Below are 108,890 nucleotides of genomic sequence, written 5' to 3' on the forward strand. Positions count from 1 at the left end.
AATTTAGTACAACTCCTTAACGATCGGTTGATTTTCAAAAAAACGGTCATAAAAGTGCCTATTTTGCTAAATACACGTATTTGATTAGTGCTGACATCTAGTTTAAAATAAACTAACTATCTACAATTACCTTAAAAATATCCTGGTACTGCCATCTGGTGTGTAAAATGAGAAATAAAATTTTTTCCGGGAAAAAGAAATGAATTAGTTTCATTCTTATTGGCTCGTTACTACTGAACACTCCAGCCCGGAAATTTCACGGGAGCGAGAAATAGAGGGAGAAACCTCACCCCATCATTTTCACGGGAGCGAGAAGGAAGGGGTTAAAAATTGAAAAATTAAGCATTTTATTATGATAAAATATGTAAAAAAGTAAATATGAGACATCGAATTAGTAAAGAAATGTTTTCCAGGTACATTTTGTTTTCTACTTTTCAGGAAATTACAGCTGCTTACGAGTACTGCTGGTTTTCACGCGAGACAAGTCCTTCTACATAAGCACCGTTTTTGTTCCGGGCGTCGTTCTGGTGACAAGCTCCTTCATCAGCTTCTGGCTGGACATAAACGCCGTGCCCGCACGGGTTATGATTGGTGTCACAACTATGTTGAACTTTTGCACTACTACTAATGGCTTCCGTTCCACTCTACCGGTCGTTTCCAATTTAACGGCCATGAATTTGTGGGATGGCGTGTGTATGTTTTTCATCTATGCCTCCATGCTGGAATTCATCATCGTCAATTACTTGTATCGAAAGCTGCCTGGTACTTCTGGTGGTCGTCCAGTTTCGGCGCCCGTGCCTGAATCCCTCAAGAACCCGTCCCTTGCCCAGGTAAAGATCAGCTAAATACAGTAAAAAAAAAAACATTTTTTTTTATCTAAATAAATCAGCAATTCTTTTAAAATCGAATTTTAGGTGACCATTGGCTTTTTAAATAATTTTTATGCTATTATCCTCACGTAAAAATTCATAACAATAGTTCTACTCTGTTCAACGCTCCCGAGTTTTATTTTACTCTGACAGAGATAGAGATTTTCTTGAACTCTGACAGAGATAGACAAAGGTTTGTCTTTTCTGCCTAAAATCCGTAAGCGACCTCATTGTATCTTGGAGACTTCAGCATTCAAAAACACACAAAAATAAACTTCGATAGCAGTTTCTTTTCTTATTTATTTATCCATGATTATTCATCGTCATGATCAATGAATGAATTCTAGAGTATGATGAATTCGAGAATAACTTTTTACCCTGTACAAGAAGTTCAACATTTTGCAAGGTTAACCCAAAACATTGGAGAAATTGTAAGACTCCAAACAACAAGAAATTTGTTAAACTATCTAAATCTTTAAACTATTATTTAAAATGTAAAAACCAAACATTTGTGGGGCATAGAACTGATTTTTTTTCCTTCCCTTTCAGACCAACAGCCGCCGAGTCTTTTCGGACACCAACGTCCAGCAGCCGACCCAGCCTCAGCAGACGCCTGCAACGACCCCGAACGCCGTCCTTCCCCCAGCTGCCACAGAACCCCCTGCAGCTCTGAACCATAGGCTGCAGAGTGACAAAGCTAGGGCCGCTGCTTCTGTTTTTGCATGGCTCAGACGTCCTCAGCTATTTGTCACTCCCGATAGTCGCAACAGGCAGAGACTTGCTAAACAGATTGACAACGTATCGAAGGGCGTCTTCCCCTTGCTCTTTGGCATCTTCACGGTCGGCTTCGTCCTCACTTTCGCCGTCATCAAGCCATCGCAGCAGGAGAATTTCATACTGCTCTAGCAACAGAAAGAACAAACCTCTAGTGGCCTTCTTCTTTCTTCTTCCTATCGCTTTCCGAAATATTCTTTCATTTTTTATTACTACTTATTTTTTGGCTTCCTTCCATGCAATCTTTGTGCCTCTTCCGTAAGGTGATCAGATCCGACATTTTTGTACCTACCTTCACAGACAGAAACTTTGTGCATTTTAATACATTGGGATATTTAATATTTTAAAACGTGCAAATAATATTGACAAACATTTCTTAAAACTACACCACAATCGTCATGAACATTAATTTTTAGATCGAAATAAAAGTTTTTAAAAGAAAATAAATAAATTTCAATAACGGAAAAACTCGCTTAACAGTAAAACTTTTTCATTAACATGTTTGTGCCATAAATTCTAGTCAAGACGCATTTCGAATTATTGCAATTAAAGTTCTCAAAACCAAAAAAGATTGACTAAAGGACCCCAAGTTCTATTGAACACTGTTCACCTTACTTATTATGAAACCATCACAAAGCGGTACTGCTCTCAAAAAATGCTCAAAAAGTTCAATCAAAAATATGAATTAACAATATTCATTAACGAATCTTTTATTTTCAGTTATGCATTTTTATGTTACTGTGTGATGATTCGTAAAAGAAAATGAATAAAATCATTAAAATTGGGTTTCTGATCTTAAAAATGATTCCTGTATAAATAATAAGTCTTTCAATGCTTTGACAAACTGCAGCAAAATACTGTTAAATATTGTTCCAAGCCGTTTTGTGATGGAAGTGGATATGACATCATTTCTGAAAGCATGATCAATTACATATTTCAACTTTAAAATAAAAGCAGTTCGAAACATTCAAAAAAAATATTCACTACTAAATTAAGATTTTTTAACTGTTTAAGTTTTCTAAAGCAAAAATAACAACAAAAACTGCTTTTAAATGTCTGCTTTTCAAAATAAATTATTTATTTTTTTGCTATTACACATCTAAATAAGTTTCTCGATAAATATTTCACGTTTATGAATGTTTAATATTTAAACTCGATGACCAATGCACTATTCTTAAGAATATTTTCATTGCAGCGTCAGTGAAATTACTTAAAGAGAACTTATAAAAATCTCATAAATGGATTGCATGAATGTATCCCGATAAAATGAGAAATTAACAAATAATATTTTTTATATACAAAAAAGGATTATATTTCCTTAAATTTAATGATAACTGTTAATAAGTGAATAAATAAAATAAACACACATTTTAAGAAACATTTTCCCATAAATTAAAAAATATATATTATAAGAATTTATTTCTTATAAATGTACCCTTTTACATTTAAAAACCTTCACCTTCATAATTTCATGAAAATCAGTGAATTTAGTGGCACATATTTAGATCTTAAGCCCCTTTTTGTCAATTTTAGATATAGAAAAATATAAATATTGTTCATAGTAATCTAAGAAATAAATTTTTAAATTGGTAGTCATTTTTTTTAACTAAGCAAACTTGTTAATATTAACGATTCATAATCTTTAAAAAAATTGTAATTCAAAAATTATACAGTAACTCATCAATATAAAGCTAGGGAAGTGTGAGACACTTTCAAATGTCTACTGTAAAAAAAAAAATAAATAAACTATGCATCTTCGGTTTAAGATCGCTCTTGAAATTTTGAAAATAGTAATTCTAATTAAAAATAAACTTCAAACCTAGTTTATCTAGCCTTTTTATCAGGGTTCATTATCCTCATACACTGGGTAAACCGTCCTTCAATTAAAAGTTATTTTTGTTTAAATTAAAAAATTTTATTGTAATTTTAGTTTTACGTCATACACATTTATTAAGTGGACTGAAGTTCTCCTTTTGTAAATGATTTAATTATTGTATTGCTTTCAAATCCATAAATATTTTACCCCGTATTCACACAAGGCCTCACATTAAGCTCGTGACGTCACAAGACCTACGTAAAACTGATTTTTCACACCCGATTCTCCTAGCCTGCTTTCAGGCAAACATTGCGTCGCTAAGACATTTTCGAGTCTGACTGGAATTAAGACGTGTGATGATTGGCTCTTTTCGTCACGTGGTTATTTTTCATTAATTTTTCCAAAGTGGGGTTCTTAACACCAGGAATGGTGTAAATTTGATAAGCCTTTTTTCAGGCTAGGGACGTCAGAAGACTGCTTTCAGAGGCTTTTTATCAGTCCGCATGTAAATAAGGTGTTAGACAAATGTAAAAACAACTTTCAATTCCAAATACGATATAAATACTTTTAGAGCTTTATCTCATGATAAAACAAAATCTGAAAAGCAATATTTTACTGTATTTGTCTAGCTATCGTAAATATCCAGACGATATCTCAATTCGGTATAATCATCAGGGATGGAATGCAGTAAACTAAACAAAAACTTTTTAAAGGGTAGTCTGTTACGTATCAATTTCTCTTACACTATATAATGCTCGGATCAAACATTTAATTAAAATGAAGTTATTAAATAATGCCTCACTAAAAATAAAAATATGCCTTTCAATTATTATACTACAGATGTATTGATGATATAAGTTCAAAAAATGCAGTGATTATTACAAAAATCAAGAACAAGATGAACCTCGTGACATCGAAGCTCGTAAAACAAAAAAATTAGGCACACATAGGGAAATCATAAAACTCCTAATGTAATTTGTGATTTTTCTTATTTTTGTTAATGGTGTTTTTCATACTAGAGATTGGTCCTGTTTCCTAAGGTAACACTAAAATAAAACAGGATGTTTATTTAATATTCCGTATAACCAGGTGCAGCCTTTAAGTCAACATCTTCATGGTGTTTTTGCTACTGATACTCCAGAATTTCTAAATTCATCGCTCTGGAATTATGCATATGTCAATCGTTTTATGTGCAATCATACTCCCTATTAAATCTCGATAGGACTTCAAAGTTACCTTAATTGAACGCCATAGAAATATGTGAGATATGCGGAACGGATAAAATGCCAATGTCAGGGCCCCTCACCGAATTGGCGAATTTGCGAGCAGCAACTGGCTTAAACTGGAAATAACATACCAACAAAGCCTCGTTGCTAACCCAATCCAAGCAGTTACGAAGCATAGAGGCGGAATTACATTAATTGTTTTAAATTATGTAAATTATTTCGGATTAAATTATGTTTTTCAAGGAGTGATTAATTTTTTGTTGAGCTTAAGAATTAACGGTTAAATCAAGCTGTATACTTTTAACCTTAATTACATATTTTCTAAAAGTATAGCGAGAATTTCGAAAATAGTTTTATAAAAAAAAATATCTCAAAATTTTTAAGGTAATAACCTTCTCTAACTATATTAAGTTGGTAATGTGTAATATATTCATTAAGATGCATCATGTAATTGATCAGGCTTACAGCAATGATCCAAATGTTCCAAAAACGGTACCAAACCGTTATCTGTTTATACTAAAAGCTGTTGCCTTTACAATTTATTACAAGTATGTGTTATCCCAATCTCCAATTTTACATGAGTTGGGGAATGCATTGCTGCTTTTGTAGCAAATTAGAACTCTATGATATAAGAAGAAAGCTATTTTCCTCCAGCAATTATTTATTTTTTCAACCTGATAAGCACACCTGTAATCCAATTTACAAAAAGCAGAGGTAACCTAGAGGAATGTGTCAGTTTTTGCTTGATGGTAGTTACAAACGCGATAAGCAATAATTGCAAGACAAAGTAAATAAGTCATTAAACACTACATAAATACAAGAGAAACTGAAATGTTAAGTTGTCAAAGAAAAAAAAGATGGATGATAAAGTATTATTTCTTACTAAAACCAGAATCATTTTTGTATTGAGAAATCTAGATTTCCTTTTGACTTTTCGAGTATAAATAATAAATGTTTTAAGATGTTAATTATTGAAATAGGAAACTGAAATTTTAAGTTGTCAAATAAAAAATTGGATAATGACAAAAATATTATTTCATAACAATTAGTTCTTATTTTACTGCAAAGCTTCAACTTGTTTAAACTTTTAAAGAATAAATTTAAAGAAAAAAAAAATTTAAATTTTTTTTTCACCATAGTTAAAAACATACATAAAAATTTATTCAAAAGTACTTCATATTTTGACTATTAAATAAAAACTTAAATTTAAAAAAAAAACAGCTTAAAAGATTACAGGGAAAATATTTTTATTAAACCTATTTTTGAATATGTACATATTAATTAAAAATTGATACCTATTTGCTAAAATACTGCACTTAAATTATAAAAAAAAAATTGAAATTATACAATATAAGTCTGGTATATGTACAATATATATAAAAGAAAAAAATAATATTTTATGAAAAGGGTTAATTTTCTTCTGATGGTGATCTTGTATTATAAAATGTTATAAAAGAGTGAATAATAACTACAATGGGTAAAAATAATTGTATGAGCTTTTTTAGGTAACCTCCTTCACAACAAAATTGAACAGATATAGTAGCATGTAGGTAGGAGATATATTGACGAATTTTTCCTTAACTTTTAAAGGTGTAGGTTCCAGAATTTTATGCTAGGACAGATTTCAAGCTTTTAAGAAGCTTTTTAGATCTTGGAATGATAATTAAACTAAAATAAAAGAAGCTAAAGCTTCGTTTCTACATTTATAATCACAAAATCACAGCCTCAAGATTTCTTACACACATTTCGAATTGCCGCATCAGAACAACTAACTGTAAAAACTGTTTCATTTGAGTTAAACACAGAATTCACATTAGGATAGCATTTTTATTATTTTTTCATTAATAGACTTAGTAATAAAAATAAATGTAGCATTGTAACATATGTAAATAGCCAATGCCAAAGTAGCTTTAACAACATCTGCCTTAGACTGAAGAAATAAATAATGATTACAAGTTAGTAACTAATAAGAAGTTGATAAGTGAAATTAACCAATGGAATTTCTGGTCATTTATATCAACTAAATTTTGGCATTTCTCAACAGATTAATATTGTTATTAAACCCTAGTCCTTTTTCCTAAAATCTGCATGTATAGAAAAAAAAAAGACTGTTTAAAAAGTGAAATCCTAAAATGATTTTGTCCTTAAATACTCTTGTGTAATTTTTTAAAAAAAATCCCTCTAAAGAAGAACATTATTATTATTATTTAATAAAAAATTAAATGAAGCAGATCTACTTATTCAAAGTATGCTGACTCATGATACATGAACTCGTTATATCAAATTTATTTAAAAATAAATACCGGTGACCCTACAAATACCCTACAAATTTAATTTTAAAAAATGCTCGGTCTAAAATCAAATATTGGAATGATAGAAAATTAGCGTTAAAGATATTTTTTAATCTGTGATTAATGTTATTAATTAACACCAACTTGCAACCATTCATGAAAGCTGCTTTGCACAAAAAACTACATATATTTAAAATGATAAAATAATTTTTGAAGTTAATAATATACTGTACGTTTCGTAAAACTTCTGAAAATCATTAAAACTTGTCTACTTTTTCAATGTATGACTACATTAATTCATAATTATATTAACATTAACGAATTCCTTTCAAATAATTCTAATTTTGTTATATCTTTTACAAAATTTTAAAAATGCTCAATTCTAAAATAAAATAATAAAAATTTCATGTAATCATATTAATCAAACTTGTTAGAGAACTAACCAAATGGCTGTGACAATTTTTATTATTACACGTTAACGAATTCCTTTTAAATAATTTTAATTTTGTTATATCCTTCACAAAATTTTAAAAATGCTCAATTCTAAAATAAAATTTTAAAAATAAAAATTTTATGTAATCATATAAATCAAACTCTGAAGAGAACTAACCAAATGGCTGTAACAATTTTTACCAAAATGTAAAATAGAGAATTCAATAGAGTACTGTGAATATGCTTAATGAATTGATTCGAAAAACTATAAAATTGATGGGTTTTTTTTAAAACTTTCAACCATTATTCTTATTTTTAAACGATCTAAATCTATATATTGTTCCCAACACTTATAATGGATATTGTTTTTGTTTGTTTTTTTTAAAAAATAGAAGCTAACGCTTATTTAGTTACTTTTTTAAAAAAAAATATTGCTGCCTTTCACGAATAAGTTAGCAAATTTCTATTTTTTTAATCAAGCACTATTTGCTGTTATATACAATTTACAAAGTTCTTATTTTTGCAATTTTTTGAAGTATCTAAAACGTGTTTTCGCGAATGTGCGGAAATACATCAAAGAAAACAATAAATCATAGTTGCCATTACTTTTAACACATTCTTTGATGCAAAAACCGCAACGCGAAAACGCGAGTAGTCTAAACGTGACCGTTTTCTGAGAATCGACTTAAAATTGACCAAGGAGCATCACCTACAAATAGTCTACCAATAAAACTAGGCCTATCACCCTCCATTAGTGAGGCCATCAACTAGACCATTTCACCATTAAGACTAGAAAATGAATCCATTAGAACGTTTCACCCACAACTAGACTGTATTTTAACTAGGCCGTTTGACCACAGCCTGATCTAGGTATTACAGCTAGCGAATTTCACCAACAGACCAGTTCGGGCAGTTTCACAAATGACCAGTCCACAAGCCTAATAGACCCATTTCACCCTCACAAAGATAATAAAGATAAAAGCGGACTATAGATGAACCTAGATAATTTGCATTGGCTTAAAATGAAAAATTCGATACTTAAAAAAGAAAAATTCATGCACATCTGCCATCTCTTACAGCAAATGAAAAATGTAGAATAATTAATTGCTGAAATAGCTTGAAGGCTATGACTATGCTTTACAAGGCTATGAGTGAAAATTGATTTCTGTGAGATCAAGATCTGCTTCATTAGCAATATAGATCGGACTTTGTATATAGACTAAAAATTGAAGCTTCATGCATGACTTGTTATACAGTTTCTCCTTTTTGCAAATGTATACTACTTTTTTGACAAATGCAAATATGTGAGCGTGAGCTCGATATACTGTACAGTGTATACAGTTGTTATTGTTCATTATGCATCATATTATTATCTAATTAATAAATACTCATACATCAATAAATTTGTGTGTTTCTGTGTCATATTCTGCCATATAACATAAGTTACTAGAGGTATTTTAAAACTTGAAAATGAAATAAACTCATACATTATTGTCAACTTGAAAAGAAAACAATGAAATATACAATACAAAATAATATAAATTTTATATTAGCTATTTTATTTTATAACCGTCAATAAATAGCCGATCCAATTTTCGGGTTAATGGCTACGTGTTCAACTCTGTAGCTTTGTAATTTTGAACCCAATGCAAAAGACAAGGGAACTCCTGGATCAAGTATTAGAAAAAAAAACTTTCATGGAGGACTTTTTGATAGAACTAATCTGCATTTGAGCTACAGGGAGAGGAAAATTACGAAATCCTCCCACGGTTAGTCTGATGGCAAGGGAACTGTAATCCTTGATCCGTCTACCACTGAGGATGTTTTACGTTAGCACTGTGATCGGTACAAGCCGTGTGCGGAATTTCGAATTGACCAGCAATCTATGGAATACCTTATTGGGCTGTGAGCGCTCTATCCCCTGGTCTTTGCTTTGGCTCTTTGTTTGTTATTGAAAAATATCTAAAATGTTTTTTGAACAGGGAATTTTAAGGATTTTTATTGCTTACAAAGTACATTAACTATACTACATGAATAGCTATAAATTTAAAATAAGTGTAATGTTTTCCATATATCATGAATATTAAATAGACTTGAATATAAATTGTTATTGTGTCTACTATATTTTTTGAATACAAGTATGAGTAAATATTTAATTCATATTAAACAGTTATAATATATTTGTTAATTAACTTAAAAATAGAAAGTTCTGAATTAAAAAGAATCAAAATATTAGAACATTTAAGAACTGATTACAGTAAATGAGGCTTAGCAAAACAAGCAGTAAATTGATTAAAAAATCTATTTTTATAGGGATTTATTCAGGAACTTTACCACTTTAAGAGTATTTTCTGAAAATAGACAAAAAACAGGACACTTTTTAAATTTTTCCAAGAGACGATAAAATAAGCAAATGCCAGTAGAATTGACAGCTATATACATATAAAATTTCTAACTATAAAACTATCATGCTAATTCTAATACATTAAAATATAAATCAAGTTAATTTAAATGCTATAAAGATTAATTTTTTCTAAATAACTTTTGTTACACCAATTCATTAATAGTATTTGTATAACTAACAACATTATTCAGCACTGTCTTAGATTATTGTTAACAGCAGTTCAAATTTAAAATGAAGGTACACTTTACTTTCTTTCATATATAATTGAATTATCATCTTAGATGCCATCATCATAGTTGGCCAGACAGCATAATGTGCGCCAATGTTTTCCTCTGATGATTTCTCCATAACAACTTCCTATTTATCTTTTATCACCAATTCTTTTCATTAATTGCCAGAAAATCAGACTCCACCAAATCAGCCCATTCCCCACTTTCACGTTCCAGTGGGTCTAAAAAGCAATATTTTTTTATTGAATTGTCATCACTCATTCGAATCACATGGGCCAACCAGTATATTTAATTTATTTTTACACACAAAGATCTCTAAATAGCAATTTTAATTTATTTCTCCTGACGCAAATGAAAAAGCTATTAATCTTATGCATAAAAAATGTTCCATCTTTTGTTCAACTTAAAATAAGTATTTATGTTTTTATTTTACTACGTTTTTATGTACTCACTTTCCTGTTTCTCAGGGCGATACCTTGCAATCGAAATTTCCAACTGGCTACAACATTCAAATTTTCATTGCAGCTACATGCCTGATGAGAGGACACATTTAGATTGACCACTACTAACTGACCTACAGACAACTACAAACAGATTAGTATTCATATTATCATTAAAAGGGATTTAATTTATAACCAGGATTCTAGCCACTTTCTAACAAACTAAGAGATCAAATTTAAAATTGAGTTCTATGCAGGATAATAAGATAGATTTTAATTGTTACCAGAATGCTACAAGCAGAATTAATCAATATATCTTATTACTGCCAATAGGAATTCATCATGAATTAAAATTTTGACCACTTTATTAGTTAGAATTATAATTAGAATGTTCTAATTTTAACTGCATCTCTGAACTGGAAGAGAATCAAAGTCACAATCCTTCCCTGGCCACTGCAAACTAAATGTACTGCTAAAAAAAAATTAACAACAAATCTGTGCCCAAAGAGTTTCCTAAATTGTGCCAGCGAAATTTATTGTTTTCAGAGAATTTCAATTCTGACATAAACAAATTTATAGACACAAAACTAAAATGAAGAAAATAATAAAATTAAATAAAAATTTCAAAAAGTCTGTTTTTCAAGTAGACTAGATAAGAGAAAATTTTACAGTCAGATATGAAATGAGAAACATGGGCTGCATCACTTTTGTAATAAACTTCTATCCCCCACCCCCAAGTCTTTCAAAAATGATGCATTCTACTTTTTTCTTTTTGTTGGGTTTGACAAAACTAAAATTAGATTTTCTCTCATTAAGTCTACTTGAAAAACCAGGTCTTAAGAAATTTATTACCTTATTTTTTAATATTTTGAATTATGAAATTAGATGCAAAAATTTACTATCTCAGAATAAACATACTTTTTTTTTTCTATAATATTGGATTTATAATTCTTAAAAAATGAGAAACAACCACTATTTGTGAAATATGGTCCCAATTATTTGTTTTGGAGAGCCATTAAAAGTTTAAACCTCTAAATAAAAAATTTTAATTAAATAAGTATAAGTTTCTGAATAATTAACAATTAAATTTCAAAAATAATAATTTTCTTTAAAATTAATTACTCTTCAGAAACTTTTAAAAACTCAAAAACTATTCAATTGATTTTGTTCAAATTTTATATTTTGCCAATTAAAATAATGTCATCAATCTTTAAAATGACAAAAAAACTTTGAGTATTTTAGAACTCAATTTTCTAGACTACTATTAAGTAAAATAATAATTCTTAATTATTTAAAATTATTTTTCACATAGAATCATCTTTATAATAAATAGTGTCAAAAATTTTTCCAAACACTAACAAATTTCTAAAGATGGTGAAATACATAAAAAGTAAAATTAACATTGAGTTGAGGGGCACAAACTTTCTATTGCTTTCTTAACCAAGTTTTTAGGACCATATTCTGGGGCAAAAGAATCCAAATTTGTCAACAACAAAAAAATTATGTTTAGTCTGTGCTTTTTGTGATGATTTTGCTACTTAAAATATCTTTCACACTAATTAATTAACATATTCAAGGTTAAAACCTTGAACCACTAAAATTTTGTCCTAATACATAACAACCAGATCATTAGATTAAAAGTTGTTTAATGGACATGTTTCATCTTTTTGCACACTCTACTTCCAAACATTAGAAAATTTATCTTCTTTAATTTCTACATCTTTCAACGCCTGCAATTCTTGCACAATACCGATCTCTTAATTCCTTTCTTTTTATTAAATTATCTAGTTTAAGCCTGTTTCTAATTCCTTATGGTTCACCCTCCTCTTTTTCCCTGTTGTAATTGGTTAGGAAACATGAGACTGCAAAAAACAAAAAGAGGAAATGCACATGAAACAAAAATTAATTGAAAAATATTCAAAAGTATTCTGTCGGTAGCAAACTTATCCACTGATAACATTTTTGTTTAATTGCTGCTTTGTTCTATATGATACTAATCATAGCAAGTTTTATAACATTTTAAGGAAAGAAATGATATATTACGAATTGATCAACATTTCAGAAAATATAGTATTTGAAAAATATTAAAATTAGCTAGTAATAATGGAATGCTAGTAACAAAGGTTTAATTAAATCAGATTAAATTTTTCGAAAAAAATAAAGCTAGTAATTTGAATATAAAAGATTTGGGAGAACCCTGAGAGCCCTAATTTAATTGACAAAACTATTAACTTTACAAAATAATTTAGAGGGTAAACTAGTTTAAAAAATTCCGATTTACAAGCACTTGACTTCAATCTGGTTTACTGCTTGATTTGATTAGTTTTTAAACATTTGTATAAAAACTAACACAACACAAAATAACATTCATAACACAAAATTGTCCATATAGTGGATATTTTTAAAATATTTGCAAAAATAACAAATAACAGAGAATGATAAGAAATAATAATATAGAAAAATGTTGAAAGAGAGGAAAAGCCCCAACCCAAGGAAGAAACGCATGTCAGCTTGTTTGTAATTTTCTTCTACGTCTAAGTGTTTTCATTTGAATGCTAACGAATTTTCAATAAAGCACCAAAAGTATAGTATGTTTATAAATATAGTACCATTTGTAGTTTCTTCAAAATGTTTAATTTCAGTTATGTCTTGATAATAAATAGTCTACTTTCTTAATTAATATTTAGAAAGGTGCACACAAAAAATAATTATGGAAAGTACAAAACCTGTATACAAATGCATTAATATTTAAATGTGTATCAATATTTTTTCCTCATTTGATTTAAGACTCTAAATTTGTTTTGACCAAATTCAAGGATTCCAATTAAAGTAAAACAAAACTTTTATTCATGATATTTTACAAGACAGAATTATTTACACTAAAAAATATGCACATTTACAATGAACAGAGTTATATAAATCATCTGTACATAGATTTTAAGATAAAAAAAAATTGTAATTTATCTGAAACGTTAATATGACAATGAAGAAACATTGGAAAAAAAACAGTGTTTAAACAATGAAATAAAAACTATGTTACTTCAAAATAGTTCTATAACACTTAAGACCATGAAAATATATTATACATACAATGAAATAACTAAATGAACAGTCCAATATTTAGAAAATTAGTTAGGGGTAGAATTATTTAACAGTAACAACCACAAACGAATTATTTGGATGAAAACTCAATAATTTTAAGAAAATCATTTTAGCAAATAAGCCGATCTTACACACAGAAAGCTTTTCATATGAATATTCACAAGCACATATACATTTTAAAAACAAATGGATATTTTTTTACTTAAAAAGTGGTCACACAAATGGTAAATGTCACTGCTTAATTATCAGGACTGTCATAATCTAACTTGGAGGCAGCCAAGCCTTCAACATCAACTTCCGGTTCCATTGCATTTAACATGTTTAAAGTTATATCTAAAAAATAAAAAAATCATGTTTTAAATAAGCATGAAAAAAAGCTGAATAAAAAATATGTATAACATAGTGAATTTTTAAAGACACAAGTATAAGAACAAATTATTTAAAAATTTTGGAGCACTCTCTTAACCAAAGTATTGGGGCCATACTTCTCAGATTGCGGCTACCCCTATACTTTGGGAATTAAAAAATCTGAATCTGTCGAAAAAAAAGTTATTTTTATATAGAGAAACAACGTTTTTTGGGTCTTATTTCGTAACTTCACTTTTTAATTAGCATAGTTAAGGGCACCCTTTCAAGCTATATATTATTGCAAATGAAGTAAGTTTGAGTCCTTAAACTTGAGTGAAGATCCGTTTAATAGATCAAGTTATTCAGGGTGGTCTGTTTTCTTTAGGTTTCTTTGTGTGTACTGTACACTTTTATTTGTGAAGCATTTATTGAGTTGAACCACTAGTTAAGTTATGAGGATTGTTACCACAAGAGAATCTCTAAGCTACAGACACAATTTGATGCAATGTTCAACTCTTTTTACAGTTGCTCACTTTTTTCTGTTACTGTGTTCCAAAATAAAATCAGATGACTCATGCTAACGATGACTCATGCTAACTCTTTAACAGTATAGTATCAACTTAGTGTAGTAATAGTCATAAAAAAAATTGAGCGTGCACATTAGAATATACAAAATAGTTGCTATGCCCCACACTCCAAGTTTTATTTATATTATCAATACAAATTGTGGTTCAATACTTTTTTTAACAGATCTTCAACTTAATACTAATAATATATATTTAAATTTATATATATCACGATAAATTGTCTTTATGCATCAATAGAATTTATTAAACAACCTCTACCTGCTGATTTTGGTGTTGATTGAGATATCACAGAATTTAATGCTCTGATTTTATCCTGTGAAACTGTCTTGATGGTTGCAGTCATTTGTTTTTTCAAAACAGTGCCGGGATCTTCAAAACTTTTTCTTTTCACAGGCACAGGAGCTGGTTTAATTTGAGGAGAGCTAAAAATAAAAATGATCATTAATCCAACATGGAAGTATAATATTTATAGAGAAAAAAAATTAACACTCAATAAACATAAAAAACTAGCAATATGAAATAATAAAAATTAATAAGTAAGTTTTTATGCATGACTCTAAAATCAGTTGTTAATATCTTATTATATGTAAATCAAGCTCAGTTCATTTGAGCTACTGTATACCATAAATCAATAATATACCAATAACACAAAAACATAGACGAGGCAGTAGGTTCAAACAGCTCATGTTGTCTTTTCAGCTGTCTGTTATACAACATCTGCCAAAATTTTAAAATAGAAAATTTAAATAAATTATTAGATGAATGTACAAAATTCACTATCAGCTTGGCTGGAAATATCAGTTCTAAAGCTGGTAGAGAAGCTGAATTTTTTTACTTACAAGGATTTTATACTTAGGAAAGTATGAACAATTTTAAAAATGATAAAAAGTCATAGTATAAATAATTTTTTTGAGACCAAAACCATAAAAGGGCAATTATATTGTGAGTGATATTACACTTTGATAGGTTTTCTTGTTTTTAAACAATTTGTCCTTTGATAGATATTTGATAATTTTTTTAAAAAAATATATAGATATAAGATGTTTCACTGTAACTTAATAATATTATGCATATAAGAAAAAGGGATGAAATTGATAAATGTTTTATTTAGAATAAAAATATAAAATGTGACTGACATGACATAGAAAGGGCATGGAGTAAAACATTATTTCGAAATACTACATCTTCCATAAGCAATAATATTATCTTTTGAAATTTAGTTAAAACAAAAAACTTAAAATTAATGGGAAACATTAAAAATACACATAGAATGACTTATAAAAAGTAGCAAACAGGGAAAAAGCTCGTGTGACTGTTAAACTCTGTATGTGACTGATGGTATAAATACAATCTATAAAAACATTAAGAAACTTTTTTTTTATTAATACAAAATACTTAAACATTACAAATTTTTATTTTATATCTAAAATAATTAATAAAAAATATGAATATTTTTAATGGAAGAATGCTATTAAATGTATATTTTATGATATTTTTTCTTTATTTTTTTTTTTAAACTTTTTATTTTTTGCTATATTGTCCTTTATGTCATGGAATTGTCTCAAAGAGTATAGATTATGGTTGAGGTCTTTTCTACTTGACAATTTAAAAATTAAAAAAAAAAACTCTTTAATTTCTCCCCACTACTACAAAAAATTTTTTAAAAAAATAAATAATTTGATTATATTTATATTAACTTAAAATCTGAAAATAATATTATTTTTTCAGTAATGTTTTCTGATCTTCTAATTGTCACACAGTCTTCATTGATTAGTTGTTATAAGTTGTTGCACATAAGTTAAGCTTAGAAAACATAAGTATGATTTAAAGTATTTAATTATTAATTTTCAATAATTATATAATAATTTGAATTATTATTATAAGAAATATTATTATTTCAGTTATAATATTGTTTTTAAACAATATTGAGTATTAATAATACATTTTATCATATGCTTTGGTTGGTAAATATACAAAAAAAAATCTGATTAAATTAAATAAATCTCTCTCTTTTTTTTTAAATATATGATTTTTACCAACTTTGATTAAGATACATAGCATAAAACAAGACAACACATATTTTTCACACACTTTTTCGCAGCCTATTGTATCACAGAAAATCAGGGCATAAAATACTAAAACATTACATGTTTTTGCTTTTGATAGATTCATTAAGCTTTTCTAAATCTCCGCCAAATGTTTTCACAGCAGATTTTAACATATCCATTTCTTGCATTGTCCATTTCCCACTAAATTAAAAGAAAAATGAGTAAAAACAAAATACAGTCGAACAAATAAAAAAAAAATCGAACTTGCTTATAACAACAGGGAAGGGGCTACAATATTTGCCCATTATAACACAGTGCTCGTAGAAAGAAAAGTTCGCGAAAAAATCATAATGGTTCATAAGTTATGCGTCAATAGATGCATAACTAGTTATTCTCCACTCATTTTCAAATTTTTTTTGTCTAATACTTTTTATTTCTCAATCACAAAATATTGCTCCCAAAAACCAAGATTTACTTGTAAAAAGCAAGCTATGCTTCAAGACACTTATCAACAAAGTATTTCCAATTTCTTTGTTACAACTGGGTTTTCCTTAAAAACTTGTTACAAGCTAGTTCGACTGCATTTATAGTAAATATTATATTAAAAGAACTAAACAAAAAAACATGCAATATCGTGAAAACTTTTACTTATGAAAAACTAAGGATTCTTAAATAATTTTAAACAAAAATATGATTAAAAATTACCTTGATGGAGAGGCTTCACCAACTGAATGTAAAGTCATTATTAATTCACCAAGCTTGTTAAATGCAGCCCCTGCAGCTGTAAAAATTTCTCCAACCTGCAAAGTTAGGTTTAATATAGGAAACGTATAAATATAAATTAGAAATATAGAAACCAACTAGATATTTAAAAGGCATAAAATAAAAGTATTTTAACATTACAAGAGCCTGTATTTTGATTAAACAATTGAGTTACTACTTTAATATTGCTTGTACATAAAATACTAAGTATTTTTAGGTAATAATCAAATTAATATTTCAAATTCATTTTGAGACAAATTTATTTTGCACATGATACTGAGTTCAATTTAGTTAACAGAGTAATCAATTTTTTTAAAAACTGCTTCTCAAATTTTGAAAACAGGCATTAAATTTAAAAATAAAATCTAAAAATGAATATATCAGAAAGTTGAAAACTAATGATTTACGTCATGCAGATATAACAGGGGTCTGTCTAGGTTTTTCTGACAGGTACCTATTTTGTGAAAATTTAGACGTAATTTGTGAAAAATTAAAAATTATATTAAAAAATCAACACAAAAATATGAATTTATCGTTACTTAAGGGATACAAAAATGAAATTTTAAGAAAAAGTATTTTGTGAAACTGCAGTTTTTCCTAAAATTGAATTTGTGAAACTACCGTTTTTCCTAAAGTTGAATTTGTGAAGGTACCACTAAACGGTAGTAAACTCGGCCTGGACGGACCCCTGTATAATCAGAAAAAATTTTAATCCGTTAAAAAGATATATTATCCAATCAAAACCTTAAATGGAATAATAGAAATGTGGGGACTGGAAATACCTACTGTATGAGGATTTTCAAAGAAGAGATTTTAGAATCGAGCACATATACATAAAATATATATAAAATATACTTTTTTTTAGCTTAGGTGGAAACTACACTAGTAATAATAATAATAAGGTGGACCAAACAAAGAACATATTTCAGACTTCTTCAAGACTTTCAGGCTTCTTTAACAAAACCAAAATAACAAATTTCAGTATAAGTGAATTATAGCAACATATTATTGAAATTTAATACAGAGAAAAATTAAATACATGGGCAAAAAAAAAAAAAAAACATTTCAGAATTAACTTTGGTTAACTGAAGTATATAGGTTCGAATAATTGAGATTTTAAAGTAATTATGCTTGCTTTGCATAATTATTATTATTATCAATAAAATTGACTTATTCAGGTATTTTTCTGCAAACAAACAAAAATGATGTAAATGAAAGATATTTCCGATTTTTTTGGATAGAAAAAAGAAACTTAGTTGTTTAATAAAATATTAATAGAGGTCTTTATTACAATATTTCAAAAGTTAGAAACATTATTTTAAATAAATATTTTTTATTAATTTTATTCGCTCACTCACAACTCTTACTACCAACAAATATATGAAGCATTATTTCTCACTAAAATGCAAATACATTTTTTTCAATGTATTATCTTTCAAAATTAACACTTGTAGTGCTGTAGTTAGTTTTTTGGTTCAGGGTTCGAAAAAACTCAGAAATTTTACCCGTCCCAGAGGAGGGCTTGTCCAGCAATGTCCCGTCCTCCTTTGAAACTAACCCGTAGCTTCTAAATAAATAAATATATAATGTTCTCTTATTTATTACAAACATTTATATAAATTGCACAATGAATTAGTAGTTACTGGCATTACATTATACAGTAATAAAAGAAATACAGGTTACTAATATTAACCTAGCATTTCTTTTATGAAATAATTTAAATGACAAAGGTCAAGTTATCTGGAATGTCAATTTATCCGAGGGTACTGCGTTTTTTAAATGAATCAAATATAACATTTGCCAGTTCCACAATCAATCCAATAATTTACATAGGTTTCTGCACAGAAATCTGAAAAGGGTTTTCCATTTAGGTTCATTATTGCGTTTAACGCTTCTTGTTTAAGACCAGTACATAATGTGTTTTTTTGTAAGTTCATTGTTGAAAAGCCCCTTTCAACCGCTGCAGTACTCCCAGACAGAGAAAACATCCATTTCACCATGCACAGTATGTTGCTGTATTTCTAGATTAGAGGGTCATTTTAGAAGTGAGGCCTGGACTCTTGTAAGATAACAAAAATTAAAAATGTATCACGAACATAAACGGGAAAATGGCCATCTGCGTGGACGTCGGATTCGAGAAATTGTTTGTCCGCGGGGAATTTTTGCCCGCCGAGGCCAGGCGGATGGGCGGTTTTTCGAGCCCTGTTTTGGTTCTTTTTTTCTTTAAATTCAGAAATAGTTTAAACTATAAACTCATAATTCATTATTATTTGGGCAGTGCACATGCTCCAAGAATATGTTCTGATAAAACAGCAAAGCAAATTTTAGTAAATTGGAAAAAACTCTTTAGCAAGTGGGAAAAAAAAGACTAAAATATACTTTAATATATTCATTAAAATTGTTATTTCGAACACCATGTTATCATTCCATTATTTTAATAAAAACTTATAATGATTTTAATACTTTTTTTTTAATATTAAGCCCGACTGTAGGTTTTTATCATTAAGTACCATCTTCCGTACCTTAATACAAAAAATAAGAGATTTCGGACACAATTTTTTTGTGTCGTCGCTACCTGAAAAAAGCCTATAATTTTAGAATGAATCATAGAATCCCTATCAGAACCTATGCCAAAACAAATGCTAAGTTTTGGCAACTACTGTAACAGTTCTTCCTAGGAATAAAAAAGGGCAGGGCGCTTCCTCATAGAAAAGGGCAGTATGAGTTTTGGCAGGGCACTCACTTACTACCGTTAAAATTTATCAAAATATGTAGGTATTATTAAGTAATAACTGAATTTGATCCTCAATTATTTAAATTACCCTCTAATACTATTGTCTTATGTGTATATTTTACTATGTAATTCTCACTCATAATCAAAATAACAGAAAAATTTAAAGCTTTTGAATAATAATTGAACTGAAAATTATGCGAAATTAACATTAAAAGGAGCATTTTTAAATAAAAGGTATTTATTTAAAAAAATTAAAGCTAAAATTTAAAATCACTAAGAAATATATAATAATAAACCCTCCTCTGAAATAAAAGATGTAAATATCTCTGGGGCCATGTATCACACAAATTTTAACTCTCTCTTCGAAAAACGCTTAGGGAAAACACGATACAATGGCCCACAAGCAGTGGCGTATCTAGGGTATGGCAAGTATGGCGAATGCCATGGGCGCATTATTTCAAAAAGGCGCAAAATCGATCAACATCAACGATTTTTTTACTTANTTTCCATAGATACGCCTCTGCCCACAAGAAAATTTTTAAAAAAAAAACAGATCCAAAGACCAATTAACAGGATATAAGTCATAGTCTACCCCAAGAAAACCTCGACACATTTATTTTTAAATCTTTACAAGCCTAAAATACATTTCCCACCTAGACAATTGTAGCTGATGTAAATAGATACTAATACTGAATAACCCCTTAAAAGTTAATAAGCATATTTCTAATTGATCATGATTTTATATTTGTTAGTTTTATACATGTTTCAGGAGCTGAAGCTTTGTTGAACTAGATATTTTAATAACCGCTGTTATTCAGAAGGAAAGGTGAACAATTTTCAACTTCTCTCGTAAATCATAGTCAATACAAAACTTAGATTAAAAGAAATATCTACGACTTAAAACTTAACTCAGAACCTTCTAAAAGGTCATAAACTTTCTATTGAAACCGTGAAGAAGGAAAATTTAATCTGATAGATTACTTTTAAAAAACATAGAATAGAGAATAAATATACTTCTTTCATATTTTTTAAACAAACACCAAAAATTCATTTTTTGGCTATAATCCAAATTTGGACAAGCAAATGATATACTCGAAATTATAAAGAACTTTCCATAAAATAGTGTAAAAAAATCTTGCAACCACAGATAGCGAACGGTTCAATGCATAGCAAGATTTAAATTCAATAATTACATAAGTGGCACAGAACATAATTCATCAAATCTCCATTAGTAACTAATTAAATATATTTTCATGCGCAATAATACATGAAATTTCAATCGTGTGTGACTGTTTATAGCATTGTTTGAAGTGTTTTTAAAAGCTTAACTATTAGATGAACATTTCAACACTATTGCTCTGAATGTTTTACTCTGTTATATTACAGTATGCTATGAAAAAAAACCCGGTTACATAAAAAAATATATATTTACCTTGCTTGAATTTGAATGATTCATTTTTAAATCTTTTTCTGGCAGTTTCTGACGAATAGTTTGTTTATTTAAATTGGACGATTGATTTAGGGTTAAGCGGGATATACGTTGCTTTTCCATGATTGCTGAAGCTTATAGCTTACCAGTTTAAATTCTGTTATGACCTGCTTCAAATGGGCAGAAATAAAAACCCTGAGGATTATCCGAAGGCATGTCATGACAATCCCTTTAGTTTTGATTGGCGATCGAAGACGCCACGAGAGCAGAACTCTCTACCTATGGCAACACTCACATGCTTGTGGAGTGTCATAGAAGTACGTTATTTTCTGTCTTGATTTTAAAATAAATTAAAACCTTTCAAATTCGGAAACTATTTGCAACTGAAAACTACAATGAACATAGTTCCAAAAAAAGTGCGGTGGAAATTGGCGATCGAATTGGGCTGCAGGTGGCGTAAATCAGAACTCTTTACCTATGGATGGGTGATCGTGTAAAGCTAAGGGTGGCGGCACTAGTGGTAAAATTGCTCTTTCCAGACTTCCGGGTTACTGCTTCCGATATATTTTTTCGCCGCAGATTGAGAAAACGCGCCATCATATTATTGCATCATATCTTTTGCAGTATTTCACATGTACCGAGTTCTTTCTTTCAGCTTTTAAACTTCAGCATTATCATATTAATATTATAATCATTGGAATATTTTCTAATTAGGCTAACTTAAAAAGATATTTTTGGGGACATTTTATTCAAATGTAGCCAAATAAGGGATAAAATACAAAACATGGCAAACCTTAAGAATTATTCACAATGAGATATTAACTTTCCAAAATTTTTTTTGGCCTTACGACCTCTGAGAATCAATACATTTCTGAAAGCTCTTATGAATGGTACAATTATGTTTAGATTTGAGACCAAATTACAATAACAAAACTGCATAGAATATTTGGCTTGTTCACACATCGCCTCGTAGTCATTACATATGCGGAGGGATACACCGGAAATTTTCTAAATTTCTTCCGGTTTAAGGACACTTGTTATTGTTTACATTAGCACATGCTTTCACCATTAGCGTGTGGAAAGTCATAGAGGAAGGAAGTACGTTAGTTTCTCTCTTGATTTTTATATAGATTAAAATCTTTTAAGTTGGAAAATTATATGGAATTAAAACTACATTAAACATAGTTCTAAAAAAAAGCATCACGGAAATTTTAAAAAAATATTTTTATTAAGTAAAAAGGAAAAATATTAAGAAAAGGGAAAATAGCGTAGTACATTCCTATGGATGGTGTTTTCAATAGAAATGTAAACAATAACAATCTCGAGATCGGCACCTACTCTATTTCCGGTTAAAAAGTTTGCAGCTGCTTACTACATGTTATTCTGATAGGCGATGTTTTCAAACGGATAATTTTGTTTTCAATAAAAGAAATAAATTAGATAATTTCTGAGCTCAAATCTGCCGTATTTCATAAGATATTAATGTTATTATGTAATTCTGGGGAGTTTGGAGTGAAAATTTGTTTTAGTTATTTTGTTATTTATTATTAAAAAAGGTGACATGGTTGCTAGATTTTGAATAACTCGCTTTTTTGGCAGTCTTGATTTGGCCTCTTTCCATTTGTTTATTACTGTTTGTTCGTGTTGCAAGCTGTGCACCATCTTACGTTAGTGTTAACACTTTTAGTATTGTAAACACAAGTATTGTTAGCATTGTAAACATAAGTAATAAGTAATCAAATACATTGTTTGCAAGAATCTCAAAACACAATGATGCCAAATGGCTTTAAAATACAACGGAAACAGTAACCCGGAAATTTAGGATGTACCGAGCTTGCAGCGTTCCCTAGTGTAGAAAACTCCAACCATACAACTGAAAAGAGGAGGAGAGGGAAGGGAGAAGGGCTAAAGGCATGAAACCGGTCTCTCCCCAGATGGCGTATTCGAGTGTTGCTATCGCCAATTGTAAAAAATATTTGTGTCAATTAAATACGAAAAATATTAAGAAAGGGGAAAATTTCGTAGTACATCTATATATAACTGAGAAGAGGAGGAGAGGAAGTCATGGAACCGGTCTTTTCCCCGGATATGGCGTATTCGAGCATTACGATCACGAATAGCCCGATGACCTTTTGAGCAAATAAGTTGAGCACTTTACGGTAATACATTTTAACTTAAATCGATAATACACACCCTCTGTTCCTTCAATTTACACGCTGATCAAAGCCGCGACTCATTCGCACACTGACCGAAGCTTGATACATAATAAAACAGCATTGCTTCACTGAAATTACATACAGGCTTGTTTGCTCAATTTAGGCTCATAAACTTTTCCCTTGCGAAAATTATCGTGCGTTGTTGTTGTAGTTCATTTACGTCGCACTAGAGCTGCACAATGGGCTATTAGCGACGATCTGGGAAACATCCCCTTACGTATATTTGAGGTATCGATGTATATATATGAGGTATATTTGAGGTTGCTGAGAAAACAACCATAAAAATTATGCCTCATAAAGGTTGTAATTGAGATGTACGAGGTTGTTTTACATACACTTCAGCTCATTTTGAGGTTGTTTAAAATTCTTTTCAAATCAACCAGACTGATGAGATGACTTGATGGTATACAGGTTGTTTTTCTGACACTTATAACAAAAAGATATTTATGAGGTATAAAAAATTTACTTTATTTCAACGAAAGAGGTGTGAGGTATTTATTGAGGTGTATGAAATCATTTTATTTATTTCCTAAGCTTATTTTGAGGTTGTTTTAAATTCACTCTAATCATCTAGACTGATGAGGTGATTTCTAAGGTATACCAGGTTGTTTCTCTGACACTTATAAAAAAAGAGGTATTTTTGAGGTATAAAAAAATTTACCTTATTTCAACTAAGGAGAGTCAGGTATATATTGAGGTGTATGAAGTCACATTTTATTTATACTTAGGCTTATTTTGAGGTTGTTTAAAGTACACTTCATATTAACTAGCTCACTTCCCAGAGTTCCGAGCGAGCAGGCGAATGGCATGTGTGTGTTAAGTGTTGACAATCGAAAGTCTATGCGAAATTTGGTAAGTGTGTTTGACATTTATTGATTAAGTTTTATCACTTTTAATCAAATATGCTTCAATTTTCAAACTTAAATTTTATTATTTTTGTTTTAAAGACGCGTCCTGATCTTAACTAATTAAAGTCGGTGGATAGGCTATTGATGTAGGCTTAGCAATAAGAAAGAAATATCGGATTATTTCTCGTTGCTGTTTGGGGTAAAGCTACTGGTAAATCGTTACAGCAGGTAAGGCACAGTATATTTTATTGCTTGTTATTTATTCAAATATGACTGCTTTTTTATTTTTGCTTATATGTATATATTTCAACGTAGCAGTATGCAAGCTGATTAATTGAATAAAATATTCATAATTTCTCCTACAAATAAATCATTGAAAAATGAATACAAATAATCAATAATAAATCATTGAAAATTGATTACAAATAAATCATTGAAGATTTTTAAATAGCAATTTTGCTTTGAAATTCTACTACAACTCTATGCTGATCGTTTGCTTGGATATTTGTATGTATGCAAAGTTTGTATTGTTTATGAGTAAAAATATGTAACACTGCATTTTGAATCTGATTAACAAGGGATTTTTTTTTTTGTAAAATACATATATATTTACAAAGCTCATCCGCAAGTAGTTCCCTGAAATTGCTGAGATGACCTGACCTATAGGCTGTAATTAGCAGATGTGCAGCAACGAGGAAGAAGTGGCTAGAAAGCTACTGCTCAGTCTTCCCCGGGGAAATAGTTCTGAATTTATGCCAAAAGAAAAAGTTATCTTGCTCAATAAACTACTGAATTTATGTAATTGTTGAAAACGATAGTTTGCCTGGTATTTGATAACTGAAAACTAGTAACTGTATCAGCTCACTTTTTCACGTTTGATCACAGAGCTGTTATTTTTTACTTCATGTTATTTTTTAACAATTTACCCATTATAATTATTTACTGAGATGATTATTACTAATTAGAATATTAAGCACAATTAAATAAAACCAGATTTCAAGTTTAGATGACAAGTTGTTTCAAGGTTATGAGCATTTTTATGCGCTGCTTAATGTTCTCTACTTGAAAAATTAACGAATTTCGGAAACTTTAATTTCTTTAGAAATAGGTCAGTATTGTTTCTTAAGTATGGTTTTAATGCTGAATTAAATAATTATCAAATTACCAAGTACCATAATGAAAGATGTAGGTTCAATAATGGGAAAATAAAAAGTGTTAAAAGTTCCTAATAAGATTGGAATTTTATATTTGAATTTCTGTAAAGGTTGTTAATGGTAGTACTTTCTTCAATGTATTTTATTTTGTGGCTGTGGTGCCTGACACAGTTTTAAACGCTTTTTTCTTCGAGGATTGAATAGAAATGACAGAAGTGGAATGTCATTTATCTGAAAAAGAAAATTAATTTCATCCAGTTAATTTAAATTATGAAAAAAATGCAGCAATTTCCAATATTTTAATATTTAAAACCTGCCACTATTATTGTAAGTATGACTTTCTTACTAATTCATATTTTTTTCTTTTAGGTTCCAATACTTTCAAGTTTCAACATTGAGACAGAAATCAGTATTCAAAATAATTTTGTTGACTTGTAAAAAACTGAAATTTTAGATTTAAATAAAAGTAACTTGATATGTAAATAATAACTTGATCACCAACTGTAATAACTTGATGCGTAAAATGACGCACTTTAAGTTGATAAAAAAATACCTCTATGAGAATAAAAATATATACTTGAGGGTGAAATATAATAACCTGAGATAAAACACCTCACGTTAGTAAAAAATTACCTTTACAGCTGTCAAAAAATACACTTGAGGTAGATCCAGAATAACCAAAGGTTGAAAACGCAACACCTTAAAGTAGTAAATATCTACCTCTCCACAGATGTAAAATGAAACACCTCAGGTTGATACATAGATATCTCTGGAGGTATATTTAAGGTAAATTTTGAGCTATACATTTGCATATGCATTTCAATCTTAAGATGTATTCAAATAACAACCTCATTTATCTCTCAAAAATAACTCGATATTTCCGTAAGGGTTGTCAAGTAGGATAAAACAATTTAGAGAAGGACATAACAAAGAATACATCCAGGGTTACGGCCACCTCCACGCTTCGCACAGAGTTTGGCGGGCGATACCGCTTGGCCAGAGAGGCCCCCATAGCGGAACAGTAAAAATGAGACACCCTCAACGCGAGAAGATAGCTCATATCCACCTGACCTGTGACCTCAGAGCAGGGATTAATATGGCCGATCTATAATTTGTCTACTGTAAGAACTCCCCCTGCCCCAAAGTCTGAGGCCATCTGGTGCTATGGAAACAAGAATATCGCAGGGAGAATAGCTTATATAGGAAGTATACCAGATTGGTTGACTTAACCGTCAGTAGGAGACTTATTTATTCTGATTCAAGAACTTTTTTAAGATTCGCGTGGATATTTCTTTCTTTATTTAAAACGATGATCTTTACCAAATCGGTTAATATTTTTAAAATACTAGAAAAAAAAATTAACTTAGTCTGACATTAAGGATAATGCAGGTTTTTCTTTAAATGTTACTTTTTAATTTTGCGCTAGTTTCTCACCATTTGCAGGAATGTTCATTGACTTTTAGATGGTAACTATTTTTTTTTTAATGCGTAATACTGGAATATTTAACTTGTTGTCTAATTGTATAAATTAATATATTTATTAAGTTTTTTTTATTGTTATTAAACATTTTATGTTGTTGTTGTTGTTTCTCATCCCCATTGGTCTGGCGGAGCTAGACCAGGTCCATGAGTCCATTCACCCTCAGAAAATCAAAAAACAAGACCGGGTCGCGCAGAAAGTCCTCCTTTTCAAAATCCACACAGCTATGGAGGTGGGCCGGGCTGCCTGCACTGAAGAAACATTTGTTGCAGGTGGGATAGACCTTTGGCTGCTGTTCATACCTCAAAACATTTTATTAAGTATAGTACTGGTTTGTTCCATTAATTTAAATAAATTTTTCTGTTTTTTTTGTTGTTTTTTTCTGTATGTTTAAAAAAGTCAGGTTTAAACAAATTTTAAAAAAAAAATTCCTTTTAAATTTTGGTGATTTTTGATTTCAAAAATTAGAACACTTAGAATTAGAAAATAATGCTTAAATAAGAACACTTAGTTTATATATTTCACATTATTTTGATATTAATTCATATGCTATGATTTTTGTCACAGTTTTTATTTATTTAATCAATGGCAAGAACTATAAAGTACTTTATTTATATAAAGCTATTCTCAGAAAGCGTTTAAGAAAGCAAAAATGAGCTAACTAAAATGCTGAAAAGAAACATAACAAATAATTCTACTTTCGTTTCATTCGTGAAAGAAAAGGCATTTAGGTAATTCCCAAAGCAATTGTGGAAAAGAATTGGACCATCTTAAATAACAGTTCATAATTTTTCACATTCAACGATGAAAAATTTTTACATTTTAATGAAACGTCTATTTGTACCTGCGAAGTTGGAAATGGTATAAAATAAGAATCTACTCCTGTTTTGCAATTTATTTATAAACATTTGAGATAATAACTAGTTTTAAAATATTACTTTCATATTTTTAATACAAATGAATATACGAGCATCACTACATTAATAATATAATGTTTTATTTAAGTGAAGGAAAAAAAAACACTTCTTAAATTGTGGACACAATTTTAGGAATGTCTCATTTTACTCATTTTTGGAATTGCTTCCTATAAATTTAATTAAATAAAATTAACTTCTTCTGCCCCAAAAGTACCAAATTATTCAGAATTTAAAAAATAATTTGTGTTAAAATTTAAAGGGAAACTTAAATCTTATCTTCTATTGGGAATATTCTTAAAACTGTCATACTTGTGTTTAGACAATGAGGAGGATTATTGTTAATGGAACCGATATAATAATGTGTGTCCATTTATGCACTTTTATTTGTGCTTTGTCCACGTTGTTCTGTTTTATTATAAAGTAGTACAAAGTGGACCCAATCATCGTTTTGACATCACATCATTTAATATTCTTAAATACAATGACTGCGTCCATTTGAATTCTTTTGAAGTGAGCAGTAATTCCCAAGTCTTGGCCATGGCGCCTTAAATGTCCATTAGTTAATTGTCAGCACGTGATTGACCTTGTGACACTGTCGATGAAAAACTTCGCTGCTTATCATATATTTTTCAGAGAACATTGACTTATAATTCCTTTTAAAAATCGAAGATATGTATTCCCAACATTATTATTGCATTTTTGTCACAGATAAAAAACTTATTCGTTAAAAATAAGGACATTTGAAATTATAATACCGAAATTTTTAACAGTAGTGATTCATTTGGCCAGCTATTTTACTATACATTTTAAATTCAGTATTGACTTCAGTTTCGCAGCAAAGGGGGAACTAAGTCGTTTACCTAACATATCTATGAAATATTTTACGAGTTTTTCACGAAATAAAATTTATACATTTTTTACATTTCTTTTATACATTTTTTTGTATGTCTCATAAGATATAATTTTTTATAACGGGCTGAATATGAGTTTTACTGAAAGGTTTAGCATTTATCATCAGTCTTAACAAAAAGACAGTTTTTCTTATCGTGTTTTTTAAATCTGAAATATTTATTTAATTATCCTGTAAATAAGCAAGAAAAAAAATTAATTTTATATGAGTATGTGAAATACTTTACTAATTTATTTATTTATTCATTAAAATTATTATTATTATTATTTTGATAATTTGTAATATCGTTTTATTGGCTGATTCTTGTGCAAGGGGTAAACATATGAATTGTATTTATTCTTCCATAAAAATAAAAGAAATCCCGAGCTGGTTTATGTAACCAAAATTTTAAGAACAGTACAAAGAATGCATTTATATTTTGAAAAATTTTACGATTTACTTCCTTATACCATATTAACTATTCAAAACTTAATTTAGAAGTTTAAAGTCCATTTATTATACTTCCGTAATGAATATGCAACTAAAAACATGGAAATTTGGTTCAAATTACACTTTAAGAAATTTCTGACCAAATTACGGTAAAAAGGCACTCCTTATTTTTACCATCAATTTCTACAATTTTGTTTTAGAATTTTTTTTTATTGGAACAAAAACATTATATACCGCAATTTTTACGGAACAAAAATATGCTATACCATAATTTTTACAGTAGTATTTACCGTAAAATCACTGTATTTAAATATTACTGCAAAAATTACGGTAAATGGATAAATAGATTATACGGATGCTGCATCCAGGGTGTCAGTACATTTTACCTGAATTTCATCCAGAATATTTTTACAGGGTATCCCCAGTTGACGGTACATTTTACGGGAATAATTTTTAATTTTGAGGGAAAAAATTGTTTTGTATCAGAAAGAATAATGACAAACAATCATGGGGTTTGTGAGCAGAAATGGCGCCAAGTACAGCATATTGCATTTCATTCGCTATATTTCACCTTTTTTTTCTCTGATTAATCCTCTATATTGATTCATGCAATGATATGTGTTAAGTTAAAAATATTAAAACCTTATTTTTTAAATTGCATGTTAGGAATGACATTGTTCCAAGCAAACTTAAATCTGCACTTTGGAAAAATTAAAGAAGAAGAAAAAATGGTAGTCCAGAGCTCAAAACACGAGGAGTAAAAGGAAAGAAAATATCTGTAGATTTCTGAGAGACAAATATCCAACTCAATAATCTTTGATCATGCCGCCTTATGCCCTTCTTTTTGAAGTCAATGTGTGACTATTCTATTTTTAAATTCATAACAAGTAATATTTAAATTGTTAGTCTCTTAATACTTAAAAAAAGAAACTATTTTCGTTGAGAAAACATACGTTCTTAAAACCATACGCCTTTAACTAAAACTAAGTCTATAAAAGATTTATTACTTTCCTTAGATAAATGTGCATAAATTCTTACTTTTAATCATACATTTGCATAAAATACGTAGGATCTGAGTATGCATGTACAAGAAAAGTACAAAAATTAACAAAGACTAAGTTAGGAAAAAGTTTGAAGTGTATTTGATTAAGAATATGAATCTGTAAATCAAATTAAATTTTTATTCTGTTCGCAACAAAATCAATTTGAAGACAAATACTTGTGAAGAAGACGTGATTTTAATGCTCATTTCTGAAGATTTCAAGAATAGAGGTTTCGTTATTTGTTGAATATTGTGGTTATGAAAATAGTATAAATTAAAAACAATTGCCGGTTCATGCTCAGTAAGATAAAAATATGTTTTCAAAAGTATTCTTCATAAAAATAAAATCCTTATGATAAATAATATGATAATTCAATGAAATGTATTCATATCCAAAACTGAAGGAACAAACAATTTTTCGTTAATAACTCACGAATCAGTGAACTCAATTAAATTAAATTTTGTATGAAAATACAAAATTGAACCCTGAGAAAAATGATGATATCGAAAAGCTACTGAAACGAATTCAAGATCATGAATTGAAAGATATCACAACAAATTAGTCAAAAAAATAATGCAGTAAAAGGCACTTGTGGTAGGACAAGAATAAATCTATGGTATTCAGCATCCTTCCAAGTGAAGAAAATTCATGACGTTTATCCGATTTATAATTTGAGATAATTACTCATATTTACCAAATTTTAAGATTTAAAGGAGAGTACTAGGTTCTATAAAACTACGCGTATAAAATGCGTTTCCCAAAATTTAAAAAAAATTCAAATTCCCCCTTTTTTAATAATATAAACTCATATGTAAAAGTGAAGTAATAAACACATTTTCTCGAATAGTTTAAATATTAGTGAGCCGAGTTAAGGGGAATTTTATATGAAAATACATTAAACTCTGACTATGGTAATAAAAAGGTAATGGCACGAACATGAATCATGAATTAATAGGCATTGCAACAAGACAGATAGAAGATGATGTAAGGAAATTGCATTGGAGTATAATTTGTAGTATGAAGGCAATGCAGGTCTCCTAACGAATTCTCATGTTGTTTAAGAGGTTATTAGCATATGATATTCTTCACCCTTACATGTGACGACGAAAATGCAGGCTGTATACGAGATTTACAATTTGGGATAATTTTTCAAATTTACTAAATTTTAAGGTTTTGGAACAATAAATCCCCCTTTTGACTCCTCTATGAAAAGGTTTATTAGCAAAGAAAAGTGTTCCAAGACATGCTTCATGGCATTCAGATCTGCTTGATATCTCCATTTTCTGAACGCCACCAAGGCTTCATTGAAATGTACTTGGAACGAACAGACTTCAGAACAATTTTTAATAGGTCTATAAGATCTCAGTTCTGTACCCCGAAAAATTCTCTATACACTTCAGGTGACAGAAGAGCCTGTCTAAACTGAAGCAAGTAACATCCAATTTGGACACAGTTGCGGTGATCTTATGTTCTATTCACTGAAGAGCCATGATTATTGACAGATTCATGCATGTCGAGAATCAAGGACCAATTAATCTCCTCCAACATATAGAGCCAGTATAGTGGTTGAGGTGTTATGATGTGGGCATTCGTGATGTTGGGTGGCCTCACAGACCAGCATGACGTTTTCGTATTTCGATTAGCAGAGAAATTTCAGTTCTTCACACCCTTGCAAATAACTCCAGGGACTAAAAACTGCTTTAAAATGGAATAGTGGAATTTATTGCATCAAGACCTTAGATTTATTGTTCTGAAACATTTGTTATCCATAAACAACATGAGAATTTGTTAGAGATTTGCATTGCCTACAGGGGAAGGTTTCATACTATAAATTATATATTCCTCAAGTGCGGTTTTTCTACATCATTTTCAGTCTATCTTGCAGTAATGCCTATTTAATTCATGGTCGTAAGTTCGTGCTATTAAGTTTTTGTTACCATAGCTATAGATAAATCTGTCTTCATATATCATAGTTTAATGTATTTTAATATATAATTTCACTTATTTCGACTCTCTAATTTTTGGACCATTTGCAAAAATTTGCTTGTTTCCACATTTTTACGTATAAGTTTATATAATTAAAAGAAAGGAAACGGTATTTTATATTATTTTAGGAAACTCATTTTATACCAGTAGTTTCTTAGTGTGTAGAACTATCTTTTGTTCATGATGCATAGCTATGTAAACAATAGACGAAGTAGACCTTTTTCTTTATTTTTCATGTTGAAATGTCATAAATAATATGCAATTTCACAGTTTTCTTAGTAATCTAATTAACGGAAATTCATTTAAATATTTTTTAAAAAAAAATATATTTATATATTGACGTAGATGTATTTATTATTATTAAAAGCCCCCATTGAATTTTTTGGGGGAGATACCCCCCATAAAAAGACACTTATCCCATTCATGAAACTTATACGAGATTTGTGATTTTTAAATAATTTTTCAGGTCTGTTTTCTAGGAACAGTGTTATAATGAGAAAATAAATAAATAAATGAATAATAAGAAGGAAAAATATGAAATATACCAAAATGAAGTATTTTTCGTTTACCGAAAAAGATTACGTAATTGGAAGATTCTATTTAGTTTTATTAACCCTTAAGGTTGCTCAGACATTGTATTTTTATTTTTCGGTCTTTCAAGATGAGAAATTGGTATCATCATTAAAGCACCTTTTACAGACGTTCCCTAAAACTCAAGACTCTTTAAGTTTAGTAGTAAGTTCTAAATTAGTAATCAGTTTTAATTTACAAGGGCATTGTTATTGTAAGAACTAAAGAAAAAAAATAAAATGCTATAAAAATGACTAGTTTTAAAAAAAATTCTATTTTTTTTTAATACGAAAATTTCCAGCTTTTAAAAATAATTGTCAAATAATTATGTTAATTATATTTAATAATAAATTATAAAAATCAGTGTTTCTTCACATAGGAATAACATATGATTTTAAAAAACTGATATAATTTCTCAAAATTCGTTTTCCGCATTTTAAGAGATGGTGGTAGTCAATTTTAAAAAATATTGTTTCAATATTTGCCGAATTCCAAGTTTTAAGAAATTGATTATTTCCTAATCGGTGATACAGTGACTTCCACCATGTGTTTTTCATACAAACTTCCTTTGAAATACGTTAAAATTAATAATCTATTTTTTGCGCTAATGGTCATTGCCAACTGTAATTACATAATTAACACTAGAAAGACGGAAAACCAGCATATACCTATATTGCCAAAAAGCATTTAAAATGACTAAATTGTGAATGCGTTATTGCTTAATTTTAATAATTTGCTTAAAATTAATCTTCAGCATTTTCTATATTATTTACAGTTATGTAACAAGTTATTAGTAAATATTAGCATTAAAAAAAATTATATGTTGTTCAAAAAGTCACGAAATTCTAAGAAATTGTGTAATTGTATACATCATTGTTTTTCTAATTGAAATTAAAAGCAGTCAAAATTAGGCGATTGTCCTTAGGCAATCTAGTGTTAATACATGAATGTATGCAATTATATGATTGTATCTTGCTTGTATGACATTATATAAGAAGATTGTATTTGTAGCAATTGTTAATTAAGTATAAAAACGTTGCGTAGTTTGGCCTATAATTACATCGATGTTGCAGTGCTAATTAATATGACAAAAGAAACAATCCTTTGTATTTGACCTTTCATAGAATAAAGCTTTTAGACAGTCGTCAGCATTTTTGGTGACATCACCTCATAAAGCGGCATGTTGCTGGAGAAGACACATCCCATCGAAATAAGAAACACAACTCCTTGTCTAGGACTAAGAATATATCTGTAAAAAAGCTAATGACGTACACACCAAACAGTAAATGAAAAGAACAGGAATAAAAACGAAAGAAAAACACTATCTTCCCGGACAAATGGGCCTTCCGCCAGCTAAGACGAGATTTCTTCTTTCGAATTTAGAGTGAAGATTTCGAGGAATACACATTAAATCTTCCGTCTTGGACTTACAACTTTTAGTCACCGAAAATGAAACCGTTTCGAACAGACCATGCTGTCCATAGCTTTTGGCGGGAAGTTTAAATTTTAATATTAATACAGGAAGAGATTTTAGTTTTGGATATTCCACAAGATAACTTTTAGATTGTCAATGCGATTTTGACATAATATTATTGATAACTGAAAACTCCATGAGATTATTTTTCTAAACAACCTGAGAGGTAAGTATTCAATTTTGACAAAATATAATTGATTACAAAAGTAATTTACTCGTAATCAAGATTATATTTAACCAAAAATATATTATAACATGATTACTCCATAAAATATGATCGAATTAGATGTAGTTATAAGATCAAAGATCATAATTATTTATAAAAGTATAATGATTACTTCGAATAATGTTACTAAAGTTTATTGTATAAATTATAATACTTTGTAATCAATTATAATTTTTCTAGCTCTTGTTAGTGTAGCTTAATACATTTAAAATAAATCTCATTTGCGATTCACTAATATAATGTTAAGATCAAAGTTGGAGTTAATAATTTTTGTTAGAATAAAAAGAGCAATAATATTTCTCAACAAGAGTATATTTAATTATCTAAACATGTAATCCCTATTACTTTTAACCATGATTACATCATAACATGCAATCAAAATTAGACATAATCAAAATTTGAATCGTTGTTATTGTTTATACGTAGAAGTATAATAATTTTACTTCCAAAACTGGTTATCGTTGTAAATTATAATTGCTTCTATATAATAACAGTTTTTCTTACTTTGTTATGTATGATGTCTGCTTATAATTAAAATAACTCTTTGATGTTTCCCAAAATGTTCAGTAATATAGTAGTTGTAATAAGTTGATATTGTTACAATAACAGCAATGGAGCAATGGAGAGTGTATAAGAATTTTTGTTTTAAATATGGAGAAAAAAAAATTTTCAATTATATTATTTGAAATTTCTTTTTTAACTTCTTTTTTCTGTATGAACAGGGTTTTTTTTAACTATGTAGTTATCAGTGATAATTTTTTTCCACATTAGTTTGCTGAAATTTCTTTAAAACATGCTCAAAAGTTTTTTTTTCTTCTGCGCACATTTTATAAAAATAAATCTAACTAAAGTTTTTTAAAAAAATATGTTCATACTTAGCCTTTTCATGTAACTAATCTGAATTATTTTCTAATTGGTAAGAAAATAACGTAAAACGTCCTACTTATTAATTTATTTATTAATTTATTACCAAAAAACTTTTTTTATTGAATTTTAAGTATTAAACTGCATATTCTTTGAATACAAAGCATTAAAAATAGTTCTATGTTCGTTTTTTCCATATATAATCCATTCCATATGTATCCCATTGCAAAATTTTAAATTTTCTTTTTCAATTTACCAATTTTGTTTTTCATGACTCAATTTTGTTTTTCATGACTCAATTTTATATTTTCATAACTTTGGTATTTTTTTATAACATTATCTATACATGTAATAATAATATCTATACATATAATAACAAATATGAATATTGATACCATGCCATTTACAAACGTATAGTAGAAAAAAAGTTTTTACAATGTACAAACTACAGCTGCAAAATAATCGGTTGATAAAATATTTTTTTAATATGCTGTTTTATCTGACAATTATATTTAAAAATTTGAAAATCATCTCAATAATGTGTTAATTTTAGAATTTTTTACTCAATAAACTGATTAATAAGTTTGTATTTATCCATAATATGATTGCAAATGACAAGAAGGATATTTTAGAGGTTTCAAATAATATCTGGTTTCTAGCAAGCATAACAGTTGAGAACTGTTTTTCTATTTTTAATTCTAAAATAATTTTTGTTATAAAAATATTGCACGAAAGGTTGTTAATAGATTCTTGCTGTACGAACGAATATTACGTAAGCAAATTTTTGGAAATTCTAAACTCCTCCTCTCGCATTCTCTTCCCTTTTCTGTGTTGCTTATTTTTTCTGACGAGAAATAAGCAAGTCACAAAGTCTCTTCTTACACTTGAGTAAGAAAATCACAACATCCCCTCTTGTTCTTTTCTTTAACTTGGACTTTTACTGAATTAATAAAATTTTAGAATTTAAATAAAATATGTAACTTTGAATAATATAAAGTTTCCGTTTTGATTCCTTTTACAAAATTTCGAGTAAATACATTGAGGGATTAAAATTTACATAAAAGTTGAACGGTTCTTCATAGCATTTTGCTTTATAAACTATACTGTCCAACATATTGTTTCATATTTTATTTTATGAAAAGAGCGTCTATTTTATGAAAGAGCCATCTATTAGTTTTAATGTAATAGTTTCTTTTTTGCTTAGGCTTTCAAGACCAACATGACATTCCGCAAGACTGATCATATGACCAAATGCGCCAAGTGTCGTTACTACTGCCGTGCTGGCTCAACCTTTATATTTTCGCACATAGGCTTATGCAGCCTCGTTTTTGGCTACACTGTCATGGGAGCTTTCACCTTCATGGCTCTTGAAGCTGAAAATGAGCGCCAGAAGAGGATTCAAATGAGGGAAGAGGAAGAACATCTTATCGAACAGCTTTGGTTATTGACTGTAAGTGGAGAAATTATCAACGAGAGTATCTGGTTTGAAAATGCCACGGCAACACTCAAGAAATATGAGATGAGTTTAGTGAAAGCTATGAAGAAGGATGGCTATGATGGCAATGATGATATTACAACGCAACAGTGGTCTTTTTCTGGAGCTTTACTCTATTCTGTCATAGTTATCACAACGATCGGTACGTTTTCATGATTCAGTTTTTCTGATAAAATGATGGAATGTTTGTTTCGTAAAATACTTAGAATCAAATTATAGTATTATAGTATTGTTGTTATTGTTTCTAATGACCCTTGGACAAGCAAAGCTTGCCAGCCATTGATTTGGACAGGATTGCGAATTAATTTTACCAGGAGGGTACGTCTTTCGTTTGACAAGAGAACACCGCAAGGTTGAAACTACACCTTGGCTCAGAACCCTATGGATAAATGGCATCACTACTTATTTGTGGGGCCACTTCCTCAATTTCGTCATAGATCTGAAGGAAAAGGAAACTTTTTCCATATCCCTATACCCATTGTTTAAGATTTTAAGTCATTAACGTATGTATATTTGACAGAAGCGCCACCTTTAATTTTCCTTAGATTTATTTGTTTTAAAATTTCACTTTAGGTTGCGTGGCAACCTGAGATAGTTTTTTGTTGTTGTTCTTTTTTGTTGTAATTGGGTATAATATGAAAAAAACACAACTACTTCGATTTAGTAGGAACAACATATGACGCAATGCTAAACGAATGGAATTTAGTTGTTGTTCATTTAGTTATTGTTATTAGTAGTTGTTGTTATTTGTTTTAGTTGTTGTTGTTTATTTAGTTGTATTTAGTTTCAATAACTTTTCTTTATAATGCAATAAAATCTGGCGAGCAGCTATTTAAACGATCGAACACTTCGTTTGTTTATTTGTGGCTTGAAGTTAGGCTCGCAGAAAATGCCGTTCATGGGTTAAATTTAGTAGGAACAACACAACCTGTGACGTAGGCTATATTATACCCAATTTAGAATTATAATTTTTAGAATCCGTTTTTGATGCTAAATTATTAGTTATTAAAAGATTAAAGTTTTATATTTGTTGTCATTCATCTGCAGAACTTGTAGTTCATTTGATTGATTTTATTTAAAAGGCGTCCGCATTATTTATTTTAACTTATTAGCGACACCCATGGTACAGTTGGTACAGCTTAGTAAAGCAATATTTGGAAAATAATTAGTAGTTCTATTTTATCATAAATGTAAATCTCAATTTTTTTGAAGGTTCAAGCTCAGTTGGGTCCAAAATTTAATGTATCTAAGAAAAGCTGAAATTCTTTTAAAAAAAATAGAAAAATATTATTTAAGACCAAAATTCTTGGAAATATAAGGTACATTATTTGAAATTACTTTTTTCCGATCATGGTTTTAATACTTATTGATATGATAAATATTTTTAAATTGCCCTTACTTAACGATTAAACTTCTCACAGCAACTAACGACTAATTGTAATTATTGAATTTATTGCGCATAATTTTATACTTTATTATACCTAATAACGAAAAAAAAAACAGATTTTTATACATCTCTTAAGTTTGAAGATAGAAATAAAGAATCCTGGCAAAATGTATCTCGTAGTTTCCTAATCTAAAGTAATCAGCTACTTTATTTTTCCTCTTGTAAGAATGAAATGCTTGTTGAGAAAATACAAAAACTGATCATAACTCAATTTCAAAAAATTTCATTTATCAGTTCTTTTATCAAAACTTGTACAATTTATTTCACAACTGTGGTCATTAGGTCATTAGAAGAACATATTTAATAGTCAGCGTACGAATCAAAACTTAGATTACCCATATACTTTGCCATATGATAATACCAGAGAGTATTCAAATATTAATAAATACTATAAATAAATAATATTTCAGTGTTCAGAAAATAATTCCCTTTTTTTACGAAAATGAAAGACAATTTCCTTATAGTGAATAAATATTTTATTGAATCTTATATTGCCTATTCTGTTCCATTACCTTTTGCCATCTCCCTGGCAGAGGCATGATTCTACTCGAACAAAATTATTGTTCTTTGCTGGCAAAAAAAAAAAAATAAAAAAAAAAANAAAAAAAAAAAAAAAAAAAAAACTGATCCTGGAAATGTTTTTATTTTATTTTATAACCGTCGCTTAATAACAGACTCAATTTTATGGATTTTACGACTGTTAATGTTCAACTCGGTAGTCTTGTAATTTTGAACCCAATCCAGAAAACAAGGGAACTCCTGGATCGAGTATTGGGAGAAATTTTGCCTTCGTGGAGGACTATTTGATGGAGCTAACCCGCATTTGCGTTCCATGAAGAGGAAGACCACGAGAACCTCCCATGGTTAGCCTGGCGGCAAGGGGACTCTAACACATGATCCGTCTACCACTGAGGATATTTCACGTCAGCTCTGTGGTTGGTGCAAGTCGGATGCGGAATTCGTATCGACTGGGATTCGAACCCGGTTCGCCTCATTGGAAGGCGAACGGTCTATTCCTTGAGCCATCGCGGCTTCCTGGAAATGTTTGGTTAAAGTAATGTTTTTAAAGTCTAAAAACTTTTTTGTAGTGGTTAGAAAATTGTTGTAGACAACCCATTTCTCGCCCTCAGTGAGAATACGCTTAAAAATGAATTCTTGATGTTTGAGAAACTAACCACATACATCAACGCGATAGCTCAAATTTCTTTCATAAGAACAAGAAGAATCCATGTGTCGAGCTTTGAGATTAAAACATTGCCTTTTCAAATGATCATGAAAAAGTTATTCACCGGTTTGCATTAATTAATGCATTTATTGTGTCTTCATCAGATTAAATTGGCGTGTTGCATCTTATTTGATCTAAAATGAAATTTTGCAAACCAGTTTTGGCACTGACGTACTGTCAATACAGAATTTTTATCTTTTCGATTGTAAAAAAGTAAAATATACGTCGTATATTCTGCTGTTCACTTTCCATATTTAAAAGAGCACCAGGTAAAAACTGCTACACGAACTTTTTCACAAGCAAAGTCTAGTTACATCAGCTGTCAAATTATATAATGATTAGGTGGCTTAAGTGTGAAGTTAGCTGTGAAAAAAAATATAATAAGTACTCCGTTAGGAAATAACGAAATTATTTACCGAACATCCCAATATATGCGTCAAATTTTTTCGCGTCTTTTACATTAATGAAATATTTACTTGTTCATAAGGAAGGTTATTATTAAATTTTTCTTTTGATTTTGTATTTATGGTTCTTTATGCATAAATATTTTATTATTTATTTTAAACAAATATGCACAAATTTGTGAAAACGCACAAGAAGTTGCAAAACGAATAATTATTTCCTTAGCATAGTTTTTCTTCATTATTTCTAGTTCTCATTTTAATATTTTATTTTTCCTTATTGCATTCTAAAAACAGGCAATTTTAAAGGCTTAATTCCGCGTCATTGATTTCTATCGTCAGCATAACCACTTTTGTGAGCAAATTTGCATAATCGAATCATTCCATTAAATGTATTATTAAAATATGAAACTGTGTTTATTACAGCCATTGTTTAACCTGGCGATGAAACGAAATTTATCTCATCATTCGTTCTAACTGACCGCTCACTAAGTAGTTTTGGTATATTGTTAAGCAAAGCCCTCTTCTTTATATACAATTTTTTTTTCTCTTCTGTGATAGGAATGGAGAGGAGTTTTCGTAAGATCAAAAAATGGAGAACTTCCGTATGTTCAAGCAGAACTAATATCCCTGTAAACTGTATAACTGTAATTGGTGTTCGTTCTGCCAGCTCTTAAATGCAAAACATACATCGCTGATGATTGATTAAAATAATGTATAGAACAGAAGTTTTTATTAGCATTTTTTTCTGTTTTGTTTTCTGTTCTCAAATATATATATAAAAGGACTCCGGTAATAAGACATGAAATACAAATTTTATGAAATATTTCTCTTAAACTCAAAGGATTTAGTTTGACATATACGTATTGACAGTACATTTGTATGAACTAAATTTTATTTTTATTTTATTTAGTAAAACGAAACAAATTTTGGAATTTCGACAAGGAAACGTTTCCCTTAAACATTCAAAGTATTACGTCTAACATATATTTTATTTTCATATTACCGGCACATTAGCATTTACAACAGTTTAGATACAATTCAAATCGATCATCGATAATGTGAAATGGAATTTGGAATGTGAAAATGAATTGTTTCTCTTTGACTGAATATAAACAACTGATTTTGTTTGAGTTATGAATTACCTGCGTATAACTAGTTCACTTTCTTTTACAATAAATTAAATATATTATATTTATTAAAGCAAAACCGAATTTGGTATATGAATTGTTTCTCTTAGACTGTGATACCAACACCTGATTTTGTTTGAGTTATGAACTACCTACGTATAAACAATTCGCTTTCTTTTACAACTCAAATAGATCATATTTAGTAATGTGAAATGGAATTTGTAATGTGAAACTGAATTGTTTCTCTTAGACTGTGATACAAACAACTGATTTTGTTTGAGTTATGAATTACCTACGTATTACCAGTTCACTTTTTTTACAATAATTTAAATGGATTAAATTTAGTAAAGCGAAACCGAACTTGGTATATGAATTGTTTCTCTTAGACTGTGATACAAACAACTGATTTTGTTTGAGTTATGAATTACCTACGTATTACCAGTTCACTTTTTTTACAATTCAAATAGATATATTTAGTAATGTGAAACGGAATTTGGAATATGAAGCTAAATTTTTTCTCTTAGACTGTGATACAAACAAATTATTTAGTTTGAGATATGAATTTTTACCAATTTACTTCTTTTTACGACAGTTTAAATAGATTATAACAGTTAGATTGTTGTCAAAGAATCTTGTCTTTATTTCTTGCCCGTAAACTTACAATAGGCTAAATTTATAAATCTGTAACACCTGTTAGAACTGTTCGCAATTTAGCTCCCACACTCTTAACATTTTAATAAGTAGGTTTTCTGAGGTTGTCGCAAATTGCTTGAAATGAAGTACTGTTAGAAACTTCTTCCACTGCAAACTCACTCCAAGAATAAGGATGCAGGTACTAAGAAAATTTAGCACCTGCATCCATAGATCTAGAAATCTTAGAAACTTTTTTCACAACAAAGTCACTCCATGACTATGAATGCAGGTACTTGGTAAATTTTAGTACCTGCATCCAATGATGCAGAAATCTAATGATTCGTCAGTTAATCAGTCTAAATCAATGCTCTATTATAGTTTAATAGAATCTTTTATTGATGAATCTCAAGTTTTGTAACAATGAAACATTAAAACGTTCTTTCATTCAGCTCTTCAGTCATGTCTAAAAACATTTCTACTAGTATTTCTGCATTCCAATTAGTGTGTACATATTAGAACCTCGGAGTCCCTTAAAGAGGTTATCGTCTTTATTGTTTACCACATTTAATATCTCTCCCAAATATTTAGTATTTTCGTTATTTATACTTCTCAAAAAAGTGCGAAATGATTTGAATATATACTGAACTACAATTTAAGTATTTGTGGTCATATTTTGTAACATAAAAATTATCGGAAAATATATTTAATCCAACATTTATATTTTAGGTTATGGCAACATCGCGCCAAAAACAAACACGGGAAAGATAGTGACTATCTTATATGCCATTGTGGGAATTCCTTTACTTCTTTTGTGCCTTTCAAACATAGGAGATGCCATGGCTCATTCTTTTAAGTTCATATATTGGAAAGTGTGTTGCTATTTATGTTCTAGTCCAAAAACCCATCATCACAGAAGAAGTCGATCCAACAGATCTAGTCGATATCCATCAGAAGCTAGAACTCTTCAAGGGGCAATTGGTGGACGAGATTTGGAACCTTTCAGCCCTCTCAGTTCGTATAATGGTCAATTAAATAGTATGGATAGACAGAGGGGATACCTTACTTCTAGTTCATTACACCATTCACTGCCTAGACAAGCCCAGTACCATACTTCAAGAGAAGTAAGAAGATTTGCATTTTTCGAAATATCTCTTTTGTGACTCCATTCAAGAGCAATCAAAGGTTTTAATGAACAATTAAATAATCACCTAGGAAAACTCTCTCCTTGTACCACTGAAAAGATTAAAGTCAAATTTTAAAACTATTGGCAAATTTTAAAACTATATTCATGATTTTACATTTTTAATTCTGTAGAAACAAATACAATTTCTTCTAGTTTTTCCAAACTGATATGTCCTAGTACTCACATTAATTATAATTACGATAGAGAGGTTGAGAAGAGTGGCGGGGATTTTGACTTATAGATCCTCCATTTGTTTTTACGATACAAATAATAGTAGTAGTTGTGGTACTTTATTTACGTAGCACTAGAGCTGCACAATGGGATATTGACGACGGTCTGGCTAACACCCCTAAGGATGATCCGAGGACAAGCTATCACAATTTTGATCCTCAGTAGAGGGGATGGCTCCTCCGCTTTGGTAGTCCAACGATCTGCCCACGAAGTCGAGCATTTTATGGTAAAATAGTTTAATGAGGATTGATACCGAACACCCTAGGTCCTTCCACAAACTGCTTGAAGTAGTCACCCACACACATACACTTACCACTGCCATGTTGCTTAATTTTGACTTCGATGATCCACTGGGAATCATTTCTTGACTATCAGTCCACTGTGGGACTTTTTGATTACAAGTGTTGTGTTGTACGTGCATACACCAATATCGTTTTTGGATCACCGCTAAAATGAATCTCAGTGCTTCCCCAAGAAGTGTAACTTTAGCTTCGATATAAATAATTAAATTAAAAAATTCCAAACCATTAACAGAAATAATAAACCCTATGAAACAATGACAGAATGTACCATATTTACAAGTACCTTTTAATCCTTTGAACCAAAATTCCTCTGCCTTTCTTACGACTTGTAATTGTTTCACATTAAACCATTCAATTCGTCAAATAAATATTATTTTTCTTCTTTTCCTAGGCTGAAGTATCAGATGCATACACGGTTCCAATAATATCCAACAAGTACGCATTGCACCCAATGGAAAGTGCTGACATTCCCGATCATCCAATGCACCGCTACAACGCCCTCGATTCCTCGCCCTATCGGTCTGGTGGAACCATAGTTAGACAACCAACTTCAGTCACCAACAGAATTCAAGAACCACTGTCTGCATTTACACCTTTGAACGATGAACTAAGCTTCGAGGCAACTTCTACAATCAGCAGCGAGAAAGACGACGACGAGCAAGAAGTTAGCGTACCCATCACCCTTTGTATTTCTATAGTAGTTGGGTATATTTGTGGTGGTGCCATTTTATTTTCGTACTGGGAGGGTTGGGACTATTCAGATAGTTGCTATTTCTGTTTCATAACTTTGACGACAATAGGATTTGGTGACATGGTGCCGGGAACTGCAGTTTTGTCAGAGGAGTCACAGTTGGCTTTAGGATTGTGCTCTTTATACCTACTTTTTGGAATGGCCCTTTTAGCCATGTCTTTTAACTTAGTACAAGAAGAGGTCACTAAATCAGTTCGAACGATAGGTAAAAGAATTGGTATTTTGTCAGATGAAGATGACGACGATGATGAAATATGAGCTACTTTAATACACAGTACACCGTAAAAGTACCTGGACTCGGTGTGCCGGTACTTTTTATAATAAAGTCCATTTTTACCAGAACATATTACGGAACAAAAAATCTGATATAGCGTAATTTTAACAGCATTAATTCCCCTAAAATCCCTGAATCACTCTAATTAAATAAATATTATGAAACAGTATAATTGTAAATATTATGGTAAAATATTTTACTATAAAAATGGATTTTACGGATGATGCAGGTACTTTATATCCTACTTTGATCCGGAATTTTTTATAGTGTACGGCAACTCTAGTCCTGTTTGTGTACTTGTTGAACTTTCACAAACTTGTTTTTGTATTTTAGTTTTATGAAAGAATTATTTGAACGTTTGTATAGCAATGTTTCGTTAGACCTTTTCTGATATTTCGTAGTAATAACGAAATCATTTTAAATTGTTTTTGAAACTGTAATTCGTCCATCTGTATCGAAGATAATGTTTTTAAAGCCCAATTATCAAATTTTTTATTTAAAAAATCTCTGTGTTTGTTCAAATATTTTTCGAAACTTTACAAATATTAAATATTAATTTCTAATGAGTTTTGATGGTGGAATGCATATTCGTTTTAGGTACATACATTTTATCAAAGTGTTTAAACCAATCTTGGCATCATTATTATTAAAAAAAATCTGTACTCTGGTATTCAAAATTATTTGAATTAAATGCAATTTCGTACTAAACACAATTATATATTATCAATTTTATATTCCTATTATCTATTTAATATTTCTATTATCTTTTTCATATTCGTATTGCCTAATTAATATGTTTAAATGCATTCTTACTGTTCTTAAAATAAATAAAGTTTATAATAATTCTTATAAATATTTATAATAATATGTGTACGTACTTATATTTCCATATCAAACTTAGATACGATTATTAAACACAATTATATATACCAAGAATATTTAAATATAATAGCAACATAAATGTTGCTATAATATTTAATATTTATATAATATTAATAATATTTATATAGCAACAAACAGTGCTAGCAACATAAATTCATAATTTTAAAATATTATAGCTAGCAACATAAAGCAATATTATATACAATATTAAGCAAGGCTTACAATAGACATGAAAAATTGTTCCGTCATAAAATTGCAACTGTTTTAATTTTGTTATATTTGAAATAAAACTTTTCAAACACTGATGAAATATTTTATTTATTGAGGCAACAAAATAAAAAATACAAAAGTATCAAAATGCTGAACGTGTAGTTATATAATTTTGTGCATATAATTTACAATTCAGAATATTACAAGACTTTGGTTTAAAGCTGTACTTGAATTAACTTTTTAAAAGTAATTCCATAAATTCATTTGATTTCACATTTTTTCTGGTAAACCAATAAAGAAATAACAATAAAATATTTTTTTATGATTCAGAAATTTGACGCACAATTACTGGAAACACGTGATTGATTCGAATTGAAAATAAACGAAAATTTAATAATTTATACACTAAGAATCTCTTTATTTACATAATTGCTTTCATGAGTAAACTATTCGACTTTTTTCTTTTTTACAATAAGTTTTTCATCGTCAGCTGGGTGAATATATGTATGTACATTTATTTATTACCGCATAAATTATGCTATGAAGTTCTATAGGTAAAACGAAAAATACCGTGATGCATAAGGAATTATCAAAATGGGATCAGATAATCCAGAACCTGATAATCCATAACGAAGTTAAAAATTTAATCATTGTATAATTTTTCAGAAATATTTACATGTTTTTAAAAAGTTAAAAATACTGAAAAGAATATCTCAACATTTACATGGTACAGTATAAAAAGCAAACACTTTTATCAGCAGTAAGTATTAGTGTAAAATAGAATTCAATAGAATTCCTCTTTATTTTATGTATTCCGATCAACGGAGTAAACGTACTAATAAATCTGACTAAAAAATAGTAAAATATTTCTAAAAAATTGACTTCATAGTAGTTCTCAATACAGTGACACACCAAATGTTTATCATTTGCATCTACTTCAAATATAAATATCTTAAGTACAAATAATCGCACTTTTTTTTAAATCAAACATAAATTACGATATATTACACAAATTTACAAAAAAGCTATTTTAATAAATTACTGATTAGTTAAAATCAGTTTTGCTGAAGAAGTCTAATTTAAGTCGACCAGATCTAAAGCAAAAACAAAATCAAACCTTTTACCAGCAAAGCTAACAGTAACAAAATTTGAAAAAAATTGAATGAAATTCTAAATCAAGCATAAAATAAAGTATATTACAAAAATTTACAAAACTGTCCTAATAAGTACTGATTAGTCCAAAGTCAGTTTATTAAAATCAGTCTCAATCGACCTCATTCAAATAACAAAAAATAGTACACTAAAGTGACCAGCAAAGCCAACAGTAACAAAATTTTAAAAAAATTTAATGGAATTCTAAATCAAGCATAAAATAAAGTAAATTACAAAAATTTACAAAGCTGTCCTAATAAGTACTGATTAGTCCAAAGTCAGTTTTATTAAATTCAGTCTCATTCTTGTGGTCGACCTCATTCAAATAACAACAAAATAGTACACTAAAGTGACCAGTAAAGACAAGTGTAACAAAATTTTAAGATTAAATTCTAAGTGGAGCATAAAATAGGGATATATTACAAAAATTTACAAAAGGTGTCTTACTAAGTACTGATTAGTTCAAAATCAGTTTCATAAAAATCAGTCTCATTTAAGGAGGTCGACCGGATTCGAAAAGCAACAAAATTCGAAAAACAACAACTAACGTGACCAATTAAACCAAGTATAACAAAATTCTTAGAACATAACTGATTTCGTTTATAATTTTTTTCTTAACTTGGCGTTATTTTTCTTTAAATGCGCATCATAAATATCACTAAGCCCCAGTATCAACTAGGACCCCGACTAACGCTTCTGAACAATTGCTGTATGCTCTGATATTCTCTCACAGCTATGATCTTCAACAGTTAGATTCCCCAGTGGGCTTGACAGGCTTATGTGTACTCAATTCACTCGATGTGTCTGGCGAATCTGAGTAGACACCAGGAAGAGCTGTATCACCAGAAACAGTTGTCACCAGGTAAAAAGTACCGTCCGCTAATTGTTGAACCTTTCTACTAACTGTAGGTATGGCTTTAGGCTCAACAGATTTACTTCGATTTTTTCCTATAGAAAAACAATCATTATATTAAAAAGTTATTCTAAAAGACAGATTGCATTTATAGTGGGTTGTAAATTAAGTGCTTAATGCTATTAATGGAAAATGATAACAGTCTAAGTGAATTTACAATCATAAAGCATGATATTGCTACGAATTTGTAAATGTATATATAATTTTGTGATTATTCTTTTGTTATGAGGCTAAATATCTCTGACGGATCCTAAATAAACAGTTTAATTGGGTATAATATGAAAAAAACACAACTACTTCGATTTAGTAGGAACAACATATGACGCAATGCTAAACGAATGGAATTTAGTTGTTGTTTATTTAGTTATTGTTATTAGTAGTTGTTGTTATTTGTTTTAGTTGTTGTTGTTTATTTAGTTGTATTTAGTTTCAATAACTTTTCTTTATAATGCAATAAAATCTGGCGAGCAGCTATTTAAACGATCGAACACTTCGTTTGTTTATTTGTGGCTTGAAGTTAGGCTCGCAGAAAATGCCGTTCATGGGTTAAATTTAGTAGGAACAACGCAACCTGTGACGTAGGCTATATTATACCCAATTAGAAAATTTGCAAAAAAAAGCATCATCAGCAGTTTACATCGTGGCTTTTATTGTCAGAATGTGCCTATTAGCATTTTCGTAAAATAATAAAAATAAGTTGTACTTTTCTGATATGTTGATTTTTTATTTGATGCCAATTCTTTTAAAGAACTCAATTTTCTTGTGACACTTTCCAACTATTTTGTTTTACAACAATTTTATAGATGTAACGCAAAAATTAGTTAATTATTTTTTTAAAAAAAAACTTCTTCAACGATAATTAAAATCTTTTAAAAAGTTTATATCTTACTAAAAAAAAAAGGTTTTTTGATATCATTTTTGTTTTTCTCATCTTAGCTCGACTATCTTCACTATTTGCTACTCTAAACTGGTCTGATAAAGTTTATGAGAATATTGCATATTCCTTAAATGTATTGCAAAATTCTTTTTTCGCTGTATGTTAATTATTAAGATGCAATTTTGAATTCAGATAAATAATAAATTTTTTCAGCATTTAGTAAGTTACTTTATAGAATTTAAAAAAAGAAAGAAATTGTTAAAAATAAAATTGCATTTTAATTTTTTTCAAAAGGGAAGTAGAAAAGCTATGACTTAAAATAATTATTTATAGGGCAAGTGTTATTGATTTTGAAAGTATCTTAAAGTTTAGTTGATTTCCGGATTTAATTTTTTTAATGTTAATTTTTTAATTAAAAAAATGATTGAAGAATTCTAGGTTTTTATATTTTTTTTCCTTTAACAGGGCGCAATTCAAGTCTTAACTGAGCAGCCCCAGTTAAGCATTCTATTAATTTGTTACGTATTTCTTTCTCTTGACATTTTTCATTTTATTCTTCATCTGCGCATTGTAATAGAGGGCGTTGTTTTCTTTAGGTTTTAGTTTTTTCTTTTCATTCGGCTTGCTTGTGAAATTGATGTTTGACCTGTGACTATGTGAGTTTTTATTTTTCTGATGACTTTGTTTGAGTTTCTTTTCTTAATTTGTTATTTATATTGCATGTCTTTTTTCCTGGACTTCTATACAAAACCATCGGGGTATTGAGGGAGTTAATTTAGGCATTTGCTTCTCCCTCAATTAGAAATGGTTTTGTTTTTATGGCTACCGAGGCCGGTACCCCCTGAAGACGTCGGCTTCGGTGGTCATATTTTCATTTTTATTTCCTTCATTTTCTTTTCCTTTAATGAAAATTGAACTTTTTAATTGCAGAATAAAAACTACTATGGATTAAAGACGGCATATTATAAATATAAAAAATTAGAAATTTCCTTGAGTCATAATGAAAAGTATCACATAATATCACGTAAGTCCGGCACATTCTGGGCTTGATAGCGGCCTGGTTTGGCTAGGCAATGAGTTCCCAATTTTTCGCAGGTATCCAGTTTAAATCACTTACTCTGGGGATGTTGGATCAATCTTTCAATACATTAAATATATTTTCTATGGATTTCAAACTCGATCTCGCACTCGATCATCATAAAGATATAAGCTGAAAGACTACAACATAGTGATAATTTAAAATATTAAAAATTTTTTTTGGATGATCACTATATAGTCTTGTTTCGTGGAAGAAGTTCCTCTAGTGAGTAGGCCTAGTCCATAATAAGAAAAACAACTCGAAACCACAGACTCACCCGTGACTTGAATCTTATGACATGATTCCCCGAAGGAACTAATTTTTTGTCTGGGGAGGTTATTATTCTTAAAAAAGGAGAAAAATTTTTATTTCCGTGAGCTTGTCATGCTTATTCTGTGAGAAGATAAATTTTTTTCGGAATTACTTGTTTTATTTATTTAAAATGAAGCACACTTATTTTGATGTTTTTTTTATCAAAGTTAATGAGAAACATGATTTTAAAAAAAATTATGTTTTAATATAAAAGTCAGAAATAAAGAAATAGCATACCATATTTTAAATGCTGTAAAGAAATAGAAAGTAATAAATTTTTGTGTGATGATAAAAAATAATAATAATGAAACATTTTACTAGTAATTTAAATGTAAATATATGTGTTTGAACATGACTTAAAAATTTATTTGTTTTAAGAAATACAGTAAATAGGAAAAAATATTTAATTCAAAAATCCTTTTTATTTTATTTATAAAAGTAGCGGAAAGAGATTACTAGCTAAAATTTTAAATTTACGAATAAATATTATTTTAAAATTTTATCTTAACAGTGTTTTTATCAAGGTTTACTGAATAGATATGTTACCTTCATCAAAAATAATATTAATAATAAGTAAATAATTGATAAAGAATTTTTTTTAGTATACTAAGGCTACTCCATTTAAATATACAATTTTCACGTACAATTCCATATATAGAAATAATATTCTATATATGGAGAAAATTGAATTAATATTGTTATAAATAAATTAAGGAATTCCCCGAGATATTAGAAAGTAAAGCACTTATTTTTCATTAGCTCAACATTTTTGTAGTAAAACTGATTGTGACTCTCATATTTAACGCCAGAGATTGGAGTAATAATGTACTCTTTGTACGTAACAAGCATTTTTGATAAATACTTATGCGATTAACAATGAGCAAGATTAATATGGCTCCCAAACAATTCAAAACCTTAAATGTTCAAGAGGTAATGATATATTACTATAGTTGTCATGTTAAAAGTAGTGGTTAAGGGAAGGAGAATATTTAATTCTTATACATACTACCCAAGTTTGAATCCCACCCGACGGCTGGTTGATACGCTCATACTGCTTCCTACTCTAATCAATTGTAGTTCTGACAATAAAATAATTTATTTCCTTCGAGTAACGCAAAAGTAGATTAGAATCACTTGAGCAGTACTGTCATTGATGCTTTACTTTGGCTTCTGAGTTGGATGATTGAAAATTATTATGACGCAGAGATGAGAGTTATTTTTACGAAATCAACTTTTTGGGTTGGGCGCTCAAGTAACGCATTATTAAAGGGTATAAAATAAGATATATTTTTCGATTTAGTTCCTTTTTTAAGAAATTACAGCGGAACTACTAGACCAGGGGTTTCCAACTTACACGAGGCCGAGGGCCGCAAATAAAAACACCAGTCAAATGGCGGGCCGCAACTTTATCAAAATTTTATATAGGACTCTTTTAAGTATGAAGGAACATGAAATATTACTGTCAGATTTTTATCAAATAGTACAAAACAAAAGTATTGAATTACAAATTAAAATAAGAAGTAGATTTTTTAAAATATTCAATTGCATATTAAAAAATTCTGGCTACAATAACTTTAATGTGCACCTATGTATGAAATAATTAATGTGCAACAGATATCAAATTGTTAAGATATTGATTGGTATGTTCAAGTTCACAGAAACGAAGACATTAGGTTTTTTTTTAACGAAAGAAAAGTGTTTTAAATCCATATAGATTTTTCACGGAAATTGTCAGCTAAAAAAATGACAATATATTTTTGTTAGCGGGAAATTAAAAAAAAGGCTCCTCAGACCTAGAGTTGGTAACCACTGTACTAGACAAACATTAAGGGTTTTGCCATTAAAAATAATTAACTTTTAAAAAACTTACTTGCTTTATCTCGGGCACTGGAGGTTTTTTTGCCGTTTTTAGTTTTTTTCTTTTCCGAAGGAGCTTCGTCATCTATGAAGAGTGGATTCTGGTTTAATGCTGTAAATTTTGGCTTCAGTCCGGTCAAGTCACTCGAAGCTCTTCTAGCTTTGGCTCTTTGGATTTCAGAAGCCGATAATGGGCAACCAGAATCGCTATCAGTTTTATTGCCCCAAAAACCTTTCCTGTCCTGCTTGCCGTTTTTATCCTTATGGTCTTTCTTTGGTTTACAGTGTGGTTTAACGCCATTTTCAGCAAGGTGACTAACATCGACGTAGTGGGTGGAAGACACGTGAGAGCTCTTCGAATGATTCTGAAATTTTTTAAATGTTAAAATAATGCCATGAGCTATATCTTTTATTTTTATTGACGAACTTCTTTCTGATTTCTTTGGCTTCGGTGGCGCTGGATCAAATCCATGTTTGAAAGCAGTGCTGGCAACTGCGGCGGTTGAATAATAATGTATCTCTGGCTCTGATGGTAGCTTATTCATCAACCTGTTTCCCCGATTTGGAATGGAATTGAAAGGAGAGGTGAACAAATGGCGAAGTGATTCTGGAGTTGGAGGATTACTATTCATAAGTTTCGAGGAATTACCATTACCAACTTTTTTACTATGCTCTTTATGGCGTTTCAGACTGGGCTCTAACATATGGGAATCGTAATCCCTTAAATTTACATAAAAACTAGAACTTGTGCAACTAGAATGCCTGCTTTGTAGAGTACTATGTTCCGAACAACTTGATGCATAATCGCATTTGACAGACATAGAACATGAATCTGAATAATCTAAATCATTCATTGACGAGGAGCGTCCATTAATGTAATAGCTGTTATTCTTCATGACTGTCCAGCTGGATGTCTCAGAGTCCGAAGGGCATGATGTCGTTTCTTTAAACATATCTTCGTATACATGAGAAGATTCTGAGCATGGGCTTGCATTCCTGTTTGATGAAGATGATACTGAAGAAGTTGATAGTTTTCCATTTTGCTTTATTAGTTTTGCACATAACGGGATATCTGCTTCACTAGCAAAATGTTGAAACCTTAAGGCAGAAAATCCCGTTGAGTTGGCAGCAGCGCTCGGAGAAAAACTATTTTGACTGAGTTTTCTTTGGTTCTGAATCAGTGAACTTTCATCTGAAGAGCTCGCATATTCTTTCTGCTTTGAAATGTCACACAAACTCTTTGATTTCGTTTTTAAATGCGAAGAGTTTTCATTGAAATCCCTATTTTCTTGTTTATCACAGATAATGTTCATATTTCTATTGGCATCATTAGGATTTAAGTTACTTTTTTCAGTACCGGTTTTCTTTACAAGTGCATAGCTATTATGGCCATTCGAAACCTTTGTTGAATTGGGTGATTCATTTTTGTCATTTGCTGTATTAGAGTGCGCATAATTTAATTTTTCATTGCTGTTCTCAAATTCATTTATCGTATTCATATTATGTCCTGCCAAGGGATTAACATTAGCATACTCATTAACATTAGCATACTCATTAATTACATCAGCGCCATTAAGTTTTCTTTCCAATTTTACCTCAATGTTTCCGTTAAAGGCATTATTTGATATTTTTTCACTAGCCATCTGCGGATTAGTGTTTCCTTTAGCGTTAACCACGTTTTTTTCTGGCATTCTTATTGAGTTTGGGATAACACCGTTACACTTGTAATGCTTTTTTGCGTCGCCTGTTTTATCCTGCTTAGACTTGTTATTAGGTTTTTCCATATTTTTGGTTGAGGAAGCATTTTGAACCTTATCTATTACCTCTTGTGATTTTTTGAAAGAGTCGGAATTCGACATACAGCCTGAAACAGGAATTTCTGTAACATTTTTTGCTGCTGTATGCTTATTTTCTTTTAAACCACGAAAATCATTTTCGTATGGAATACGAAGATCTATTTCACTAGGCAATGTTTCTGATTTGTTAATCGAGTTTAAGTCTACTAAAGATGCTCCTATTTTTCCTGTTTTAGTTTTTTCTTTACTTTGCATCGCTGAAGGCTTTTCAAATAAACTTTCATCATTATCATCGCATATATTATCCATAGATTTTGATTTGAAGCCTTTAATTAATCCAGTCTGGGGGCTAGGATTTTGATTTCTTTCGTATTCAGCGTCATCAGACGCATAATGAGCTTCTTCCCATGTCGAAATATTAAAAAAATCATTGCCATTGCTAGAAGGTGAGTAATCTATTGGCAATCTATCTGGAGAACTTTCTTTAGTGTTGGTGTCAGAAATCTTTAAACTGGGCCGGGACACTATTTGTACGGTGATATGCTTTTTGTTTGATTCAGAACCTTTTTGATAATTTAAGTGAGAGAAAGTAGTAGAATTATCGACATAAGCTGGCGGAAAGCGAACATCGTTGTTGTAGCATTCAGCATTATAGAAAGGTTCTGTATTAATTGTTTCTGCAAACGACATACTATTGGGATAGACTTGCACGTCAGAAACGAATTGTGCTGAGTTGTTTTGAGAAATATATCCATTGCAGGATTTAAATTGCTGTGCGTCATTCCTGCTGCTGTTTAATAGATTGTCTTCTAAGCTCTCTGATTCGTGAAATGTACCGGAAGACTCTTGATCAAACTCCATTTCTTGATACTGCCAACAACATTCCTTTTCTTCATAAGATATGACTTTGGGTTGCACGCATGTAACACTCTTTTCAGAATTTCCATTTGCATTACAAGCTTTCGTTGAATCATTACCTGAAAAAGCAGTGGACTGTTCAAGTAAAAAAATTTCTAATAATAAGGGTAATAAATAATAAATAAAAACTTATAAAAATATTTAATTGCTTTTTTTAATAAAATTAAAACTTATAATATGAAAGAGATATCCATATGAAAAGTATCCAGATAAATCTCCCTGAAGCTTTTGATTTTTTTTCCTGATAAACATTTTGAGAAATTTTCTTATTACTACATTAATCATGTCTAGTACTATCTAATACTTACAAATAGGATCGTAATGTTTCGGTTCGTTGTGAAATTTCTTCAGTGGAGAGACTTCTGGCGATAAATCGGACAAAGATTCGGAACTAGTTTCCTCAGGATCCGACGCATTCAACTGATTATCCAATGATATGGTGTCTGGGTCATCTGAAACACCCATATTTTGTTAGTATTCATGTTGAACATTCAATTTTTAATACCTTAATAAACAATTACTACAATATAGTTAATGTTACAGTTTTATCCTTTCACGCGTTGGAGGTACAGATTTTATTGAGTGAAAGCTGAAAACTAAACCGCAAGATGATTATGCTTATCGTGCGAATGTAAAATGTTTTCGTATTTTATATATGTTCAGCTATTAAATATAAAGCAAGTGATTGAATAGAGTTTTATTTTTAAGCAGAAAATATGCTTCCACGTGTTTGTGTACAGAGTGTTCCATAATTCCTCTCCTAAATTCACATGTTTTAAGAATCCTTGTCAAAAAATATGCACATTAAGGGTCACAAATTAATATTTTAACGAAAAAAAAGCAACGAAACGATGACAATCACTTTCAAGAATTGTCTTAGGAAATAGACTGGGAAATAAAAAATTTGATTGTAAAAAACACTTTTAAAAATCCGCCATCAATCAAACAGGTTTCGATATTTTAAGTCCCGTCGTTTTAAGTTGCGGATCCCCAAATTTAGATTAGGTTTAACAAGCAAGCTTCAATGGAGAACAGTTTGTGTTTGTTTATGTCCATGAAAGCTATCTCTAAAAAAGAAGAAGAAAAAACAATTTGTGAGTGGACAGTTAACGCGTTTTACTTCAGCATGGCCCATTGGTCCATCTTCATTGTGTCGGAACTCTCGCAGTAAACTGATTTTTTACGTTATTTATTTTTCAAAACTTAGCACTTCTCAAAACGCCACAGATGGCAATATAATCGTCATTTTTGTGTGAAAATGGACATAAATAGTTGTTCTCGATTGATCTCCAAATTCCAATTTATATCCCCTGATTAAAATTTTTTTAATTCATATTTCTGCAAAGATTCTAAATGTATAAAGACAGCAATTGCGGAAGACAATGCCTTTTTCAAATGATCTAGTAATGCTTTATCGTAACCGAGCGTGCAATATAATTGGTAACAATATATTGCTTTTTCGTACCATACAAGATACGGTAAAAGATGATCTCTTATCAATGATCTTCAGCGGAGTCTTTTGTCAATTATTTTCACCTGGAAAAATATAATTGACAATAAAATTGAAATAAAAATAATATTTTAACTCATATACAGAAAAAAAAACACAAAATTTCTGATTTTAAATGGAATATAGATTTAATGCCATTGGAGTAATTTTAAATTATCCAGCATTTAAGTTTAAAAAATAGATATTGCTTAGTTGCTTAAGTAAAGAAAATATTTAAAAGAAGGAAAAAAACTGTTCAGAAAACCTTTGAAAATTTAAAGTAATATTTTAGTCAGAATTTGAGAATTAAATCAGTATCATTTTTTTAGATAAAAAATAAAATTTATGAATGCGTAAAAAGATTTAAATTGTTCATACAAAAAGCCTTTAATGATCTGATATTAAAGAATAATTAATATCCTAATTTATAAATAGTATTAATTTTAACTTAAATTTTTTTCTCTGTAAAGGATGTAATCATAGTTTTCAGCTTGAATATAATTTATTGAATTTACAAACTTTTTTTTAACTAACTATAATTTTTTAGTTTTAAAATTATGTTTTAACTTTTTTGCATTAAAGAAAAAATCTTGAAAACGGTAAGTTTTTTTAAAAACTCTCTGACTCAGGATCAATATCTCTTGAAATATTAAATATTGAGTTTCTGATCAGATTAATATATTAAAAAGTTTTCAATTTTATTCATAAAAACAGCTTAAATATTAATAATTTTGATTATTTAAATTATTGATAATTAGGGACAATAAAATGCTTGGACTTAAACATCATAAGTTCAATCGTTAAAGTCAGGGATTGAAAATGTAACTATTTTTTCAGCATTTTAAATTTTTTATCTATGTTTAATGAAAAAAGAAACTAAACTCAGTGGCACCATAGCCTATGAATGGCTATGGCCTACTATGTCATCCTGGTTTTCTTGATCATAGGTGTGCAGGAGTAGATGTTCCGGTTGAGTGGTCAGCCGAACGCGAAACCCCCAGTGCTTAGTCCCCAAGTATGATTGGTACTTATTTTAACAAACCACTGAAGGAATGCAAGGCTGAGTCAACCTTTCCCGATTCGAGGATCGAACCCAGGATCTGTGGCATGGGCGAGTGAAACTCTATTATTCAGAAATTAATAAGCTATCGATTTTTTTAGCAATACTAAATTTGAAAAATGTTTCTGCATTGCGAAACATTAGCATTTTTAACTCAATATTTTTTGTTAAATTTAGTTACTTTATAAATTTTTTCATTAAACATTTTACGAAAATTTTGACTAGAACATTTTAAAAACATTTAAGTTCTAAAAAAAAAAATCTTATTTTATAATGAAATATGTGACATATTTCTGAAAAAATTATGACACGGGCATAGAAAATTTCAAATGCCACTTGACAAAAAGAAAGATAAATATAAAAATTATATTTTTTCCTTCATATTTTTAATAGCAGTCATGATTTCAGAGTGAAAAAGGAAGGTTTTTTTTAGGTAAAATAAAAATAAATTTAAAAAAAAGAAATGCATGTTTCGGGAAAAAAAATAAACTTAAAAAACATAGTTTTTTTGCAACAACTTTGTGAAAATAAACTGCCAACTTTCGAAATATCATACCTCCACAATTATCGTCAAAACAAAAAACAACCCAATTTTACCTTATTCTATGATTATATCAACAAGCGATTGACCCATGCATTCAAATAAATAAAAAAAAACTTCTTTAGGTGATAAATATCGCTTCCGAATGCAAAATCCAAAAAAGAAGGACATCCTATGGAACTCATTCCAAATAAGTTACCGGAATGTTACGAATTGGCATTGTCGCTAGTGTTATGACATTTTGCCCCTGAAGTCCAACAAACACAGGAAGAATCGTTGAACCAGAACATGAAGGGGTAATCGGCCCTTTTTCTATTATTTACTCTACTTTTTCGGTAGAAACAATGGAAGAATAAATATACAGTCATAATTCTCATTGCATTTACAGAACGAAGAAGCTTTCTCGGAATTATTTTGAGTGGACAGCCACGCCATGCCTTTGGTATTCACAAAGAATTTCTAGAGGACAGATCGAACGTGAGTTATGTTCATGGTTTGGGATGAAGTTTATGTCTCGAAGAAGATTCATGTCACTTATTCGATAAATATGTTTTAAAAAAAACAAGAAATGGACTACTAGTGGTAATAAATATGAAAACCGTCACATTTAGAATAGATGGGCCTGGGAAAAATTCGCTTCGCGCAACAAACAAAAGTCGTACTAATCTATCTAACTGAAAGATTGATATTTTCCTTAAAAAAAAATTTCATAGAACTATGAATATTCATGATTGCTTCCCAAAAAAAAATTATATTCAGAATTAAGCTATAGAAAAAATTGAAAACACATGAATTGCCACATTCGTAATACACTTGCTTTCGTAAAAATCGTTATCATTCCCATGGATTACAATCATTTCCATTATAGATTATATTGTTTCGCATTATGCTCATTTCATCAAAAAAATAAATAAAGCACTCCTATAACAGCCATTGTGGGCCAAAGGTTCTTGGCCAACAACATGACCAAGTACATGATTGAGGCAATGTGGTCAGTGTGGCATTTTGTAAAGAAAACAAACCTTTTTTTAATCTTAAAGCATACTTGTTAATAGATTTCTGGAGCACATATTACAAAGATTTAAAATACGTTTTATTTTTAAAAAAAGTAAAGAATTTGAAGTTATCTTTCTAATTTTTTAAGCACTGAATGAAATGTGGCAATGAATATTCAATTAAAAGAAAAGCAATTCATTCAACCAATTATGTCATTATTTTGCATTTTAAATTGATTTCTATTTCTTAATATTAAAATTATAACGTTTATAAGTGCATATTCAAATTTCACGGAAAAAATCATACATCTTTAAGTAAGAGGGACAATGCTAATTTCACTTTTGCTTCAATATTATTAATTTAACTAAACAATGAGTTACGTCTATTTGAAAACACAATTATTTAACGTTTTTTTCAACCCAAATCCAAAACATTATTAAGTATTATATAAATTTTCTTTCTCTTATAATTATTAGATTTACCTCCTTTAAATAGTGCTTCTGCACAGAAGTTAATTTCAAAGTTTTGAAACTGTAGAATAGTAGGTTATCTTTCAGAAAATGCTAATTGCAGCATTGTTATAGTATTATTTTGCCCGAAAAATTTGATTTTACTATTCTAGAACATAGTGCTGAGAACAACAAGCATGATTGGTGTTAGTATTATTGAAAATTTTTCTCTGAACTCGTTAGTATTTTGAATACACAGATATGCACTTGCATTCCGGCATTATTTATACTAATGCATATTATTCTAATAATTATATTGTATCTTTTTGCCCGATAAAAAACCTTATTAAAAATAATTCTTAAAATTATTTTTGAGAATAAAGAGGAAAAGATATTTTTCTCACATAACCATACAACATTAATTTATATATTGAAGCAGTAAGATTCAGTGAAATGACATTAATTCTCATTTACTAAATTTCTCGGAAAAAATGGTTAAATCACAATTTATTTAATTTTTATTTTACCATATTTAAACAAAACAGTCAAATAATAATCTATCTAATACGGTTAAATCACCAGAATTTTATCGCACCAACTAGGCCCACCTAATGAAGACACTTATTTCCTTGCAGCTGGTTAAATATTATGGCCAAGAATGCTAATTGGTCGCTCTCATGACCAACGGAACGAGGGTTCGAGTCCCAATGTTGACACCACATTATTTCCTCCTTTCCCTTCAACACATGAAAAGTTTTAACGCCCTGCACTCCCCAATTTGTGACCCTGGACTATCAGAATACGATATTCTCATTCACGGCGATAGCAGTGTCGCAAAGCTGTTGAACACAAAAATCTAGTATTTTTTAAAATCTAGCACATAAAATCTAGTATAAAATCTAGTACAAAAATCTAGTATCTAGTAGTATCTCTTACGATAGGTGAAACAAACAAATGAACTAATTAAATCACATTCCACGGTTCATTTGATAAAATACTACTCAACCGCAACCTAACTCTATTGCACATTATCTTACGAAAAGCATTTATAACTAGCATGGCTCAAAAAGTTTAGAAAAAATTTTACTGAACATAGGAACTAGGCTTTTTATTACATAGTGCTGGACATTGGAAATGGAATGTAGGAAATATTGCAGTGTCAACGCTGGGATTCGAACCCCAGATCTGACAGATTAGTCCTGTCGGCTACAATATAAACGCAATGACAAGGGACTAAGTGGTTTCCTTAAGTGGGCCTAATTGGTGCGATAAAATTCTGCTTGTTTAACCGTATTATCTGAAAGCACGTAATGAACAGTTTTTTATACTGAAAACATTAGGATTACTATCTCATTTATGGTTATTTGATAGTTTTGTTTGAATATGGAAAAATAACAATTAAATAAATTGTTATTTAACTATTTTTAACGAGAAATTTTTAACAGTGTAACAAATTTATGCATGTAAACCATTTCATTCGTAAAATTATCAAAGTGTATTACCGCCCCCCGTAAAAAAAGAAGTGTAATTAGTCAACTAAATTACTTACCTATATGGGATTCAATAAACTTCGCTCTCAATTTTTTACTGAGACTAACCCATTCAGGTTCAGATTCTTTTCGAGATTTTGATCTTTTTTCTTTCTTTCCAATTTTCTCAATAATTCGAACGTCACCATTGCATTCTAGAACATCTGGAGGAACGTGTACGGGAACATCACCTGACACCAGAGGATATTCTAAAAATGATGTATTTATATTTCATAATGATTCAAGTCTGATATAATCCAAAATTTAAATCAAAGTTTATCTTACTTACATAAATATTTACTTGCAGATTTTAAAAAAACACTCTTTTTTTAAACTTACTAAATTAAAGATTATCAAATTAAGGAATCAAATTAAAGAACAAAATTAAAGATTTGATACATAGATTAGATACAATGTATCAGATTAAAAATGTAATATTCGAAGATTTAATAGAATGTATGAAATCGATACATCGCATTGAAGGAAGTTCCTTTACACAAAATTATAGATAAACTTTAACAATGATCAAACAATAAATTTTGCAACAAATTTTTAAAACAAAATTTTTCAATGAATACGAAATTGCTAAACAGTTTATCAAGTTATATACGATTTTAGTTTTCTTAAATACGCAAAAGTTATTCATGTACTAATAATTCTATTAATTTTTAGTTATTTTACTTGAAAACTCGTCTACAAAAAGTAAGAGACTACTTGCAGACAAGTTATTTAATATATATAATATATTTAGTACTTCTAAAATATATTAACACAATTATGGTGAGTAATTATTGGTTGTGTTTTAGACTGTTGAACTCAAATCTTTCTAATAAATTTACATGAGTCAGCTGTTATATTATTATTAATTATAATAACAATATTACATTATTATTATTATATTAGTATCATAATGTTATGATCATAATACTATTATTATAATATTATTATTATAATCAATTTGCTGTTATTATAAAATTTTAATAAAACAAAGTAATATGTTTTAAAATTTTTTGTATGTAAAATAATGTGTATAAAGTTCTTCACAAAAGTAGAATACATTTTTTTAATAGATTTTTAAACTGTATGCAAAAAAAAGTTTATGAAATTTCTGATATAATTATAAATGATAATCAGAATTCATACATTTATTTTTAATATTTTATAACTATTATAAAGTGATATTTTATAGTTATGAAGTATTTTTAAGGCACTCAATACAGCTTTCTAGAAAAATGACTTTATAATTTGATTTTGTACTACTTCATGTTATTTATTTCAGACTGGCAAATAAGCTATACTGCAAATATTCTAATTATCAAGCATTTTTCTTAAAGCTAACATTTTTTTGAATTCTCAAAAAAATTAATTCAAAAAAAGATACTTTTTGAGCATTATTGTTTATTTATTAAAAGCTATTTTTTGATAGTCAGCCCTGTTTTCTCATATAAGTCTCCCAAGTTTCCTTGATAAGAAAATGAACGTCATCATAGTGAATTATCATACCTATGTGCTCTTCAATGAATTTCGTGCATAATTTTCTGCTCAGTTGAATCCAAGGTGGTTCTCCATTTTCAGATTTTGTTTCTGTTATATCAACAACGACCCTGATCTTCTTATCTGGTTTCTGAGGCTGTTGAATAGCGGTCTTCTTCGGCTCATTTGCTATTACACTTGGAAGAACTACAGACTGTTGTGGAACTCCGTTGTCTACTCCTTCCGGTTCCTCGTATGGATAGGAATCGGCGGAATCTTGATCTACAAAATTTATGGAAAACAAATTTATGGGTATCCAAACAAAAAGAACTTCCAATAGGCTTCAAAACTTAAAGGAACAAATTTATGAGCCTCTAAAAACGTACTAACAAGGATATACACTGCCCCCCCCTCCAAAAAAGTGAACCACACTAAATAACTTTCGATCTAATGATTGGATCTTCACGTTCTAGGAGTCATTCGCAATAGTTCGAAGGGGTGATCTCAAATATCTTAATTAATTGGTGCAAACGAAATTTTAAAATACAGAATCAGACGCAAAAATGTACTTTTTCTGAATAAACATACCTTTTTTAACAGATTCGGATTTCAAACCTCCAAAATATAGGGGCTAGCCGCAATTAGGGAAATACGGTTTCCATAGTTTGGTCAGGAGAGCAATTTAAATTTTGGACCCCTTAATGTTAATTTCACTTTTTGTGTTTTTCGTTATATCTCGAGAACTTTTTAACCAAACTGAAATTTTATGCACACAGTTATGAGATTCGTTTATTCAAAGATAATTCCAAGCAAAAAAAAAATTTAGTAAATATTTATTATTCTTTATTATTTTATTAAATAATAGTCGAAAAATTTTTTGAATTGTAAGGTATAAAATTTTTTACATCATTTTAATGCACGTAATTTTACATGACAAAATAATTTGTGTGAAATCGGTTGAATAGTACCTGAGAGATCGAATTTTAAATGCGATTTCTCAGAAACTGTTCAACAGATTTCTATTTTGTCATTTAAACTTACATTCTTTAAAATGATGTAAAAAACTGTATACCTTACAATTCAAAAGTCTTTCGAATGTTACTAAATAAAATAATAAAAAATAATAAATATTTACTAAAAGTTATATTTTGTAAGTAATTATCTTAAGGTAAATGAATTCTATAATTGTGTGCAAAATTTTTTCAATGTGTTTCAAAAGTTCTCGAGTTATGGTAAAACTAGCAAAATTAAAATTAGCATTAAGGTGGACACCTTAAACTTGGGGACTATATTTACCAGACTGACCAAACTGTGGGGACTATATTTACCAGATTGCAGCTTTCCCCTATATTTTGGGGTTCAGAAATCCAAATACGTCCAAAAAAATTTATGTTTATTCAGAGTAAGTATGTTTTTGTATCTGATTTCGTAACTTAAAGTAGTGTTGCAATTAGCATATTTTAGGTCACTCCCTTGAACCATTAATAATGAGTCCTCAAATCTGATCATTATACTAAACGTTATTCAGGGTGGTTCGTTTCTTTTTTTTAACGCACTGTACACAGCATTTACAGGTTCCTGGACGAAATTTATTGCAGGTTTTTTATTTAAAACATAAAAATAGCTTTTTTTCTGTTCATCTTTTAAGGGTTATAAATTGATAGATTATAATCCTTAAAGAAAAAAAGAAACAAAATCGAGGAAAAATTGCTGAAAATGACAGTAACTTTAAAGCAAATTTGAATTTCGCCAACAAAATTACCCCTTCAGCACTTCAACTTTCAAGCCGGCAGTTGCATTTTTCAGTGCTGTTGAGCGTATAGAATCAAATTTTAATTAACATTTTAATAGATTTTTTAACTAATTATCGAAAGTTATATTTTTTTTACACCATTTTGATTTCCAGTGCACTTTTCTGTACACTTTTAAAGCGTTATAATTTAAGCACAGTGAAACAAATAGCCACATTAAAATATAACGTTAACATCCAAAACAGAAAAGCCGGTTACTATTTTTTAACATTTTAATTTGAATAATAAGAATAAAAAAATGCATATTACATACCAATATGTCCCTCTGCAAATTTGGCACGAAGTTTTCGACTCAGACTAACCCATTCTGGCTCCTTTTCTACTGATTTACGATGATTGAGATGCGGCTGCGTGTTGACTTTACGATGATTAAAATCATTAACGGCATTTCGATGAACCATTGTTCCGTTGTGATAACCATCTAGAAAAGTAAATAACGTTAGTCAATTGCATATGCAACGCTGTTTTAACTTACTGCAATATTGAATAGTTTAAAATAATTTCAAAAATAAGATGGGAGCTTATGAAATGTACTTACAAAATTGCATTTACGGTTGTAAGAAGCTATTTGTCAAAAGCACAGTTTTAATTATTAAAAATAAAACAATGTTAAATATGTTTTGTTGATTTGTAATAAAATGCATCCGAATGTACCATCAGACAAAGAGCTTCGTAAAGAATTAATGATAGTTAACGGTAGAAAAACGATGGCATCGTGAAATTAGGACGCAATTTAAATAATTCCAAGAGCTCTATAATCATTGATGTTAATCTCCATCTTCTCGTGGGAAGCGTAACGGATTTATAAGATTTAAAAAAGAAATTAAACATTTATCATAGAAATCAGTTGATGATTGTATGCTTTAAATTTGATGGTGTACTTGGCGTGCGAGCACTTCAAAAGAACTTTCATTTTCCTCTTTTACCTGCAAACTGAGTTACAGTAAAATAGCTTAAAGTTTACCGTTTTATTAAAATGTTTTAAAAAAATTACATGAAGAAATAGTAGGTAAATAAAGAATTTCAGATAAATATATGAATCATATATTTGATACAAATGATCAAATCATCAGATATGAAGTATGTATTAAGCCAGTGTTCCCTACTCTTTTTATCATCGCGGACCTGTCAAGATTTGATAATTTCACAGCTGCCCGCTGGGGGGGGGGACGTTGATTGCTTATGATTTAGATTATTTTGATTTATTAATTTTAATTTAATTGTATTTAAACATGCCTTTAAAATAAAATACAGTTACACCAAAAATCAAGTATAAAGTGATTTTAAAAAATAAAAAACATATCTTAAGATTCTAAATTTAAGAATAGTCTATATATTACAGTAGAGCCCTTAAACAGAGTGAAAATCTTATATGTGGACTAATCTTTTACTTTTTTTGTTCAAAACATTTTTGAGAAAAAGTCTAAAAATGGGTTAATTGAAAAGTAAAAGCTCTTTGTATTNAAACAATGATGTAGATAAATGAAGAATTTCAGTTAAATATATGACTCATATATTTCATGCAAATGATCAAATCATCAGATATGAAGTATGTATTAAGGCAGTGTTCCCTACTCCTTTTATCATCGCGGACCTGTCAAGATTTGATAATTTCACAGCTGCCCGCTGGGAGGGGACGTTGATTGTTTATGTTTTAGATTATTTTGATTTATTAATTTTAATTTAATTGTATTTAAACATGCCTTCAAAATAAAATATAGTTACACCAAAAATTAAGTATAAAGTGATTTTAAAAAATAAAAAACATATCTTAAGATTCTAAATTTAAGAATAGTCGATATATTACAGTAGAGCCCTTAAACAGAGTGAAAATCATATATGCGGACTAATCTTTTACTTTTTTTGTTCAAAACATTTTTGACAAAAAGTCTAAAAATGGGTTAATTGAAAAGTAAAAGCTCTTTGTATTATGCAATAATTATCAGTTATAATAGAAATAGTAGTTCAAACATTTTAGAAATCAAATTTAATAAAAAAAGAAAATATGATTTTCAATGAATTTAAATTGAACTTAAGATCAGTTTATATTTAATTTTATTTCGTATAAATTTAATGATAATAATCTGAACAGTTTTTAAATATAAAATCTTTGTCTTCAACTCAGTGTTCAGCTACTCATTGTGCTATTGCCTTTTTTTAGAGGCTAGAACTAATTTAATAAAAATAAATCAAAGAAAAAAAATATTTTGAATATATATATATAACGTGGAAAAATATTATTTGTTTAATTTGAATGCTAGAAATAATGAATATATAATGTTGAGCATACAAAAATTCCATTGTATCACACATTTCTGTTACATTGTAAAAAATTCCAAATCAAAAGACGGTAAAATTACCGGCTCACTGGGTACATAATCCGTTGAATAAATTTTACCCTAAAATCTATTTTAACTGTCAACTTTACCGTAATATTTATCTGAAACAGTGATTCAGTGATTTTACAATAAATATTACTGTAAAAATTAAGATTTATTAGATATTTATTCAGTAAAATTTTGCGCTATAAAGTGCATGCACCCTGGGTGTCTGTTTATTCTACCTGTTCTTCTGTTTATTCAACCTGATCTGGAATTTTTTACAGTGCCGATAGACAGAAAAACCTTCAAACTTTCTTACTAGCAACAATCGGAATTTTGTTGATAATCCAGTGATAGAGATTTTCAATAGCACTGCATGGGCAAAGAATTGTGAACAATACATATGAATCAACCAGTAAAGGAATGAAATCAAGCTTGGATCACTCATATCACTATAGGAGTATTTTTCCAGAGGTATTAAGAATTTATCAGTGTATCCCACATTTCTGTTACACTGTAAAATCTTCCAGATCAAATTGCAACAAAAAGTACCATCACCCTGTGTGCATCATGCGTAAAATTAATTTTTCCTTAAAATCCATTTTTAACGTAAAATTTTACGGTAATGATTATTTAATTACCGTGATTCAGTGATTTTACAATAGATATTACTAGAAAAGTTAAGGTACATCAAATTTTTTGTTCCATAAAATTTTACGTTATGAAGTACCGACACTCTGCGCGCCACTACATTTTACCGTAATTTGATCCGGAATTTTTTACAGTGTAGATAGACAGAAAAACTACCGAACCATCTTACTAGCAACAATCGAAATTTAATTCATCATCCAGTGATGACGATTATCTCTAGCTCTGTGGTTAGTGTAGGCGAAGAAGTGTGAACAATACATGTGATATCGGCAAAGTATGAAACGCTGACATTCTATAGTATGTCTAGGCATTGTATCGAATGCCGGACGCTTTTAGGCAAAGTGTAAAATATGGGAATTAACATACATACATTATTACATACTTTCCCTAGGCTTTGTATATAATACTTAGGCATTCCATAAAATGAAACATGCTTTTTAGCAAAGTATGATAAAAGGTCCTGATATGGCTATTATATAATAAACAGGCATTCCTCGAGAAGGCAAATGTTATTCTGTAGAAAAAATAAAAGTGCCATTAAAACGCTTATTTAAAACACGTGACGAAAAATTAAGTTTTTCAAAAACAAAATTTGTGCTTTTATTAAGAGCAGCAAAATTTTCATGTTAATAAATTATTGAAAATAAAAATTAACCTACTTGGTTCAACATGGTAAGTTTGAATGACATTTTAAATTACATTTCATTACATTCGAAATTAATCGGAGATGTATTTAAAGCTTTACCGGTCTCTCATGTGTCATTTTATAGAATGTCTAGGAAATGTGTGAAATATGAACAATTTCATACATTGCAGGCTAGTTTTTGGCATTATCAACAATGCCTATTCTTTCTATAGAGCGCCGGATTTCAAACTTTGCCGGGAACACAAACGAATCAACCAGTAATGGAATAAACTCAAATTTGGAACACTCATATCGGTAAAAAGCTATTTTACCATCCACCCCAACCTCAACTCCCTTTATTTTATTATGTTCGACGAATAACTTTTACAAAAAATAAACTTGAAGCAATAACTATAATACGCATTTCTCTTCATACGATTATGAGAGGCCAAAAATACATTTTCATAAACATGAATAATCTCTAAAAAAAAAGTTGTTTAAGTTAATTTGTTTAATAAGCAGGAGAAAGCGTGACAAATATCTTAATAACAATGCATTCTGTCTTGCAAAAGGTCATGGAGTGTGCACGATTATAGGGAAAACAAACATTTTGGTGCATTGCATATCAGAAGGTCAAGAATTGCGTAAAGCATACGAACGTATGCTTTCGTTCGTTACTATTGATTCAGGAGAGACAAGAGCGACAGAACTATGTCACGAACATGCCGGAACATTTTGTCATCTCTATTACTAAGACAAGGTTGGCGGCGAAGGGAAAGTTAAACAGAGATAAAAAAAAACTAAATGTTTTCAGAAGATTAGCATCTGGTTGTCTTGTTTTGCGTATTCTTCGATGCTTTTCACAAAAATAACATTAATGTTTGGTAAACCACATAAGAATAACATAAATTTAACTTAACTTACTTTTTGAATGAATAATGTTTAAGTCAATTATTGTCCTGCTAAGTACTCTGTTAAAGTTCTGACTTATTTAGTTTATTATTGTGTTGTTAAATGTTTAGAAATCTTTTAACGCTTATTTTTCTTCCTCTTTGGTTGAAGTTTTTGTAATTCAATATTTTTCCTTGCATATTTTGAATGTTAATAAATGAAAACCCCAAAATTGGGTCCTTGTGACTTAGAGAAGGAAGAAGGAATCCAGTGTAGTCCCTTGACTAGAGAGTGCGGGTAATCAAGAATTTTCAGATTTGGGAAATAATGATTATACTATGGAATTAAATTGTGATTACTCTCTCGCTATTGCTTACTCTCTCGACTTTTTGCAAATTTGGGAAAAATGATCTCAAACTATCGAATTAGATTCCGAATACCTAATGACTTATTGCAAATTTTGAAAAAAGCAATACTATACTATCGAATTAGATTCTGACTACTCTCAGGCTATCTTCTGACTTTTAACAAATTTGGGAAACAATGATACCATACTATCGAATTTAATTCTAGTTACTCTTTCACTATTACTTAACTTTTTGAAAAATTTGATAAAAATGATACCATAATTATCGAAGTAGATAACGAATACTGTCTCGCTATGTAATGACTTTTTGAAAAATTTGGAAAAACTGATACCATAATTATCGAATTAGATAATGAATACTGTATCGCTATTTAATGACTTTTTGAAAAATTTGGAAAAACTGATACCATACTATCGAATTAGATACCGAATACTGCCTCGCTACTTAACGAATTTTTCTAAATTTGGAAGAAAAAAATAATACCATACTGTCAAATTATATTCCAATTACTCTCAGGCTATCTATTGGTAAATTTGGGAAACAATGATACTATACTATCGAAATAGATTCGAGCTGCTCACTCGCTATCTCTTGACTTTTTGAAAATTGGAACAATACTATGCTATTGAATTTGATTCCGAATACTCTCCCTCAACGCTTGCTTAAATTGTAACTCGATATTTTGAATATTGCTTATTGTTGAGTTGTATTTTACAATGAAATTAAAAATAAATTGTCCCAGCTTACCTCGAACACTGGCTACGAATTCGCCACCATTTGACCATCGGTCTTTTTTGGCACAGCCGTTGAGGTTAGGATAAGTTGAATGGGAGTCATGTGTTACGGTGGCACCACCCATGTTCTCTTTATTCTGAAATCGTTTACTTCTGGTTATAGATTTCGGCTTCGTCAGTCTAGAAAAAGAATCACTTCTAGTCCGCCTTTCCCAGGTTTGAATCAGAACTGCACTTCTACCTGAATCAGACTTTCTGCGCTTTAATTTTGCCTCGATGGTGAACTGTTGTGCGTCGTTCACGTACTCGTTAGGTTCTGGAAAGGTTCGAGGTAAGCTTGACTCTGATTGAAAAGAAGAGGATTTTTTTTTAATGTTTAACTAGTGAAAAGTATAATTATAATAGCCAAAATTTCTAACTGAATCTTAAATAGTGTCTGTAATTGCATGAGCTCTATAATTTAACAATGCTGGTTATAGCTTTTATGTTCCTTTTATTTCTATTTGAATTGTATTTCGAAAGTAAATGGAAAGAGTTTCATGTACAAGGGCTTTCAAAACACCAGAAAAAGTGAGAAATGTTATATTTATCTAGGAGAACTCGGATGAACCACCTCAGGTGAACCAAAGAGTGCGTCCTACAACTCCATCAGAACAGCAGCGTCAGAAATCATCTGGCAAATTTATGAGCATGAAATTTTCTAGTTACTTATTTTTATTAATTTTGAGGAATTAATGAAGAAATTTAAAGAATATGAAATATCAAATATTAATGCGTTTATAATTGTACTATAAATGCTTCGAATAATATTAATTGATTATGATACAATCTTTATTTTTTCATCAGGTTGAGAATCAGGGACCATCTATCTAAATTTCATTGCCTAAAAAATTATGCATTTATGATGATCTGTATAGGCATGATGTTGGTCAACTGGATACCATTTTGAAGGGAAGATTGATGTGTTTGATCCCTAGATTCATTTGACTTTCAAGAGTGCAAATTACTGTAAACGATAACGCGAGAAGTGAAAGGAAGAGAAGATATTTGCCAGACGGATTAACCTATAAGATTTCCAGACCTAAATCCTATAAGACATGCTTGTGACACTCTGTGAATTGGTATATGCAATTTGAAATTCCCTCCAACAACTACCCAGAGTCTGAAAATAACAATACCAAAAAAAAAACTAAATTTAGTTTTTTCTACATAAAACCACAGTTACTCTTCATCTTCGAAAATAAACAGACAATCATCGACCCTAATTACCCAATTTTTTTTTTCAATTCACAATTTACAGTTTCAACCCTTTCGACTTTATTGACTATTACGCAGAATCATGCGTGGAATATTATAAGAGCTGAGAGGATACCTTTGTACTATATTTCTTTTATATCTCCTCAGTAGTCTGAAAATATTCAAACAAATCCTAAAATTGCCTTAATTTTGAACCCCCTGCACAATTAACTTCCCTGAACAATTAACTTCCCCTGCCTTGGTCGAAGGATCAAAATGATTCTTATAGCTCTATATTAATTATATATGAGCTACCACTTCAGGCATTAACAATATTTTATTCAAAAAATAATTAATTCTCTTAATTTTGAACCCATAAAAATTTTAACTGCTTCAAGTGATTTGACCAAAATTATTTATATTGCTCTATATTAATTATATATAAATATACAACCACTAAAATCAGTGATCAAAATGTTTCTTATAGCTCCATATTAATTATATCCCCTGCCTTCCCCTGCCTTGGTCAGAGGATCAAAATGATTCTCATAGCTCCATATTAATTATGTCCCCTGCCTTCCCCTGCCTTGGTCAGAGGATCAAAATGATTCTTATAGCTCCATATTAATTATATATGAGCTACCACTTCGGGCATTAACAATATTTTATTAAAGAAATAATTAATTCTCTTAATTTTGAACCCATATAAATTTTAACTGCTTTAAGTGATTTGACCAACGTTATTCATATTGCTCTATATTAATTATATATAAATATACAACCACTCCAATCAGTGATAGTAGTTAATTTAAAACGTGATATATTCTATTAATTTTGAATCCCAATGAATTCCATTTGCTTCAACTGATCTTCCCAAAACAATGCTTATTGTTTTATAATAATTACATAATCATAGGCTATAACCTATTCAATCATTAACAATATTTACTTTTTAAAAAAATTATCATTAAGACATTAAAAATAATTTTAAAAGTCCCTCATTTATATTACCACACACTAACTATGACTGAATGATTACAAACTGAAATAGATTATCAGCTGTTCTTAAAAAGAGCACGTCAGAGAAAAAATAAATTACACATACTTTAAAGAACAAAGAAAAACCACTTCAAAACATCATTATTCATCATACATTATTTCTTCCATTGTACTCTTACGTTACATCTTATGATTATTTGCTGTACTTTTTTTACAAATAAATATTTGTTACTCCTTTCTTTCATAACACAATCTTTGCTTGATAAAATTAAAAATTTAAACTCAGTAAAATATCTTACCAATTTTTAATCCTATTTTAGAATAACGGGATGGGTTATATTCCTTCTTCTTATTTACAATAATTTTTCGTTCTACATACACAGGTGTTGTTGGAGCAGATTTTATTACATTGTTAATTGGCGACGGTTGAGATGTTTGCTTGGCTGAAGTTGATGGAAAGGTATCGGTAGACGGTGACAAAAGCAATTTTAAATTGGCTCGGGAGGGCTTCCGACGCCGACCTAAGGAACCTTTGTTAACGAGCACGAGTTTTTCTTTTTGGAAACTGTTGTCCAATGGAGCCTGAAAAAAAAAACCTTCATTTGTAATTCTATAAGAATTTAATTAGACAATTAAAGTTATTTTTTTATAGGAAAAAATTAGTAATGAAAATCTGCTGCTAAGATTTTATCACATGTTTCCAAACGAAACATTAAGAAGACCCGAATGGGATTTTTATTTACTCATTTATTTAATTATTGCATTTAATTAAAAACGATAAATTCGTAAAAAGTTTTGTGATGTAATTAAAACTAAGTCATTAACAATTTTTTCCCACCATTGAACAAATTTTTAACTCCAAATCGGTAAAATTGAAATTTTGAACAAAATATCTATAGGTGGAGTTTCGTACATCGTCCAAATTTTCAAATTTTTTTTCCACTTAAAATGTTGCAGCAATCAGGATAGACAGAAGTTCAATGACGCAATATCAGGCAAGTGTGGTTGGTGAAGCAACTCCTCCCAATCTAATTTATCAATGTTTGCCAGAATGTGGACTCTTGCTTATGATTAAGCTGAAAAGATTAAAATTACCAGATTTGAATTTAGAAAACCACTGTTATTGTTTTCGAAAGTGTAACGCATTTGAATAAACATCGCAAATGCTTTTCATAGTAAATATTGCGTTGCTCCCCTTCTGAAACTTAAGAAGCGTACGATGCTGGATATTTCTTCTTGTAAGTGGATGGACATTTCAACATAAATTGCAAAAAAAAAAAACAGAACGAAAGAAACATAGAAAAGAAATCATCATTTAATTATTTTCGAGTAGTTCTTATCCAGTAGCTCTTATCAACTCGCTCTTTTTAGAAGTAGTAGTTGATCGTAATTAGAATGCAAGCTTTTATTTCATTCGAAATTTGTTACTTCAACTAAAGGAAAAAAAGTCAAGAATCCTATTTTTTTTTTTTTTTATTTAAGAAAATGCCAAACAGGAGAGCTAGTCATTAAACACCGCTGGATTGAAAAATTGCGCCCCGACCCTCCTAATATAATTAAAACAAGTACCTGAACCTTTAACAGAAACATTACAAATGTTATAAGTTAAACTAATATTAAATAAAGTGATGGAGATGATAATAATATCAACTATTTTTTGTAACTTTTAATTAAAATTAAAGATGATCTTTTCAAAATGTATGAAGGATTAAAAAAATATCACTTTAGTAATACTTTTAGCATGATTAAAATAAAATTGTTTGTTATTTATTTTTAGAACATTAGTCAAAATAATAAAATGAACTTCAATCTTTCTTTTATTACCAAAAATATACATAAATTTGCATAACAACCTTTGTGAGGAGTAATCCCAATTTAGCCATTTCATTGGATTCCTTAAATTTTTCAACGATCCCATTAAAATTTTTATTAATTTTATTAAATAAAATTATCAAGTTCAGTTCAAAAAGAAAGTCTGTATGACTTATAGGTTTTGTATCTGTGATTTGGGTCTTATAAGGGAATCTTCTCTTATTATATCATTTGGTCTCATAATATTTCCTACTATAAGAGATTCCCACGTATTTTACCGCAAAAATCCTGATAAAACCAATCTATATTTATGTTAAAAAAAGTTTAACATACGTTTTAAAGAATTTCCATGCCTTATTAAAAAAAATTAAAGTAAGTGATTGAAAGTAAGGCAGTTATGTAAGTTATAAATATTATATATAGTTTTATAAATATTCAAAATATTTAATATATATATATATATACTTTCTTACCTCGCATATGACGAGATCCATTCTCTTTCACCAAACCCTGAAAAGAAAAAATTAAATACATTTAATATATTTTTATAATAATAAATGGCATAATAAAAATTTCATTTACTTTATAAAGTTTTTTTAATGTGTAAGAAAACTATACATTTTTATTTCCCATAAAAAAAAATTTAAAAAATTCTAGATTAAATTTCAAAAACGTTATTAATCTCTCAAAACAAAATTGAGCATAATAGTGTGAACAAAACTATATGTTATTCTAATGATCTTTTAACAGGTTGTTCCCGAATAGCAAGATATCAACTCAATGTGATTTCGTCATAGCAGGTAAAATCAACTGAAAACTTTTTTTATTGATGCTTTTGAGAATTATCTTGAAGAATTTGCAATTTTACAAATTATTAAGTTAAGGGTAGTCATGGCATATTTTTTGAGAAATGTTTTGAAAATTATGCATTCATTCTAATATTTTCTACTAACGTACTATAATTAAGTATACAAGAACGACTTCGAAAAAACTATGTCACAATATTTAAAAAAAATTCTACTAAAATTTCTTTCACGCTGTATGACAACGACATTTCCAAATTAAAAAAAAAATAATGAAAGAAACATAATTTTGGTAATGTATGGTAAAATATACGGTATTAAAACTATTATACTGTTCTGTTCATGAGAAAATGGCTAATCGGAAATACTGGTTTTCAAAATTATAGTTCGTTTACCACACATATAGTGGAAAATACAGTACTAAAAAGGAAATTTAACCACCAAATAAATGGTTTTAATGCTATGCTCTAAGGTTATCCTGATAAACTAACCAAATTTTACATTTCCCAAGTTTTATCGCAGATTATAAAAGCATATTTTATAGAAACCGAAATTTTACCGAAATCATTACCAAAGTCCTTCGGTATAAATTATTGAGCTTTTTGGTATTCACATTGAGCCAGAAATAGAATAAAATCTACTATATTCTGATAATTATGACCATACTTATTTTCTTAATATAAATCTTGATAAAACTGAAAATATTACGATATATACTTCATATGTATACTTCAATACTAGAATATTTTTCTCCGTCATTTAATTTGTATTTAGCTTTTTTTATTTTTTAATTCAGTTATTTTTTTTTTTTTTTTTTTTTTTTTTTTTTTTTTTTTTTTTTTTTTTTTTTTTTTTTTTTTTNAAAAATTAAAGTAAGTGATTGAAAGTAAGGCAGTTATGTAAGTTATAAATATTATATATAGTTTTATAAATATTCAAAATATTTAATATATATATATATATACTTTCTTACCTCGCATATGACGAGATCCATTCTCTTTCACCAAACCCTGAAAAGAAAAAATAAATAAATTTAATATATTTTTATAATAATAAATGACATAAAAAATTCATTTACTTTATAATTTTTTTTTAATGTGTAGGAAAACTATACATTTTTTATTTCTCATAAAAAAAATTAAAAAATTCTAGATTAAATTTCAAAAACGGTATTAATCTTTCAAAACAAAATTGAACGCAATAATGTGAACAAAACTATATGTTATTCTAATAATCTTTTAACTGGTTGTTCCCGAATAGCAAGATATATGTGTTTTCGTCATAGCAGGTTAAATCAAGTGAAAACTTTTTTTTATTGATGCTTTTGAGAATTATCTTGAAGAATTTGCAATTTTACAAATTATTAAGTTAAGGGTAGTCGTGGCATATTTTTTGAAAAATGTTTTGAAAATTATGCATTTATTCCAATATTTTCTACTAACGTACTATAATTAAGTATACAAGAACGACTTCGAAAAATCTAAGTCACAATATTTAAAAAAAATGATGATTCTACATGGAGAAAAAAATTCTGCTAAAATTTCTTTCACACCGTATAACAACGACATTTCCAAATTTAAAAAAAAGAATAAAAGAAACATAATTTTGGTAATATATGGTAAAATATACGGTATTTAAACTATTACATTGTTCTGTTCATGTGAAAATGGCTTATCTGAAATACTGGTTTTCAAAATTATAGTTCGTATACCACACATTAAGTAGAAAATACAGTACTAAAAAGGAAATTTAACCACCAAATAAATGGTTTTAATGCTATGCTCTAAGGTTATCCTGATAAACTTACCAAATTTTACATTTCCCAAGTTTTATCGCAGATTATAAAAGCATATTTTATGGTTAATTTTGCCGAAATCATTACCAAAGTCCTTCGGTATAAATTATTGAGCTTTTTGGTATTTACATTGTGCTAGAAATTAAGTAAAATTTACCATATTCTGATAATTTTGACCATACTTATTTTCTTAATATAAATTTTGATAAAACTGAAAATATATACTTCATATGATCTGCTTCAATACTAGAATATTTTTCTCCGTCATTAGCTTTTTTTTTATTTAGTTATTTATTTATTTATTTTGCTATTAGCGTCTAAAGAATCAAAACTTCTAAAATTATAAATTTCTGATTCTCTTTTTTTTATTTCTTAAAATCACTACAGAAAGAAATTTATAAATATTTACGAATTTCTTAAAGGCAAATTAAAGCAAACTCAATAAAATATATGCTTAAAATTTACTGCAATTATTTGTAGGAATAGTGTAATATTGTTGTATGGTACGAAAATAAAAACATTTACGGGGGAAAGTGCGGTCAAATTTCAGTTAAACTTGAAGTTTATTAATTAGGAAAAAGTAACCTCACTTTTAAATAGAGAAAAAAAATTATATTTTCTCAATTTGAAAAAAAAATGATGTGCATTATTTTTTCTACGAATAAAAAATAATCTCAAAAATCATCTTCGTCCAGGGTCCTTTTAAATCAAACAAATTAAAAACAGTTTTTGCGAAAATATAATAGTTGTTTAAGAGGTTGACCAAGTAAAATTACTTCTCTTTCATTGTTCTCGTGAGTTTTAAAGTGAAAACTAAAATAACATTTAAAAAATGTCATTTAAAAACTTCGTAACGGTTTCAAAGTTATACAAAAAAATATAAAAAATTAGCCTTGCGATAAAAGAGACATTAAATAAAATAAAAATTTACGTAACAATTTTCCTTCACTTATTTTCATTTAGAACATAAAAAACATAAAATGTTTAAAACATACAATTTCGCTGGTTGGTTTTGATGAAGGCCGGAAACTTGTTGCCATGTTTCCGGCAAAAATCGGCAGAGCGTGGCCATCCTGCAACAAATTTGTGGCATCTCATATCCCTCCCCCATCACTTCCGTATTAAAAATTGACCTCCCCCTATTTCGACCCAAAATTTGAAAAGATTTCCTTTTTCACCAAACAAAAGAGTGTTGATTGAAAAGTTTGTGACTGTTTGCTTAGATCTGGGTTACACCTTCGATGAAATAGGGAAAAACCGAGTTCAAATTCACTGAAAATCGTTTTCGGTTAAATACCAAGAATACTTTCAGTCATTATTTTTGGCTACGTAAAAGTTGTTCATTAGTAGCAGGATGAGATGAAAGTTTTGCAAAAAACAAAGAGATGGTGGTCTGACAAAAATAACTCATCATATTTTCTTTGTCTTGTTTCTATTATATCACATAATTTTTCAAACTTAAAAAAGGAAAATAATGTTTTTATACACTAGTTGTAAATACATAGCAAAAAATGGCATAGGATAACTTTTTGTAAAAAGATTTTTAAATGACCTCAATTATTAAATTGTAATATGTAATTTTCCCTGAGTAACCATTTTGTTTCTGTTGCAAGAAGTTTTTTTTAACAGATCTTAAATATTTTCATTTCGCTGATTACAAATCAGCAATCGGTTTCTTTATCCAAGCTACAATTATTTCGCAAACTGACAATTTAAGTCTAATTTTTGTCGAAATGTACAAGTTTAAAAACTTTGTATGTAGCAGGGGGTCACATAAATGTTGCGACAAACTTCTGGAGGAGCTATAGCGCAATTACACAGGAACCCATACCCTTAAACGTCATCATACGCCACTAAGGGCGCTTCCTTATTATAAACTGCTTCTTCGTATTCTTCTGACCAGGTTATAATAAGGTAGCGTTCCTAATCACGCACAATGATATTTCTGGGTATGTGTTCCTATGCAATTTTAATTCTAATGATGTGCCATAACTCCTCCAGAATTTTGTCACAACATTTATGTGACTTCCTGTTATATATAACATTTTCAAACTAAGTAAATAGACTATAATTGTTAAATTGTTTGGCAATTTAAATTGTCAGACACTTTTCTACGGTCAGGCCACTATAATTATAAACGTTTTCACAATTAAATATTATTCAAATAAGTATGACTTTTAAAACGAAAAAATATTTTTCTCCATACTTAAATACTAGAGATGCGGTAGCTTAGAAGACAGGGCGCTCGACTCAAAGTAAACTGACTCAAGTTCGAATTCCAGCTTCAACTAGTCGTAAAAAGGCTGGACTCTACATTGCTGACAAACTTATTGCATAAAAACTTTTATTAAAATAACAGAGTCTGTTTGATAAAATAACAAATTTTGCTTCATAAAATAACAGTACTTATTTTCCTCAGAAACATGCGCCTATTTTAAATATCAGTATTTTTCCGCAAAATAAACGTTTTTATACTAGCACGCCAGCTGACTATTTTTTTCCGTAAATTTGACAAATTTTTTTTTTTTTACCATGTGGTAATTGGTAGTTTGAAAAGTTTGTAAATTGTAATATTTAGCCGTATACCAATTTTTCACAAATAGTACGCGTTCGGTAAACCGTTAGATTAAGTAAATAATTTTAGGCACATCAAGTGTAAGGGTTCTTTTATAACAGACAGGAAGTTCCCAATCTTACCTCAAATGTTGTTGGGGTAGATAAATATTTGGATTTTCAAAGGAACCTATAACAGTAGCGATGTTCATTTTACTTGAAAATAACAATGAAAAAAAGAACCCCGAAGGCATTGCTATGAAGCGTAAAAAGGAAAGGATTCAATTATCCAAAACAAACTTATCAGAAAATTGACTAATCATCAACCATAACCTTCAACTCGGTATAACAATTACATCATAACGGTCACAACAACGTTTATTTTTATAAGAAAGGATAATGCTTAGGGATAAAGTTGACCATTTAATAAATACGTTGAGCTGATTCGAATCCTACAGATATCTGTTATAACAATGAAATTGCATTGAAGAGACAGGTATCGTTAATTCTAGTGAATTATTTAATTCAAAAGAAATTATTAACGATTGCTAACTGCAAATAAATATTTTATTAATTCTTTTTAATTCATTGAGGTTATTTAAACAATAAAGAATCAGTCATAATTATGACATTAATATTCAATAAAAACAATTTTAATAACTCAAATCAATTGACATTTTCTTAAATACATCATTATGTTAAATTTATTAGTTATCAAAGATTTTTATGTTTTTTTACTAATTAGTTACGACTATATTTAGATATAGTAAGTATAGATATAGTAAAAAAATTCCGGATCAAATTACGTTAAGAAGTACCGGCTCTCAGGGTACTGGTACTTTTTAACGTAAAATCCATTTTTACCGCAACACGCAAATAATTTGGTATATCATAATTTTTACAGTAATAATTATAGTAAAATCACAAAATCGCTCTTATTAAATAAATACTGTAAAAATTACGATATAATAAAATTTTATGGTAAAATTAATTTTAGAATGATGAAAAAAGTACCAGTACTTTTTACCATAATTTGATCAGAAATTTACACTCTATAACAAAAAAATCAACGCACTAAGAAGCAATCATCCGATTGCTTCTTGGTGCCAGATTACAGTGGTGCATGGCTCGATCGGGCTGGAATGATGCCGACTGGGGACGTATAGTCTTTAGCGACGAATCCCGCTTCCAACTGTGTCCTGACGATCATCGAAGACGTGTTTGGAGACGCACAGGGCAGAGGGGGGATCATGCCTTCACTATTGCACGCCACACCGGCCCTCAACAGGGCATTATGGTCTGGGGTGCCATTTCCTTTGACAGCCGGACCTCTTTGGTCGTCATTAGAGGTACACTTACTGCACAGCGGTACGTCAACGACATCCTAAGCTACCGTTCCTTTTGCAGCTCCCTGGGCTGGTTTTTCAGCAGGACAATGCCAGACCACATACGGCACGTGTTTCTATGAACTGTCTGCAAGCTTGTCTAACTCTTCCTTGGCCTGCCAGATCACCAGATTTCTCTCCCATCGAACATGTCTGGGATATGATGGGAAGGCGATTGCATATGGCACGGAATGTTGATGACCTCGTTCGACAATTGGATCGAATTTGGCAGGAAATACNAAATAATTTAATTGAGGGTCAACACCTTATTGAACTTGTTACTGTAACTCTGCAATAAATTATTCAATTGTTTTGAAATTTTAATCATTCACTATTGTCTTCCTATCCACCAATTTTCGTTTCAATCGGACAACTCCTTCTTGGTACATCGATTTTTTTTTTTGTTATAGAGAGTATTTACTGTGTAGTTTCACAACTCTGCATTTAGTGATAGCTAATTATAACCTTGAACCACGCAATAAAAATTATTAAAATTTGATGGGGTTGAAATTATTATAAACTTCATTTGATGCACACGCATTTATTTTTGTGTATATCTGTATTCAATTTACATGGCATTAAACCCGAATGTTATTTACTTTGGACAATCAACCACTGTTGTACTAAATAAATTCTTTAGATATTACCATGCGTTTTGCTTCAATAATCCATAATTCATTTTATTTCAAATCATAATTGCATAACTTGTACGACAAAATTATCCATAAAAAAATATCAATTTAATTTCGCCACATTATTAAGCTGCAAAATTAGATTTTCTTCGACGAACATCTCAATTTTCATTTACAACTTTTTTAATCATTTGAAAGGTAGATCATAAAATAATGCTTTTACTACATACTAATTTTATTTTATTCCAGATAAAGGAAAATATTTCATACAAGTGCAATAATTACATCATATTTTTTTATTTTAGAATAAAATATACTTTCTTAAAAAAATAGTTAAGTATCAAAAGAAAAATAAATTTTATATTTCAATTTATATAAATTTAAAATATTCTGCAAATTCTGTATTAAAGGAAAATGCGTAAAAATCTAAAAACCATGAAAAAATAACTAAAATCTAAAAATAGTACTAGTTGTATTAATATGTACTTAGTCTACCATTAAATTAAGTATCAAAATCTCTGGCTGGTATCATGTTCTCCTAAGACACATATATTTATTTCATTCAAGTAATTTCCAAGATAGATGTAACTTAAATTTCTAATTGGCAATATTTTAAAATAAAACAGACATTATACTGTGCTCGGTATCGTGATAAAAAATAGTGTTGCATTTAGTATGAGATTTTTTTATATTCTTTTTATCTAAGAAAATGTTAGACACAAAAATAAATTAAGTAAGGAATATGTTTAAATTAAGAATAAGGTTAGTCAGGAATCCAAATACGTAAGGTCAAGATTTCGGTCCAAAAAATACATTTTGAAACAAAACTCTATTTTTAAAAATTTCATTAATATAAAAATTTATATGTCAAAGCTCTAATTATTTCTCCTTACGTTTTAGTATTACGTTTAAAAATAATCAACGAAGTAACTTACGCAAATTGTCCTTTGTGAGCCTATTTATTTCTTACCTCTAGTCTATGACAATGCACTTGAGAAATTGAATAGAATTTTTAAAAAAATATTGGAATAATGAAGAATTTTTTTATTATTTATACATTGCTAAAATGATTTGAATTATTCAGAAATTCTTTTCTTACAAAAACTAAATTGTATTTAATACTACGAAGTATTCAGATATTAGGAATTGAGTGTGTTGCAATTCATATACGTATTGAAGTATTCTTTCAAAGATCATTGTTTATTCTAAGTATCCGACTGGTTTCACTAAAATTCTTACAAGAAATATTAAAGATAAATTTACAAAATCTTACTTTTTACTAAAATAACAATATTTTTAATGTAAATTCTAAGTATATTTAGACATTTCCGCTAAGTCTTTAGATTTTTACTTTTTCAGTTTTAAACAACATTAAGATCTTTCTAAGGAGGATACTTCAATATGCAATAATAATAAATATATTAATATTCAATGGCAACAATTTAAACATTTTATACATAAATATAATCTTTTGATGCATTGCGTGAGAAAAGTATAAGGACAACATCAAATCGAATAAAAATATGCTTTATTTTCAATTCATCTAAATGAAGTTTTTATATGTTTGACTTGCGTTACATAATTTTGTAATAACACTTAAAGCGCACAAAAATAAAATTTGGTTTTAAAATATGAATTTTACAGAAATTGAAACTAATGGAAATATGGAGGGAAAAAATAGGGACATGTCTTAAAATACTTAAAATTTTGTCAATAATAAAAAACTACCTTTTTTCCAATCACTTAAATAAGCCGAGTGATCATGGATCCGGAAAAATCTTTTAAATTGTCCATGGAAATTTTTTCACAAACTTCTTTGATAGCGAAGACAAGATCTTGTTTATATAGATATTGTGAGCAATTTTCATAAACTTCTCAGGTTTAAAAAATTATATACTTCTCGGGCAAGAGGTTGCCATAAGTTTTCGATTGTATTAAGATCTGGTCACCTCACTGGCCATCAAGAGCACTAGTCCTTTTTTTACTTACAAATTATTTACTCTAGTCATACGCTTCGGATGCAGTTTAAAACAATTATTGAGCATGACAAAGTAAGAAAGAAATAGTAAAGTTCAATGTCTAAGCTTTAATCAAATATTAAATTAGTTTTAAACTCAAATCCATCATCAAAAAAAATTATTGCCATAACCCTTAACAGGAAAGTTTCAAAAAATAACCTGTAATTTTCCCTTTAATAAATTTGAGCATTAGTCCCTTTTTTAACATATAATTATTTACACTATTTACACGTTCACAAATACATCGATTGCAGCAAAAAACTAGAATTCATTATAACAAAAAAGAGAAATAAACATTAAATTACAACGTCTAGATTTTAATCAAATATTCAATTAGTTTTAAATTTGAGTCAATTATTAACAAATTATTGTCGTAATCCCTGGCAGGAAAATATGAAAAAAATAACGACTACATCATTTAACATAAATTTCAAAATATTGCAAAATATGTCCATATTTATCTTATCTTAAACAATACAATTTAGAAGCTCAATTTCTGATGCAATATGATGTATGGTTAGATTAGTTAATTTCTTTCTAAGAACTTTAGAATAGAATTTTAAGTTTTAGACTAGGTAAGTGCAAAGTGACCTTCTACTATTTCAACGAGTATGTTGATTCTTTCCTTCTCTTGTAAACATAATTGGTAAAATTGATCGCTACATTTAACTTCCTTACTATTGTTTCAAGAAAGCACTAATCTGTAAGTCACTGAAGGAAGACCAGCAGGAATATTATTTTGAAGGTGTCTTGATTTCAAGTACTTTCTCTTTCTTTAGCTTCCGCTTAATGCCCGCTAAATGTTTTTATTTTTGTTATCGTTTTCGAGATGAATCTTAATTTAGTGTTCAGCATTGCTTATTAGTTTTCTACAAAAGTAATGAGCATGTTGTGCTGACTTAATAATATTTAGGGTAAGATGAGTGCACGGCGAAAAAAATTCTGGTACAATTACCGTACTGTACGATAATGATCTTTCTGGTAAAAAATAAATAAACATAATTCTGGTAGCTATTAATTTAAAATATGTGTTGTTGTTGTTTCTAATCCCCAAGAGGTCCATCCCAATTAGACCAATTTCATAAGTCCAAAAATGTCCAGGAAGTCTAAAAACAGATGAGGTTTTGAAAAAACCTCGTCGATCTTAATATCGATACAGATTAGAATATGCTCGGGGGAAGCCTGAGCAGTCCTACATTTAGTGCAAAGTCCAAAAGTCTTTTGCCCCTGAACATACGAGAGACGCCTCAAGTGACCACTTGAAAAGCGAGACAAACAAGTCTGCTGGCTTCTAGGTCCCTCAAAAAGCAAGGCACTTCCAGGTCGTTTTCTGAAATATCAACTATGCGGAGGAGGAACCCTCCAGAGGTCCATAAACATTTTTTTGCACTCTGCAAAGACCTCGTTGAAAGTGGAAGGTAGATCCGGCTGTAAAGGTTCCAAAGAAGCATCTTTAACCAGTGAGTCCGCCATCTCGTTACCTTTGATTCCAACGTGTGATGGAATCCATTGGAAGTGTACTCCAAAGTCCGCAGAGAGCCTGAAGAGCACCCCCAAAATTGAAGCCGCAGCCATGTCTCCAACATTCATCCAATTGCTAAGGTGTTGGATTGAAGATTTGCTATCTGTCAGTATCCAAATATGTTTAAAGTCAGGCTCAGCAATACTCTCAACATGTCTTAGGCCATTTTCAATCGCAATAAGCTCAGATCTGAAAACTGAGCAAAATTCTGAATTTCTAAATTTGAGACTCAATGTGTACGTGGGTGTTTTAATAAAAACCCCACTACCTGAATGACCTTCGTCGCTCTTGCTGCCATCTGTGTATAGTTGTAAAGCATCTGATGGTATTTGGCTAATAGTTTCAAGAGCCATTTGTCTCATAAATTCTGGGTTGTCTTTACTTTTATGGGCCGGGTACAACAGCTCCGTATGGAAATGGATACCAGAAAAATTTAAAATATGTATTTGGTAATTTTTCCGTTTATATAATAACGATTTACAGAAAATTCTGGTTTTCAAAAGTACGGTTCTTTTTACCACACATTTAGTAAAAAATACAAAACCGAAAGTTAATTGAACCGAATGAATGGTTTTTGTGGTATGCTCTATGTTAGCAAGATAAAAATGCTAAAATTTAACTCATTTACCAAATTTTATCACACACTATAAAACCATATTTTATTGTTATTTTTACCAAAATAAGAACCAAAGGGCTTTGGAGAAAAATACGAAGCTTTTCGGTTTTCCCAATGAGTCAGAAACCGGATAAATTCTGCAATATTCTGGTAGTTTTGACCACGCTTTTCTTCTCAGTGTGCCTTCCTGTTTAAAACAAGGATAAATCTTATATCATTTTATATCTTCTACTTGTCTAAAATTTTATAAATTTTACTTATCTAGTACTAACTAAACGCATACTTGTACTAAGCATTTTGAGAAAAACAGATAATTCATTGCATCATAATCGTCAATTTCGTCGAATATTTCATAATTTGGTGCAAAATTTAGTTTGTGATGAAAATTGTTTAAAATTGCTAATTCTCTCTGAATGTTTCATTCTCTCTGAATCGTATGACTATTCTGTTAGAAGTTTCGAGCATAATGAATGAATGTACTATCACTAAATTTTGTTGAAACTTCAATGTGATGATGAATTGATGTTGCCGGGTACTCTTATTAAACTTGAAAGAGAACTTAAAAGAAATTTGACAAAGAACTGCAGGAAAGTTGCTTCAATATTATGTTTCAACATCGATCCAATGCTTCTTGTTTCAGATACTCCTTCTACAGTTTCCGACATTATTCTAAGGAATCGATAGTACTTGTATCAAAATAAACCTTTCCCGTCATCATGACTCTGAAATTATTAATCTCAAAAAAAAATTCTTAATAATCTACGATAGTAAAAATTGTAACAAAAGACCATGCATCGAATCATCCTTTATGATCTCAATTTTAAACACAACAAACAAACAAAAGAAATGAAATATCGCTAGGTATTAAAATTTTAATTTTATTCAACAGAATTAAAGATTATTATTAATCATTTCATTAAATAAAATTTTAAAACTTTGAAAACATTACCAAAGTGTTCAATTATCAGAATTCAATTATCACAATGATATAAGTCATAACTAAAATTTTTATCTGAATCTTAACAAACCCAAATCGCAAATGAAACATCAACGATTAAACGAAACTAACGTATTAATTACTTAAATGAAACATTTATGACCCTATTAAAATGTTCGTCATAAAAAGAAGGAAACAAAAAAAAATTTGAAAATCGATTCAGTGATTTTTTCAGAAAAACTACAATAAAGGATGCTATTGCATAAAGATGGACTTATACAATGATAAAAACAAACGACTGAAAATTAAAAATAAAGACAGTTTAAAATGACACTACAGTAAGAGTACCAAACCAATTTCTGGAAAAAACTGCATCCATTTCGTGTGTCTTAGAACATACCACAACTTTATATATGGCAAGACAAATTCAACTTTGGCGGCTGAAGACCTAAAAGCTCTTCAGTCATCATGATTAAAAAAAGTTCAAAATGCAGCGGTTCAAAATGCACAAAATATGTTCTACATCTATAATAATATATATTAATAATAATGTAATTATTTAATTTATAACATAGTTAAGGATGAATTTTAATGATAGAATAAATTGCCTTCTGTAGGATAGTTTTGCCCAACAAGTTGAAAAGAACAGATCAGTCTCTTTTAGCAACTAGCAGATAACACAAACTGATAAAAACTTAGATATTTATCTTAATACGCAAATTAAATAAATCGTGACGATTAAAAGAATCGTTTGTTAACAGAACATCATTTGTTCTGACACAATTTGCATGAATAGAATCAATTTATTCAGAATACGGTGTCTTTTAAATGTACACTAGAAAAAAGTGGTGAAATTGTTCTCGATCTTCGATTTCAGACGATGATTAAACTCGACACATATCAAAATAAAAAGTAAAAACTAAGATAAACTATCATCGCAGAATAAAAGGGGTACTGCCAAACAACTGTGTACCACGCAACATGGCGTGTAAGACTACATTCCTGTACGTCTTTGTAACGTATATGCGCATCATTTATAAGTTGCTTTAACGTGATGTCCTTTTCGGAACTCACAATTGTCTTTCGAACACGCAGATTGGTCATCTATCCAGATTCGAATATCATAGCGAAGAATCGTCTGCTTGTTTTGTTCGAATAAGGGGTTAACGCAAATAAATGCATAAGCAGATGGGGTTCTTTCATTTTTATGGTTCTTGTTCCAATGACCTTCAGCACTTCCGCTTAAAGTTAAAAAGAACGTTAAATAACAGAATTACGGGAAATGTTTTGTTTTCTCAACTGTTTTATGAGTTAAAAAAAATATATGTTTTGTCACGAAACTTTACAGGTGTATTAGGAAATATTGTGAAATATGTAGAAAAATTGTTAACTATTGTTCTGAAAGAAAAAACTTCCCTTTTTTCTGAAAAGATTAATTGTACTCGATTATGTAATATGGTGGCATCACTGTATCACAATTAATTAAAAAGCAACTGAAATATTTTGTTGACCTTAAGTATATGTGAATCATCCAATTGTCATTTGTTTACATTTAAACTCTGTTATAGATCTAACAAACTTCCTGTTACGTCTGAAATGATATGTGATACAAATATTATTATGGAATTTTGTTTAAAGTAAAATAAATACTTATAACACTATTATAATTTTGAAATTGGGCGAATGATGATAGAAAAAATAAAGTAAGTTTCAAAAACTGGACTTCAAACTTTCTTTCTTTGAAAAGGCAGTAAAATTGATATATTTAACATTTAGAATTGGAAAAAATAAATAATTTCGATGAATCGGTCGATGAAATATGGTGAGGAAATTTTTATTTTAATTTCCTTATGAATTCTGCTATAGATCTAACAAGCTAACTCTCTGTTACAGGTAGACAATAAATGACCAGCGAATTTTTTTAACTGGAAGCTAAAATAAATCTTATCATAGTAATTTGTTTAAACTTAAAGAAAAATAAATACTTTTAATGCTTTTCTAATTTTGCAATTGGGCGAATCATAAAAAAAATTCAAAAAACTGGACTTCAAACTTTTATTTATTGAAAGCGCAAAAATATTAATATTGAACAGTGAAAATTGGAAGAAATAAACAAATTCCAAAAATCTGTAGATAAAAAATTGTGAGATTTTTTTTAAGTTTGTTTATGAATTTTGTTACAGATCTTACAGATAAACTCTCTGTTACAGATAGACCATAAATCATCAGCGATTTTTTCTTAACCAGGAGCCAAAATAAATCTTATTACAGAAATTTATTTAAACTTAATTAAAATAAATACTTATGACGGTTTACTAATTTTCCAATTTGATGAATCAGGATAGGAAAAATGTAAAAACTTCTGGACCTCAAAACTTGTCTTTATTGAAAGGGTAATTATATTTATTTAACATTCAAGATTTGGAAAAATGAAATAAACAATTTTCATGAATCAATAAAAGATAAAAAAGATGAAATTCTTCTTTTGATTTAATCTGGTGACAAAATCAATTTAGAATTAGGATTGAGAAAATTAAAAAAAAATTGAAACTCTAATACAAGTGCAGTGAAAAATATCAGAATTTTAAATTTTTATTAACTAATCCGTAGATAAAAAGGTTAGGGCTTTTTTCCTGATTTAAACTGATAATTAAATTGTTCCAGCATTGTTACCTCACCAAACTTTTTATATTAACCTCTTATTAATTCTACTATCACTAGAGGAAAAAGTCATATATGATAAAAATATGAATAATTAATATGAAAAACGTGTTGTTTTGTTTCACACATCATTCAACATTAAATTTTAAAAAAACATAAAATTTTAAATTTTAAAAAAAATTACCTAAAATTTGTTAAATTTTGATTTTTGGCAACTATGTATGATTTAAGGCTGTACTTTAGTTTATTTCATTGAATTTACAATTAACGCAATGCGTATTCATTAAAATAAAAGAGAGAAAATGGTTAACAAAGGAACTATTGAAATGCAATATACGAACAAATGATTAAAAAACAACATTTGATATAATTTTTCTCAATCGTATGATAGGCTTTGGAAACAATAGCATTTTATTAATAAAACACCTCCTTATTTTAAAAAAAAGGGATTAAATGGGCTAAAATTTTGAGCTTTTTCAGAATTCCGAACGTGAAAGAATCAAACAATAACCTAAGGCCAGGACTTTTTTTATCATTTGAGGATTTTTGTTTTATAAAGTTTTCGGCCTTAATGTTTGCCAGGTCCCGATTAGTTTATTACTTTTATAATTAAAAGATTTTTTTTAATATTTTGAAATCCTTGCTACAGCACCATGTAATATTGACTCTTCAATAATTAATTCAGCAATAAAAATCAAGTACAACTACAGGTTCATATTTACAAAAAATAACAGGAATCTAAAGAATGATTCTTTTTCTAAACAAAAATTTATACAACTCACAGCATTTTTAATTAAATTATCAAAACAATTTACTGAGAAAAGTTACTTTGTCAAAAAATTTAAAATTTGCCTTAGAGAGCCCCTAATGTTTATGCAGATCTATTTAATACTTTGCAATTGTAATCTTCATTACTACTCTACAAAAATCATCGTCACAGAACCAAAATTGAGCATTTACCAATCTATAAAATTTCCATTATGTGTTTTCACAACTAATTTGACTTAAAAAAATATCGAATGACATAAAATAAAAACAAAAATTAACATTAAATAAATTTCATTTAAGGGGAAAATTTGAGAAAAACTTATTTTCCTGGCGCATTTAAGTTTCTAATTAACAACAAATGTTTTTTTAATATGTAGTTATATATTTTTTAACAAAACAACAATAGATATTGCGCATTTACGTATGAGTTTTCAACTTAAATAGTGAAAAACTCGCATATTTAGTGCCACATAAGGCAAACATATAAAGATTACTCAAAACAATATTTGTAAGCTTCAAATGTAATATTTATTTCAACATTCACGAAGACTTAGACATTATTCTTTTATATTTAATGTCACTATGAAGTGCATTTAACAAAGAGGTAAAGAAATTTTCTTCCGTTTCACTCTGTTTGTTTGTACAACCATCAAGCAAAGTGTGAAAGTTAAAGGAAGATCATTTCGTATAATGATCTTTTTGCGTGCTTTATGCTGTTAGTCTTAGAATAATATGTCTCCTTATTATCTGTCTTGTGAAAAGTCTTACGATAAAAGAGAAAACATGAGATTTAGAAACCGTTTCATTTGTCTAACAAATTCTTACAAATATTCTAAGAACTTCTAAATGGATCTTTTATTCTTTTGCAAGAAAACGATATGCGTAAAATTGCAAATCGAATGAGATTACCCTATATTTCACGTGTGTATTTTGCGAAATATGCTTAAAATTTATAAAAGTTCGTTTATATTTAGAAATTGAATTAATTTTCAAGCAATAAAAATTTGAAATATTATTTAATTTAGTGCAAATACTATCTCTCATTAACTGTAATGCAGTCCCATTTTTTTTTATTAAAAGAAAAAACCTGCGGTAATTCTACATAGCTATTGCTTGTCAAGCTACATTCATACATGGTCGTAAAAAAGGGCAAAAATGTGTTTTGAATACGCTACCCTAAACAAAATTTTTTTAATTAAGTGTATCGCATTTTAATCATTTCACACGAAAAAAAAGATTTCAGTAAAATTACCATACATAACATAAACATTTCTGGTGTGGAAACAATGATAATTCTGTTATCTGAACCAAAAATTAATGGTATTTAAACCTTTCAGTTGATTATTTTTTCGTTCGTTTTGGCAGTCATTTATTGGAAAATCAGATAATTAAATTAGAGTTCTTATTTTCACACATTCAGTAATAGAAATTAAATAATCCGAAGCACCTTGGTAGAAATTTCTTTACCTTTTGAAATTCCTACAGAGCCAGAGAACTCAATAAATTTTACCATATTCTGGTAGTTTTGACCATACTTTTTTCTCAGTACATTAATACGTCTGAGATCAAAGTATGGTTTGGTTATAAATAATGCAATCTTATTTGACTGCAATTAACTATTTCGGCCATTTGCACGCACAAGTCAGGAATATAATATTACAAACCAGTATCATCTGTAGGAGGTGATTTAGTGCAATTGAAAAACTTTTTATAAATAATATTGAATGGTAAATGAAGGATATTTCTTTTTTTATATAAATTATAAGATTTTTCATAATAAATTATATTCAAAAATGTGTCCACTCAATGGATGCAATTAAAAGAATGAATGCAAAATAACGAATTAAATTTCTAAGACAACGTTAAGAATTAACTTTTTGAACTATTTTTAAATACTCTTTCTGGCAAAAAATATTTAACGAATTCTTATAGCAACAGGAAATTGAATAAGAACTTAAAAAAGTATGAGGATGAAATCACAACAATAATTTATGGGGTTTTAATTTTACTCCAAACTAAATCAGTTGTAAAAAATTTCAGTTAATGCAATTATTTTTGAGCTATTTTGATGAAATATTTTTTAACTTTGATTTTACCGTTGTTTTATCGTGAAGAAACAAAAATGCAATCGTAAAGGGTTTATGAGCAAATCAAGCAGGAGGTGGAGCCCCCATGTTTAAAATAATTTAAAATTATCTCGTACCTCAAACAGAGGTCACAAACGAGCTAATAAATTGGTTATATTTATAACAGAGAAGGTGTCAAAAGAAATTATATAAAACTCTATTTAAATAATTATAAGTGTTGCGTCTAAAAATAATAACTAGTTTCGTAGTTAGTATATTTTGATATTTAACAGAGTTCCTTAATAAAAAAACAATATTTTATTATAAATCCAAGTTCTATCACTTAAAAGTAATTTGCTTTTGCCGTCTCATAACATACTTTTTGTCTTATTAAGTGTTAAATGTTGAACCAGAGCATAGAAACGCTAAGATTAATGATTTCTAACTTTGATTAAGAAGTTTAAACAGAAACAATAGAATAGTATTACCTGAGAACTAGAATAAAACTTTCAAAAACAATGGGTAACATCGATTGCGGCGATATTTTTTTTTTCATATCGATGACAATATTTTGCCTTAAGAAGGCAAAATATTTGACCTTTGATGTATAAACAATCATACCAGAATATCAAAAGAAATAAAACAAAATTTCAGCTGACTCATGTAAATTTATTAGAAAGATTTGAGTTCAACAGTCTAGAATACAATCACTTTGATTGTGTTTATATATTTTGTAAATACTAAATTCATATGGTAAACAGCTTAAAGTTTCCGTTACAAACTCAATTACATCTCTTAAAAAATATATATTTCTATATTTTATTAGCATTAAGCTTGATGCTTGAACATATTTTCATACTTGACATTTTTTCCGGCACTTCACGGGCGGGGGAAAAATTCTGGTAAAATTACCGCACTGCATAGTAATGAAACTTGAAATATTTATATATATANCATGGATCTTATCGCCAGGATCGCGGAAGCGGCAGCACGTGTCCGTGACACTCCTGGCCAATTTGAACGGGTTCGTGAATCCATGCGCCGACGCTGTGAAACGTGCATTTTGGCGAATGGAAGGAATTTTGAGCATTTGCTGTGATGTAATGATGTTTTATAATAAAAATCATATTAACACCGCTATCGATATAATTTTTTTTCTCCTCATCCAAACCTGCACTTATCGCCCTCTAGCGGTTACAGTTTTAATTTTCGGACACAAGTTCCGATGTAAATCTTGTTCATCATGATATGACATACCAGCATGTTAAGTTTGTAAACGACCTTTTGGGACACCCTGTATATATATATATACATTTATCTGTTTAACAAAGCCAATATATACTGTATTTCAACCATTCATTTGGCAATCTTTCCGGTTTACTGGAAATTTTAATTTTCAAAATTATACTTCTTATTATCCCACATTTAGTAAAAAAAGCAAAACTAAAAAATAAATTTAACCGAAATAATAGCTTCATGCTATGTTCTAAAGTATCATGATAAAATTACCAAATGGGACCACATTTACCGAATTTTATCACACACGATAAAACCATATTTCATTGTAAATTTTCCCGAAATCATTACTGAAGCTATTCGGAAAAAATTACCTTGCTTTTTGGTGTTCCCATACAGACAGAAACACGGTAAATTTTACCATATTCTGGTAGCTTTAGCTATATTTTTTTTTCTTAGTGTTCATTTCGAATCAAAATTCAGCAAATAATGCTTTAAGCAAATAAAATTAATTTAATTATCAAAACAGATTTTATATTTTAAAACTGCTTGCTTTCTTTTCTAAAAAAAATGTGGTTAAATAAAATATTTAGAAAATAATACTGCGCATTGACCTTCAAATGGTTTCATTTATAAATATTTCCTCCAAATTTTTTTCAATTGCTCAATATACGTCTAGGTTTTTAAAATTCCACCCCATTATTTAAATTAATACCTAACAAAAAATATTATATGAAATTCAATGTAATGTATATTCTTCAATTATATTTCTATTGTTAAAAAACAAGTTTAAAATAGATGTATGCATCACTTAAATATTTAAAAACTAATTTCTGATGTTATATAATTTAAAAAAAATTTTATAAAAAAAGGATTAAATTAACTTTTATTCTTAGACAGGAGATTAATCCTTTTTACTAGCCGTGGAATAATGGTGGATGCTGTTTGCTAATATTACAACAATGTTTCTATATTACGTTTATGATGAAGACTTATGTACATCTTGTGTAGCCTATGTACAGTCTCCATCAAACTAACTGTAAAGTTTGCGGTTAAGAACTTTTTTTTACCTTTACGGTTTTGAAAGCTCTTACAACTAGTATGGTTATAAAACTATGAATAGAAAACTACAGAGTATTTTTACCATTGCATTTCATGCTTTCAAAACAGTAAAAAAGGAATTTAACTAAACATTAGAGCTAGGCTTTTCATAAGGTGTTGGCATTGAAGTTAAGTTGTGGTTGAGATATGATTTATCAAATGAACCGTGAAATTAGGTTCAAATAGTTTTTTTTGGTTATTTCACCCTATCGCAAGAAATAGTAAGTTAGATATCTTTTGTGTTAAGCAGATTTATGGTACTGTCTTCTAGCCGGAATGAGTATCGTATTCTTCTAGTCCAGGATCACGAATTCATGTGTTGAAGGAATAGAGGAAATTGTGTAGGGTCTACGCTGGTACTCGAACATCCGTTCAGTTGGTCATGAGATTGACAGATTAGCCGTTTTGGCTATAACGTGTACTCAGCTTCAAAGGACGAAGTGGCTTCATTAAGTGGACCTAGTTGGTGAGATAAACTTCTGATTGTTCAACAGTAATAAGTGAAAGCAGTTAATAAACGGTTTTTCTCATAGTTAACAGTTTGAATACCATTTTATTCATGGTTATTTGACTATTTTGTTATAATATGGGAAAGTAACAATTAAATAAATTGTTACTTAACCATTTTTCCTAGAAATTTTAATCAGTGTAAATAAAAATTAAATTTCATGGTTTTAACATTTTATAAATATTTCTTTTGTGTAATATTTTTCTAAAATGACATTAGAAATCAATTTTATTACATTGTAGCACTATGGTGTATCTTTTAAAATCTGTTTTAAAACACAAGAAATATAATTGAAGAACATTAGAATTTCATAATATTAAAACCATGAAGTATCATTTTTATATTTACCTTAATCTACAACACAAACTTAATCTAGAAGCATTATTACGATTTCAGTAAACCTCACCCACCATTGTTCCACGAGTTGTAAAAACGAATTAATCTCTTGTCAAAGAGTGAAAGTAAATTAAAACATCTTCACGACACCTTGCCATTCATCTTTCATTGAGGTCATAACGATTTATGGTGTGGTCATTTTCAGAAGACTTCTAACAGAAGTAACTGCTCATTTGTTCCACTCTCTGCCAACCGACAGACGATTGCGTGCTCAACTAATTTCGCCATTTTGCTTCTCAGTAAGCCATGAGGACTGTCTGAGATGATTTTATCGTATACCGTTGGTCTTGACCTTCCTTTTTAACGTGGGAAAGACGTTTCAAATAAAACGTGATGTACTTGCTGATAATAAATTATTATTACGTTTGATAGAACTTGAAAATGGATCCATTTAAGATAATCCATTAACTCAAACATTTGTAGATATTTTTTTAAATGCTTTAAGGGGCAGAGAATAATGCTTTAAAACAAAATGTTAAAAACAATCTAAGTAGGAGATGTCATTAATTATTTTTTTAGTATTTATGCGTACTAATTTATAAATCAAAAATAATTAAGACAGAATTATTTCAATATCAAAATCTAACCGTCCACTTGTTCATGGGCGTAGTTGGCGGTTGGGATGCTTGGTGTATATGATCCCCATAATAATTAATAACCTCTAAAACAAATTGAACGTTATGTATTTGCTAATAATAAATTACCATTATGTTTGAAAGAGCTTGAAAATAGGTGCTTTTAAGGTTATAACTCAAAAAATTGTAGATAAATATTTATTTATTTTTATTTTCTCAAAGTTTTAGGAAGGATTTAAGATGTAGAGAATGAAGGCATCAAAACAAAAGCATTGTTAAAAAGAATTTAAAGAAAAATTTCATTAATCGAATTTGTTTCCGATATGAATTTATTTATTAAAAATAATTAACACATAATTATTTCGTTTAACAATATTAAAATCAAACCACCCATGTTTCAAACCATGGGCGTAGCTATCAGGTGGTGGGGTGAGGTGATGCGTGGCTGTCTGGATCTCCCTCATTAATTAATCACCCTCATTAATTAACCTCATAATCTGAAGGTCCCCCTCAATATTTCAGAGAAATGAAGAAAATTTACTTAAATTCCTTAAAGTTAAAAACAAGAAAAATATTAAAATTAGTAATTTTTATTTTTTCTATTTTTTACACATTAAAGAAATTAGTTTTCTTGTGTGTCAAATTAGAGAACTATTATGTTACAAACAATGCTTTCAAATTATTTTGTGTTATAAAGTTATTCTTGTTTCAAGAGGGAGGACCAAAAATTTAATCTGAACTGCCTACGTTCTATCATAATATAAATAACTTATATAACGTATAGTATGGGGACACACGACATAAACAGTGGCATACAGAAAGATGGTCAAACGGGACCTAGTCAATGAGTTAATCTGTTGGATCCCAAGGACATTAAAACTATTAAACTAATTTTATTATTNAAATTAGTAATTTTTATTTTTTTTTATTTTTTACACATTAAAGAAATTAGTTTTCTTGTGTGTTAAATTTAGAGAACTATTATATTACCATGCTTCAAACAATGTTTTAAAACTATTTTGTGTTGTAAAGTTATTCTTGTTTCAAGAGGGAGGACCAAAAATTTAATCTGAACTGCCTACGTTCTATCATAATATAAATAACTTATATAACGTATAGTATGGGGACACACGACATAAACAGTGGCATACAGAAAGATGGTCAAACGGGACCTAGTCAATGAGTTAATCTGTTGGATCCCAAGGACATTAAAACTATTAAACTAATTTTATTATTTTATTCTGAAATAAATTTTTTAACAGATAAATATTGAACTAGACCAAGTATTTTATGACGAATCAAATATGATTATCGAATAAATTTATAATTAAAGTTTTTGGACATCAATTTTTTAAAAAAAAGTTTTATATTTAAAGAAAATGTAAGAATATTTAGTAACAAATAATACATTTTTATCCAAGAAGAATTTACCTATACAAAATTAGTTTAAAGTTTCGAAATTTTGTAATGTGGATTTAGTTTTCTGTTAATATACATTTCCGTTTCTTCAAACAAAGAAAGTTTTATTTCTTTTTAATTATTAAATGAGTACGCCATTTGTTTAAAAGTTGAATACAGAACCCCGGGCAGTTACATATTTATTTCAAACCTCTTAGTAAGTTTTTTTAAGTAATTCTTCCCATAGATTAATTCTAGAAGTCATTTCAATTTTAGGAGTTGGTGTATTAATGTAATCTAATGTATTAAAACATATTTTATACTGACATTTTTATTTAAGCAAATAGTAGCTCTTATTATTAAATGAAAAGTAAACAAAAAATGCCCGTTGAAATCTACTTAAATCTTTATAATACTCTTTTCGGTAAATGGGGAAAAAAAGCATTTTATTGCAAATAAACAGTTGCAGAATCTGAAGACAGAATTTCAAACGATTTTAATAGAAGAAATTCGAATGGAAAAATAAAATAATGCTATTAATTTTCAAAGTGATTTGCAAAAATTAAAATATTTATTTCAAAAATAAAAATTATGAATAGAACCTAAAATTCTGCGAAATTACTTTGCCATCTGCCGGTACAAATCTCCCCCATTTTCCCCTGTCTTCTTACTTTTAATAAATATATATATCAAAAAAACTATTCCATACTGGTGAATTTCAACCGTGGATTCATTAAGAAACTCACGACTAAAAAACCCCACCTGTTGTTCCCAGATTCATCCTTCTAATTTACCTTGGAACAACGGAAGTGGGTGGGGGGTATACTGCTAGGTTATCAAACATCAGGATGCCGTCAGACATGCATTAATACCATCTAGTAAAAAAAAATTCTATATGTGAGATAGATTAAAAAGAACAAAACCTTATGTCCCATGAAAGAGATTATTAAAGAGACGAATCTAGGCGAAAACAATGCAGTATTTGGTGACAGCAGTAGAATATGAAACTGGTTTCGGTTTAAGACCTTGAAAAGGATTACTGATTTGATTGTATGATGAGATCTAACGGTCATTATTGGGGTGTAAATTCCTGTCAATAGGTGCTTGAGTATCTTCATTTTCCCCCACTTTCTTAGATGCTGTATATTCAGATATTAAGATATTCATCTGATATAAGCTAAGGTGGAGATTATTCCTCTCGCGTTCGTTAAGTATTGTGGGAAACGCCTTTGGCCACAAAGTACTTCGTTTACATTTTTAATTAAGTTTTTATAAGGTGTATAGAATTATAAATTAAAGTTTAAATTTAATTATGTTGTAAATATTATTGATATAATATCAGTTTTCAGTTTTAAAATATATAACTGTAAATAAGAAAAATAAATTAATCAAATCAATTCGAATTTTTTTAAGATTAAGTTACACTTAATCTTTAAATTAGTGAAAAATAATTGTGATTTCTCAAAATCAGATTGATTAGCTTGAATTTTGTTAAAGTAATTAAAACTCAAAATAAGATAACGAAAAGTTTGTTTAAAAAATCTAAATATTGTACATTTATATTTTAAGATAAAGTTACATTTTGAATTTAAAGTAAGCGAAAAACAATTGTATACTATCTCTAGTATAAAAAAAGAATCAGTTGTGGGGGAAGCAAATTAAGTAACACTTTCTTAAAGTAACTGAAACTCGGTTTAAAAAAGTTCTTTATTGTACACCATTTTTTTTTTAAAGATAAGTTACTCTAAAAAAATTCTTGTAAAATTTGCGTAATTTATGGTATTGGATTTCTTGGTTAAAAAACAAAATTAAAAAGAAACATAATGCTAATAATAAAAACCAAAATATACGATATTAAAACAACTTATGTGATAACTTTTTCTGTTCATGTGGTAACGGTTTACCTGAAATTTGGATTTTCAAAATTATAGTTCTTATTACCATAAATTTTAGTGAAGAATTTTCAAAACTGAAAATTAAATTTAACCGAATAAATGGTTTTTACGCCATGCTCTAAAATATCATGATAAAATTGTCAAATTTCATCACATTTACCAAATGTCATCATGTACTCTAAAACTATATTTTATTGTTAATTTAACCAAAACGCTACGGTAAAAATTATAAATTTTTCTGGTGTTCTCATAGAGCCAAAAACACGGTAAGTTTAATCATATTCTATTAGTTTTGATCATACTTTTTTTCCCAGTGTGTGCGAATTAAATTAAACTAGAAATATTTGTATGCAATGAAAATTAAAATCGATCAAATTTTTCAGAAGTATGCTATTTATTAGGGAAGAGATTCAACTTATTAAAAAGCCTTGATAGTTAGAATAATGATGAGTTTTGAAGAAAAAAAACTGCGAGAAAAAAGACATGAAATTTTTTACTATTCAGTTTTTAAAAAAATTATAGTAAATAAAAAAAAAATTTATTATTTATTTACAAATATGGAACAATTTTTTAGAATTACTAAAGATGGTAGATTATTCTCCAAACAAATGCTAAATGTGTCATTTGTGATTATTATTACTACGCTGTAATCGTTTTAGATTTTAATGATGAGAATAATGATAAGAGAAAAAGCTAACATAAAGTCTTAATCTAATAAAGCCACTTAAACTATTTTTTATCATTAGTTTACATGTTAAAAATCAGACATCAATTTTCAGCAATATCTTTAAATACTAAGCGATAAAAACTATAAAAAATCATTCATTCGTGCTAAATGAATACTTATGAATTTATTGAAATAGATTGAATATGTAGAAAAAAAATTTCCTTTACCCAGTTTTCATAGATAAATATTCTTTTCAACTGAGATCTCAAAATAATTTTTGTGCCATTTTCGTTAATTCGTTTTCGTGTCTATGAAAGTGGAATAATGAGAATGGTGAAATTTTAACTAAAGTTTTATATGACAATAAAAGTTCAGTAAGAATTTAAATGATTCTTGATCACTAAAAATAGAATTTATTATTATATTATGGATAAATAGAACTTAATCTCGATTGCGACTATTTTTAGACTAAAGAAAGCGTTCAAAACTGTTCTAAAGTTATGCACCAGAATGACAAATTCTAACCGTTCTCTGACTTATATCACCTTTTTGCATTGGACATTTACGTATCATTCTGCTTTTAATTTGGCAATGGAAAGAAAACTGAGGTTGGTGCATAAATTCTTAAATATTTGAATTTTGGCTTATGCAAACCAAAATAATTTCAATTTGGCTTATGCAAACCAAAATTTCAGTTTCGTTAAAATGAAATTTTACTTTTGTCACCTCCGTTACTTTATATAAGTATTTAATTTAAAGTTTCATAGGTAAATGATATTGCCGGAAGCAAATCATGGCATTTTTTAAAAAATTCTTTTGGGCTTTAGTTTAGCTTTGGTACTTTTTCCATTTTTATGTACTGTTATTAGTCGAACTATACTGAATTGGACACATTTTTGGAGAAAATGATTATATGAACACCATAAGAAAACCACCTCCACAAAACATGATTACCTGTTGTTTACAAAAGAAAAGAAAACCTTTATAAATTTTTAATAAAATTCAATTGTTTAAATACAAAAAAAACTTTTGAAATATGATAAATCAGTTCTAAATTTTTAAGTGAATTAAGCTAGACTAAATCGATATAGGCTACCTAAAGGAGATTGGAGAAAAGACGCAAAAATAAGAAAAATATAAAATTAAAGAAAAAAACTGGTCTAAAGATGTAGCCGGGTAATTTAAAAAAGAAAAAAATCACTATTTTCGTATGTAAATATTGAGCACAAACTCATACTTACATACAACGTCTACCCATGACCACCTTAAATCTATGTTTTTAGAACCCGCATCAAAAATAAAAACAGAAAAGTGTACATATTATTGGCTGCAAACTAATATATCAGCAGGAAATTTACAAAAACACTTTCGAAATATAACGAATCATTACTAAAAAAAGCGGAACTAAAAACAGTTTCACAGCCAGGAGAAGCAGACTGAAATTGAAGAACGATTATTAGAAATATTTCCAGGATTGGTGATAAATTCCACCAATTCGTCGCCAGTGGTTCGAAAGAATCATTTTTTGTTTTTTATTGGCAGAAAAGTTAGTTTGTGACAGCTAATGGGGAATTTTTTATTTTCTTAACGTTTATAAATAATTCGAAAAATAGGTATAATTGTGGTCAGTTCCTGTTTTATTCCTTTATTTTAGTTATCTTAAGATCCAAAGTATTTCAAAAAAGTAATTACTTTATTTAAAAAAATCTATTTTTCAACTGTAAAGTCGTTTTAAGAATATATTTTACAGTCTTTAATATGCACTTATCAATGAGGCTACAAAACATATACTACTTCGCATGCTTTTTGACAAATTTAAACAAAATGATTTATTATGTTTCAATAGATTCGACTGTTAACTAAGATCCAATTACTCAAATGAATCTTCCTAGATTGTCACGATTTATTCATATGAGTTTAAGTTGAGTCATGAGCAAAGTTTTGCAACGTGTTCGGAATTTTTACAATTGCGTTTCCTTGGTAACCGTGGTAGATAGTAAACAAGAACACACCCTCCCCTTATAAATCTTTTCTATTCTCATCTGTCGTATTTAATGAATAAAAAAGTGTCTCATTTTCAACCATTACCCTTTAAGCATCAGAAATACTTTTAAATTTTGAATAATAGTTTTAGAAAAGATACAATATTCTAAACAATCAATGCAAGAGTTTTAAGTCATAAATCAAAACGGCAGTTTATTAATTGGTTAAATGCTTCTTTTTACGCGATGAGAAGGCAGATAAGTGTATATTCATTTGTGACAGTAATTAATGGCTGCGTTATTTTAAATTTAATTTATTTTACAACCTTTATCAAACATATGTTTCGCGAAATTAATGTCTGTCATAGCATTTTTTACAAAGTAAAATCAAAGCGTAAAAGGGACATTTAGAATTATAACTTCTGTATAAATTTAAGCTAAAGGACAAACTTTTCACATATTTTTAAATTTTTGCTTATTTCGTACGGCTTGTAGAAATTTCACGTACTAGGACTCAATCTTAATTATTTGAGGGAAAGATGCTAAATATGTTGATTATTTAGTGAAGACTATATTTTAAGTTACAAAATCAGACACAAAAATGTGCTGTCTCTAAAAAGCATAATTGGTCTTCTGACCCATAAACTATAGGGATAACCGCAATCTGGGAAATATGGTCCTAATTGTTTGGTTAGTAGAACAGTTCAAAGTTTGAATCCCTTGCCTTAATGTTACATTTACTTTCTGCATATTTCGCCATATCACGAGAAATTTTTAAGCGAATCGGAAAATTTTTGCACGCCATCGTAAAATTAGTAGTTTAAATTATATTCTATAAAAATATTATTTTTTAATAAATATTTATTTTCTATTATTTCATTTAGTAATAGTCGAAAAATTATGAGTTGTAAGAAATACAAAGTTTTACATCATTTTAAAGTATATAATGCTACATGTCAAAATAAAAAATGTGAACGAAATAGCCCGAATAGTTCTTAAAAAAATCAAATTTTAAACGTAAGACTTGGAAAAAAGATGTGTCTGTTCAAATTAAATGCGTTTCTGTTCCTATTTTCGTATTTTAAGATATTTTCTGTACTAATTCGCATATTTGAGCTCACCTCCACGTTATTTTAATTAAGTCCTAGTACATGAAGGTCCAATCATTTGATCAAAAGTTATTCGGGGTGATTAATTTTTTTCTTCTGAGCACTGTATAAAGTTTTCTTGTTTTTTCATTTGTTTCAATTTCATAAAATTATCTTTTGTTTCTACCTTTCTTTTCTTCCAAACTCATTTTAAAGTTATAATTGCTTAAATTAATTTAATTTAATTAGAAATAATTTAAATTAATTTAAAAATTCCAAAAGAAAATGACTTATTTCGTATTAATTGTACTTACTCTTTTATATTCCTTTTATTAACTTTAAATTAAATTAAAAAAATTAGATTAAAATAAACTAAAAACCGTGATAAAATAATATCAAGAAGTAAAAATAGCGAGAAGAAATAAGAATTTATAAGAAATAAGAAAATTTGAATAAATTTTTATAGACATACCAAAGGCAGTTTCGTATACATAAATTAAATCATAATAATTTTTCAGATTAATTGTTAACTTAAATTTTGAAAATTTTTAAATTTTACTAATTATAATGTGACATTAAAATTATGTTTTATGAAAATGAATTAAAAAGGTTTTAGTTCACCTTTTGAATTGCTTAAAAATTACTAAATTATAAATAAATTTAGAAGAATTAAAGAAAATGTTTTTACTATTAATGCCTCTCCTGTTTATTATTTTTTTAAATTTTAAAATATTTCTATTTAAATAAAAATCATGACATAACAATATTCAAAGTGAAAATATTACAAACAATAATACAGTTTCCTACAGATATTGTAAAAAAGTAATTATTAGTCATTAATCCCACAAAAAAAAATTTAAAATGTGAATAATTTACGAAACTAAACTATTTAAACAAATTTTAATTTACCTTTTTAATTTTTAAATAATTCAGAAAAAGAAAAATTTATGTTCAAAATTTTCTTACCAGAGTAGGAGAAATATATAATCCTTCTTGAACAATACGGCAAACAAACCCATTGCCTCGTGTATCCATAGATTGGATGGATGGACTATCACCATATGTTCTATAAACGAAGAAGCATCGCCGTACCGGAGATCAAGCGGATGTTTCCCAACAAATGCCGCACCATCCGATTCACAAAGGTTGGCATATTTTCTCTTTGGCGAACAAAGAATAAATACATTGGCGAAGATATTTTAGTTTCGGAATGAATGCCGGTTGGCGGAAGCGATTAAAGTTCCAGGTGATTTCATGTTTATAGCATAATAAAAACACCTAAGCTGACCAAGCTATCAAGTTTTTGTTTTCTTTTATAAAAATAATAAATCAAATTCGATATTTTTATTCTATTTAGACGGGTTTAATGTAATAATAATGTTTTACTAAGATTCACAAGTTTTTCTCAATTCACGTAAATTTAAAATTTCTAATCACAAGTATATCATTTACGTATACTACACGAATAATAGCAATTATATATATATATATATATATATATTTTATCTTTTTTAAANTTTTTTTTAAAGTGCAAAGCAATCAAGCAGATTAGAACAATCTTGGTTATTTGCATTTTAAATTTCTAAACACGATATATATTAGTTGCAATTATACATAAACGAAATAATGAAATGCTAATAGTTTGGGATAATCTAGATGATTTTGTATTTTTTTAAATTCTAAATTACTGGTTTTTGCATTTCTGAAAGCGCATTTAATTACGTCTACACAAATTCAAATATTAATTAAATGTGGCAAAACCATCAGATAAATTCGAGTAATTCTGATTTCTTAAAAGTTTTACATGATTAACACAGATTAAGATTTTACATGATTGAGATTTTAAGAGCTATAAAAATGAAACATTTGGATAATGGGAAAAATTAATTGAAAACAACTTAACGATTTGTTTAATTTACTCATTATTTGAAAGTTTTCAGAAAACATTACTACGTAATTTACCCGTTTTTAAAAGATTTGTAATTTTCGAATTGAGTTTTGTGACTTGAAAAATATTTTGTTTAATATTATATTTTTAATGAAAATAAATATATTTTATAAATTTAATATTAATGAAGACTGGTTTTAATTTATATTAATTTACTAAATGATTACACAGTTCCGAAAAAATATCATTTCCTTTTAGTAAAGAGCACTGATATGGTTCGTTGTAGTGGAAAGAAAAAAAAGAAGAGCATATATTCCGATTTAAAATATTCTTCTTTTAAATTTTCATTTAGCTTAAAATTTAAACAAAAAAAAAATTATGACTGAAAGCAAATATTTACTCTTAACAACACTCGAATAGACTCATTTCAGTAAGTAGAAAAACTAATTTATTCATAATATTTGTTCATTAATAAAAAAGGTAAGAAATTATTAAATAAACCTGAATGATGTATGAAACTATAAAAATAGGATAGAAATTTGTCTACAATCGTGAGTTATTTATTTATTCTTAGTGATGCAATTCATCAAATTACATTAATTTTAAAATGCATTTTTCAAATTATATTTTTCTAGTAAAAATTTCTCTAAGTACATAACGATTTTATTAATACAACGTGTACTATTGTAAAGAGGAATTCTAAAAATGGAATGGGAAATATGTATGCATTATTACATGAAGTGGCCAATTTCCTTGTAAAAATTGTTTTATTATTATTTTTACAACGTATTGTTTTAAACAGTCAACATAAAAATATTAATTTTAATATCTACTCACCGCCTTCGGTGATCAGCTTGTCCTCCTTTTTTATATAAGTAGAATTTCGAGTATTTCGAGTTTTACAATCTCACAGTCGATATCATGGTATTATTAAAATGATCAATGCAGAATATGCTAAAATTTTAAGCAAATCAACTGATTAGCACAATGGCGCTTCTGTTGGATAATAAAACAAATTATTAACTTTAATAAAATCAAACAGTGCACTTATTCGCTATTATTAATTATCTTTGTGTTAGCAATTAAACCCTTACAAATTAAATACAAGCCAATGCAGTTTATTTGTGAGGGATTTCGTTCGCCAAAGTGAAATGAACATTAACTGTTATAAGTTTCTTTAAGAATACATGGATCTAAAACAGTAATTAATACATATTAAATCGAAACAATTATATTAAAAATAAAAAATTATCTTCATGGCGCTGTTTAAGAATTTAGAAGCAGAATAAACAAAGATATAAGTTTCTACATTAAAAAGTAACAACCAGTCTTTGCATTTACAGAGATGTTTGATAGGTAATTAAAATTGACTTTTAATTGCTAATCAGTTTTATTTAAATTCAGGCCTAGATAAAATATTGTTTGCTGCTAAACATTTTTCTTTTCTTAATACTTAAACCCAGAATCTGATACAAAATTGATCTAAGCTTTAAATACGAGTTCACAAATATATATTTTATAATGCGTTTAATGCATCTAGCCAGTGTTGGTACCCAACCTCTAGTAATCAAAACAGATTATTTTTGTGAATTTATAACATTTTCGTTTAAGGGATATCAATGCACAGTTAGAGAATTACGAATTTTGGTTTAAAAACACGCCAAAGAATAACAGTTATTATCATTAGTATTTTGGCAACAAAAAGTTTTAGAATTATATTTTAATAAATTTAAACGTCTTGAAACTGAAATGCTATTTGAAAGAATAAAAAACAAGCGCATTTATTTTTAAAATTACTTGTGACGGTTAAACATAGTATTTGTTCAATTTTTGATATCTTATTGATATCTTATGTTATCTTTTGATATCTTATGCTAGACTGCGCGTTTGTTTCCAACACACATCATGTGCAGCAGTTAAACTATGAACCTAGCGAGCTTTAATTAGGGGCTTTAATTTAATTTATTAAAACCCGGGTTTTATTTATTCTCGAGATTTCATCTACTTTAACTTTTTTACACTCTTGGTAACAATTCTGTTAAAAGGATAAAAAATGTCTATAACAGAAAAATGTTGGGGAAAAAAATCCAATTGGTGAAGCCATTTAAAAGATCTCAAGCTCTAACATTGGGTTTCAACAATAGAACTTCACATTTTCAGTATTGTGCCCAAGCTACACTGTCCAACTGTGCCCATCTGTTTACTCTTTTGTCATTATAAACTTTTTAAGCACCCCTGAATTCCACAGCAAAATATATTATTAATATGTATTTCTTTTACAGTGAAAGCCCGATATTCGAAAACCATCAACATTCAACTGATCACTTTGGTGATATTTGGTGAAATAATTATTTTATATCATTAATAATCACTGTTAGTGCATGCGGATTGTGGAAGCTCGTACACATGAATAATACTTAAAGAATATGATTCTTTGAATCGGTGACATTTGGTGAAATATTTAATTTATATTGTTAATATTCACTATTAGTGCATGCGAATTGTGGAAGTTCGTACACATGAATGAATATAATTCTTTGAATCAGTGATATTTGGTGAAATATTTAATTTATATCATTAATATTCACTATTAGTGCTTGCGAATGGAAGAAGTTCGTACACATGAATAATACTTAAAGAATATAATTCTTTGAATCGGTGATATTTGGTGAAATATTTAATTTATATCATTAATATTCACTATTAGTGCATGTGGATTGGGTAAGTTCCTACACATGAATAATACTTAAAGAATATAATTCTTTGAATCGAGTATGAGTAAGATTATTAAATAAAAAATGCAAAAAATTACTAAATTCTGTACTCCGCTTCTTAGTCTTTTAAGAAATCCTAACTGCGTAAGCTTTTAAACTACGTTGTACAATTTGAAATATCAATTTCCTACATTTGTTTCATGTTTTCTATTTATTTCCTAACTAAATAAAAATTTGCCGCTGTTCCCCCTCCCCCAAGGAACTCTTGCAATTTTTCTAATAAACTGATAATTTGCCATAATCTTGTCCATTAATGAAAAACTACTAAATACTGACTGATACTTTTTAATTAAAAACAAATAAATTCATAATAATTTATAAAATAAGAGTTGTTTTAAAAATCATTAAAAAAATTATGTAAATGTATGTAAAATGTATGTAAAATTATGTATGTAAAGTTGCCTAAATTTAATATTCAAAGAATTGTTTGAATTTATGCCATCATTTTCGATGAAAAATAATTATTTTCAATTATTTGCTTTTTTTTTCAAGTTACGTACAAAAATAATCATGTGAAATTTTGAAATGAAAGTGATGCATAAAGTTTGATTTATTTTTTTTCCTTGCATTACATTTATTTAATTTTTCTTGTATTAAATAAAAATATAAATTGAGTTCGCATCTCATAACATTGATATGAAATGCACTATGATGGTTTTCTATCATAAGTACACACATGAAACAGAATTAGCATGATACTTCTTCAATTTAAGCAGATCATGTAATTTTCGGAATGTTGATTATTTCGTTACACACTGTAAAACTTTTCCGAACTTTACTGTATGATTAAGTATAAAAAAAATTCTTTCCTCTTTAGTGAATAGTATAGCTTTTGGCTCTAAATATTTATGTATCAAATTTCTTAAATTTTTTTTTCTTAAAAATATGTAAATAAATAAATAAAGTAAAATGAAATAAGCATTGAAACAAACGTTTTACTAAGCTCTGAAATAATTTCGAATCTTTACTGATGAAAGTTGGCTCCGTTTGAATTTAAAAATAATTATTCCCCTTAAACAAAGTTAACTATTTTGTTAATTTTTTAGTGTTTTTTTAAAGAAAATAATTTTTTACAATTAAAAATGGAAATCAATATTTCATACTATTTCTTCAATTAAAGCAGATCCTATTATTTTCGGAATGCTAATTATTTCGTTACTCACTGTAAAACTTTTCCAAAATTCACAATACGATTAAGCATAAGAAAATGTATTTCCTTCTTTGTGAATGGCATAGATTTCGCCTGTAAATATTCAAGCATTAAATTTTATATAACGTTTATTTTCTTAAAAATATATAAATAAACAAAAAAAGTAAAATGAAATAAGCAATGTAACAAACGTTTTATTAAACTTTGAAATAATTTTGAATCTTTACTGACAAAATTTGGCGCCGTTTGAATTTAAAAATAATTATTTCCATTAAAGAAAGCTTAACTCTTTTGTTAATTTTTTTAAGTATTTTTTTCAAAACAAATAATTTTTGATTACTAAAAATGGAAGTGAGTGTAAAAATTTGATATATCTTACTTCATAAGTTTAATTTGAAGGTGGTATATATTCTGGTTATACTCTTGAGAAGCGAAAAAACACTCCAAAATGAACATTTTTATTCATTTTTAAAATTTAAATGTGGTAATTAATTTATTTTATCATATTTAAGTGGGTATGATTCAGTTTAAAAACTTTTTGTGACGCAATTTTACATAGATAATTAATTTTATACAATCGAAATATTAAACAAATCATTATTATTTATTGGATATAAATATAATTATTGCTGGTTTAAAAAAGTTCTTCTAGTTCTAAAAAACCCTTTGTGATCATTTTACGAAACCCTAGGGTTCTGCGGTTCACCACTTGGGAGCCGCTGTATAAGATCACATATATGTTCAATAAAACATATTACACATTAATGGAATAGGAGAAGGAAAAATTAAGCTGAATAACATTCATACTGAAGAGA

General features: G+C 28.8%; 5 protein-coding genes across 12 annotated transcripts in view; 2 read left to right on the plus strand and 3 right to left on the minus strand.

Annotated features, from left to right (window-relative positions):
* The window catches only part of LOC107454945 (glutamate-gated chloride channel), a 113,938-nt gene extending 109,570 nt beyond the window's left edge, over window positions 1-4,368 (plus strand). The window contains exons 8-9 of the mRNA XM_043040940.2: window positions 439-830; window positions 1,419-4,368. Coding sequence (XP_042896874.1) covers window positions 439-830; window positions 1,419-1,775 — 749 coding nt within the window. The 3' untranslated portion in view covers window positions 1,776-4,368. The remainder of the gene's footprint in view (window positions 1-438; window positions 831-1,418) is intronic.
* Window positions 4,369-13,306: 8,938 nt separating this feature from the next.
* LOC107454971 (chromatin complexes subunit BAP18-like) lies at window positions 13,307-22,005 on the minus strand. 3 transcript variants are annotated; one of them, XM_016072349.3, is made up of 5 exons: window positions 21,496-22,005; window positions 17,273-17,367; window positions 16,667-16,768; window positions 14,778-14,941; window positions 13,307-13,917 (listed from the first exon to the last, which is right to left on the minus strand). In XM_016072349.3, the coding sequence occupies exons 1-5, from the start codon at window positions 21,613-21,615 to the stop codon at window positions 13,823-13,825; spliced, it is 576 nt and encodes a 191-aa protein (XP_015927835.1). In that variant the 5' UTR covers window positions 21,616-22,005; the 3' UTR covers window positions 13,307-13,822. The 3 variants fall into 3 exon arrangements, with proteins under 3 accessions (XP_015927835.1, XP_071033517.1, XP_015927836.1); XM_071177416.1 differs by lacking the exon at window positions 21,496-22,005 and adding an exon at window positions 21,203-21,289; XM_016072350.3 differs by lacking the exon at window positions 16,667-16,768 and having other exon boundaries at window positions 21,496-21,883.
* LOC107454960 (potassium channel subfamily K member 18-like) lies at window positions 21,742-45,224 on the plus strand. Of its 2 annotated transcripts, none has more exons than XM_071177415.1 (4): window positions 21,742-21,809; window positions 36,814-37,246; window positions 42,667-43,061; window positions 44,048-44,815. In XM_071177415.1, the coding sequence occupies exons 1-4, from the start codon at window positions 21,774-21,776 to the stop codon at window positions 44,663-44,665; spliced, it is 1,482 nt and encodes a 493-aa protein (XP_071033516.1). In that variant the 5' UTR covers window positions 21,742-21,773; the 3' UTR covers window positions 44,666-44,815. The 2 variants fall into 2 exon arrangements, with proteins under 2 accessions (XP_071033516.1, XP_015927814.1); XM_016072328.3 differs by lacking the exon at window positions 21,742-21,809 and adding an exon at window positions 34,484-34,685 and having other exon boundaries at window positions 44,048-45,224.
* Window positions 45,225-45,862: 638 nt separating this feature from the next.
* LOC107454946 (serine-rich adhesin for platelets) lies at window positions 45,863-103,495 on the minus strand. Of its 5 annotated transcripts, none has more exons than XM_043040942.2 (10): window positions 103,230-103,495; window positions 75,438-75,474; window positions 72,149-72,431; window positions 69,628-69,957; window positions 64,278-64,445; window positions 62,244-62,495; window positions 60,761-60,949; window positions 54,985-55,128; window positions 51,976-54,735; window positions 45,863-47,873 (listed from the first exon to the last, which is right to left on the minus strand). In XM_043040942.2, exons 2-10 carry the CDS (start codon window positions 75,456-75,458, stop codon window positions 47,668-47,670), a joined length of 4,353 nt encoding a protein of 1,450 aa, XP_042896876.1. In that variant the 5' UTR covers window positions 75,459-75,474; window positions 103,230-103,495; the 3' UTR covers window positions 45,863-47,667. The 5 variants fall into 5 exon arrangements, with proteins under 5 accessions (XP_042896876.1, XP_042896875.1, XP_042896877.1 ...); XM_043040941.2 differs by lacking the exon at window positions 75,438-75,474 and adding an exon at window positions 74,135-74,171 and having other exon boundaries at window positions 103,230-103,353; XM_043040943.2 differs by lacking the exon at window positions 75,438-75,474 and adding an exon at window positions 74,135-74,171 and having other exon boundaries at window positions 69,628-69,930; window positions 103,230-103,332.
* LOC110283022 (ribonuclease H-like) lies at window positions 84,186-84,722 on the minus strand. Its single transcript, XM_021147500.1, has one exon. The coding sequence runs from the start codon at window positions 84,720-84,722 to the stop codon at window positions 84,186-84,188; it is 537 nt and encodes a 178-aa protein (XP_021003159.1).
* Window positions 103,496-108,890: the final 5,395 nt, after the last annotated feature.

This window comes from Parasteatoda tepidariorum, chromosome 2 (genome assembly GCF_043381705.1).
Source record: "Parasteatoda tepidariorum isolate YZ-2023 chromosome 2, CAS_Ptep_4.0, whole genome shotgun sequence".
In the NCBI taxonomy this organism is placed as follows: Eukaryota; Metazoa; Arthropoda; class Arachnida; order Araneae; family Theridiidae; genus Parasteatoda; species Parasteatoda tepidariorum.

What these genes read in the sequence shown, in the direction of transcription:
- LOC107454971 (XM_016072349.3), bottom strand. Translation starts at nt 21,615, where the DNA reads ATGGAAAAGCAACGTATATCCCGCTTAACCCTAAATCAATCGTCCAAT. An exon ending in GGTGAAGCCTCTCCATCAAG is followed by an intron (nt 16,769 to 17,272) that starts GTAATTTTTAAT and finishes CTTTTAATTTAG; the next exon opens with TGGGAAATGGACAATGCAAG. An exon ending in ATCAACACCAAAATCAGCAG is followed by an intron (nt 13,918 to 14,777) that starts GTAGAGGTTGTT and finishes TTTATTTTTTAG; the next exon opens with ATATAACTTTAAACATGTTA.
- LOC107454960 (XM_071177415.1), top strand. Translation starts at nt 21,774, where the DNA reads ATGGCAACACTCACATGCTTGTGGAGTGTCATAGAA. An exon ending in GCTTGTGGAGTGTCATAGAA is followed by an intron (nt 21,810 to 36,813) that starts GTACGTTATTTT and finishes TTTTTTGCTTAG; the next exon opens with GCTTTCAAGACCAACATGAC. An exon ending in CATAGTTATCACAACGATCG is followed by an intron (nt 37,247 to 42,666) that starts GTACGTTTTCAT and finishes TTTATATTTTAG; the next exon opens with GTTATGGCAACATCGCGCCA.
- LOC107454946 (XM_043040942.2), bottom strand. Translation starts at nt 75,458, where the DNA reads ATGGATCTCGTCATATGCGAG. An exon ending in TAAAATAGGATTAAAAATTG is followed by an intron (nt 69,958 to 72,148) that starts GTAAGATATTTT and finishes CTTTTCAATCAG; the next exon opens with AGTCAAGCTTACCTCGAACC. An exon ending in ATTCGTAGCCAGTGTTCGAG is followed by an intron (nt 64,446 to 69,627) that starts GTAAGCTGGGAC and finishes TTACTTTTCTAG; the next exon opens with ATGGTTATCACAACGGAACA.
- LOC110283022 (XM_021147500.1), bottom strand. Translation starts at nt 84,722, where the DNA reads ATGGCTCTTGAAACTATTAGCCAAATACCATCAGATGCTTTACAACTA.